General features: G+C 38.1%; 1 long non-coding RNA gene across 2 annotated transcripts; it reads left to right on the top strand.

The window, feature by feature from the left end:
• Positions 1-18,347: 18,347 nt before the first annotated feature.
• On the top strand, positions 18,348-108,793 carry LOC144226254 (uncharacterized). Of its 2 annotated transcripts, none has more exons than XR_013333568.1 (3): positions 18,348-18,406; positions 30,345-30,419; positions 108,549-108,793. It is a non-coding gene; the product is annotated as an uncharacterized LOC144226254 (long non-coding RNA). The 2 variants fall into 2 exon arrangements; XR_013333569.1 differs by lacking the exon at positions 108,549-108,793 and adding an exon at positions 44,675-44,971.
• Positions 108,794-114,344: the final 5,551 nt, after the last annotated feature.

Genomic DNA, 114,344 nt, shown 5'->3' with positions numbered 1-114,344 from the left:
GGGGGGTCCACTGAGTATAGACCCACATGTTAATTTTTTTTAATGTTTATTTATTTTTGAGAGAGGGACAGAGACAGAGTGTGAGTTGGGGAGGAGAAGAAAGGGAGAGGGAGATACAGAACCTGAAGAAGGCTCCAGGCTCTGAGCTGTCAGCATAGTCCAACGTGGGGCTCAAACTCTAATTGTGAGATCATGACCTGAGCAGAGGCGGGATGCTTAACCCTCTGAGCCATCCAGGCGCCTCTAGACCTACATGTTATAATCAATATTCACAGTAGAGGGAGGTTGAAGCTGGGGATAATTTCAATTTAATTTCCATTTAAAAATTGAAGAACATGACTAAGCCACCAGCATTTTTATTTTAAGTTTCTTTATTTTGAGAGAAACAGAGTGTGAGTAGGGGAGGGGCAAAGAGAGAGGGAGAGAGAGAATCCCCAGCTGGCTCTACACTGCCAGCGCAGAGCTGTTTGCAGGGCTCAACCCTATGCAATCTTACAAGATCATAACCTGAGCTAAAACCAAGAATCTGACACTTAATGGACTGAGCCACCCAAGTGCCCCAGCCACCAGCAATATTTACCCAGATCTCAACAGAATAAGATTTTCCCTCCCTGTCTTCATGTAGCTTACTTAAACATTTTTAGAATTCTATTTTGAGTTTTAGTATTTCTGAGTGCATCTGCTTTTTTTTTTAGTTGTAATTCTAGGTAATTCAGTTATATATACCTAACAGTTTATTGCCATCAACATTTTACCCATTTGAGTGAATAATAGAAATTTTACTTTGAGTCCCTTTATCTTCCTCTTTTAATGTAAGAGTCTTGCATATTTTTCCTCTACATATCTTAAGCACCAAATAATATCTAATAGTTTTTGCTTCAGGTGTCAAACATATTTTGGAAAACTCAAGAGAAGAAAACACATCCATTGCATTTATCCATATTCTTACTCTTTGTTATTCTTCCTTCCTTCTTGAAGTTTCAAGATTCTCTCTTTTAACATTTGCATTGTATCAAATGTTTTCCTTTTTTTTTTAAAGTTTGTTTATTTTTGAGGAAGATAGTGAGCATGAGTGAGGGAAGGGCAGAGGAGAGCGGTACAGTGGATCTGAAGCAGGCTCTGCACTGACAGCAGTGAGCCTGATGCGGCATTTGAACTCAAACCAACTGTGAGATCGTGACCTGAGCCGAAGTTGGACACTCAACCAACTGAACCATCCAGTTGCCTCTCAAGTGTTTTCTTTAGCCATTTTTTTAGAGCAGGTGCTGGCAAAAATTTTCAAGTTTTCTTTACTGCAGAATATCTGGATTTCCATTTAATTCCTGAAGAATATTTCAGGGGATAGAGTATTCTGGGTTTACAGTTTTTTTCTTTCTTTCAATGTTTGAAAAATATTCCCTTTCTCTGGTCCTCCACTGTTTCTGAGGAGAAATCTGCTGTCGTTTCAATTGTTATATCCCTATAAATAATGTGTTGTTTCTCTGTTTTTAAGGTTTTGTCTTTTCTCATTCAAGTTGAAATTTTCTTTGCTCTTGGTATGATGAGTGTTTTAATTTTTATAATGGATCTTGGATGTTTTTGATATTATGCTATGAGATTCTGGGTCTTATTTCAATCTGTTTAATTAGTGACACATCTGGTACCATACTGATAATGGGAGTGGGGAGCTATCTCCTTACTACTCAGTGGCAATGGAAATCCAGGGTTTTCATTCAATCTCTGTTGACACAACCTCTGGGGCAGAGTACCTTGTCACTGCTATTAGGGGTGGGACTAATGACTTCCCACTGGGCCTCCAGGGACAACATCCTGCCAGGGAAAGGAAGAGGTGCCTCGTTAGTCTTCCCTGCATAGCCTTTACTGACAACCCAAGAGTGGAGAGATGGCCTAATTAATGCTGGGAATCCTGCTTTGTCTCCTCGGCACCAGCTCACCTGGAAGGGGTGCCATATTATCACCAAATGGTGATGGAACTCCTGGCTTTCTGCTTAGCTTTTGCTGACAAGAGTGATAGGGAAGCCACAAGTTTCCCCGTAGTGTTTGTCTAGGGGGAGTAGAATGGTTATCATCTAAAAGCTTTCTGTCTTGCTGGGTTGTGTCTTTCCTGGTCTTTTGACTAGAAGTGCAGGTTTTTCTTGGAGTTTACTTTGCATGCATTCATTACTTGTTTCAGGTTGCCAACTTCTTCAGTCCCAAGTTTAGGATGTTTGAGGCAAGAAGAAAACCCAGGGAACCCACACAGTGCCATTCCTTGGGTCCTGAGGTCTCTATCTGCTTTGCTTTCTTTGTGTTTTTGGGAGTCTCTCTGTTTCTTTCTCTTTTGGTCTTTCCCTGTCTCTCTCTACCTCTTTCTCCTTTTAAAACATAACATCCATGAGCAAGAGGTATAAGGGAAGTACATATACCTTTTCCTGTCCCAAACTAGAAGTTCAGAGCGAGATCTTTATCCTTACAAAGACTGAAATGGCTCAGCTTAAGACTAAAGCCTTGAATTAGGCAGAAATAAGATGAAGAACTGTAACAATGTTTTTCCTGTCTAGTGAGAATCAACTCTGTGCCAAGAACCTACAGTTATTTGTTTCTAATCCTGACAAAACGATGATGAGGCAATTATTATTCCAATTTTGTAGATGAGGTGAATAGCTTCATAGAAGTCAGTAGCCTGCCTAAGATTTTTCAACTTGTAAATGTTGGAGCCAGGAATCAAATCCTTGTCTCTCTGATTCTAAAGGCTGAGCTTTTGTTTATATATGAAAATATACAGATGAGGTAGGCATGGAGGCTGGACCTGCAGATAGAAAAAAGAGTACCCCAAGTTTCCAACAAGTATGAGATGATGCAAATGTGAAAGCATAAATATTTCCTAAAACCCTCACATGCAGACAGTGTGTGCAGGAGTACATGAACAGGTTGGCAGAAAATATGCCTACTAGTGGCAAAGCACAATATTCCCTCTTTATGTACTTAGATCGTTGTAGTAAAGAGCTCTCTCAGTATATGAATATTAAGATGAGATTCTGTTCCATTTGTATGACTTGTGATTCTTTGTAGTTCAAAAATGATAAAACTGGAAATATTGTATCTACATTTATTGAGTAAATCATCATCATAATCAAACACTTGTTAGGCTCTGAGTTAGGTGCTTTGCTACAGTATTTCTCTCTCCTACAACAACATGTCAAGTGAGTATTATTATTACTACAATTTCTTACATGGAGAAACAGAGGCTTTGAGAGACAAAATAGGTGACCTACCTAAACCAACATAGGTTAAAAACGGCCGAACTGGAATTTGAGTCTAGCACCACTCAACATATGGGTGCTTGACCGCAACCCACTCTGCCAAGAAGTGCTGAAGAAGCCAGAGGTGTGACTATGACCCAAATAGTGAGCAGAGCATCCCTGTAAATTGTCCTTTATTCGAGCCAAGAATCATATTATGTTATTAATTAACACCTGTCAGTCTAGCCACTTAGCAAGGCACTTCAAATTTGACCTTTTGGGGACAGTTGTAGTTTATTTTGATGCGAAGACCCAAAGACATTTGTCACAAGTTTATCTTAGTCTGTTAGTTATTTCTAGAAAGCCCTAGAATAGCTTTATGACTCCCAAGGAGAGGACATCATTTTTACATACCATTATTTCCCTCTGGTCCCTTTTTGTTCTTTTAATCCAAATCTTGGCCATTGGTGAATCTGAGTTTTTAGGTACAGTAGAAGGAAGAAAAGTTAACTTTGGGTTGAACACTTCACAATGCAATTGTATAAATGGTATGTACCACTTTGGAACTGCGCCTTTGTGTTGTCATGAGGTCACACTGCCAATTATCATTAACTCGGACTTTATGATACTGTATATCCGGCTAGTTTGACGTTAAACATTGATATGCCTTTGGAAAAGGAGTCTGTGCCAACAAAAATGGTGTAAATAAGATTTCAAGTGGGAACATTAACCTATTTAAGACAACAGACTGAAACCTTGAGCAGTTTAACATAAAACCTAGTATGAGTGGGTTCAAATAAATGCTTCTTACACAGTTTATCTCCTATATTAAAAACAGACCTTTTTTCTTTTATCCATTTGCTATCCATTTAATAGCAGGACCCAGTTATTATCTAAACTTGAAAATAAACTATATTTCTTTTTAACTAGTCTATTTTATGTTGTGTCCTGGAGTATGAATGAGGCATTTACAAAGGACCTGGAGGCGGAAGGTGGGAGGTGGGGGAGTGGTGTCCAGATCTTTTAACAAATTTAACAGTCTTTGTGAGTCTAGTGACAGATGCTGATGGGTGTCTGTGAGGCTCCGAGAGCTATGAAGGTAGCAAACAAAAACAACAAACAACTATTTGTAGGGAATGGACTGGAAAGCCTGGCAATGTTTCTAATCCAAGAGGAATTTCCATATCCTTAAGTATATGTAGTTCCTTCTAAAAAAAACTCTTCCTAAAATTTCTTGGGCTTCTGTGATGCTGCACTCAACATGCAAAGGTGGGCTTTGGTTAGCTAACCAGTTACCATGCCCTTGGATCCCACTTGTACTCCCAAATCAAAGCTTGAAAAAATGGCTCAAAGTATGTGCAACTCAATAATGGATTTGAATTTAAGTCCTTAAGGTACAAATGAATAATGAGGTTTATTTCCCAAAGAGCATTTTTCCTATTTCCGAAGACAAGTTGAAGATGGTAAAGTGTGGACCTTTGAGTACATATAATTTATAGGAAGGTGAACATTCATCAAGTATCAGGAACTGAAATTACTTCTCTTTTTAGGGACTAGGTTACAGCAGCCAGAATACTTACCTAAGCCAGGAAGCCCTGGATTGGTCTCTGGTGGTTTTGTTCAAGTCTAACTGTCCAGAGTCAAATGACCCAAATGACCCAGAGGGAAATGGCAGACATTTCTGGGAGGGAAATCTCCCAGTAATCCCTTGCTAGCTGCAGAAATATTTTATCTGTTGGGTTTTTTCCCCTAAATGATAATGTTATGGTAAAATGGTAAAAAAACAAACAAACAAAACAAAACAAAACAAAAACCAAAAAAACATTCTTACTTGGTTATTCTAGTTTTTGAACCTAAAACTTGAAAACATCATATCTCTGATATAAAAGCTTAATTAAAAAGGATTTAAATTAACAGCAGCTAGCTTTAGGTAATATAGAGACACTTAAAAGAGAAAAAGGGAGAGAGGAAGGGAGAGAGGGAAGACTCCCTCTTTTGTTTCTTCACTTACTCTACTGTGTGTCTGTGGATGTGTGTGCGTGTGCACATGAAGCATTTAAAATTACTCTCACATGGAGACTTCCAAATTTGTGTAATTAATAGCTTGTGTGAATTTAGCATTTCGTTATAAAATGGATTATGTAAGCTGTTACTGTGAGAGGCTTCAACAAAGGGCTTTTTTCCCCTTAAATAGTCAGAACTGGTTTATTTGCGGAAAGAATGTAGTTTAATACTCAATTTGCATTTGCATTTTCTACTATAGACCTGTATCTTGTGAGGTGGTTCGATATTTCAATTTAAGAATGAAAAATTTTGCCTACCTTCTTTAGTAAGATGTTAGATAATAGCCAACCTTCTATGAGAGCTTAATGCACTCCTTAGATGAAAGTATCAGGATTAGATTATTTTTCTAAAGTTCAGTTCTATCATTTGTTTTGTGTTGTGACACATATTTAAAAAACACCCAAGGGCATTAGGTGGCTCAATTGGCTGCCTCTTGATTTTGGCTCAGGTCATTATCTCATAGTTTGGGGATTCTATCTCTTTTTACCCCTCCCCCATTTGCTTGCGTGTGCGCTCGCTCTCTCTCCCTCAGAATAAATAAATAAACATTAAAAAGGTAAAAAATAAAATAAAAAACACCCAGGACTCCTTTTTGTTTAAGTAGCACAATAAACTGCCTTTATGACACTGTCTGGAAATCAAACTTTCTACATAAAAAGTTTCACTAGCTCATTAAAATTATTACCTTATAGAAATCTAGAAGGTCATGTTAATTAGACAGTGAGAAAAAATGCAAATGTGACTATGTCTCTAAGGAAATTTCAGGTGATAGCCTAAGAAGTTAAAGAAGAAAGAAAAAAGTGGGCCTTTTGAAGAATCTGGCATATTAATACTTTTGAAATGTTTTGCTGTCATTGTTGATTTTTTAATGGCAGTATTGAGCTTCAGAAGCATTGATTTGATATCTATATTTATTTTTCTAGCTAATTAGCATAGTCAACTCCAGATTTGTATTTCTGTTACTCATTTGTTCCCTGCTGATTTCTAACATTTACTTATTTTTGAGAGATAGAGAGAGACAGAGCATGAGTGGGGGAGGAGCAGAGAGAGAGGGAGACACAGAATCTGAAGCAGGCCCCAGGCTCTGAGCTGTCAGAACAGAGCCTGACGTAGGGCTTGGATTCATGAACCACAAGATGATGACCTGAGGCAAAGTTGGTTGCTTAACTGACTAAGCCACCCATGTCCCCTAATGATTTCTGAAACTACCTATAAATATTTATACTTTTTGTTCAAAAATTAATGTTTTATTTCTGTAGGTAGTCTCCCTAAAAATGTCTGCTTTCCCATACTGAGATAGTACCTCACACCAGGCAGAGTGGCTGAAATGAACAAATCAGGAGACTCTAGATGCTGGCGAGGATGTGGAGAAACGGGCACCCTCCTACACTGTTGGTGGGAATGTAAACTGGTGCAGCCCCTCTGGAAAATGGTGTGGAGCTTCCTCAAAAAATTAACACTAAAACTCCCGTATGACCCAGCAATAGCACTGCTAGGACTTTACCCAAGGGATACAGGAGTGTTGATGCAAACGGGCACATGTACCCCAATGTGCATAACAGCACTCTCAACAATAGCCAAAACATGGGAAGAGCCTAAGTGTCCATCAACGGACGAATGGATCAAGAAGATGTGGTTTATCTATACAATGGAATACTACTTGGCAATGAGAAAGAATGGAATCTGGCCACGTGTAGCAGCATGGATGGAACTCGAGGGTATTAATGCTAAACAAAATAAGTCAGGCAGAAAAGGACAGACACCATATGTTTTCACATATAGGTAGATTAGGAGAAGCTTAATGGAGAACCATGAGGGAGAAGAAGGGGAAAAATAGTTGGGGAGAGGGAGGGAGGCAAACCATGAGAGATTCTTGAATACTGAGAACAAACTGAGGGCTGATGGGGGTGGGGGAGAGGAGAAGGGGGTAATGGGTATGGTGGGGGGCACTTGTTGGGATGACCACTGGATGTTTATATGGAATCCAACTTGACAATAACTATGAAAGAAAAAAAAAGATGTCTGTTTTCTATCTGTTTCCATGTGATGAGTTAGGCTCTGTGTGATGGGTCCCTTTCAAAGCATGTTGCTTCAAAGACCCATTGAGCTTGCTGTTGACTCAGACATTAAATGCCCTCTTTTTTAGAATGTTTTTGTTATGCTAAAAGTATGAAGCTTTCTATAGTACTTTGATTTTTTTTTTTTTAAAGCAAGCTTCATGCCCACTGCATGGCTTGAACTGACAACCCTAATATCAAGACGTAATCCGAAATCCAGTTTCAGACACCTAACCAACCAACTGAGCCACCCTATAGTAGTACAAAGTACCTTATCATACTACAGGCACCCCTATAGTACTTTGAATTCTATTTCCCTGTTTCAAACTCTTGCCAGAAGTGTCTATTAAGAACTTTTAAATGTCCTCTACAACATAAATTAAATCAAAAGCATTGTATAGTAATGGAAATTGTATAGAATTAGGGAGAAGGTAGAAGGGCAAATTGGTTAGACACTTGAGCCACAGCTTTTTTACCTATAAAATGGGAGCAATTATACTAATAATGTTTCACAGATAAGCTATGAAGAAACTAAATGTTCTAGTAGACCACACTACATATAAATACACAAGAAAAGTCATTTTAACTCACACAAATTCTTTAATCATAAACAGAACCCTTATGAACAAAGTGGTTTTTGCTTGCTTTTCAAGGCAGATGCTAGCTTTCCTGAACTTATCTCCTTAGTTTGTGATGGGTCCTGAGTATCTGTATTTCTAACAACTTTATTTTCTGTTAGCTTTGCTCGACTTAGCTTGAGAAGCAAGTTTGAAAATTTTGTTAGAGCCGGCTCTCTTTCCAAGTATATGAGCCTAATAATCTTTTAACATTTCTGAGTGAGTTTCTGCACATGGGCAGTGGTTACTTGACATTTCAAAATTAGGAGTCTCTCCCAGATGTTTTGGTGCATGACTCTGCTGAAAGAGGTACTTGTGTTTCAGGTTGTCTTAATGTTGGTCTCTCTCTGTCTCTTTCACTTTATCTCACTCTCTCTGGCAGATGGCATTTTCCAAACAGCTTGTGACATCTCTCATTCCACTTGCTCTTCTTTCAGGGTGACTTTGACATCCCTCCCAATAAAATGTGGGTTCTATGCTTCCTCTTTGTAAACCTGGTGGTGCTCTGTGACTTTTCGTGACTTCTAAGGCTAGGTCGCGAAAGCAATAAAGTTGCTGCCAGATTGTCTTGGGATGCTTGCTCTGGAAACCCAGCCACCATCCTGGGAGGACACCCAGTTAGTGCACACTAGCAGAGCACAGGCAGAATGCACATACACGTTTTCTGGCTGACAGACCAGCTGAGGTTCCGGGGACACCAGCAGCAGCTGCAGACATTTGAGTAAAGACACCTGAAGATGATTATGGCCCTCAACTGATGAGTTGCCCTCCTCCACCTTCAAGAATTCCCAGATGAGGCCCCCAGCGTCATGGAGCTGTGTTCCATGTGAAGTCCTGACCCATACAATCAGGTGCATAACAAAATAGCTCTTTTAAGATACCAAGTTTTGAGGTGGTTTGTAGATTAGCAATAATATCTAGAATGCTTTCCTTTCCTACAAGCCTTCCAATGGGCACATCAAGAGAACTTGATTCTATATTACTTACGTGTATATTTTCAATGAATGTGAAATTATAATAATAACTTACATTTACTCAGTGCTTGCTATGTGCTAGGCTCCATCTATTCCAACCCCTTTACACATTTTACTTAAGCCTTACAAAAATACTAGGGGTCCCTGGGTAGCTCAGTTGGTTGAGTGTCCTACTTAGGTTCAGGTCATAATCTCACAGCTTGTGGGTTCAAGCCCCATGTCAGGCTCTGTACTGACAGCTCAGATCCTGGAGTTGCTTCGTATTCTGTGTCTCCCTCTCTGTGACCCTCCCCTGCTCACACTCTGTCTGTCTGTCTGTCTCTCTCTCTCAAAAAAAAAAAGTTAAAATTTTTGTAATTCTTAAAATAATACTATAAAAGAACCACTATTATTGTTATCTCCATTTACCACTGAAAAGAAAGTCCAGAGGTGATATAACTTGTTCAAGGTCAAATATCTATTAAGCATGATCTTAAACCTTCATTTTAGATTGAAAAGTAGTAATATTATATTATATACTAACAATATACTACTAATATAAAGTGAAAGTAGTAATATATAATACAAGGCCAGAGAGAGCTTGATTTACTTTTTAGGTGTATAGATCGAAAATGTTTATTTACAAATATACCAAAAGCATTTTATTCATTTAAAACTACTTCCTTTTAGGGGTTCCTGGGTAGCTCAGTTGGTTAAGCACTGACTTTCGCTCAGGTCATGATCTCACGGTTCATGAGATTGAGCCCCGCTTTGGGCTCTGTGCTGACAGCTTTGGACCCTGGAGCCTGCTTCAGATTCTGTCTCCTCTGTCTGCCCCTCTGCAGCTCACCCTCGGTGTCTCTCTCTCAAAAATAAATTAAAAACATTTAAAAAAAAATAAAAAATAGAATTACTTTCTTTTGAACTTTAAGCAAAATACCAGAACTTACCTTTTCTCTTAGTAACTTAACTAGTGGCTGTGATCCAGGGAGCTGTGAGTTAGTAATTCTAAGCTTAGAAATCAAGATAAGCACTACATTCTGTCTTTGACAAACATTTCTATTCAAAATGCATAGTTTTCAATGTTTTACCAGCTCTGAAAGGGGCATGCTTTTTATAATGGATCATGTGTTATAGTTGGATTAGCAATACTTTTAATTGTTTTTAGTGCTATATATACTGGGAAAAAAACATCTTATAATAGATTATATCTTACTTTGGTAAAATGCACATATTACATTTTCATTTATATTTTCAACCTATCACATGCTGGAATCTGGCATACACTATTGATGCAACAATGGCATACATACACAAGGAAATGATAGATAACTCAAGAACCATTTTAAATGGCTGAAGGAATGCTAAACTGAATAAAGACTAGCAGGCTCTAAAATGAGGCCAGCATTAGCATCCCATTTTTGCCATGCAAATACATGTATTTTTACTCATAGAACTGTCAACATGTAGACACTTGGTAATCACTATTAACAGGGTCTCTACTGGAATGAGGTCTCGTAGGGACACAGCCAAAACCCAGTGAAATTTACTAGGACAACAGCTTGTGGTATAACCCATTACTCCCCTCTTCTGCAAATAAAGCCATCTCCTGCATCAAAGGTCTCTGAGACCTTGTTGTATCCTGACATTTCTCTTGTAAAATTTAGTCTCTTCTCAATTAATTATCATAAATTTAGATTTTCCCCAAAATATCACAGCATATTTGCGAGGTTTTATGCCAATTTATGGTTTTGCAATCCCTGTCATAGTGACTGTGCTAAGCAATGCAGATTATTGTTTTCATCCACAGTATTTAATTTTCAAAGATTAATCATACTTCTAAAAGTTTAACTTAGTGATTTTACTACAATGGGTCAGTCCAAATTCTTGCTATTTGTAAGAAAATGATTACAATATGGCAAGATTTGGAACGTTTTAAAAAAAGTTTTTTAATGTTTTATTTATTTCTGAGAGAGAGAAAAAGAGACAGCATAAGCAGGGGTTGTCAGAGAGAGAGAGAGATACAGAATCTGAAGCAGGCTCCAGGCTCTGAGCTGGCTGTCAGCACAGAGCCCGATGCGGGGCTCTAACCCACAAACCGTGAGATCATGACCTGAGCCGAAGTCCGACGCTTAACCGACTGAGCCACCCAGGCCCCCCATGGGATGCTTTTAGATAGTGCTTCTGATCAGGTGGCCAAAAGTCTGCCTGTAATCAGGGTTACTGTGTCTGCTTTGGCCATTGTAAATATGTCTCTGGCTCCAAGGCTCCAACTGTGCTAGTTTATATTTCTTCCTTTAGTGGAACTGTGGCTGAAATAACAGGATTTCTTGTCTGCTGAAGAAGCAAGGTTTCAAGATTTGTTCTTTTTATGCTCCTCTGAGGGTTTCTTTTTTTTCCAAAGGAGAAAATGACTAATGACTAATTCTTTTAAAATTAAATGAAAGCTCTGTTTCAATTAATACTATATAAATGATTGTAATTAAAGTAGACAACTTTTTTATTTAATTTTTTGATGTTTATTTTAATTTTTGAGAGAGAGAGAGAAAGAGAGAGAGAGAGAGAGAGAGAGAATATGAGGCAGGCTCCAGGCTCTGAACTGTCAGCACAGAGCCCAAGGTGGGGCTCAAACTCACGAACAGTGAGATCATGACCTGAACTGAAGTCAGATGCTCAACTGACTAAACCACCCAGGCACCCCTAGACAGAACTTTTAAGTCCTTATACTGTATGTGATGAAGTCTCTCAGAAATGCAGGGATTTCTAAAACCCCCTCGTTAAATAGCTGGCATATATAATGTCATAGGTTATTAGATAAACTAGAGCAAAAGACAGTGTTCTGAATTACGATCAGAGGAACAACAGGAATCAGCTGCTTGAAGAGCTGTTGGAAGAAGAATATTTTAGGCCGGAGCAGTGAGTACAAATAATCTGAGGTCTGAATGAGCTTCTTGGCATGAGAGGGCAATATAAGGGCCAGTGTGCCTGGATATGGTGAGTGAGAGGAGACTGGTTCAAGACTACTGGAGAGAAGGCCAGGAGAAGGGAGACAGATCATTAGTACCTTACAGGTCATGAAATTTGGACATTGTTGGTTGTCTACTTAACTTCCATTTCCCCCTTGTTACAGAGTAAATATTTGTGCCCCCTACTATTAGGAGGTGGGGCTTTGTGGACATAATTAGGTCATGAGGATGGAGCCCTCATGAGTGGAATTAGTGCCTTCATTTTATTAAATTTTTAAAATGTGTTTTGAGAGAGACCATGAGCAGGGGAAGGGCAGAGAAAGAAGGAGACGGAGGATATGAAACAGGCTCTGTGCTGACAGCAGAGAGCCTGATGTGGGGCTTGAACTCATGTACCTTCAGGTCATGAACTATGCCGAAGTCCAAAGGATGCTCAACCAACTGAGTTACCCAGGGGCCCCTGGAATTAGTGCCTTTATAACAAGAGACCAGAGAGTGCCCTCTCCCTTCCTCCTTTCTTTCTCTCTCTTCTCACCCCCCTCCCTCCCTCCCTTCCTCCTTCAGTATCCTGTGTGGATACAGGGCAGAGACAGCTGTCTCCTGGAAGAGGTCTTCAGCAAGAATCCACCCAAGCTGTCACTGTGATCTCTGACGTCCAGCCTCCAGAACTGTGAGATATAAATGAGTGTTGTTGAAGTCACCCCAGTCTGTGGTTCTGTTATAGTAGTCTGCACTAAAGCATCCTTTTTCCATTTTCCTGATGTTCTGGCTCTGATCTAACTTCATGGATTTTTACCTTTGCACTTCAGTGGGAAGCTAACTCCGTCTCTGACTCCCTGATTGGGCCCTCATTGGCTTAGGCCAATCAGCCTATTCCATTAACTCTGGCCCCAGTCATTGTTTCAAGGGTGGGCTTGTGACCCAAGAGACCAAATTAGGGCAAGCCACTGGACACTTGCCTCCTCCTTTCGGACATGAACAAGAAAACTTACTTTCCTGATTGTATCTTACAGACTTCTTATGAGCTATTACTGGGTGACATTGACCACTGGGGACAGAAAATGGAAACTTGATGACATTTTGAGCTGCTTTACTTCAATAAATTCCCTTTGTTGTTTAAGCCAATATGTTTTTTTATTGCTTGTTTTGTTTTTTAAGTTCAGCATACACTGTCACGGTCCACTAGGAAGCCATTCAGTGGCTTGATATAAGGAGTGGGTTACCCTTGTTCCAATTTTTAAAAAGGTATTATTTAGATTAAACTATAAAGTAGATTTATTAATTTGTAAAAGGAAAAACTGTAGCAAGAAAAATAGTAAGAGGCAGTTGTAGTCTATGTGAAACATTATAGTGAATAAACCTAGAGGGTGACATTAGGGAAGAGGAAAGGCCATACAGAAATAAAGACATTTCAGCAGACGATCAATAGGACTTGTTGAAGAGTTGTGGGGGATGAGGAATAAAATCATTTTGGATGACTTCCCCCAAACCCTACCTATGAAGGTTTTGATTGTAATAATTAAGATGGTCCATTTACTGAAATGGACAAGCAGCTGAATTGGAGGCTGGGGTGGAAAACAAGGATTTTAGTTTGGGAGATGCTTAAGTTTGTGATAAGTGTTTTGTTTTGTTTTGTCGTGTTTGTTTTTTAATGGGGATCTATGAAGCATATAGTTGTATATGAGTCTAGCATACAGTGGAACAATCAGGGCTGGAAACCAAATTTGCAAGTCATTAGCTTATTGGTGGATTTTTAAAAAGTGCAGTTAGAGGAATTAACTTACAGGGAGATTGTAGATAAAGAATAAAGGAAGGCCTAGTATGGAGTTCTAATGCTTTCAAAGCTTGAGGGTTGATTAGAGCGCACAGGAGGTTATCAGGGAAGATTGGTCAGAAAGCATGTCGAAACTCTGCAGCATGGAGAGTTGAAGGAACAAAAAAAGAAAATATTTCAAGAGACGCATTCATTTTGTGGAATTCTCCTGAGAGTAGTAGGAAGATAATTGTCCATTTATTTGGGCATGAAGGAAATGTGAGATACAAGAAAACTCTCAATAATCAAAAATATATATTTCTTACTTATTTAAGACAGATATGTTCTAATATGTATGCTTTCAATGTAGTATTTCATGGATTGTGAATCCTAATTAAGCAGAATCTTTTATTAAAGTGATGATTTTAACTCAAATAACTCCCAGGTCCTATAAGACTCCATCCAACAAAAGTAATTTAAAATGATCCCTATTTTCACTTGCATTTCTCAAAAAACATGAATGGAGACTCATGTAATAACCCATAGCCGCAAAATTTTTAATTCTCTTTTTTTTTCCTCCTCTAATTCTCTCAAAATTGTAGGAGGGAAAAAAAGAGAAAGAGAGAGAATGTGAGAGACTCACAGAGAGATGGAGAGAAAGAGGGAGAGGGAGAAAATGAGTGTGTCTACCCCTCTCCTGGTATTTTCACTGAATCTTTCCCCATATACCCATCTTTGATTTTCTCTTCTCATTTGCCTTCCTCCACCTCTCACCATATTGTCTTCTCCCAATGGTTGCTGAGATTTTTGGTCCTAATAGCAGCCATTTCAGGCCACTCTTGGATAATTGGAAGATCCAGTCACTGCATTTCTCTGGATCTTCATTCTGAAGGGAAATGCAAGAAGCCTCTTGGACATTGTATTTCACTCTGATTGCTTTTTCCTTGTGGAGAAATTCAGATGAATTTAATTATCTTCCTTCTGAAATCTAATTCCCCAGTCATGCTGGATGAAGTTTATGGATCAAATTATTTTGCTTTTTGGAGGCGTATTCATTTAAAGGGTTTTTCCACTGTTACTAATTCTCAAAAGCCAAAGTACTGCATTTTAGAGGACTTCAAGTTTACTGCATTTGTGAAATTAATTTGCATCCCAATGGCTGACTCTTGCTTTTCCTTTGTGGCTGCTTTGGAGAAGGTTCTCTGTTTTCCATAATGTCATCACCCCTTGAAATCCATCTGTCTCATTCCCCCCAACAGTGGGACAGCTTTTTCAAGTTCAGCTAGACTAAATACGAATCTCCACCTTTCCAAGAAGTAATGAAAGACAAAAGCAAAAAAAAACAAAAACCAAAAAACCCAGGCCTACGCGGAAGTGACAGGTATGCCTACTTGTGTTGTAAAGATGTAATGTGAAACTAATATTCTCTGAAGCCCATTGAACATTTCCTCATGTTCCTTCATCAGTACAGTCACATTTAGGATGAGAAATGACCATGTCATACTGTGCAAAGAAACAACATAAATTATTAGAGAAAGAAAACTGGATTGGCCACACTCTGGCTCAGTCTGGGAACTTAACTAGTGTCATTTTATTAGAGCTAAAGTATGCTTATGCTGTGTACTTCAAAGAGCTTGGAGAAATCTAATAATTCCCAAATACGCCTCACTACACTTCTGCCTTCCAGCCTTTTTCCTTTATTGGTTAGGGCAGGATTTAAGCAGAAGAGAAAGGAAAAGACCTAGGGCACATTCACCCACCTCCTACAAGAGTTTAAATGCTGAGGTGTCCTAAAACTGCAGATATTCCTTAGAAACTAAGCTGAGGAATTTTTTTTCTTATTTATTCTGGTCCAGTGCAAATATTTGTCTATTGAGAAATGTATAATACACTAGAATCATAAACCCACCATCTGCTTAAAGTGAGTCAACACCCACCTGGAAGGAGACGGATACAGGCTAGTATCCTGTTCCTCCTGCTCCTAAGTGAAGGCAGCTGACGCTAAGCAGCCCTGCTTTGTTTGAGCTGCCCCATGCTAAGGTTTCCTGATCCAATTACAAAAGGGTGTGTGCGTTTTCACAACCTGTAAAGATTACTTCCAGGCTCTCTTACAGAAAGCTTTTTACAGTACTTGGGTCAAAAGGAGGGTAAAAAGTACTGTCAGCTTTGGGTATACGTGCACACGTGTGAATTTTTCACATTAATGATCTAATGCAAGGAATGAAGGAAAAGAATAAATCACCTTAAGTTTTGCAGTGGCCGCAACAGGTCTGACCGGCCACATTCGCTGAGAGATCTTCACTGGGGGAAAGAATGATAGCAAAACAGGATGCTCTACTTAAAGTGATTTGTCTTTTTAATTCACCCTAAGTTTTCATTTTAACAAAGACCCTGAGATGATTTCTCTTGCTACTTGGCAATAAATTTATAGAACCTGGAAAACGAATTTGCAGCGGAGCATTGTTCTGGAAGGAGCTGCCATTGCTTTTTGAAGAAGCGTTCCAAAAGACAAAAATTTCAGGATTTGAAAATTTCACGCCACATGGAGTGTTCCCCTGAAGGGCTTGCCTCTGAGGTTGCCCTTCTTTGGGAAGATTTTAATACAAAACAAAGATAGAAAGATGACTAATCATTACATTTTAGAGTTTGAACGTTTTGAAACAAATTACCAAGGAATTTTTGTGACGACATTAGACTGGTATTAACATGACTGAACCAAGAGACACGAGTGTCTACGGCTGTTGGGTGATTTACACAGGTTATTTGCCAAATAAAAATATGAAAGCAAATCAGGTTAACCTGCTCTTTTGGGACACCTTGCCTTACTCTGAAATTTTTCTCAGGATGCCAAGGAGTTACATGATTAATGTAAATAAAATTCTTAAGTGCCCCATAGGATTAATGCAAGGGGCAAAAGTTACTTCAATATGGTAACAGATAGATGTTTTTAGGTAGACAGGTGATTTTAAGAAGTTGACAGCCCATTGGTTGTTAGTACTCGGAACCTGTAGAGCTTTGAAATCACCAGCTTTCCAATGTTAAACATGGAAGCGCAGGTGGAGGTGTTAATTACAAATATCTTGAGAGCCAAAGTTGCTGAAGTAAGGCTTTACCCAGAGCCCATTCTCTAAGAAGAGGCTCTCCATAGTAGTTGATGTTGAGGGCAACGTGTAACTCTGGAAGAGGTCTCCAAGAAGGTGAAGAAGGCTACCAAAGGTAACCATCCTCTTTAAAATTCTCCTGTGCGTATAGTGCATGAAGTAAGAATACTGGGTCATTAGGATGAGGGATTTTTATAGAGGAGGAGTGCCGGGGATATTGGAGTCACACTCTCTTGTTCCTTCTCTCTTGGCCTCTATGATGCTCAGATTGAGCGTCACTGAGTCACCAAAAGCTGATAGAAACTTTTCCTTGCGGTTTTTCGGGGTGGAATCTCAATGCTGGGCAGGGCACGACTGCCTACAATTTTTCTATACATTGTTAATCGAAAGCTGTATGAATGGCTCTTCTTTTTGTAAAAGACATACTCGGAATACTTCCAGTTGTTGCGCGATGTTAGTTTTGATTAAATACTGTGTTTTTCACAACCTACAAACCCAAAGCAGAGTAGGACAGTGGTTCAGGGTGTTGACTCTGGAGCCAAATGTGCTGGTGACTACTAATACTGGCTCCACTAATTAGCTGTGTAACTTTTTTTTTTTAAACCAATTTATCAAACATCTTCAGGCCCTGGCTAACCCAGAAGTAAAATGAGGATAACAGTATTTGTGAGGAATTAAGGAAATGATCCAGGATCGGACTTCAGCACAGCCCTGGAGAGTAGGAGAGGTTCTTTTGATGTTTGCTTTCATCATAACTGAAAGTGCCAAAGTAATGGCTCTTTCTCGGGGTGTGACTTTTGCTTTTGAATTAAAACCACAGCATTGGTCTTGGGTATTTTATCTCACTACTTCATCAATTTTATAAACCCTCTTGAGTACTGAAATAACATTTCACTGGGCAGAAATGTGTTTGGAGGGTAGAATTGGAACCTAATAAACTTACTGTAAACAAATGGCTCTTCTGTTCCAGCAAGGCTTCTTTGTAAGTGTGTGATGAGAAGTTGTAATGTTTTCTTAGCAATCTTGGAGATTCCACAATGTAGGAAAGGGATAGAACCTGAATCGGTTTGCCAGTGCCATTGTAACAAAGTACCACACACAGGGTGGCTTGGACAACAGAAATGTATTGTCTCTAGCTTCAGAGGCTAGAAGTCAGAGATGAAGGTGCTGGGAAGACTGGCTGCTTGTGAAGGCTGTGGAGGAGAATCTGTTCCACACCTCCCTCCTACCTTCTGATGGTTCTCGGGCAATATTTGGTCTCTTGGCTTCTGTTGTATGGCCGAAACTCAGCCGTCATCTTCACATGATGTTCTCTCTGTGTGCATGTTTGTGTCCAGATGTCCCCTTTCTGTAAAAACATCAGCGATACTGATTTAGGGGCCCACGCTACTCCATCATGGCCTCATCTTAATGAATTATTCAGCGACTATTTTTTTTATGTTTATTTTTGAGACAGCGCAATTGGGGAGGGGTAGGGAGAGGAGGATAGAGGATCTGAAGCTGGCTCTATGCTGACAGCACAGAGCTCTTTGTGGGGCTGGAACTCACTAACTGTGAGATCATCACCAGAGCTGAAGTCAGATGCTCAACTGACTGAGCCACTCAGGTCTCCTTTAGCAACTGTTTCCAAATAAAGTCAGAGTCTGTCAAACTGAGCATTTAGGACTTCAACCTGTGAGTTTTGGGAGATACATTTTGACATGTACCCATATCCTATCCTGGAATGCTATGGTAAAGTCATAAACTTTACAGTAGCCAGTCCTCAACAAAAATCTTCTTGGGTGATCTCAAAGCTGTGGGCAGTATGTTTGTTTGATCTTTTACCAAAGGATGTTCATAAATTGGTGTTTGTAAAGTTAATCACTACAGACACCAGGGGAGTTACACATTTAATAGCATCCCATTGTGCATGCTGGTCCAACACCGAGACAATTTATTTTGTGAGTGGATTAGTGTGTGTGTGTGCGCGCGCGTGCACGTGCACGCGCGCACCTGGTGGAGGGCAGGGGAAGACCGAGAGAGACTTAGACTTTCTGCTTTCAAAGTCTTTCCATTCAGAGAGAGAAGAAAAAGACCTTGCATAAGAAACAAACTTTTAAAACAGCAGAAAGGGCTTATCTGTCTATATTAGGATTTTTATGAATGCATGGGTTGTGTAGTCTATATCCTTTCAAGTGTAATCTGTTCTAAGGACTAGTGCTATAAAATCTGAAGCATAGCGGACTGATTTCCATAATGGTGGAACACAGTCTTGTATCATTCTAGGCTCACGAGTGCTGCATCTTGTGTGAAGACAGACAGCTCTACTCACAGGGTGGGGCCATCTCCTCTATGCTCACACTGTCTAGCATTGAGTCTAAAACTACGAACTCTCCAGGAGAACAAAACTGCCTTATTTTCACCTAGTCCATCTTTTGGGCCACAATACCAAACCCAGTAACTGATAAAAATAGAAATGAAATATTTGAATAACTGGGAAATCTTAAATATTATAAAATAAGGTGGGTTTTTTTAAAAAAATTTATTTCTGAGAGAGAGAGAGAGCGCGAGTGAGTGCGAGTGTGAGCAGGGGGGTGGATCAGAGAGAGAGGGAAACACAGAATCTGAAACAGGCTCTAGGCTCTGAGCTAGCTGTCAGCACAGGGCCCGACGCGGGGCTCGAACTCAAAAATCCCCGAGATCATGACCTGAGCCGAAGTCGGACGCTTAACCGACTGAGCCACCCAGGCGCCCCGAGGTGGTTTTTTTGAATTCAGATTATGAAATTGATTTGAAATAGAAAAGAAAGGTCACCATTTTAGGCAAAAAAAATAAGGGAAAACAGAGGAGAAGAAGCACCCAGTATTTTTTTTAATGTTTGTTTACTTTTGAGACAGAGAGACAGAGGATGAGTGGGAGACGGACAAAGAGAGGGAGACAGAATCTGAAGTAGGTTCCAGGCCTACTAATGTTTAGGAGAAGTATGTCCCGAATATTGCGTAGATTTCTACTATAAAGTTGTTTGTTTCTAATTTAAATTTAAAGAGCTATCCTTTACAACTCTATTCTAATATCTTTTGGAATGTGTAATGTTGTTACTGTTTTATTTCTTTGAAATGCAAGGAAGAGCGCAGCTCATTTATAAACATGCCTGTACATACAGAATTTTGCACACTATTTCAGGTAGTCAATGTTAGAAATAATTAATAGTGTGTTAAAGAAGGAACAAAGGTATCTTGAAGGGAGAAGGCTAAAAGTAATGGAAATAAAGTTATACATAAATATATGCATTCTCAGCCTAGTACTTCATTTCAAAGCTAGGGATAACATTAGAAGCAAGAGAGACTAAACCACGAATTTTGCAAAGGTTAAGAAATGAGATAGAAATATCAACTAGGATATAGAATTGAATTGTTGAAGTAGGGTAGAGAAGCAAACTAAATTTGTTATGGCATACTAATAAAACTAATTTTCAAATAATTATATGTATATGTATATTAATGTATTTATACTTAAATTTATAATTATGTATATCAAACTACAAAAGAACATTTATTTTTTTGATGAAGAAAAATTTATCACTTAACATTTTTGCACTAATTGAAGAAAAGTAAATGACTATTGTGTTTTATTTTTTAATTCTTAAAATAGCAACTTCATTGTCAACTGATCTCTTTGTTTGCTGCAGAAAATGATTCACATTTCTTGCCTTCATGTTAAATTTTAAATCTGAAAATGTCATTTCACTCTGATATCTTAACATTTATTTTTAAAAACTCCAGAGTTTGATCTAAGATTTGAAAAACAATAAGAGTAGGATATTTAATAATGTTTTGCAAATTTGATGCCCAAATATCTAGTACTCATGGTCTTATAATGCATTTATATCCGAATTAGTTGATAAAAATCTTCTTAAAATGAATATAACAGGGATCAAATAAAACCTGAAAAAAACTTAGGAAATATTAAAACTAGTCAGATACCTATATTATATAGGTGTGTATACTTTCATATCAAATTCATGTTATTTAAATACAGTTAAACCCTATAGGTTAGGAAAATTTCTGCCCATGGGAAACATTCTCTCTTCTGAGAATTACTCCCAGCTGATAATGAGATTTCCATTAGTAATTAGAATTATTTCCAGCTGATGCTGGGATTGTTTTCCCCTTAAAAAATTTAGAATTTTGGGAGGTGTTACTTATTATTTGTATATTTTTTTGAAAAATGTTAATGTTTACTTATTTTAGAGAGAGCGAGCGATTGAGAGAGAGAGCGAGCGATTGAGAGAGAGAGAGAGAGAGCGCGCGTGAGGAGGGGAAGGACATAAGAGAGGAAGACACAGAATTTGAAGCAGGTTCCAGGCTCCACGCTATCAGCCCAGAGCCGGAACACGCAGCTCAAACCCATGAACCACAGTAATCACCTGAGTGAAAGTTGGAGGCTTAACCAACTGAACCACCCAGGTGTCCCAGGGGGGTGCTATTTAAAGGAATAAAAGATACAGTAGTGACTGTCCAGAAATTTCCTGTGAAGAACTGAGTTGGTGGTTGAATGTTCATTAATTTCAGAATGAATATAATTCTCTCCTGCTAGGTAATTGGAGACAATTTCTAACACTCCAAAGGCAGGTACATTTTCCCTAAAATTATTAAAAGTAGGAAATATCCACCTAATAATTAAGATAAATATGTAGTTAAATTTTTAAAATATATTTTAATCTGTTGTAATTAGTTTCTAAATGTCTATTTAAGAGGAAAAGAGGTAATGGTTAACTCTGCAATATGCTGCTAAAGGTTCAAATAATAAGCAGAAAGAGAAGCCTTCATTTGCTTTGGAAACGTGTGGATCTTTTTTAGGATACATAGTAGCAGGTTTGCTACATACAGTGGAGGGGTTCAGTTAAGATGAGATTACTTGGTGGAGTGAATGAGAGGCCAGAAAGAAGGAACCAGTGTTGACCTCTCCTTTTTGGGTTTGTTTGTGCTATAGCCCTCAGCTCATGACATACTTTCTTTATTACCAATGCAGGCAGAAATCAAACTACTGCATTGTCATGCTCAGATCTTGACCTTTATTATTCAAACACTTCCTTCATAAGAATATTGCAAACACCTTAAAAATCTATTTTTTTAGTTTTGTATCTTGTATTTATTAATTAACATACTAACAGCATTTTCTATTTCACGCCATTAAGTATTCTCAGAAAATATACATTTTAATGCCAGTATAATCCATCTTAAAGATAAATAATTATTTAAACGAATAAAAGACCAGAATACAAAACTGTATGGACTTTGCAAACACCTTAAAAATCTAAATGGGAGTGTTACAAAATCCATGCCTTTGCACATTTAATATTAGTCAATTAACGGAAGGTTTTCAGGTCACCTGTGTGGCCCAATTGGCTGAGCATTTGACTTCATCTCAGCTCATGATCTCGCAGTTCCTGAGTTCGAGCCCCACATCAGGCTTTCTGCTGTCAGTGTGGAGCCTATTAAGGATCCTATCTCTCCCTCTCTCTGCCCCTTCCCCACTTGTGCTCGCTCTTGCGCTCACTTGCGCGCTCTCTCTCTCTGTCTCTCTCTCTCTCTCACACACACACACAAATAAAATAAACATTTTTTAAAAAACCAACAGATGTTCTTTATGAATTTTGACCTCTTAGAAGTAATCTTTTATAACTCTGAATTAAGTTTTAATGCTTTATTCATGTTTTCTCTCCCTGAAATAAAAACAAAGATAATATTCTATCAGTAAAAGAAAGTGTCAAATATCATAATCTCTTAACCCTTTATCTGAAATTGGTCCATTTACATTAATAGCTATAAAAACATGGGAGTTTATCCACAACATTAGAGAAGGTTATGCTAATGGCATATATGTAAATTTAGGAATTAGACCACTCAGAGCTGGTAATCAACTTTATTTATGTTAAACAGTTTCATCAGAGGAGTTTTGAGGGAGTATCTGTCTTAACAGATCATTTTGTATCAATATTGCTGGATCTGACAGGCATCATTATCTTATGATATATAGTTGATAGTGTTCTGAAAATTAAAGTCCCAAGACAGAATGTATCTCCTTGCTTACAGGCATTTTCAGGAGATAAAAAGGGGGCACCTGGTTGACTCAGTTGGTTAAGCATCTGACTTTGGCTCAAGTCATGATCTCACAGTTAGTGGGTTTGAGCCCTACATCAGGCTCTTTGCTGATAGCTCAGAGCCTGGAGCCTGCTTCAGATTCTCTGGCTCCCTCTCTCTCTCTGCTCCTTCGCTACTCACGCTCTCTCCCTCACTCTCAAAAATAAACATTAAAAAATTTTAAAACGAAGATAAAAAGACTTAATTACTATCAGTTTGAGGAAATCACATGTCATCTTTGGTACCCTAAGAATGGACTGGCTCTCTTACAATTTGATTGTAACCCATGCTCTAGTCTCTTTGGTGGTTCCAAATTCAAAGGTCATAAAAAGTATTAGATTTCTCTGTTTAAGAAAAAAAGTTTCTGGAGTGCCTCAGAAATTCCCATTTTGACAGGAGCTGCATGTTTGATTTTAAACACTACCACTACCAGCAGCTCCATTGATCGTCCTTTGTGAAAAGCACTGTGAGTGGGGCAGAACTGACCCTTCTAAGTGTCCAGCACTAGCTTGTGCCCCTGTTGAAGATAATTTGTGAAGACTTGTGAACTGTCATCCTGAGGTTCACATGTATATATCTAATAGACTATCTTCCAGTTATGTCAGGTCTGACTGTTAAAGAAGAATGGGCCAAGAAAAAATAAGCCACTGACAGGGTATTTAAAATGTTCCGTATTGTAAACAAATGTTAGACCAGTATATAAGCAAAATCAGTTTTGACACATGTGAATTAAGGCTGAGTTAACCTGCAAACTCGCTGGAGTACGTCCTGACTCGGTACAGTTTGGGAACTAGACTGAAAATACATTGGAATATTGATTTAATAGCATCCATTAATTTAACAAATATTTGATGTTTACATATTATAGTGAATTGTAGAATTTATGATAGCTGTTATTGATTGAGTTAGTAATGTCTTCTCTTGAAGTAGAATAGTACTTGAACTAGCATTTAGAAATGAAAAAAAAAAGCACAGTGCTACTGAGTTTGTAAAACTGGTGGAATGAGATATTACATATAAACCTACAAACATGATTCTGGGCACATAAGTTCTCATCAGTTGTCTCACGCAAGTGGGAGAAGGAAAGCATGTTATTGAGCTGGATTGTTTTCAACAATTCATTTTGAAAATATATTATGTGAATAATATTTTTAGTAAATTGTATATTTTGACCATTTACAATTGTACATTCTGTATTAAACAGTACTTTATATCTTTTGGGGGGTAGTATTAATGATATGAAAACATTTTCAAAATTTCCACTGAATTGTGACATTAAGAAAACATTGTAGAGGTCATGTATCATGAGATTCAGTATGTTGTTGTTATTCTGAGCCATTTTTTAAATTTATTTTGGTCAAACACATATTTTAGTGCTGTGGAGAGAAAAAAAAATGCCAGTTAGTTTTAAGGATAAGGATACTTTGAATAAAATAGAAAAATAAAACTAGTATTTTGCATGTGTTTGCATTTAAACTTAGGATATAAAATTCTAAGGACATGTAATATCAGTACATTTAATAGCTTGCTAACAATCATTGTAGTCTTTAAGCAGCTTAGTAAAATGGTGGTATTTTAACATTTGTCATTTTTCGGTGTTGGTGCGGGTTTGCTGAGGGCCTTCTTAACAATTCTTACCGAGGTCACTTTTTCTATCTCCTGTTTGAAAACCCATAAGACCTAAGGAGATAAAATTATCTGGGCTGTATTGACAGTCCTCCAAGTGGTGAATAATCATTAGTGGCTTGTTACTAAACTGAGAGTATGGAATTAAGTCAAACAATTTCAGTCAAAATGTACCATGAAGTTGATTTATAATTTTTGTACTTTATGCAAGACATAAAGTAAAAATTTGATTGGCAAATCATAGCAATGTAGTTTGTAGTAATGGTAGTCAAAACTTGGCCTCAGAACTGGGAGTTAACACCACACAGCTTATTGGAAGTGTAAATTCTTGGGCTCCATTCCAGGCTCACTCAGTAAGGATCTCTGGACATAGGATCCAGGGATCTAAAGTAACAAGCTCACCAGGTCATTCCTTCCTTCCTTCCTTCTATTTTAATTAACTTATTTATTTATTTAGAGAGAAAGCTAGAATCCGAGTCAGGCTCTGCACTGTCAGTACAAAGCCTGATGTGGTGCTTGAATTCATGAACTGTGAGATCGTGACCTGAGCTGAGGTTGGCCTCTTGACTGACTGAGACACCCAGGTGCCCCAATCATTCTTAAGTCCACTGTAGCACAGCTAGAAAAATAAAAATCAAATCTGTCTCCAGAGACGAAAGGATATGAACAAAATAATCATTTCACTGACATCTGGTATAAGATTTCAAAAGAGTCCGAGTTTTAAATATTTAAGTTTTTTAAAAAGCTTTCATGAAAAGGCTATTTATATCTGATGATTTTCACATTTTATCATTCTTGTAACAACTCACAGCATAGAAACAATCTCAGTAAGAGTTACTTCTCTATACAGTATTCAGCATCCATTTGATTTTACCCTTCTGAAAAGTTTTTAAGTTTATTTATTTTGAGGGGGAGGGGCACACAGAGAGAGAGAGAGAGAAATGCTAGGGAGAGTAAGAGTAGGATGCTTAACCCACTGAGACACCCAGGCACCTTTGATGAATTTTTATGGTAGCTAATGGACTATCTTTCTCTTTAAGGTAAGAGAAAGATTAGAATTTTAATGATAGCAAATGATTTAAAAATGATTAGGATACATAGGAAGTTTTTATTTAAAAAATGTGTGTGTATTTTGAGAGAGATAGAAGGGGTTGGGGGAGAGAATCCCAAGCAGGTTCCATGCTGTCAGCACAGAGCCCAATGTGGGGCTTGAACTCACAAACCATGAGATGATGACCTGAACCAAAGTCAAAAGGTGGAGGCTTAACCGACTGGGCCACCCAGGTGCCCCCAAAATTATATATATATATATGGCGCCTCCTAACATAAATCTTTTAAAAAATAACAGAAGTAATCATAAATTACTTGTCATTTAGTAACCCTATTTTTTTAATTTAGTCTGAAAAGTATTAAATAACAAACTTTGAATTATTGATCATTAATCCTGAAACTTGGAGTAAAAATAAACTTGAGTAAAGAATGAATTCTACAACTTAGCTTTTCAGATTTATGATGTAGATAGAAAGCTAGCATTTGCCAGTAATTTCAAACCTATTGGTGAAAACCCTGAAAATCTGATGAATGACATATTACTCCTGCTATTTTTTTTAAGAAAACCAAGCCTAAGAATATATAACTATATATTGACATTTTAAGCAAACAGAGAACTTAGACCTCCCAAACATGAAGTAGTAATCGTTCTATTAGATAATTCTTTTTCAAGTTAAGCTTGGCTAGATACAGGTGGCTTGAGACATAGAACAGTTTAATAGCATGGGGCCTTCTGATTCCTGAACTTGAGCTACCATTTCTTCCCAGCACCTTCCCAACAGCTGGGAACAAGGACAGCAGTGTATAAAGAAAAGGCGTTGATGTAACTCTTGGAAAACTAATTTCAGCATCAGATTTCTGGGCAATTGGAGTCCAAGAAAAAATTTATCAAGACCACATAATACTCAGTCTTAACAGTTCAGCTATGAATGGGTTGTTCAGACATTTAAACCTAGACTCTATTCCATTTCAGAGAAAGGAAGAAGTGTTTCTATTGCTTGTGGAGAGGGAAGTAGGTAAGTCTAAAGAATTGCTTAGAAACATTGTAAGTGGAGAAGCAGATAGTAAGTAGTTGGGGTTTTGCAGCTACTCACCACTGCTATCATTGCCCATAAGTAGCCATGAAAAATATGTAACAACATGAGTGGTACTTTGTTAGAGTAAAACAATTTGCTACACATGTAACACAATGTCACACATGTCACTTCCAGGTATCACAAAGTATTCTTTTTAAAAAATCTTATATTTTTAAAACTTATGAGTGTAGCTCAAATACAATGGTATACTAGTTTCAGTACAACTTAGTGGTGTGACAAGTGTACACATTTGTTACTTGTACCACCAGCATAGCTGTATCTATCCCATTACATTGTTATTACAGTATCATTGACTCTATTCCTTGTGCTGTTGTGATTTAAAAAAAATTAATTCAAAAATTCTCATTCTCAGCTTATAAACTAAATAAAAATAGGTGGTCACTCATTTAAATCTCCTGAATTAGCCATGCAGATTGTGAAAAAGGGTAAAAGATTTTGGTGACTGAACTTCTGAGAGTCTAAAACTAGAGCTTGCCAAATCTCTAGTTGCTTATCTGCATCCTTTGGTGAATTATGTTTTAAAATTCTTATATTAAAAAATAGGTTATAAAGGTGGATAGTTTGAAATTCAAAAGTTAAAAAGATAAAAATTTTTCTTCCCATTCCTGCCTTCCAGGGGTAAGCAATGTTCACATTTCTTACGTTTCCTTCCAGAGATTATCAGGTCGCATGACTGAATGTGTATACGGATTTGTATATATAATGATATGGGTGTGTTTATGTATTTATGTAAATATATAAATTATGAAGAGGAATTGCATATGTTTAACGAGACATAAATTAATGTAGTTTCACTTTCTCATAAAAAATTCGCTCTGTAATCTAGCCGTTGTACTTGAAGGTATACATTTGAAGGAAATGAAATCCGGATCTCATAGAAATAACTACCTCCCATGTTCAGTGCAGGATATTTACAATAGCCAAGATGTAGAAACAACCCCTTTCTATTGATGCACGTGTGGCACACATGGGTGAACCTTGAATGTATTCTAAGTGAAATAAGTCAGAGACAAATACTATATGCTCTCACTTAGATGTGACATCTAAATAACTCATAAAAAATGAACTCATAGACTGGTTTCCAGGAGGTGGGGAGAATGGGTGAAGGGTGAAGGTAGCAAAGGGTACACACTTGAGTTACAAAATGACTATGTTCTAGGGATCTAATGTACAGCATGGTTACAAAAGTTAACAATATGTATTATAGACTTTAAAGTTGCCATGAGAATAGACCTTAAAAGTGCTCACCACACACATACACACACACACACACACACGCACAAAGTAGCTATTGTTAGGTGATGGATGTATTCATCTCATTGTGGTCATCAAATCACAATTTGTACATATGTCAAATCATACACCTTAAGCTTGCATAATGCTATATGTCAATTAGATCTCAATAAAGCTGTAAAAAAAGAGTCTATCTTATGTTTAGATTACTTATTTTTCCTTGTGTATCTTTTGGACTTTTTTTTTTTTCTATTGACTTGTTGACCCTGAGTACTTTGTGTATGAGAGAAATTCACAATTCTGATATGTGCTGTAGTTTTGTTTGTTTTGGCTTTTGTCTTTTTCTTTGGCTTATAATCCTAGTTCTGAAGAAATTGATGTAATCAAAAATAGTAGTCCTTTCTTTAGGCTTTTTATTTTCTGCCTTGAAACATGCTCAAGCCCAAAGGAGGAATAGGGTGAGGCAAGCACTTTATTTTTGTGTCCTAGGGGCCTGCCTTGTCTCACCCTAGTATCTGCCCTTATCTTCTCCAAACATTTAAAGAAAAAAATTTTTGCAAGAGTATCCTCTAATACCTTGATGGTTTAAGTTTTATAATTAACCTTTGTAACTTATTTTGATATAAAATGTATGGTATAGATCTAAATATATTTTTTTTGCTAGAAGGCTACCAACTTCTAACAATAATTATTTTACATATTATATCTTCCCTGCTCCTAATTTTGAATGCTACTTTATTGGGGAAAAAAAAGCTTTCTGTAGTATATTTTGTTTCTATATGTACCATTTTGTTCAATTCATTTATAAGTAACATAGTGTTTTGATAGGGTTTCATAAAATGCTTCATATTGATTAAGGGATAGGTCCCACTGATTTCTTAATAGAGTGTTGCTAACTATGACTGTTATACCATTTCAATTTTGGAATTATTGTTAAAAATTTTTGTACCAATTGGGGCGCCTGGGTGGCTTAGTCGGTTAAGCGTCCGACTTTCGCTTAGGTCATGATCTCGCGGTTCGTGGGTTCGAGCCCCGCGTCGGGCTCTGTGCTGACTGCCAGCTCAGAGCCTGGAGCCTGTTTCAGAGTCTGTGTCTCCCTCTCTCTCTGACCCTCCCCTGCTCACGCTGTCTCTCTCTCTCTCCTGGAAATAAATAATACATTTAAAAAAATTAAAAAAAAATTTTTGTACCAATTTATTATGATTGTCTTAAAATTTTTTAAAAGTCCTGAGAACTGACATTTTCATGATGTTGAATCTTCCCACTGAAGACCATGGCATACCATCCCATAGATTTGCTATTTTTTTTCCTCAGTAGTACATTTAGTTGGTATAGATTTTGTGCATTTCCTGTCTAGTTAATCCAGGATATTTTACCATTTTTATTACTATTCTAAATGGAATAGGGTATCAGTTGCTTCAGCTTTTTCTTCAACATAAAACTGCATTGTCTCCAGAGCAATGTTAGTCATTGAGATAATTATAGACATCCTCTTCATCTTACCCAGATTTCAGCGGGATTACATTCATTTTAAGGAGGCATGATGTTGGCTTTTTTTTGCTGGGATTGATGGTTCTTTGTTAGGATAAATGAAAATAAATTAATGTAAAAGTGTTGATTTTTTTAATTTAATAATGGAGTTTGCATTCTGTTACATACGTCTTCAGCATCTTAAATACCTTTTCAAAAAATTTTTTTAATGTTTTATTTATTTCTAGGAGAGAGAGAGAGAGACAGCGTGAGCAGGGGAGGGTCAGAGAGAGAGGGAGTCACAGACTGAAACAGGCTCCAGGCTCTGAGCTGGCAGTCAGCACAGAGCCCGACTCGGGGCCCAAACCCACGAACCGGGAGATCATGACCTAAGCGAAAGTCCGGAGGCTTAACCGACTAAGCCACCCAGGCGCCCCCTTAAATACCTTTTCAGATAGAAGATACTTGGATGATTTGTCTCATAAATAATAAAAATTTTTAATTAATAGATTTCTTACTCTTGAATCTTGCTGGCATTCCCAGTAATCTCACTTCATCAAAGTGTATTCTTTAAGTGTTAATTGTTGTTTGTTACATCTATTTGGAAATGAGGTGACTCTGTAGACTTTTCCCTGTTGTAATACTGTCCAGTGTTGAGACTGTGTTTTACTCAATTGTCATTTGGAATCTTTGCTTCTTCATTTAAGAGTATTGGAATTGAGGGGCACCTGGGTGGCTCAGTCCCTTAAGTGTTTGACTTAAGCTCAGATTGTGATCTTACAGATCATGAGTTCCAACCCCAAGACAGGCTCTCTGCTTTCAGCACAGAGCTTGCTTCAGATCCTCTGTCCCCCCTCTCTCTGCCCCTCCTCTGCTGGCTCTCTCTCTCTCTCTCTCTCAAAAATAAATAAATGAACTGAAAGAGTATTGGAATTGAATGTTATTTGGATACTTGGTAAATCCTTGGAGAGTTTTTAAAAATGAAAATTTCTTATCTCTATGTCCATTTAATAGATCTTCAGGAATAAAAATGGTGTCACTTAATCATTGAGCAGAGAACAGTTCTTGGCACATAGCATTGGATACTCAGTAAGTACTTGACTGATCTACTTTGAATATCAGTTTTAAAGAAAGCTCTCTGAAATGTTCTGATGATTAGATAGGCTTTTGATAACTTCTGGTCTAAACTATTATTCTATTTAATCTGGCATAGTACCTAGTTGAGTGATGGTGTTTTGTTTACACACCTTATATTCAAAAGCTTGCTTGGTAGATGTTAACTAGACATGCTGTGGGGATCTTCTTGCATTCTATACAAATATCAATCATTACCGTATATACCTGAAAGTAATATAACATGTCAACTGTACTTCAATAAAAGCTTGCTTGGGTAATTAAGAAATCAATAAAAGGTATATAGAGGTCTTGTTTATTAAAAAAAAACACATTGTAATGGCATCTGTTAGTCAAAACAACATATAGTAGCAGAGCAAATACTCATATCCTTTTAAAAGTGAACATGCTAGTTTTTAGCTGTTGTATGAGGTGTCTTAAATCATCTACCCAAAATAACGAGGTTTTCTAGCTTTTTTGAATATGAAAGAGATCTTCATATGTCTGTGCCCAGGTGATTCCATCTTTCTATCCTGAAATAGAATAGAGAACTAAATGCATTAACTCAGGACCACAGAAGGGATCAGAAATGGGTATTGTGATATGCAGTTGTCTATCTACAGATAGTTAACTAAGCTAGCAAGTAATTGACCAGTGGTATAGAGAGGTACATAATTATAACTAGGGAAGAAGAGATTTCAAATGATAGTGCTGAGGTTTTGTGACTGTTTCATATCTCAAGGCTCATGTCAGTGCTCAGTCACTGCTGTTTTGATTACTGACTATTGAAAAAACATCTTTGGACCATGCACAGGGTCTGGCTTTGAGAATGTACAGGAGGAAATAACAGGTAAACTTCGCGTACTTGGTAAACATATAATGAATGATTTGGACTATATTGTACAGGGCCCTTGTATCTTGAGTGACAAGAGATGCCCTTTCAAAGTCAGAATAGATAATGTTGAGGCAAATTCCCAATGTCACTTTGAGTTCTGACATAGAAAAAAGTCTGGTAAGGGAATTTCATGGTCGAGAGACACAATAAAACAAATGTGCTTCAGAAGCATACAGAAGAGTGGAGGAGAGGGAAACCGAGCATAACAAGGAGAGAGAGAACCCAGTAGGCTTTAAAAAAGTTAAACAAGTAGTTGGGAATATTTATGAGAGATTAAAGACTAAAATCATAAAGAAGAATGCACAAAACATTCAGAAATACAAATACTACAGAGTATTTTCAGGAAATGTCTCAAGCTACAAACGAGAAATACTGAATTAATATGAAAATAGAAAGAGTTGCAGACTCGTTTGGACACAGCTATATATTTTAATTGTTGCCATACTGTAGTTTCTGGTGTTGATATCAGCATTTAAGGATGGCCAGGAATTAGGAAGCAGAATTAGGAAGCAAGACAAACATGATTGCTTGACTTTTCTGATTGGTTTGTTTCTGTTTCCTTTGTGTGTNTGTTTTTTTTTTTTTTTTTTTTGGTATATTCAGAGTTGTGCGACCATCGCTATCATAACTTGAGAACATTTTCATCACCTCAGAAAGAAACGCTGTACTCTTTCTTAACTTTGTTTATTTTGAGAGACAGAGAGAGAGACTGAGAAACAGAGAATCTCAAGCAGGCTCCATGCCAGTAGCACAGGGCCTGACAATGGGTTAGATCCCAAGAACCACGACATCATGACCTGAACTAAAATCAATTGTCAGGTACCTAACCAGCTGAACCATTCAGGTGACCCAGAGACTATGTACTCTGAAGCTATCATTTCCTGATCTTTCCATTTCCCCCAGACCTAAGAAATACCTAAACTACTTTCTGTCTCTATTGATTTTCTTTTTCTGGATATTTCATATAAATGGAATCTCACAAGGTGTAGCCTTTTGTGACAGGACACTTTCAGTTAATAGAATGTTTTCAAGGTTCATCTGTGTTGTGGCTTATATTAGCGTAATTCCTTTATATGGCCAAATATTCCACTGTATGGATATACCACATTTTATTTATTCATTCATCAGTTGGTGGACATTTGGATTCTTTTCTGCTTTTTGGCTTTTATGAACCCTGCTTCTATGAACCTATGTGTACAAGCTTTTGTGTGAACATACAGTTTTCATTTCTCTCTTATGTTTATACCCACGAGGGAATTGCTGGATCAAATGGTAACTTTCCACTGAATTTTTGGAGAAACTATCAAACCACTTTTCTAAGTGGTTACACTACTTTATACTTTGTTAGTAGCAGTATAACTGGCTTCCTATCTGTAGTAATCTCCGAATATTTTCTTTACAACTTTGCTTGAATATATGTAGTAACTTCACATCACATTTTGAATTAGATAAGTTATTCTCGAAACAGCCTCTAAGACTATGCTCCTACTTAATTTCCCTGTTCTGTTGCAAATCTTATTCATTGCTAGAACTTGAGCAGTGGGAAGAATTAACATTCTCTGCTTCTATTGAACTTAGTTCCACAAACATTAAAGGAATTGTCAGTCATAAGCCTTACGCCACTTAGCACTGGGGGTACAAAGGTAAAACAATATAATGTCTGCTCTCAATTCATTCATGGCCTTGTTGGGAAGCCATGTTGTAGTATAATTATTTTTATATACTGTATCTCACAATAACAGTAGGCTGAAAGCAGTACAGAGTTTAAACTTAAGAGTTTCTGTTCCTTTCCATACTTCGGTCTCCAGCTCTGGCTATGCTGATAGTTTTCTGAGATGTTATTCATTCTCTAGTATGTATTTATTGAGCACCTACTTTATTCTGGGCTGAGTACTGAGCAGTGCTTTTGATTCAAAATGAAGTTAGGATTCGGGGGGAGGGTCATTTTCTTCTCCTTGAACCAATTATTATCTTTTTCCAATTAATCTTTCATTTTATCCCTAACATGCATAACTGTTCGGTACTGTCCTCCTCATTGAGGGTCTCCATATGCTTCTCTGTACACTGTACTCAGACTCCCCTTCCACTCATACTTTTAGTCCTCATTGATTCTGGACTTCATTTTCTCAATTGTTTACTACATGCTGCTAGATGGTGAAATGCTTAACCAAATGTAAACCAGTTTTTATTTATTTTGAGAACATGTGTTCTAGAGAACATGAATAGGGAAGGTCAGAGAGAGAGAGGGGAAAGAGAATTCCAAGTTAAAAGCACTATTAACATAGAGCCTGACAAAAGATTCAGTCACACGAAGCATGAGATCATGACCTGAGCCGAAATCAAGAGTTGGGCACTTAATTGACTGAACCACCCAGGTGCCCCAACCAATTCTATTTTTTTAAATTACGGTTTATTTACTTGGAGGGAACAAAAGAGAAAATGCATGCAAGAGAGAATTCCATACAGGCTCTGTGCTGTCAGTGTGAGCCCGATGCAGGACTCAATCTCAGAAACTGTGAAATCATGATGTGAGTCAAAACCAAAAGTCAAACACTTAACTAACCCAGCCACCCAGGTGCCCCCCTCACCCAAACAAGTCAACGGAGTTTCTAGATGATGTCCGTCATTTTCTCCATTAAAATACTTTCTTAACTGAAATAGTATACTTACCAAGTTGTGTAAGATTTATGACACAATTTTAATGTATTATTCACAAATTTCACCAAAAAGTTTTAGTGGACATTTGAAGGTGAGTACACAGAATATTGGTGTCTTGTGTTATAGTGTGCTGTTTAACTTGGTCCTGGACCGTCTTTAAGAGTCACAACCAGTTTAGTCTTTAGTACATTACGGTGACCGAACTCACTGTTTTATAAGTATTGTGTCCAGATGGAGAGATGCCTGTTAAATTATACTTAGAAAAATATTCCCCTCTTTGAATTTATTTTGCAAAAGCTTATTGCTTTTTTAAGTTTGGAGTTTCTGAGGTTGATAAACTAAAGTAGAATTAACTTGACTGAACATGGATGGATAATTGGCTTGTGCTTAATACCAGTGCTAAGGAATGAAAAAACTTGGAAAGATACTCAATATTTTAAAATTTAAAATTATGCTATTGCTGTTCTGTCTTTAGTCCATTGATGTTACCATTTCAAGGAGTGGTCAAGTGCTTTATGGTCATACTGCTACTTTTGAATTGGTGATGTGAAACAAATGATTCTATTGCTATTTCTGTTACATGGAGATGTAGAAATCAATTTTTAGAATTTTCTTTATAAAATATCTTTTTATAGATGAAGATACATGCGTTTGCTGCTTAGGTCAAGGTAAAACACTAAGTATAAGATAGAAGGGTTTTTTTGTTTGTTTGTTTTGTTTTTAGTAGAAGTGATTTCTAAAGAAAATAACGAATGACAAAAATTTAGATTGTGAGGTCTAAAATCACGGAAGCTGTTAACTGGAATCAATATAGCAAATACTTGATTAACTGAAATTCTTAGCGGTTGAATAAAGTATAATTTCCTGCAGATCCTTTTATAAAATAATTCTATGGTATTTTCTTAATAAATACAGGTTGGGGAATTGGAGCAGATTTTCAGGGGTCTTTGCTATTTTTAGAATATCATTATGATGTGCCAGTCACTAATTTTTTACCAAAGCTATAGGCTAACAAATTAATTTTTCATTATTTTTAGAAGAGATGGAACAACTTGTTACTTTCATTTGCTTTTGTTCAGTCCTCTAAAAACATCTGATCTCTGATACCCCCCTCACCCCCCCCACCCCCGCATTTGGAGATAGTATGTAACAGACTGTTCCAGTTAGTTTTCTTTTTAACTAGATTATGAATAAGAGACTAGGTATTTCCAGACAATCTAAATGACATAGCTGAGAAACTAAAATGAGAGTCCAGTACCTCTTGAGAGTGTCTGGGGAGTTCTCTTTTCCTAACTGAGCACAATGGCCAAGTTAGAAGGAAGTGTGATGAGGAAGAAGATTGATGACATCAAATCTTGTCAAAAATTTTCTCATAAGAAGCTAAATGACAGTGAATAATTGTTAGAATCTAGTAAGTTACTTCAGGCTGTTATTAAAAGACACTGATTAAAAGTCCAATCAAACCTGTGGTGACAGATGGCGCTGCTTAGGTCAGCTGACATGGTACAACCACTTAGAACTTTCCTTCACATTTTAGTTAAAAAGTACTTTAAAAAGACAATCAACTCAGTTAAAGTCCACTTGGTGAAAAACCACATCCTGAGATTGCTGGGAGCAATACAATGAAGTGGAAAGAGAACTGGACCAGGACACCAAAAGCTTACTTCTGGCTGCAAGGCACTAAAACTCAAATATGATTATGCTTATTAAAGGCCTTGCAACTGTTAAGGTCGATGTAAAGGTGACTCCTGGCATGCAAAAATACTCTTTGAACTTTTTTTTTTTTTACTCTTCTTGATTGAATAGATGAAAATCTTATTTTAAATCTATACAAGGATAATAAGAGTAGGCATGAACAATCATTGCTTAAAATAGATTCAGAGGATTCTCATTCTAGAGTTCCTCTGTGGTCACTTATCTTTGTAATCCTTCCAACAGTTACTCAGCCCTCGAGTTTTCAACTTAGAACCCTGCCCTTCTTTAAAACTGTTCTTCTCATTCTAATGTCTTCCCCTTGCCAGGAGTGGATCCCTTTAGAACTCCTCCAGACTGAACATGGTTGCCACTTGGGTTGGCTCTATTTAAATTACCTCCACCCCTAATCTGCAGTGGGCCCATTTTTTTAAAGTTTATTTAAATAATCTCTATGCCCAATGTAGGGCTTGAAATCATGACCCCAAGATCAAGAATCACATGTTCCTCCAACTGAGGCATCCCAGCACCCCTGCATTGGACCCTGCATTTCAACACAATTTCTTTGTGTTCAAACACTGGAAAACCCTGTTAAACAGTAACAGGCACCTGATAAGAATCTCAATTTCAGTTTCTATAACCAATACCATAAACCATTTCAGAATGCAATCTTTACCTTATGGACTGGTCATCTTGTACCTTAAAGACTGAAATCCAGGGTAGATTTTAGTAAGGGGTAGGGACAGGTGAATCTGGAGCACAGAGTCCAATGTGGGGAAAGGGCAGGCTGTCTGTCAGGTTCAAGTTGAAATGGAGAAAGGGAGGCAGCATCTAGGGCAGTCTTCACCTGGATCCAGTGGGGTTCTAGATGGTCTGGGTTAGAGCTACAGGAGGCTCAAAAAGCCCTGAAATTGTATGTAAATTTCTGTGTGCCTCTGTTCTTTTCCTGGGGAATAAAGCTTCTACTTGCCTTAAGATTCTTCTGGGGTTTTGTATGCCAAGAAGCATTAAAAAAAAAAAAAAGTTAATTAGGAAGCATTAAAAAGGGATCTCTATGATAGAGTTAGAGCTAAGTAGGTAAAATCTATATCAAATCTCTTTCAAAATCTACATATCAGAAGACAGAATAACATCACCATTTTCATATTTTAAAGCTGCCAAATTTAGAGTTGAGAGGGAAACCATTTTCTTTTCAAATCTGAAGTTATGACGTATTATGGTCAAAGACTGTTATACTTTAAAAAATTAAAACCGTGGTTTTCCACTGTATGCTGATGAATTTTAAAGCAGATGTCAGGTAAATTCTATGAACAAGCAAATCAATTATATATTACTATTTTTGGATGCATAATATTTTGCTTGGTAAAATAGAATGTTCCCTGCTGAAGATTCTTAAATACAGATGCAGGATTTAGGCTAGTTGGGGGATACAGATGAGTACAACAGGGTTATGCCTCTGGATTAGCTTACAGTCAGGAGGCACAGGAATGACTCTAGAATTCAGCATTATAAACACTGGCTAGTTAGTATATTCTGTCACGAGTATTCTACTTTTCAAAAGTCTTTTAATATGTAATTTACTTAAATGTTACACTATAAAATTTCTATTCTAAAATAAAGCAGTTAAAAACAGCAACAGTTGTTATTTGTAGAATAGTTTTTAAAGGGTCATTTTGGCTAATGTCAGCCTATTATCTTATCATTAATAGAAGTAGAGAATAAAAGTATGAATTTAGCAGAGTATCAACTTAGCAGTTGATTAGAAGAAGAATACTACAATTTCACTTAACTTTCCTCAACCACAATTGAAGACCTCACTTCAGAATGGCGATACACTGATCATGATATGTAACTGAGCTTGACCGGAGATTAAATAATCTGGAAATTTTGCTTGCTTACCTGAACTAGCAAGTGGTCTTGCTGGAAATGTATTCTGGATGTTTCTGTTTAAAAATGTGTGTGGATTTATAGACACACACCCACAACTGATCAACAGCCCCACCTGCATCGAAACAAGAGCACAGTTACCTGCACACTTAGAAGAATAGCCTTGTCTGAAAAACCGGTACTATGCAGTTCTCAGGATTCTCACACCAGAAAACTTTTTTTATTTGTCTCTAAGATTGAATGTCCTCATAAAATAAGGCTAAATACCATTTTTGGGCTTTTTTCTCTTCTACCTTTTTCATTTTTCAAGGTAATTTAATGTTTGGCTGGAGTTCAACACCCAAGTTTTAGGGGAAGGAAGAAAGGAACTTGTATGAATGTAGGAACTGTGTGTATAGTATTCTTGTTCTTGCTGGAAGTTCAGTGAGGCTTGCAGATTAGATAGAAAGCACATAGAAATTCCTCAGGGTTACTCTGTTTACAGGGAAATAATTAACCGAGAGCAGATCTTTTTTTTTTTCCTGAAAGAAAGAGAAATAAAAAAGCTGTTTTAAAATTTAACACTTCTCTAATCTTATAAATTGATTTGTTGACAGTGTTTGGGTAAAACCTCTTACCTTGCTATGCCAAAAATAGGAAAACAGGCAGTTGAATAAGTTTGATCTTTATCTAATAGTTAGATTTTAAAAGTTTTTTTTTACAATCCATTATTATGCTAAAACATTTTTAAAGCACAGTGCTGAATCAAAATAAAAGGTAAAATTCTCTTCCTCATTCACCAGCCCTGCCTTTGTCTGTTCAGCCCGCTTCCAAAACACACCCCTGACCAAGTTCTTCTTCCTTGAGTTAATTACTATTAAAGTGCAGGACTGGTTCACCAAATCTGATTTACCTGGTTGTTTGTTGTTGTTGTTGTTGTTGTTGTTGTTTTTGTATAGCTCAGGAACTAAGAATGATTTTTACATGTTTATAATTTTTTAATGTTAATTTATTTTTGAGAGAGCCAGAGCCAGAGCCAGAGACAGAACAGGAGAAGGGGAGGGGTAGAGAGAGAGGGAGACACAGAATCTGAAGCAGGCTCCAGGCTCTGAGCCGTCAGTGCAGAGCCTTACATGAGGCTTGTACCTGCCAACCACGAGATCATAACCTGAGAGGAAGTTGGATGCCCAACCAACTGAGCCATCTAGGCATCCCTGATTTTTACATGTTTAAATAGGGAAAAATGGTATTTTGTGACATGTGGAACTTACATGAAGTTCAAATTTTAGTGTGTATAAGTAGAGATTGCTAGATGGAGTGTAGTCATGTTCATTTCCTTAGGTATTGTCTCTGGTTACTTTGTAATTCTAACAGTAAAATTGAGTACTATGACAGAGACTGTCAAACATAAAATATTTACTGTATGGCCTTTTCAGAAAATATTTGGTCACCCCTAATCCAAGGTAGTGTTCTATGAGTTTTCCTCTCTGTCTCCCTCCCTTTGTTTCTCTGTTTTTGTCTAATTACTCAATATATTAACAGATGCACCAGTTAAAGAGTGGGAGTGATGTTAAAAAGTAGGCATGATGGTTATCTTGTAACACTAAAGAAAGTGTGCTTCTAGTAGTTTAACTTTAGATATAGCGCTGGTTTGACTTACCATGTTAAGATAAACATTTTTCCTATACTGCATCTCTTTAAAGAAAGAATGTTGGTTTTGTCCTAAGAAGATGGATATGACTTCTGCCATTTTATATAGTAAATTTATAGTTTTCCTAACAGAATCTTCCTTGTGGTCCTAAGAGCAACCCATGTAGCCAGGTTGTATTATTCTTTCATTATACCATTGGTTTATGTATTTTCTTCAGTTGTGCTTTCTTCCTTATGTAGGTTTCTCTAAGGGAATCTTCCTTGGAACACCATGTAAATAGAATCCTTCCTTCCATACTTTGGCTATTGTCAAACAGATAAACATAAGGGAGGGGAAGCAAAAATAATATAAAAACAGGCGGGGGGGGCAAAACATAAGAGACTTTTAAATACAGAGAACAAGCAGAGGGTTACTGGAGGTGTTGTGGGAGGGGGGGATGGGCTACATGGGTAAGGGGCATTAAGGAATCTATTCCTGAAATCACTGCTGCACTACATGCTAACTAACTTGGATATAAATTTAAAAAATTAATAAATTATAAAAAATAGAATTCTTCCTGCTGAAGATGAACACACTTGACCTAAAATTTTAATTTTATTTTACTGTTTAAAAAAAAAAGTTGTGTTGTTTTAAAAAGTTTATTTATTTATNCACCCCTACTATTTTAATTTAATTTTATTTATTTAAAAATTTTATGTTCTATTTATTTCCGAGAGAGAGAGAGAGAGCAAGCAGGGGAGGGTCAGGGAGAGGGAGACACAGAATCCGAAGCAGACTCCAGGCTCTGAGCTGGTTGTCAGCACAGAGCCTGATGCGGGGCTGGAACCCACAAGCCGTGAGATTATGACCTGAGCTGAAGTAGCATGCTAAACCGACTAAGCCACCCAGGCGCCCCTCCCCCACCATTTTAAATCCATCATTTATGAAGCAAAGAAACAGATGGGCACTGATGCCTAAATGTTCTTCTCACAGAGTGTTGCAATGACTAGTGGTTTATGAAAAATCTCGAAATACTCTGACATCCTTGTCAACTCCTTACATATATCTACCTTAATAGGTACTGAGATGGCGATACTACCTAAAGGGTAACTAAGTCAGGTCTTGTGTTTTCTGAGCTGATTAACATCTGTGGTTCTCAGCCACTAGTGTGATCATACACTATGTTCTCTAAATAGGGACAACTTTGAGAGTAAAAGGAAGTAATAAAAGCATTGGAATTGTATGATTCAAAATAATAATTTAAAGTATATCTATCAGTCCAAATTGATTTTATTGTATAACACATCACAAATTGTTCAATTAATGATGATTTGCAAAGGTAAAGTTATTTAAAATATATTCATGTACATTATACCAACATTTAAAACATTATTCTTTGTATAGACGAAGATAAATCAGTTTTTTTAGGTGGACCCCACACCCAAAGGGGGTTTGAACTGATCCTGAGAGGAAGAGTCACATACTCTACTGATTGATCCAGCCAGGCACCTATATTAATCGGTTTCTTACCAGTACTTGTCTCTTACACTGGGTACCTGGTATTTTTCTGGAGTTATTTTCTGGTATTATTAGAAATTATTCTTCAATGTGGTCTCCTTTTTTTTTCATAGAAATTACTGCAATTATCTTCACAGTTTTCCTTGCAGTTAATATATTTGAAATTGTCATCAGCTTTAATTGGCACTTCTCTGTAGACGCTATTTGTTTTTGTTTTGTTTTTAGAGTTTAATGTATTTTATTTTGTATATTTTTTAATGTTTATTTTTTGAGAGAGAGACCTAGTATAAGCAGGGTTAGGGGCAGAGAGACAGGGAGACACACAATCTGAAGCAGGCTCTAGGCTCCGAGCTGTCAGCACAGAGCCCGACGCGGGCTCGAACCCACGAACTGTGAGATCATGACTTGAGCTGAAGTCCGGTGCTTAATCAACTGAGCCACCCACGTGCCTCTAATGTATTTTAATAGCAATTTACAGCACAGAAGGCAGGCAACATTAAAAACCTGTGCTTGCATGTACATCAACTCAGTTAGAAAAGTAGAGTGAATGGGTGGAATCTACTGTGTGATAAAAATGCCACAAACCCCATTTAGTTACCGCCCTAAGAAATTTACTTGTTTTAAACAATATCCAAATGCTGGCATTGTCCAGAAAAATCTAACAGGTTTATTTATAATTGTTATAAAGTTGAACTGCTGAAATGTGTTCACTGAAACATTTTGACTTGCATGAATGTTTTATGTCTCTACCTTTATATTAAAAATTCACACTCAAATGCCAAAACGAAAAACTGTCAATACCTGATTTCTGCCCCCTAATTTTCCATTTACAGTCATACACTTAGGTGTCTTTTGTCCACATGGTGGAGGGAGGGGGGAATATCTAATGTTCAGAACTATCAATAACAGGAAGGAGAGAATTTTTTTTTTTTTTAATGAAATGTTTTCCATCAGAGGGGATGCTTAAGCCCGTTCTCCACGTGTGCGGTGTGCTAGCTGGATGCCTTCTGGCTTAATTGCTACATGTTTGGCATAGATAGTGTGCAGGTTGGTATCTTCAAAGAGGCCCACCAGGTAGGCCTCCTGAAAAGCACCGATAGCCACGCTCTGGAAGCACAGATCTGTTTTGAAGTTCTGAGCACCAGACTCTAGAAAGGAAGTTTGCGGTTTAAGAGTTCAGTGGGCTTCTGACAACATCTAATTTTTCCGAGTGTCACAATACAGGGCCTGTAAGGACGAGGTTTCTTCACCCCTCCAGTAGAAGGCGCACTCTTGCTAAGGGCTTTTGTAGCCAGTTGCTTCCTCTGCGCTTCACCGTGGATCGATTAGCAGGATCGATTTGCACGCCGTCTAAGACTCATGGTACAGAGACACCCTTCTTCGGCTGAAGCTCTGCGAGCTACAGGCGGCTCAGCGGCGGGTGTGAACACAATTCGACTCTACTATTTTTCATTGAGAAAATGCTCTTTCTGTATGTGCTTGGTTACCTGGTAAGTTTGAGACATTTTATTTCAGTGGAGGGTCATCTTTTGAATCTTCAAATCACTTTTAATCTTACTAAAGTATCTCAAATACTTTATTTTAGCTACAGTCACTTCTTCAAAAGCAATTTTATACAATGAAACATGCAAAATAAATGGTTTCATTTTATAATTATTTAAAACGTTTCGTGAGATTCCCAAGCTTTTGTAAGTTTTTTCAATATCTTTCCATTTGGGAACAAAATATAAATTTATCTAAGTAAATATTTTTAGTAAAGCAAGATAGTCCCACTTTGGGTTCGTTCTTTCAAGGGCAGTAACCACATTTTTACAAAATTAATTGGTCACATAAATAAAACATTGAATTAAGGGAGAATTACCTATCCATTTAGGGTGTGTGTGTGTGTGTGTGTGTGCGCGCATGTATGCGTCCATCTGACTGTTTGAATTTATCAGTCTGGCACCGAGTGGGGAAAAAAAAACAGTATGAAAGATCAACAGTGGAACATACTGCCTCTTACATACTGTAGGGTACGGGTCTCTGTCCTACAGGCAATAGTTACTCCCAACTCCGTGGGCCCTCTTCTGGAAATACATTCTCTATATTCAAGCATGTCCCTAACCCATGTATCATTCATCTTTCATCTCTGTATATACCTGCCTATGATAATTTTTTGTTGCACTTTTATTTTTAAAATTTTAATTCCAGTATTGTTAACATACAGTGTTAAATTAGGTTCAGATGTACCATATGGTGATTCTATAATTCTATATATTATTACTCAGTGTTCATCATGATAAATTTACCTGTTAATCCCCATCATTATCATCTGTTTTTTGGTTTGTGTCTCCTTATTCTTTGTTCATTTGTTTTGTTTGTTAAATTCCATATATGAGTAAAATCGTATGGTATTGTTTTTTCTCTGACTTACCTCACTTAGCATTATACTCTATAGATTTATCCATGTTGTTGTAAATGACAAGATTTCTTTCTTATATCTGAGTAACATTGCATTGTGTGTATGTATATATGTATACACACACACACACACACACACACCCCTCATCTTTATTCATTTGTCTATTGATATATCATTGTGGTTTTCATTTACCTTTCCCTATGATGAGTGATCTTTTCATGTGTCTGTTGGTCATCTGTATATCTTCTTCGGACAAACGTCTATTCATGTCTTCTAATTTTTTAATTGGATTATTTGGGTTTTCTTCTTTTTTGATATTGAGCTGTATAAGTTCTTGGTATATTTTGGATACTAATCCTTCCTGAGGATTAGTCCAATATCTTCCCTCATTCAGTGGGTTGTATTTAGTTTTGTTGATTGTTTCCTTGGCAGTGCAGAAACTTTTTGTTTTGATGTAGTCCTAGTAGTTACTGCTTTTGTTTGCCTTGCCTCAGGGGACATGCCTAGAAGGATGCTGCTATAGCCAGTGTCAGAGATATTACTGCCTTTGCTCTCTTCTGGGATTTTTATGGTTTCAGGTCACACATTTAGGTCAAATAACCACATAATTGTAGGTTGGTTTCTGGACTCTCTATTAATCTCTCATTAATCTATGGGTCTAATTTTGTGCTTTTTGATTACTACAGCTTTGAAAGCTGGAATTATACCTCCAGTTGTGTTCTTTTTCAAGATTGCTTGGGCTATTTGGGGTCTTTTGTGGCTCCCTGCTAATTTTAGGACTGTTTGTTTTAGTTCTCTGAGAAATGCTGTTGGTATTTTGATAGGGATTGCAATAGATCTGTAGATTGCTTTGGATAGTGTGGATATTTTAACAGTATTTATTTTTCCAATCCATGAACATGAATATCTTTCTATTTGTGTCACCTCCAATTTCTTTCATCAGTGTTTTATAGTTTTCAGAACATAGGTCATTCGCCTCCTTAGTTAAGTTTATTTCTAAGTATTTTTTCATTTTTGGTGTTAATTATAAATGGAATTTTAATTTCTCTTTCTGGCATTTCATTATTAGTGTTTAGAAATGCCATGAATTTCTATATACTGATTTTTTATTCTGTGACCTTACTGAATTAACTGATAAGTTCTAGCACGTTTTTTTTTTTTTGGTGACTTTTAAGGTTTATATAAACCTACCTATTAAATTTTTATATTAACACAAATGATGCCATTCTATCAATACTTCTGAACCTACCATGTTCATTTACTAGTAATGAATATTGTACCATATCAGAACAAGTATTTATGCAACTATTCTTAAATGAAAGAGAAAGAATAACCGGTAGAGGATATCTATCCATCTTTATTTTCTAAATCCTATAGACCAAATACTTTAAACCTCTCAAGTTTCTAAACATTTAGGATACTACAACTAAATACTTGGTAAACAATAATTTTTTTCACAATATGGATGAAAAAGAGATATATTCCTTGGTACTTGCCCTGTGGGCCCTGTGGAAATAGCATTTTTCCTTCTGTGGAGATCAGGGGTGAGATTGATCATTCCATTTCTCCAGATCCAGTTTTGGGAGGCGGCCCTGACAGTTCTGCAGATGAATCCAAAACTGGTTTTCAAATGGATGAAGAGCCAATCAAGTGGGAAGAAGAAAGCAGAACCAACTAGTCACAGAACAAGGAAGAAAAGAGAAGTAAGCAGTGCATCTGGGGAGCAAATAGGGACAGTGCTCCTGGATGATGTACGGGACAGCTGACTCCATTGAAGAACTGGAGAGAGCATGGTCTCCTCATGACCTTAGAGGATAAAGAATATTAAATTGGGAAATGTTTATAATGAGATAAATTTGAGTTTCATAGCTAATGATTATTTCTGCCAAAACCCAATTATATTCATAAGCTAATGCAAAAGTATCACAATACAGAATGGACGATGTTTTTAGGTGATTTGTACATCTTTATGTAGGCAATCATTTATTTTGAGAACTTCAAACAAATATTGAAAGAGGAGTATTACCTGGAAGAGGGTATATCTCCTCCAGCTAGTCCTTCAGTTCACACAGCTAAATGCAATATTTGGTCAGCATTCTTAGGGGCTAAATATTGTACATACAAATTCACAATGAAAATTAGTGTTGAAGGAGCTACTTCTACAAGTCCCTTAAATTGAGTATTATAATTCTTCTGTGTATGGACTGATATTTTGTGTGCTTCATAAGTGAATGATACAGTAACAATCTTCAGTTCTGCTAAAGATCTTCATTCTTCATCTTTTATGATTTTAATTTCATCTTTTACATTTGCTATACATACTTTTCAAAGAATTACTCTATGGAATACTGCTGGTTGCTTACTTGAGATTATTTTTCTTACAGGCTTCTTTCTGAAAGAAACTGATTGAGTTCAGACACTCCCCTTTTTCTGTGCTCTTGTACCTGAGGGGAGTTGGGCCACATAGCTAGTCCCAGAGGGAAATCTTGATTAGTCTATTCCAGTGTCTTTGAACTAGAGACTTTTCGCAGTGTCTAGAGACCCTTTCAGTTGTCACAACTAAAGAGGGTGCTGGCACCCAGTGTGTAGAGGCCAGAGTTAATTTTAAATGCCCATGCTGTGTACAAGGTCCGCTTCTACAGCAAAGAAGTATCTGGTACCAAATGTTAGTAGTGCCGCTGTCGACAACCCCTGGTCTATTTTAACCCAGTCATGGTGGTCCCATTCTAAACTAGTCAATATTGGTTTAAGTATGAACATGTTACTGATTGTGGCCAATGATATAGGGGAAATCTAAGGAACATTTTCTTTGTCATTAGTATCCATCAAATAAATATGAAGAAAACAGTCCCGTTGCCATTGTTTATGATCATCTCTAGATACATTGTGTGGATCTGTCACACCCACCTTGGTATCATGAGGGTGGCTAAGAAGCGCAAAGTTGATATCATTTAAAGAGCCTGATAGGAAGGGGTGTGTGTGTGTGTGTGTGTGTGTTTAAATAGGAGTCATTGATTTGACCAATCTTAGAAACATCATGACTTAGGCCTTACTCAGTTAAAAAAAATAATAATTTTTCCTGTTGCTTAAACCAGCTGAGTCAGAGTTTTCTGTTACTTTTAGTCAGTAGCATTCTAATTGATAAAATTGCTTAGTATTTGTTTTGTAATAAAGTTCTCAACCTTTTTTTGACATTTAGTTTCATTGCTTTCATTTCTCATTGATATTTCTCTATGTCGTATCTTTTTTGTTGGAATTTTTTTGGCTTTGTGACATTTTAGAGCAGAAGTACTTTCATAATATTAATTGACTGGTATAAGTCTAAACTATCTTTATTTTCCTCTCATGAAAGGAGACCTTGATTGGATGTAGAATTATTCCTGGTTCAGTAGATTCTAGATGTCTTTGTTTAGGGTATAGTATTTCATCTAACCATTTTCTTTTTCTTAAATAGTTTATTGTCAAGTTGGTTTCCATATAACACCCAGTGCTCATCCCCACAAGTGCCCTCCTCCATGCCCATCACCCCCTGCCCCTCTCCCCCACCCCCATCAGCCCTCAGTTTGTTCTCAGCATTCAAGAATCTCTCATGGTTTGCCTCCCTCCCTCTCCCCCACTATTTTTCCCCTTCTTCTCCCTCATCGTCCTCCATTAAGTTCCTCCTAATCCGCCTATATATGCAAACGTATGCTATCTCTCCTCTGCCTGACTTATTTCGCTCATCATAACACCCTCAGGTTCCATCCATGTTGCTACACATGGCCGGATTTCAGTCTTTCTCATTGCCATGTAGTATTCCATTGTATAGATAAACCACATCTTCTTGATCCATTCGTCTGTCGATGGACACTTAGGCTCTTTCCATGTTTTGGCTATTGTTGAGAGTGCAGCTATGAACATTGGGGTACATGTGCCCCTATGCATCAGCACTCCTGTATCCCTTGGGTAAATTCCTAGCAGTGCTTTTGCTGGGTTCTAGGGGAGTTGTATTGTTAATTGTTTGAGGAACCTCCTCACTGTTTTCCAGAGGGGCTGCACCAGCTTACATTCCCACCAACACTGTAGGAGGGTGCCCATTTTTCCACATCCTCGCCAACATCTAGAGTCTCCTGATTTGCTCATTTTGGCCACTCTGACCGGTATGAGGTGGTATCTCAGTGTGGTTTTGATTTATATTTCCCTGATGAGGAGGGATGCTGAGCATCATTTCATGTGTCTGTTGGCCATCTGGATGTCCTCTTTGGAGAAGTGTCTGTTCATGTCTTCTGCCCATTTCTTCACTGGGTTGTTTGTTTTTCGGGTGTGGAGTTTGGGGAGTTCCTTATATATTCTGGATATTAACCCTTTATCTGATATGTCATTTGCAACTATCTTTTCCCATTCTGTCGGTTGCCTATTAGTTTTATGGATTGTTTCCATTGCTGTGCAGAAGCTTTTTATCTTGATGAGGTCCCATTGGTTCATTTTTGTTCTTGATTCCCTTGCCTTTCGGGAAGTGTCAGGTAAGAAATTGCTGCGGTTGAGGTCAAGGAGGTTGTTTTCTGCTTTCTCCTCTAGGGTTTTGATGGTTTTCTGTCTCACATTCAGGTCATTTATCCATTATGAGTTTATTTTTGTGCATGGTGTGAGAAAATGATCTAGTTTCATTCTTCTGCATGTTGCTGTCCAGTTCTCCCAACACCATCTGTTAAAGAGGCTCTCTTTTTCCTTTTGGATACTCTTTCCTGCTTTGTCAAAGATTAGTTGGCCATACATTGTGGGTCCAATTCTGAGTTCTCTACTCTATTTCCTTGGTCGATGTGTCTGTTTTTGTGCCAATACCATCCTGTCTTGAAGATAATGGCTTTGTAGTAGAGGCTAAGGTCTGGAATGGTGATGCCTCCCGTTTTGGTTTTCTTCTTCAGTATTACTTTGGCTATTCAGGGTCTTTTGTGGTTCCATACAAATTTTAGGATAGTTCTAGTTTTGAGAAAAATGTCGGTGCAATTTTGATTGGGATTTTATTGAATGTGTAGATAGCTTTGGGTAGTAATGGCATTTTAAGAATATTTATTTCTCTGACCCATGAGCATGGAATGTTTTTCCATTTCTTTGTGTCTTCTTCAATTTCCTTCATAAGTTTTCTGTAGTTTTCATCATACAGATCTCCTATATCTTTGGTTAGGTTTATTCTTAGGTATTTTATGGTTTTTTGTGCAATTGTGAATGGGATCAGTTTCTTGATTTCTCTTTCTGTTGCTTCATTGTTGGTGTATAAAAATGCAACTGATTTCTGTATGTTGATTTTGTATCCTGCAACTTTGCTGAATTCATGGATCAATTCTAGTAGGCTTCTGGTGGAGTCTGTCGGGTTTTCGATGCAGAGTATCATGTCGTCTGTGAAAAGTGAAAGTTTGACTTCTTCTTTGCCACTTCCGATGCCTTTTATTTTCATTTTGTTGTCTGATGGCTGATGCTAGGACTTCCAGCACTATGTTAAACAGTAGTGGTGAGAGTGGACATCCCTGTCGTGTTCCTGATCTCAGGGGGAAAGTTCTCAGTTTTTCCCCATTGAGGATGATGTTAGCTGAGGGCTTCTCATAGACGACTTTTTGGATGTTTAAGTAAGTTCCTTCTATCCAAACTTTCTCAAGGGTCTTTATTAAGTAGGGATGTGGTATCTTGTCAAATGCTTTTTCTGGATCTATCGACAGGATCATATAGTTTTTATCTTTTCTTTTGTTAATGTGATGTATCACATTGATTTTGTAAATATTTAACCAGCCCTGTAACCCAGGAATGAATCCCACTTGATCATGGTGGATAATTCTTTTTTATGTGCTGTTGCATTTGATTTGCAACTATCTTGTTGAGGATTTTTGCATCCATATTCATCAATGATATTGGCCTGTAGTTTTCTCTCTCTCTCTCTCTCTTTTTTTTTTTTTGATGGGTCTCTGGCTTGGTAATCAAAGTGATGCTGGCTTCATAGAATGAGTCTGGAAGTTTTCCTTTGATTTCTATTTTTTGGAATAATTTGAGAAGAATGGCTATTAACTCTGTTTTAAATGTCTGGTAGAATTCCCATCTGGCCCAGGGCTCTTATTTGTTGGGAGATTTTTGATAACTGATTCAATATCTTCACTAGTTATCAGTCTGTTCAGATTTTCTATCTCTTCCTATGTGAATTTTGGTAGTGAGTGTGTGTTTAGGAGTTTGTCCATTTCTTCTAAGTTGTCCAGTTAGTTGGCATATACTTTTTCATAGTATTCCTTGATAATTGCTTGTATTTCTGAGGGGTTGGTTGTAATAAGTCCATTTTCATTCACGATTTTGTCTATTTGGGTGCTCTCTCTTTTCTTTTTGAGAGGCCTGGCTTAGAGGTTTGTTGATTTTGTTAATTTTTTCAAAAAATCAACTCTTGGTTTCATTGATCTGTTCAGCTGTGTTTTTTTTTTTAATTCTATATTGTTTCTTTCTGCCCTGATTTTTATTATTTCTCTTCTCCTACTGGGTTTAGGGTGCTCTTGTTGCTCTCACATCTAACTGTTTAGTGTAGAGGAAAGGCTTGAGGTAAATCTGACCCTCTTGATTAAAAAATACTTAAGACATTATCCAGTAAAATTTCTCCTGCTTAATTTGTGTAAACAACCAAGAATTTATCTAATGGAAATACCCAAGGCTGTGTTCATTTCTTAGAAGTGTTTTTTGTTTTTGTTTTTGTTTTTTTGCATTACATAGCTGGTTATTGATTTTTGTCCTATTAAAAACTCTTTGTTGAAAAGTTTTTTATATACTGGATTTCTGACACCATTATACATGTGGCCTTTATAATTTTTATCTATTTAGCATTGTACTCAGAATTTCTCATTTGTCTTCTGGTGTGATTTTTGTAGTATTGAATTCATTATCCATTGTATCCATTATAGAGTAAAAACAAATGTTAGCTGTCACATTTTTCAATGATAAAACTTCTTTATTCTTTAGAAATTGTTCTCTCATTACGATTACAGAACATGTTTTTACATATCTGAACTAAGATGACTTTGTAGACGTGTATCAAGCCAGATGATAAACCTTAGGCATGTCCTATGTTCTTAAGCTGCCATCTTGGCCAGATTTATACAGTGGGTTTCTTTGTGACTCCCCACTCTATGAAGATTTGAAGTTTGACTGTACTTCCTGAAAACTTCAACAGAATTTAAATTTATTCCCACCTACCATGTCATGACTAAGCCTTATGTGCAGGATTTACTGCAAACCTCCTGGATGGGGGTTCCTTTCATTTTCGCCTTGAAGGCACACCTTGATTATGGGCATATCAGTCTTCTCTCACTCTACTCTTGCCTATACTTGAATTTTCAGTTTGGCTAACTGTACCTTTTTGTAGTTGCCAGGAAGGAATAATTTTTTCCCTGTAGTACTCAGTGGAGAGTTTGGAAGAATGTGGACTCCAGTTGCCATCTTAATTTGTAAGGTGCTATTTACCTCACTTTAAATTGAGCCTAAAATGAGTTCATTGACCTGACCAGGCTCATAGTAAGTGGCTCAAACTTAGATCTTTTCAACCTCAATTTTTTGTTTTCCCCACTAAGAGAGACATGACACACTGTGCTTAAGAGTGGAGGCCCTGGATAGGTTCTAATATCTGGAAGAATGGACCCATAATGGGCTATATTGGGGAACTGAGTCTCCAGGGCTGATTGGAGAGAAAGCAAAAACCCATGAGGGGAATTTTCCCTTTTACTATATTCTTCACAATGGGACCAGTGATTTTAATTATATATTTGATCGTGCTTGATCTAACTTCCTCATCATTGCCTTAACCATTGTAATGACCACTGATGACTTACAGAACTCACTTGAGGAATAATTAACGTGGAGCAATATGACCTCCGTACCCACCTTCTCATTGTCCTGCTCTAGGCCCAGAATGTTTGGGTTCAAATACCTCATTTGTAGCCACTGCACCCAAGGCAAGTCATTAATATAAATACAAAAGATGATAATGATGATCTTACAGACTTGGTGTGAAAATTGAATGAGTGAGGACCTGAAAAGTGACAGAAGGAGAATTCTGCTTTTCCAGACATGTTGTTCTGTGAACCCTGCTCTAGGTCAGGCTCCCATAATTTTTACTGGAAATGAGACAGAGAGTACAAAGATCAAGTTGGTCTCTTTTTTGGGAGAGATGATAAATGCATATAAAAATAATGTTGAATAAATTCCCAATATTAGTTTCCTTATTTATACTATAACTATTACTCACTTGAGGCCACTAAGCCCAGACACTAAGAAAGAAAACACTTTATCAGTAAGATGAATGAATGTGAATTTTCCAAAATTCACAATATTTAGGGATTTTCCAAAAATGTATACTTTTTGAGTGGGAGACTTCTCTCAAAAAACTGCCAGTTTTGAAAAATTATGATTCAGAGGTTTCAAGTAATACTTCCACTTGTATTTTAGGAATATTTAACTGCATCTTAATTATGTTTTTCATGGCCCAGCAAGTTACTTTAGTGAATTCTGTCTGCTGAGAAGGTGAGATTATAACTGAACAGTCCAGGAAGTTGGGAAACTCTACAGGAGCTGAGCTGAAGATATTCTCTGGTTCTGACATTAGGTGTCACTACAATCAAGGGAAAGCGGAGCACGCAAAGGAATTGGGAAGTGGACCCGGAACATGGAGGGAGAAAGATACACATTTAAATTGAGTGAAGTATCTGGAGAAGCATCTATGATGCCAAGATTTGCATATTCACATGGTGATTGCAAGAAAAGAACATCCTAATAAATGTAACAGCATCCATTCTCCTAAAACTGATGAGAAATAGCCTAATTACTTTGCATATCTTGCTATTTCTTCCCCTAATAGATGATAAAACAGGTAGAGCCTCCCAGGAATTTTCAAACAAGATAATTCTAATAGATTATAAATTAGATTTTCATAGACCAGCTCACCTAAAGAGTCTAATCCTTAAAATTGCTTAAAGCTTAAACTCGAAATCTTCAATTAAGTATATTTTATTTACATAACTTATCAGATTATTTCAAAAGATCATTTGCTTGATAAAGATGTTATGAACCAATGACCTTAAAGATTGAAATTGAGATGACCTTAAATTAAAAATCTATTTCCTACTTCGAAGGTTTTTTTTTTTAATTCCACATCTCTGCCATTTGTGTGCTAAGTGTGTAATTATCAGATACATTCATATTTGTTTAAGTAAAATATTTAGAAACAGTTGGAGAGAATGGAGCTCATCTACTGTTTCCCTTTATTGTTAGGCAACATGGTAAATTGAAAAGTCTGAAAAGTCCATACTCCTAAGCAATGTATTAACTTCATTTTCCCATGTGTAGGCATTGGCAAACACTGTTGGAATAGATTCAGAATATTCACAATTGATACATCATAGCTATTGATGAATCAAGTGGTTGCTAACTCTAGTGATGTCTGGGGGTTCTAGGGGGGTAAAGAGTGTTTTATTTGTATGTGAGATAGGACTGGTGATGAGTAGTTCCTGAAGCACCTATTTATCAATCAAACTCATGAAGTAATTGAACATAATAACAACAGGAATGGCAGTATCGGGTTGAATATCAGCTTCATGTGTATATAACTCAACTTACCAAAAACCCACAAGATCTCTGGTTTAGACACCCACAACAAATATCAAAGTTCAGTCTTGATTCCCTTTTGATAATGGTCTCTACTGACAATTTTTGCATGGGAGTGGTTTTAGTGATTGTGAAAGATCTAGAGGGAAGCTTGGTCTGTGCATTTCTATTACTCTTTCTTCCTCAAGCTGTGATGGAGGCATGGATTCATCTTCTCTCAAGGTTCTTTTGGGCATCATGAGCTTAATCTTTGCTGAAGATTAAGAAAGTCATATTAGTATCTGACAGAACTATGTTACTTTGGTGATGCTGGGGAGTATACTGATAATGGAGATACAAGTGGGGTTCTTAGTGCTAGAGATAAACACAATTTGTTTTAGGGTGTCCTGAACACTGATTTCTTTGTTCCACCTGATAACTAATATCCCAGCTTGCATTATATGAAAGCAGTGTTGCATTATATTGGTCAGAGAGAGAAGACCAGATGGTATGAGTCTAGAGAGCAGGCTGTTGTCATGTGCAAGGTGTTTCTGCATCAGTTGCAATGGTTAGGTTATGATCCCATAGTAATTATCCAACTCTTATTTGATATTTTATTGACAGTTTTGTTTTTGTTGGTTGCCTTCTTTGAAAATAAATGGATGTATGACATATCTCACACCAGTGATTTTAGTATTGTTTTGAATCTGCTGTAATTATTGAAACTGTTCTTCTGGATATCAGTATTATTATCTTGATGATTCACAAACTTAAAACTAACTTATCCAGGTTATATTAATCTTTGTATTAGCGTGCTTTAGAATTGCTAATCTTTTTATAACTGGAAAGCGGGAAATATCTATATATGTCTCAATCTACCTCTGCCAAGCTGTTTCAGTAATTATGTTCACTGCCAAAAGTATGGATGTGTCATAAAATTTTAAAACTATGAACATATACTTGGTTACTATGACTTCAAGAATTAATGATTATCTTCATGATTAGGGATCTTGTCTACCAACATCAAGAACCCACTGATATCATGATACACTGTATTTTTCACTGTACAACAATTAATTTCTTTTAATTTCACAGTTTAGCATTCTTTACCCACCTTTACTTAGTTTCTCTAAATTTCATTGAAAGTTGCATACTTTTTGTTCCAGTGCCTTGACATTTTTAATTCTTAAGATTGATATCATCATACATTTATGAATTTCATGGTTTAAGTTAGTTGTACTCTGCTCATAATGTGAAATTACCTTGATGCTATGGTAGTTCTAGACATGCTACCAGCAAACTAGTTTAGAGGTCAGAGTATGAAAAGTGTCACAGACCAAACTAAGGTTCTCAAATTTACATGGCTTGTTGGATCAACACACAGAGAGAAGCAAGGGAAAAGAGATGGTATACTTAACATGACTTAACACGGCACACAAATAGAGAGGAAGATCACATGTTTAAATCTTGTACCATATATAAAATCTGTACTTTCTGCTCCTTCCTCCTAGATTGCTCTTCAATGCTAATGGTGAGTTTATGATAACGGAAGTTAGAGATGGGCAAGGGGCTCAACAAAAGAAAGGTACCCAGAGTCAACTTGTTTTATTAAAGAGGCAAAGCACAAGACATTGGAGCAGTAGCTCTCAATAAAAAGCAATGGCTTTTATCTGTGTGGGGTAGAAAAGGTGAGTGATCAGTATGAGTGTCATCAATAGGTGACTGATTTAAGCATACCTTAATGCAGGGGGCATGATTTGAACCTAGGAAATTTGCAAGAAGTTTTATACCTTAGTTTAGACTTAATTTGCAGACAATTAAGTGAATTCATTTTAAGCTACACTTCAATGACTTCTTTTTGGTTCCCCAAATATCTTTATTATTACTTTTTCTCAATCAAGATAGTACATTACATTTAATTATATGCCTGTAACCTTCTTTAATCTACAACAATAACCTCATGCTTCTTTAAATGACATTATAGGATATTCTCCAGTAAAGCCTCCAAGGCATTCATATTTCTTTGTGTGAAGGTTTTTCATTACAGATTCAATTTCTTTAAGTCAAATATTCAGATTTTCCATTTTCTCTTTTGAATATTTTACCCTTTTTGTCATCTTAGTCCTTTGAATCTGTCAAAAGCTCTTCTTCTCGTCTTCTCCATCTACCTTCCTCTTTCTGGAATGGACAGTCACCTCTAGGAGAAAGTGACCGAAATTCCAAGAGCACATTTTCTGGATTTATTTGGACCCTTCCCCACCCTCCTCCCGCCACTGATCCTCAGTTTGCTCTTTATCTTAAAGAGTCTTTTATCTTTTGTTTCCCCCCTCTCTCTTTTTGCCTGTTCTCATATGTTCGTCTGTTTTGTTTCTTAAATTCCACATATGAATGAAATCATATGGTATTTGTCTTCTCTCATTCAGTTATTTTGCATAGTGTAATATGCAAAATATTCTACTTCCGTCCACATCATTGCAAATGGGAGGATTTCATTCTTTTGATGGCTGGGTAATACTCCTACATATATTTGCCACATCTTTATCCATTCATCAGTCGATGGCACTTGGAGTCTTTCCATAGTTTGGCTATCATTGATAATGTTGCTATAATAATGCTGCTATAAGTAATGGATGCATGTACCCCTTTGAATCTGTATTTTTGTATCCTTTGCATAAATACCTAGTTGTCCAATTGTTGGGTCCTAAGATAGTTTTATTTTTAACTTTTTGAAGAACCTCCATACTGTTCTGCACAGTGGCTGCAGCAGTTTCCATCCACATCAACAATGTAAGAGAGTCCCTCCCTTTCTCCACATCCTTGTTAACATCTGTTGTTTCCTGTGTTGTTAATTTTAGCCATTCTGATAGGTATGATGTGGTATCTCATTGTGGTTTGGATTTGTATTTCCCTGATGATAAAAGATGTTGAGCATTTTTTCTTGGGTCTGTTGGACATCTGGATGTCTTTTTTGGTAAAATGTCAATTCATGTCTTCTGCCCATTTCTTAACTGGGTTATTTGGTTTTTGGGTGTTGAGTTTGATTAAGTTCTTTATAGATTTTTGGATACTGACCAGATACATCCTTTACAATAGGTTCTCTCATTCCATAGGCTGCCTTTTAGTTTTGTTGGTTGTTTCCTTCAGTTTTTATCTTGAAGAGATAAAAGTGCCAGGAGTTGGCATTTGCTTTTGTTTCCCTTGCCTTAGATGACATGTCTAGTATGAAGTTGCTCTGGCCAAGGTCAGAGAGGTTGATACCTTGTGTTCTCCCCTAGGATTTTGATGGTTTCCTGTCTCACATTTAGGTCTTTCATCCATTTTGAATTTATTTTTGTGTATGGAGTAAAAAAGTGGAGCCGAAGACTAGTTAGCCATGTATCTGTAGGTCTGTTTCCGGGTTTTCTCTTCTGTTCCATTGATCTATGTGTCTGTGCTTGTGCTAGTACCATACCGTCTTGGTGACTACAGTTTAGTAAAGTAACTTGAAGTCCAGAATCATGATGCCTCCTGCTTTGCTTTTCTTTTTCAGGATTTCTTTGACTATTCGGTGTCTTTTATGGTTCCATACACATTTTAGGATTATTTGTTTAGCTCTCTGAAAAATACTGGTGGTATTTTGGTAGGGATTGCATTAAATGTGTAGATTTCTTTGGGTAGTATAGACATTTAAATAACGTTTGTTCTTCCAATGCATGAGAATGGAAGGGTTTTCCATTTCTTTGTGTCCTCTTCAGTTTCTTTCATAAGTGTTCCATGGTGTTCATAGTACAGATTTTTCACCTCTTTGGTTAGGTTTATTCCTAGACATCTTATGGGTTTTGGTGAAATTGTAAATGGTATCGATTGCTGGGAGCTGCACTGGCCTCACTGGATGACAGTCACAGCGAGGATATGGTAACGTTTGTACAGCTCCTGCCATGAGAAACGAAAACTGGTATCTCCTTCTGCTACTACTGGCTCATGTTGGAAATGAGGCTGCTGGTATTGACCAGACCTCACAATATTCCAGGTCAGACCAATATTCCCCATACAGATTGCTCTTAAGGAAAGGCCTGTCCCTGCCTTTTCCAAAGAGACTTCAGATGAAAGCATTGTGGATGATTGTCAAAAGGCTCTTCAGATGGGCCTTGCAGATCCAAGATTTACATAAGAGGGCTTGAGTCTGGCCCTGAGGCAAAGAGCCTAATTTAGGGTTAAGGGCAGATATCCATCCCCACCCATTTGTTTTTGCCTGGAGCACTGACCACCCCCAACCTCAAGGCATTGTTATCAAGTTTGGAGTGACTTATTTTGGCCCTGAATATGCTGATTGCTCCCTGTGGAGGAACCTAATGAGAAACTTCTTCTTTTGTGATTATGAGAGCAAAGATGTTTCCTGAAAGACCTGTTTGACCCCTGCTCACAGAGAAAGTAACTTCACCCTTTTATGCTAAAAACATTGTCTGGTATGCTAAAGATGCCTTCCTTCCCCATAAGATAAGCATCTAAATCCCCTACCTCAATTACTGTTGATACAGGTTATGCATGAGTCTTCTACAAATCTATGTTCTGGGAAATTCTTACATATCAAAGAAGTTTGTTATCGGAAATCATTGTCTAAGGCAAATGTCACTTCTGTGCCCTCCCCCAAACACTTATAAAATAAAGTTGAGCCCCAGTCAGAGCAGAGATGCCTGCCTGGTGATCAGAAAGAATCTCGGGGCTTGCTCGTGCTCGCTTGCGCGTGCGCTCTCTCTCTCTCTCTCTCACCGACACCGTCCATCCTTCAGGGACCCTTGGACCTGCTGGAGCCGGCCTCCGACAATCAATTCCTTGATTTCTTTTTCTGCTGCTTCATTATTGATATATAGAAATACAACAGATTTGTGTACATTGATTTTATATCCTGCGACTTTGTTGAATTCATGGATTAGGTCTAGCAGTATTATGCTGGAACTTTTAGGTTTCATAGACTATCATGTCATCTGCAAATAGAGAAAGTTTGGCTTCTTCCTTGCTGATTTAGATGACTTCTATTTCTTTTTGTTGACTGCTGAGACGAAGACTTCCAGTACTATGTTAAACAGTAATGGTGAGAGTGCACATCTCTGTCTTGTTCCTGACTGTAGAGTTTTTCCCTATTGAGGATGATATTATCTGAGGGTCTTTCATATCTTGCTCTTATGATGTTGATGTATATTTCACCTATACTTACTTTGTTGAAAGTTTTTATCAAGAATGGATGCCATATTTTGTCAAATGTTTTTTCTGCATCTGTTGACAGGATATAGTTATTTTTTTAAAATTAACTTTAGAGTGGGAAAGATTGGGGGGGAGAGAGAGAGAGAGAGAGAGAGAGAGAGAGAGAGAGAGAATCTCTAGAGGCCCCATACTCAATGCAGAACCCAGTGCGGGTCTCAATTCCATGACCCTGGGATCATGATCTAAGCCAAAAATCAAGTAAGACACTCAACTGACTGAACCACCCATGTGGCCCAGGATCATAAGGTTCTTAACGTTTCTTTTACTAATGTGGTGTATATCATTGATTGATTTGTATATGCAGGTTTTTTTTTTGGTAAATACAATATAGTACTATAAATATACTTTATTTTCCTTATGATTTTCTTAATATTTTATATTATTCTGCTTAATATATCATAATATAGCATATAAGACAACGCACAAAGTGTGTGTTAATCAACTATGTTATTGGTAATGGTTCTGGTCAACAGTAAGCTATTAGTAATTAAGTTTTGGGGGTATCAAAAATTAAGTGCAGATTTTTGACTCTGCAGGGGATTGGTGCCTCTAACCTCCCACTTTATTAAAAAGTCAACTATATACTTATGTAACCATCTGCACAGTTAAGATAGAGAATATTTCCATCAACCTCCAAAATTCCCTTAGGCCATTTCCCACATCGTGTTGAGGAGACCACTAGTCAACCTTGGTACTATAGATTACTTGTGTCTTTTTACAGAAAAAATATATATGATGTAGCCTTTTGTGTTTAGCTTGTTTGGCTAACTGCAATATTTTTGAGATTCATCTACTTTGTTGCTTCTATTAGCCAACCATTCTTTATTATTGCTGAATATTATTCCATTGTGTTGCTCTACTTCCATGTATTTACATACTCTTCTATTGTTCACCGTTATGGTTGTTTCTTGCTTTGGGTTATTATGAATTAAGCTGCTATTAGTATTACACCTAGTTCTGTATCCAAGTGCCAGGCTTTGGTTGGACATGTTCTCAAGTCTCTTGGAGAAACAACTGTTTCAGAGTCATATGGTTAGTGTGTATTTAATGGAATATAGAACTACCAACCTAATTTCCCAAATTGTTGCACTAATTTATATTGCCATCGGTTGTTCCACACAATTGTCAACACCTCCAATTGTGAATCTTTAATTTTAGGCATTCAAAGGATGTTGAGTGATATCTCATTATAGTTTTACTTCTTTTTTTCTAATGACAAATGACTTAGAGCACTTTTTCATGTACTTGTCATTCATACATCTTCCTTGGTAAAAAGTCTATTAATATGTTTTTCTTCTTAAAAATTGGTTGTTACTAAGTTGTTAGGAGTAGTTACATATTCTGAATCTGACTTTTTTTTTTTAACAGAAAATATTGCCTTCCATGTGTGGCTTGTTTTCTAATTTTCCTATGTGTTACTATGAACAAACATTTTAATTTTTATAAATTCCCATTTTTAATTTTCTGTGTGTATGTGTTCCAGGAAATCTTTGCTTACTCCACTATTGGAAAAGAGTCTTTTCTCTATTTATTCTAGAAACTGTATAGTTTTAGCTTTTAGGTTTAGACCTGTAATCCACTTTACTTTGGTGTATGTTCCCCCGGCACTTGAGCAGATGTATATTTTGTTGTTCCTCAGTAGAGTATTCTGTAAGTATAAATTCGAACAAAGTGATTGATAGTGTTCATATTTTCTATATGTTGTTTCTATTCTCTATAGAATTAATAATTTTCTGTCTATGTGTCTCTCAGTCCTCACAAAAGAAATGTTGAAATACCCCCTATAATCATGAATTTATCTCTATGCCTTTTGAGTCTGTCAATTTTTGCTTCATNATGTTGTGTGTACACAAACACACACACACACAATTTAGGACAGTTGCATTTTTATGACAAACTGGCCTTTTATCTTTATGAATTATCTCTCTTTATCTGTCCTGCAGTCTACTCTTTCTGATATTAATATAGCACCTCATTATTGGGATTTATGTTTATATAGCATATATTATTTCTATCTTTACACTATAAACCTCCAGTATTTATAGTTAAAATGAGTTTCTTGGATAGAGGAAATAGCTATTTGCTCCTTTAATCTAGTCTGGTAACCCTCATTTTAATTGGATTGTTTAGACAACTTATATTTAATATGTTTATTGATATGGCTGTGTTTAAATCGACCATTTTATTGTTTGTTATCCATTTGACCCATCTGCTACGGTTTCTTTTCTTTTTCTTTTCCAAGTAAGGAATTTTCTTTATTGTTGGTTTATTAACTCTGTTTTTTATATTAGTTTTTAGTTAGTTTTGGTCAGTGTTGACAACATTTATCTAATGTATCACAGTCTACCTTCATTCCTCTGGAATGTAAGAGCCTTACATCAATTTACTACCATTGCCTCTTGTAACTTTTGTTTTATTGTGGCCTTATGTTTTATTTCTACATATATCTTAATCACATAGTACATTCAAATAATTTCCACATGTCTTGTTGTTGAATCTTGTAACAGCTACTCCTTTCTGAAAAGAAGTGAAATCTCTGTGTCTTATGAATATTTAGTGTTTACTTAGCTTTCCATTCCTCCTTGTCCACAAGAGGTGCTCTTGTTTTTTTTTTTCCATCCTTCTAAATTTTGGTAAAAACACACATTTGTTACTTGCTTATTCCATTTATTCTATATGTAACATGTTTCACAGATTTCTTTCTATCTTTACTGGATACAGCTTGCATGTTTTTCTATCACATTTGTTGTCTTCTCTTCAGTGATGCTGTATGTTTTGTGTATAAGTTTTTCTAGTATGCATTAAGAATTGTGATGACAACTATTATAGAGTGATCAATTTATTCACAAATGTATGTACGTGGCTTTGTTCTTAGATATAAGGAAAGAAGATCTTTAAAATATGTTAGTTGATTAAATCCATGGTACGCTCATGGTACACTGATTTTTGGCTAAGCATAAATTAGCCAATATAGAATAACCCTTTTCCTACAAGGTTCATTCAGGTTACTACAAAGATTACTTTATAAAATTGTTTTGGGTTTATCACTTCTTTTTTGGTATAAGTGACTTTTTAATGCTGGCTGACATTTAAGAAAAAAAATTATCTGGCACCTGGGTGACTCAGTCAGTTAAGCATTTGACTCCTGATTTCAACTCACGTCATGATTTCACATGAGTTTGGACTTTGTGTCAGGCTCGTGCTGAGTGTGAAGCCTGCTTGGGATTCTCTCTCTGTCTCTGTCTCTGTCTTTCTCTCTCTCTCTGCCTCTCCCTCACTTGCACTGTCTCTGTTTCTCTCAAAATAAATAATTACTGGGCTATTGAACTAAAGATGTGGGGATTTCTTTGTAAAGTTTAAAGAGATTTTAAGTTTTTATTTCCTCAAGGTACACTCTGTTTGGTTACCACCTTCCTGCTATTCACCTGAAGTAGACATGGTAAAACAGCCCACTGTGTTTGTTCCTTGGAAGAGACTTATCAAGGAAGACCATAATAACTGGCTTAGCTCTCACCCACTTAGTGAATTTTTTCTTGGATTTGGTTTTGTATTTGATTTTTTGTTTTTTACTCTTGATACAGTGGCAAAATGATAAGGTCCAAGACAAGCATGTGAGTCTGGATGCTGTGAGGCCATTGGTTAAGACTTATCTAGGCCTGGAGCACCTGGGTGGCTCAGTTTGTTGGGCATCTGACTTTGGCTCAGGTCATGATCTGACAGTTTGTGAGTTCGAGGCCCATGTAGGGCTCTGTGCTGTTGGCTTGGAGCCTGGAGCCTGCTTCGGATTCTGTTTCCCTCTCTCTCTGCCCCTCCCCCACTTGTGATCTGTCTCTCTCTGTCTCTGAAAAATAAATAAATGTAAAAAAAAAAAAAAAGACTTATCTAGGCCTATAGGACACCAACACATTTGCACACCTCACTAGCGCCAGCTTTTTTATAGGAGATTTTGACTTCAATGCCTTGCAGTAATAAAAATGTACATTGTCCGGCATGTCTACTTTGTGAATTTTCTTTACAAATTAGTGCAGATGGCAACAGGTTAGTCAAAGTTTTAATATTCCAAAAATCTCTTTTTATTAGCTTTTTCTACCATGAAGTCATGGGTAAACTTTGGTGAAGTATGGCAGATTGCTGTTAGTATGGGCAAGATCTACATACTTGAGAAGCAAAGTCCCTCATATAGGTTAAAACTCCAGCATTGGAGGTAACTTCTGTGGTTAATACCATAACCTGCAGATGTTTTAATTGCTGGGTAGAGTTTGTAAAATCCAGACTGATGGAAATATTAATTCTGAACCCTTAGGTCAAAGTTCCCTGTGGAAAAGCAAGTTTGACGTTGGAGAACATTTTAATGCCTGATTCTTCTTAGTGGAAAAATGATGCTAGCTAAGTGTTTGGGGGAGAGGGACAGAAAGGACTCATCTCAAAAATAGGTAGCATTTAAATATGTAGGTTTTGGATTTTGAATTAATGGTGCCATGATTGGTGGGTTGTACAGGATTTGCTCACCTGGAGTGTTCTGTTTCAGGTTTACCTTCAGTTTCCTTTATATCTCTGTGACTGATAACCACCTGCCAACATCTAGGACAAAAGAGGCAGTCAAAGAAAGAATAGTTTCCTAATTCCCCCCCACCCTTCTCTATGGGCTATCACGTTAACTCTGACTTATTTCATAGATATTTCTGATTTCTGTAATTGGGTATAGGAGTACAGGCAAAGAGAGAAGAAATATAACTGAGCTGTGGTGATCTGAGTGGTTCGACTATGTGATATTCAAGGATTCGATTTCTGATCAGGGGTCTTTAGCAGACATTTATGAAGACTTCCTCATGGTTGTCATTTCAGGGACTCAGAATGTAGGCCAGCCACTTAGGGATAATGAGGTTGATCAGTAAACAGTTAACAAGACTGAGGGCATTTATACCAGGCATGTTTATACCACTTTGAGTACAGGTAGAAGAAAAGCTTGACAGATTATAAACCTAAAGTTAAAAATTAAAAGTGGTTCTGTGGGAAAAAGAAAAGGAAGGAGGAGAAGGATACTCAGACTGAACCCATAGTATTTGCACAGTGCAAGAAGAAGTTAAAATATTTTTTTACAACCAACTAAAGGCATTAGGGAAACACTGGACTATGAGAAGAAAAACTCAACCTTTCTGTTGCAAAAAAAAGGAGGCTCATTAAAGTTCAGTTGTTATGTCCCTGAGTGAAGTGGTGAGTACTCATGGTCAGAATTGAAGAGTCAAGGAAAGGCGAATCTTTGAAAGGAAGCATTTTAGAAAGGCTAATCTCGTTCTCATGGTCCATAACGAAAGAGACTTGAGAGGGACAATGTGGAGCCTAGTGGGCTATAGTAACTTTTTTTTGGGGGGGGGACAATATCTAGTAAAAACAGGGTAATCTGCTCACGAGAGATTGACACTGGATACCTGAATGGAATCCACTGTTAATTGACTACTGAAATAGTTGAAATGCAAGAGTAAAAGCATAACTGGAAAAAGAGGAGAGATTTTTAAATATCTGGAGTGGTTACTAAATACTGAGAAGGAAATTTGGGAAATAAATAGGAATCACTGGTATCATCATTGCTAATTCTGACTTAAAGAGAAAACTAGTATAGTTTGGATGCCAAATTCTGAAAGATGGCAATGAAATTCTTTTTTCAGATGGGTAAATGTAAAATCAGAGTGGCCCCGTTTACTCTTGATAGGAGATTTCCCTTAAGTCCAAATTCACTTGACTTTACAGACTAGGACACTATGGAAAACTAAGACTTAGTACTAAACTGGCCAAAAATAAAACCATAGTCTTTATTTTTTTTCCTTGTATTTTCTCTGTGCTTTATCATTTCTCTTAGATAACAGAGTCTCTCTGCCATTGTGTGTGGTTGACTCAATACTTTCACATCAATTTCGGTCAAAATTAGCTCTCACAATGAGAGCTACTACTCCTCCAATCCCTACCTCTGCAGGAACTGCTTCATATTTATGGCCTTTCCTGATGTTAGATGTTGGGAAGAACCCTCTATCTCCGAGCAGTGCTTTTATCAAGGGAGCTGGGGTACCTTGTTCTGCTCGATTACTCCCACATGTTCATTGATTTTTGCTGCTTACATTAGCACCTCAAGGATTCCACAATTACCAGAAGATAATCCTAAGTCACAACAATTCTCAAAGTCCTTTTTTAAAGATTCTGATTATTTAGTGTCTAAATTGTTAGGGAAAGAGATGTGTGAACAATACTGTAAACTAGAGCAGGGTTTAAACTGTGTTAACTTCCGTGAACATTATTATTTGAGCTGGAATTAAGATGTTTGCTTTATGACTCCCATGATGTCATGAACTAAATAAAAATCAGGAGTCCACAGCCAGAGGGATTTCAGTCTTCACTGTGTTACTCCATCAATTTCCAGGAAGTCATGGCTATTTACTATGAGGAATTGTAGAACTGGTTAAAGCATTTCCAAAAGCATCATCAGAAAGTGTTAAAATATGTGTTGTAACATACACGATATGCTATGGGTATGCAATGGTCCAGAACCTGGTCTGCAACTCTGGAACCCTAGTATGAATGTAAATGAATATAAACTGTTTGGTTGAGTTCTCTGCGCTGATGATGAAACAAAGATAGTTGTTCTGAAATACAGATTCCTCCAGGGTTCACTGGAAAGGACTCGAGATGAATAGGTGTTTGCTGTGGTCTAGGTATGAACTCAACAGTCAGGGACATCTTGCATCTATTAAAGTTGCCTGGATGGAAACAGCAGCATACTGGGAAAAAAGTTTGAACATTTAAGTGTCAAGGAGGGAGTTGTAAGTGACAACCCATAGTGGTTGCTTCTGCCTTAGGGGTTCTTGGGTGGCTCAGTTGGTTAAGCATCTGACTTTGGCTCAGGTCATGACCTCAGTTTGTGGATTTGAGCCTTGCTTCTGTGCTGACCGCCCAGAGCCTGGAGCCTGCTTTGGATTCTTTGTCTCCCTCTCTCTCTCTCCCCCGCCCCCCCTCTCTCAAAATTAAAATAAACATTTAAAAAATTAAAAAAAAAGAGAGAGAGATGCATCTGCATTAGTAAGAGGAATTTTAGGGAAGAAGTCGCCAGTGATGAGCTGCTTTTAAGAGCTTATAAAAGTGTCCTCCAAGAAGGAGCCCTAAATTTCTCCCATAGAGTGTGGGATGCTAGCTTAAAATAGTACCATTTCAGGAAAACTGTTTCCCATCCATTTTCCATACTTTTCTCTTTCTCATCTTGTACCCAGTCTTCTGCCCCCATCCCCAAGGCTCACCCCTCCCCACCCTCAGAAGCAAGAAGAAAACAGCTAGGGAATAAGGAAAGAGAGAAAAAGGAGAGATGGGCAAGTGGAAAGAATAGAAAAGAATCCAGCTGTGCCTATCCCTCCCCCACCTTTGCCGGAAGTTAGCCGAAGCCAGGGAAAGGGAGAGGTTTCGGTGGTTAATCAAAGGAATTTTGGTTCATACTATGGGCTGAAACTTTGAATTTTGTAATTAGTTCACAATTTCCAGTGTGTCTAGAAATAGAGAACTGTGGGTTACTTAAGAGTGGGCAAAAAAGGCACCAGACCTGCTGTAGATCAGGAATTATCCTCACTAAATACATTTTGAAGTGTGACAAGCTGGCAGAATGAAGCTGTGTTTTGAAAACGGTAGGAGTCGCGCGTGGTCAGCGTACCACGAATAGCACGGAGGAGAAAACTGAGGGGTTGTGGTGCTGGGGATGCAGACGACTGTGTGAGGAATAAAGAAGTTAAAGGCTGTGCTTTTGTTGGCTGGAGCCTCTTGGGCTTGCTTTTGTCCTCATGACCGTCCCTTTCCATGCGTGTGATCTGTCATGCACAGAAGGCCTCACTGTCCCGGGAAAGCCTGAGGAAGAGTTCTCTCATCCTGGGTACCAACATGCTCCTGGAAAGGTAAATACCAAGGCCAACATTCAGGTGTAGCTTCGGGTAAAGGGAGTTCTGGGGTTTTTTGTGTTAGGCCAGAGAAACAAGAGCAACGACAAGGTGCAGTCTAGCTCGCTAGAATCCATTCTTTGGAGCCTGAAAATTTTTGTTTGTGAAAACAATGTTCGTGACTCTGGGATGCCCCTTTCCCTGAAGGGCATGGCCTTAGATGGCTGAATGGAAATACGAAGTGCTGCGTAATGTTGGTCCCCGATTTATCTTTTCTTTAGAAATGACTTAGCAATATTTTTAGGTGGATTTGTCTGTTGGAAAAATCTGGAATGCTTACTCCTGTGCTTATTTACTTTTTCTTCAATTTTTGCAATACGTATCTTTTTATTTACAATAACGTTACACCTATCACACAACCCATAGATTCTTCCCTTAAGCAGTTCAGGAAAGTATCTGATGCTGAAAAGGTCAAATTTTACATGTGCCAACAACATATTTCTTTCTCCTTTCTTTACTTCTTGACAGAAGATCTCATTAATTTAGCTGCTTTTTGTTCACACATAAGTAAAGTTTACATCGTTTTTGTGTTTCAGATTGCATTTTATTCTAAATATTGGTCACAGTCTTTGTCCCAGCAATTGGACTCAGTGGGAAATCACTTTTCATTCTTAATTTTCTCAAAATAGAAATAAGGTCAAACTTGTTTTAAGCTTTGAATGAATTCTGGGGGAAAAAGCAGTATTGAGGAGTGAAATCCAATTACTTTTTTTTAATGATGTGAATTAGGGTCATCTGCATGTTAGGTAACTTTTTTTTTAATTTTTAAAATATTTTAAATTTATTTCTGAGAGAGAGAGAGAGAGAGAGAGAGAGAGAAAGAGAGACAGAATCTGAAGCAGGCTCCAGGCTCTGAGCTAGCTGTCAGCACAGGGCCCAGTATGGGGCTCAAATCCATGAACTGTGAGATCATGACCTGAACTGAAGCCAATGCTCAACCAACTGAGCCACCCAGGCACCCCCGCGTGTTAGGTAATCTTAAACCACCAATCTCTGCATTCTTCTGTTAAGCCTGTCTTTGAAAGGTCTTTGCCACAATGCTGGGAATATTATAGCACAGTGTGTATTGTGGGGGTAATGTGGGTAAGGACATGGGCTTTGGGGGGCCAGATGTCTTTTTGAAACTAGATTCTCCTTTGAGAAATAAATACCCTTTGAGTTTGTTAGTGTAGGGAAGGAAAAATTCTCCCTCTACCCTTAAAGGTCTTCCAGTTGGACTAAGAATTAAATTTACATGAGATGAATGAACAGAAAAAAACCACAGTTTTATGTGGGCAGGGAGGCCTAGTAATGAAATGGAGACCTAAGGAAATGTCCAAGGCAGGCAGTTTTTACGCCAAACAAAGAGACAATAAATCTGTGAGAAGTTGACAAGACAAAACTTAACTTTCAGGACTTCCACCAGTAAGTAATGGTAAACAGAATTTGGGCTGGGATTGTTTATAGAGACCTCTTGGCCCTGAATTTCCTATGTCTGGTGATAAGAATGTACCTCCTCCTCCAGGGAGGTGCCATTCACATGGGAGATTTATTTCCTGCTCTCAGGGGGACAGAAGAGGATCTGAGTGTCCTTGATGCACAGGGTGTGTCCTGAGTAACTTGTAATTAAAATAATCAATATGTAAAAGTGTTGCATTAAAAAAATTTTTTTAATGTTTATTTTTGAGAGAGAGAGAGAGAGAGAATGAGTGAGGTAGGGGCAGAGAGAGAGGGAGACACAGAATCCAAAGCAGGCTCCGGGTTCTGAGCTGTCAGCCCAGAGCCTTATGTGGGGCTCGAACTCATGAACTATGAGATCATGACCTGAGCTGATGTCGGAGGCTTACCCAACTGAGCCACCCAGGCGCCCCGAAAGTGGCGCATTTTGAGACAGACTGCCCTTGGCCCCTACATTATGATTAAGAAACTTAGGTGAACGCAGTTAAGTGCCTACTCCATAAGTAATACCCTGTCCATGTTAGTTAATATTATTCGTGATAAAGATAATGTTTTAAAGGTCTTTTCTATGTTTTAATTGAATTACATTTCTTAGGATTTCAGAAATGTGTAGGTAGCCAACTAATGCCGGGAGTAGTGAGCTTTATTATAAGTATGACATGAATAGAAAAATTTATGAGTTATTTAAAATTTCCTGTAAAAGAAAGATTAAAGGAAGTGGCCATTGTTAGGTTTTTGATTTCAATGATATGTTGGCAGCACCATCTGCTGATTGGAAAAACACTTAGGGAATATGTTGAAAGACAAGAAACGGAATTTTGTCTCCTTTATGTTTTTGTTTTTGGTTGTTTTTTTTTTTAATTTTCATCAAGGGAAGCCAACCTTTCATTTCTTCACTTGGGAAATGTAATTTTATTGAAGAGTTTGGTGATAGAGAATATTCTCTTCAAGTATCTGTCACTGTCTTTAAGGAAATGATTCCCTAAAGATGTTACCTTATTTACCTTTACCTTCTTAATTCATTTAGTGACTTGACTGACTCTTATCAAGGGATTAAAGAGAAGCAGAATTTGGCACCTAGAAATAAGCCTTTTTGACATAAGGATATTTGTGGGGGGGGGGGGTAGTTATTCTTAAGAAACTGCAGACCAGGGAGAAGCTTGAAAACCAGGCATTACCCTTTTGTAAGTGATATTTACATCTATAAAAGAAATCTCCATTTGTAAGAGTGTCTGCCTCTCTGTACCAGGAAGACAAGGATGACTCCTAATCTCTAGGAACTCTTACAGAACTGAAACTGCATAACAGTCTTATTCCGGTTTACTGTACTTTTCCTCCACAAGTGGCCTCCCCACCCCTTTGTATCTTTTTTTGTCTTTAGTTGAAAATAGGAAGTATACATGTTACTAAACTTCTGTTTTTCTCATATTAATCTGTGTTTAGTTCCAGGGGTTGTGGGGGTCTCAGCCAAGAACCTGGAGGATACAGGGAAAATTATTTTTCCTTCTCTTACTTAATCAGTTTTTTTTTAATGATATGATCTATTAAAATTGTGAACTAAAACAACTGCATGAACCTAAATTTCATGTAGCTTTTCCTGCTCACTTAGAGGCTCATCCAGGATCAGATTAATGTGGACAGATGTTAGTGATTGGCATTTTACTCCTTTTTATAAAATGAGCTCTATGTTTACAACCAAGTAGGCTGACTACAGAGGCCAGTGTGAAAAGACCCCTGAGTCTGACTGAGAAATGATGCAGAGATGTCTGTGTTATATATCCTAGACTGGACCTTTGATAGCAAAAAGATTACCCAAGTCCTGGGTCACTTGGAGCAAGAGTATGATTTGGAGTGTCTTCTAGCATAACCATAAGTTGAAGTCTATAGATCCATATCTTTAAAATGTGGTAAATAGATGAATATACCACATGAAATACCTTTGTGACCTTGTTTATTGGGGAAAATTTGTAGCTGGGGTGTAGGGGTGCAAGAGCACCTGGCTCTGGGAGTCCAAACCAAACCAAGTTCAAGCACTAACCTCTGACAAAATCTATAGGCAGAGAGTGTAGTAATGGTGAAACCAGAAAGGTAGTTCAGTGTGGCTGGCAGTGGACTAGCATCTCAAGGACTATCTCTGAGGTGCCAAAAATGCTTCTAGGTTTATATAAGGAAAATGTGAAACACAGGTCAAGGGTATGAGAAGGTGAGCCGTGAAGGTTAAGTTGAATTGCTCCTTGTCTTGGGGTCAGGAGGGGACTTGCTGTCTCTGGACAGTATTTCCAGCTTGGGGGACTAGTTTGTATTCTCATCGGGGGATACTACGCCCTCAGGGTCTTTTTCCTGAATTAAGAGCTACCTGGAGAGAAGAATTTAACCAATTAGAAAGTTTGAGGTCTAAATGGAGGTAGTTGAAGTCCTCTTTCAAAATCACTTAACATGTAATTTAACCATTTTTAAGTGTACAATTCTTTCAAGTATACATTCACAATGTTGTGTAACCATTCCTAGTACATAGTTTCAGAACATTTCATCACATCCATTGAGCAGTTATTCCCATCTTTTGACAACCATAACTAATCTTTCAGTCTCCATGGATTTGCCTCCTGTGGATATTTCATACAAATGGAATCATATAATATCTGGCCTTTCATGTCTGGCATGTTTCACTTAGCATAGTGTTTTCTAGATTCATCTCTGTTGTGACATGTATCATTCCTTTTTATGGTGAAAAATGTATGTATTTATCAAAATTGGTTTATCTGTTCATCAGCATTTTTTTTGTTGTTTCTACCTTTTGGCTATTGTGAGTAATACTACCTATTTCTTAGATTATTTTACGTATACACCTACGAATGGAACTGAGTCAGGGGTAATACTTTTTTTACCAAGTGAGGAACCACTGAACTGTCGTCTGCGGTGCTTGCACCATTTGATATTCCACTAGCAATGGAGGAGAGTTCCGATTTCACATTTTCACTGATGCGCTTTTCAATATAGCTGTCCTAATGGGAATGAGGTGGCATCTCGTTGTAGTTTTGGTTTGCATTTCTCTGATGACTAATGACAGGGATCATCTTTTCAGGTGCTTGTTGGCCATTTGTGTATCTTCCTTGGAGAAATGTCGGGTCCTTTGACCTTAATGACCTTTGAAAAGGATCGGACTAGGGCAGAGAGTCATGATTAGGCTCTTGAAAATTCTAAAGGACTGAACCACCTCAGTTCACCTCAGGTAGGTTATGGTTTTTGTCAGGCTACCTGAGGACATGGGCACAAGAAGTAATCTCAGCAGCAGCCCAGATCTTAGGAAGTACTGGAATGCATGTTCCCACCAGTTATCCATTCACTGGTGGGGCCACTGTGGGAGTGTGGCAACCTGGTCTCCAAAATTTGGTGTCTACTGCCCTCTTTTCTGCTCACTCTGTCCTCTTTATCCCTGGCTTTTCTACTTTTTAAAAAATCTGTTTCAACACTCTTGTAGTTTTTCTCTTCTTACACTATCATAGCCTTCTTGGTGTCTTCCAGTCAAAACTTCCTGGGAGAGGATCTGATGCCTTTGGTTGGTTGCATTCCATGCTAGAGCGTTCACCAGGGAGCCTGCTCAAAACAGGGTTCTTTGTAGCTTTGGCCTCCATTAGTGTAATTGCAGGTGGTCCCGTCAGAGATAGCTGGGCAGCTTATACCCAAGGAACATTGTTCAAAAAGTAGCTGAAGGTGAGGCAAACATAGAGGGTTTTTTCATGGATCATTAACTATAAAACTTGAGACTTTTCATATATGTACAGGTGGATCTGTTTTAGTTTTCTTGTTGCTCTGTAACAAATTGCCACATGCTTAATGGCTTAAATGGCTTAAAACAACACAAATGTCTTGCCTTACTGTTTCGGAGACCAGACATCTAACATGACTCTTAAGAGTTAAAATCAAGGTTTTGGAAGGGCTGATTCCTCCCCTGGTGTCTCCAGGGGAGATTTTTGTTCTTGGGCTCTTCCTGCCTCTAAAGGCTGCATATTCTTGGCTTGTGGCTACATCAATCTCTGCTTCCATTATCACCTTGCCTTTTCCTTTCCCTGACCTTTCTGTATTCTTCTTACAAGTACTCTTGAGATAGCAACATCCCCTCGTGGATAACCCTAGACAATCTCCTTTTCACAAAATCCTTGACTGAATGGTACCTCCAGAGTCCTATTGCTGTATGAGGTAACATACACAGGTTTTGGGAGTTAGGTGGACATCTTTTGGGGGGGTTACGTTCTGTGTCTCATAATGAAGGAAAACTAGACAGTTTAGACCAAGGGGGTTTGGTCTTTACAACATTAAGTGGAATACTTCAGGAGAGTAATAAAATTCTAAGTTTCTAGTGTTTTTCTTAGTGTTTTATTTGCCACACCGGTGTGCAAACACTGTTGTGGCCTTAATGTTAACATTTTGGAAATGGGCCATGAAAGGTCAAACACAAAGTATTGCTTGGCACAATTAATGAAGTGGATTACTTACAGGAATTAAGCAGTTCTAAAAAAGTAATTAGGCTGCCCCAGGGGTTCTTTATAGCTTGTGGATTCATTAATATTTAACAAATCATCCTGCAGGAGGCAGAGAGTCTTACTGTAGATCAGAATACAAACAGAAGAGCTTCTTATCTTTCTGAAAGCTAAGTTACTAGTCCAGGATCTCAGACGCTGCCTTCCTAGGGGCAACTGGCTGGTTCATTGGGTAGAGCCTCTGACTCTTTATCCTGGAATTGAGAGTTCAAGCCCCAGGTTGGGTATGGAGCCTACTTTAAAAAAAAAAAAAAAAGTGGTGGTGCCTGGGTGGCTCAGTCGGTTAAACATCCAACTTCGGCTCAAGTCATAATCTCATGGTTCCTGGGTTTGAGTCCCGTGTCAGGCTCTGTGCTGACAGCCAACTTGGAGTCTGGAGACTGTTTCAGATTCTGTGTCTCCCTCTCTCTCTGACTCTCCCCTGCTCGCTTGCTTGCTCGCTCTCTCTCTCTCTCTCCGTCTCTCTCTCTCTCAGAAATAAATAAAACATTAAAAACAAAGTGTTACCTTCCCACTGAGATACAGTTTTTCCAGGAAGTCATTGCCCACATGATTATGTTTTTGCTTTTTTGTTATTTTTCCATCAGATCGGTGAAGCCAAAAGCCATGAAATGGTGGGGTCAAATTATACAAGTAGTACAGGGATCTAACAACCAGTTAGACCTTTTCTAGAGCCAACATATCTTGGAGAAATGAACTGGAGTGTTACCTATACAAGGAAGATTAAAACATTTCTTTTTTGTTTGTTTAAAATATTTGCAAAGGGAGTAGGCAGGATATGTGTTTTATCTGAAATAGCTTATGAATTCAAAATGTTTCTCTACTGAAGAACTCTTTTTTGTTTGTGTTTATATATCACTTCACCTCCACTCCCCAGAACTACAGGACTTCAAGTCCAATGCAAATGTTGTTTAGCACACTCACACACTTGCTTTTCTTTCATATGGCTCACATTTGTCTTCTGCACACGTTACCTGCCTAACTCCAAATGCGTGCAGGTAGAACTTTGCTTTCTCTCTGTTCCAGGAGGCAAAATAGTCGGGGCTTTGGTTAGGTCTCTTCTCTGAATCCCTGTCTATTGTAAGCAAATGGGAACTGGGGTCCTTGGCCTGCCAGTAATCCAAGCATGACTTGTACAATCAGCATTTTTTCCTGCTACTTTAGCTAAGATCCATTTCTCCAAGCAATGCAATCCACCCTCTGAGACACCCTCAACCCCTCCTTCACTTGACCCCAACCCTGTCTTGGCTAGTTCTTCACAAAATACAGTGTGGTGGTCCAGGTCTATCCCAAAGACTTCCCAAAGAAGTCTTTTAATACCTACCTATCTGCTATCCCTTCTGAGGTTTCACAGATAGTTAGAATATAAATTCAAGGTGTGGGATTTCCTCAACTCTTAAAGATTATGGATGATAAATGTGGGTTCTAATAGACCCCCACCTAGGAATGGGAGTTCCACTTGAATCCCACTGCTTTTCCTCATCCCAGTACAGTTTATAAAAAGGTGATCCCAGTAAGAGGGAAATTGCTGAAATTTCTACTGGAAATAGGCCTAGACGGATACCTCTGATGATGGGCTTTCTGGATGATTATACAAAAGCTTCACTCTTAGCATAGTTTGGGATCCAGCCTTCAGCTTTGAAGTGTCAGCAATTTGATATCATCCTTGGAGCTAAACTTGAGGAGATCCATAAACAAAGCTCACAAAAGACTAATAATAGGCAAAATAACACTGCCTGTGTGTGACTCTACTGTGGGAAAAAAAAATAGTTTCCAATAAGGCAGGTTAAGGGAAAGGCCTTTAGAATCAGACCATTGGTGCCTTGAACACATTAACAACTTGGCTACGCCTTAATTTAGTCAAATTGGGCTAAGGATAATAGCTAGATAATAAGGTCATGTGCGGAATGATTGCAAGAATCCATGCTGAGCACATGGTGGACATACATGGAATCACTGTTAACATGTTCATTATTCACACCATTTTACAGTCGTGAACCTTGAGGTTGAGAGTGCTGGTTAACTCAAGTGGCAGACTCCAATTGGAACCAGGTTTCCTGATCCTTTATCTGAAAGAGCTATGCCGTCTTGGGTCTTGGCATTGAGGTTCAGACAAAGGGTCTTTTCTCTGTCAGAACTGCTTAGCATTATCTTACTTTGTCTTATGCAAAGTGCAAAGCTAACTTCCAAACCTGACTTTTCATCAGACTTGAAGACATGGTTCTGAAATTTCCATCTCTTCTGAATCCTTTTGCTACTAAATAGAAAAGGTTCTGGCGAGTTGCCTTTTTATAGACCAAATATTTTTCTTATGTTAGTATTTGTGAAAAAAAATCCGTAAGTAGTCATTGAAGTCTAAATTCACTGAGAGAGTTTGAGACCTCCCTACTTACCTCTACTTTATTTTCTCCTAACTCACTGCCCCTCACATTTTTTTCTTGCAGATCTGATTTTTATGCATTTTAAGCCTTTTTTGTGCTTTCTAATGATTATGTATAAATAAAAGCTGCAGTGTAGATAATATTTTCTGAGCACACTTCTTTGAAAAATTTCATCTAATTATACTTCTGTGCTTGAAAGTGTCTACTCACTTCAGGCCTGACTCTCCTAGTAGGTAACTGCTGGAATATACAAAGTGGCGGTAGAAAATAGGGAGACTGGGTTCACTTTCTCAAGATTGCCTTCCATCCTCAGTTCCAGCTCTGCCTGACCTTGAGCAAATCCTTTCCCCTCCTCCTTTAATGCCAGTTTTTTTTTTTTATAAACTTGTAAAATATGAATGCCGTCTGCTCTACCCATCTTGCGGCATTCCTGAGAGAAATAAATGAAACACTACAGTGTTTTTGAAAAGTCTAAGGTCATTGCAAATTATTTCAGAGTGAAGCAAGCCTGGCATGGTTCAAGACCGCAGCTTGCAGCCACTACTAAATCATTTCTTTTCTCTGAGAGAATCGGAGTCTTCTGAACTCTAAGTGGGGTGAGGCAACATTCGTTTTGTGAGGCTCAAATGAAGGGGACAAAAAGATCTGAAAGTATTCTGTAAACTACAAAATACCACAAGAATGCCAAGGTGGCATCAGAGAATTGTGCTTGCTCTGTGTCCTCCGGCAAATTAGGCGCCTTAAGGCCTCTCGTTTTTTACTGGTGCCTGATGGAAATTTTAATCACCATTGGTTTAAAATTGGTTAATATTCCTGTACGTGTGTGTTTCTTAACAATAGTTCAGACTTGTAAATGCTATGCAAGTGTGTTATGACATGTGTTCTTCACCCATAATGATACTTGTTTTTTGATTTTTGATTTTCTTATGACATTTGTTTTTAATTGCTCCATGGAATCTTTTTTAAGTTTATTTATTTTGAGAGAGAGAATGTGTAAGCAGGGGAAGGGGGAAGAGAGAGAGAGAGAGAGGGAGAGAGAGAGGGAGGAAGGGAGAGAGAGAATCCCAAATAGGCTCTGCATCACCAGCAAAGAGCCCGAGGTAGGACTCAAATTGATGAACTGTGAGATAACGCCCTGAGCCTAAATCAAGAGTCAGATGCATAAGTGACTGAGCCACCCAGCGCCCCAATTGCTTCATGAAATGTTAATCTTTTGTTTATTACTTCCAGGAACAATTTCCAGACAATTCTCTTTGACCTTAAGATGTAGACGGGCTAAAATATTGAATAAATCAAAATTTGTTTTAATTTTGTTGGTGAAAATGGAAGTGAGGCAGGAATTGGATGGGCAGGGCTGAGGGTGAGGTGTTAGGAGGCTTTCTGTAAGGCACTGCTCTCAGCTCTTTTTCCCTGACACTGGCTGGCATGCCCCTCCTCCTGTCCACAGGACACACTTTATATCCCTTAGTATGAAGGGACGGGGCCATCGTATTGCCCTTTGGGCCTCATCTTTTTCAGGGCAGAGGCCACACTCGCTAGTGCTTCCAAACCTAGATTCTGTAGGGGCGCCTGGGTGGCTTAGCGGGTTAAGCGTCCGACTTGCGCTTGGGTCATGATCTCGTGGTTCGTGGGTTCGAGCCCCGCATCGGGCTCTGTGCTGACTGCCAGCTCAGAGCCTGGAGCCTGTTTCAGAGTCTGTCACTCCCTCTCTCTCTGACCCTCCCCCGCTCACGCTGTCTCTCTCTATCCTAGAAATAAATAAAAATATTAAAAAAAAAAAAGACATCTTCAAACCTAGATTCTGTAACAGTTTAAAAAAAAAAATCAGGCAATGTGTCAATGTGAAAAATCTTGAAATCTTTTTGTGGATGCATCCATAGGATGGGAAATGTTATGATATGAAACTGAGATTATGGCCATTCATCTCCTTCTTGTTCCTTGGTTGAAGTTGTTTAGTGAATATGGGTCATGCCTCAGGAGCAGACAGGAATAGGTTTCTACAGCTGCGTGTAAAGGGAGGGGGGCAGCCCACATCAGTAGAGGGAGAGATGTTCCAAAACTTAGGGCACATTTCTAGTCTCCGTCTAGCGTTGTAACTATTACTGATAAGGTAGTGAGTGCATCACACACTGCTCTTCAGTGCCATGTTTGAAGCCTCAAATTGCAGCAGCAGTTAAAAAATTTATTTTTTTATTCTAGAGAGTGTGAGAGTGAGACACACACACACACACACACACACACAGAGGGAGGGAGAGCGGTGATCTCAAGCAGGCTGTATGCTGAGCAGGGAGATTGACAAGCAGTTCAGTCCTGCCACCCTGGGATGATGACCTGAGCGAAGCCAAGAGTTGAACACTCAACCGACTGAGCCACTCAGGTGCCCCCAGCAATTTTTATTCTTAGGTTACGTTTGGGAAAAGTCTAACCAATGGGTGTTCTGAGTAATTGACTTCATTTCTTAGAAAGTATGCTTAAAAATCAACACTGTCCATGCAAACAGCAGTTAGGTCTTTGCATGGAACTTTGCAGTCATGTGACATCTTGGCAGACTTGTAGGATCTGCACAGGCCACTTGGTGGTGCTCATGACAGGGCAACTGTCTGTTTAAAAAACCACCAAAACCACATCCTCACAGCTGTGACATTTTAGTTCTGCTTTGGTGAACAGAAAGTGGTTCAGTTCCAAATTTGATCCTGAATTCAAAATCACAGTGTGGTATAAAACATCGAGCATTCCTGTGAAAACAGATTGAGGTGGAGTGCATTTGTACAGTTCTAGAACATTCTTTTGTCAGCAACCTCTTCTTACAGAATTGGAAATTTAATGTGTGACATGTGATAGCACGTCATGCCCAGTAAACCATAACTAGCATTCTACCCACTTTTTATAGGAAGAGAAATGGTCAAGAAATTAAAGAATGAAGTTCATAAGGAACAAGGAACATAGTTCCTTCCTCACTCAGTAGATTTAGGACTCCGAAATCCCAAGGAACACAGGCAGAATATCTCTCTTGATTGAGGTCTGCTTAAAAAAACAAAAAGAGCACAACCAAGGCAGTTCTTCTAAAAAAGTTTTGATTTATTTATAAGTAAATTCTGGACACCAGTATTCATAAATTATGCATGCATCTGTACATTCCCATCGAGGCTGTTTGGCTGTGCCTTACTTGATTTTATGTTGTGTAAAGAAAATGTGAGTCTTAACCCACCTCTGCAACCCATTTTCTATCAAATATCCACGAACACTGAATCCCTTTCTCATGTAAAAGCAAAGTAATATTCTTTAAATTTTTTTTTAATGTTTTATTTATTTCTAGGAGAGAGAGAGACAGCGTGAGCACGGGAGGGTCAGAGAGAGAGGGAGTCACAGACTGCAACAGGCTCCAGGCTCTGAGCTGGCAGTCAGCACAGAGCCTGACGCGGGGCTCGAACCCACAAACCGCGAGATCATGACCTAAGCGAAAGTCGGACGCTTAACCGACTAAGCCACCCAGGCGCCCCAAGTAATATTCTTTAAAAGCAAAACCAGATAATAGCCTGAGTAAATGGCTTCCCACTGAAACATAATAAAAATCAAACTGTCTATTAGGCCATCAGGACACAGCTTCTGCCTATTTCTCCATGTCATTTCTCAGGATGCTTCTCTTTATTCTTTGGGCCCCAGATTCACTGGTTTTCCTCAGGTGCCCCCAGTTTGCCCAGTTCCTGTTGGGTGCAGGGCATGGGGACATACTGTTCTCTCTTTCTGGAGTGGCCCGGCTCCACTTCTTCCTTTCAGTGACCCATCTTCATCCTTCAGTGTTTAGGCGACATGTCTCCTTCGAGACTTTCCTTTTTGACTTTATCTTAAGTGGTTTGCCTGTTACTTTCACTTACATTTATTTCTTTTCAACATTTATCCACTTACCAAAGCATGTCATTACACTTGTTGGTATTTGCTTCCTTTTAAAAGGGATTTAATCTCTGTCTACCTTAGTTCAAATTGTGTCTCTGCACACTATGAATGGTGGACCTTGACCGAGCAGGTGGCTTTTCTACAGCTCAGTTTCTTCAGCTATTAAGTGAGCATAACATTTATCTCATAGGGTTGTCATGAAAAATAAACACATTAATACATGCAAAATGTGTAGGACACTCCCGGGTAGGTAACGAGGGCTTGGTTTTCTGTCAAGCATAATTAGTGCTATCATAATCACCATCTCTGCATGGTGGAACATTCTTCCCCTGATGACTGTGTCTTTGCTCTTTTCCTTCCTTCAGGGATGGCTTCCCTGACAACCCTACATAAGCTCATGCCGGAACCCTCCTCTCAGAACTCCATTTCCTGTCCCTTTGCCCTGCTGTATTTATCTCCAGAGCATTTTAAAACTTTTTCTCTATTTACCTTTTTGTTGATGACATCTCTTTATCACTCTAATTTCAATTACATGAAAGCAAGGAGTTCATTCTGTTCACTGCTATATTTCAAGGGTCCACAGAGGTGGATATTAGGCTCTCAGTGAAGATGTGTTGCACGAGGGAACGAGCAACCATTACCATCATCAAGTGTCTTCGACTCTAAAACATAAACACGGATTGCATCTGCCTTGCTTCTGTGTATGTACCTGGTAGGAATCAGTTCCTAGTGAAAAAGGCTCTGTAAACATTTGTTAAAGGAAAGAGTTTTAAAAAGTGGAAACAATATTTTGAGACTTTGCTAAAATCAGAGACACAGGAAATCTTAGCGATGAATGCATCAGTGATTACCACCCTTTCATTTATTAGTGGTACTAGTGATGTTTTGTGATCAAATTAGTTTTATAAAGAACTGTAGCAATTTAACAAATCCTATCACCTAAATGTTCTTTTCTTACCTACCCTTTCAGTCACATTTGAAGACACAGAGAGGGATTCCCTGTCTTTTTTTTTTCACACACTTGGAATGAGGGGAAGGCACTATGCATGAGGTACTTACCATGTGACCAATCACATGAGATTTACCATGAACTTGGTGCTACGTAATACCTATGTCCTTACTTAAACTTGTCAACTGGATTCAATCTTACGTTCTCTTACTGGATATCCACTGAATATCAATCATTTCTGTCTTAATTTTAAAACTGTCTATATAAGTAAAATACGGTATTCTCCATTAGTGTGTAAGGGCTACTACTAACACCAGAGACACTGTTTTCCCTCTGTGTCCTACATAAAGGCTGATGGTTCAGAAATAGATAGCACATTCTTGGCCTCCTAATCTCCATGTCTCTTGGTGGGATTTCAGACCCCCTGTCTAAAGGGAGTTAAATAAGTAAAGCATTACACTTAAGGGGGTTAAGAATTGGCAGAGGGGGCACCTGAGTGGCTCAGTCACTTAAGCATCTGACTTCGGCTCAGGTGATGATCTCTTGGTTCATGGGTTTGAGCTCTGAGTCAAGCTCAGTGCTGACAGCTCAGAGCCTGGAGGTTGCTTTGGATTCTGTGTCTCCCTCTCTCTCTGCCCCTCCCCAACTCGTGCTCTCTCTCTTTCTCTATCAAAAATAAATAAAAACATTAAAAAAATTAAAAGCAAAAAGAATTGGCAGAGAGAGTAGATGCTATTCAATTTAGAAAAGGACTCACTCAGGCCGCCAGTTCCACAGACCACAGGGCTGACCCCACATAGAAATGCCAGCATCAGATATTTGCATTCTGCTGCCTGCTTCTTCCAGTTGCAGAAATTGTTTTTCCAATGAAATGTTACTACTTTGCCAATCTGCACCTGAAATTGTTTAAAGAACTTTGCTGTGTGTGGCATTTTGATTGCCTGGGATAGTTTGAGATGGTTTTGGTTTTTAAATGTTTATTTAATTATTTTGAGAGAGACAGAACAAGGGGGGGGGCGACAGCAGGGAGAGGGGGAGACAGAGACCCCGAGCAGACTCTACACTGTCAGCTCAGAGCCTGATGTGGGGCTCAAACCCAGAAACTGTGAGATTATGACCTGAGCTGAAATCAAAAGTTGGACGCTTGACTCACTGAGCCACCCGGGTGCCCCAGTAGTCTGAGATCATATTTGTGAATTCCCTATCCATTATCCCTAGGAGAAGGGAGGTTTTCCTTGTAAATTCTCATCAGGTCAGATACAACTGATAATGTCACAGAAATACCTTTCCAGTGCCTTCTTATTACCTAGCTCTCTGTCCCCTCCGTTCCAAGTGCTCTATTGCCCTACATATAAATTTACTTTTACTTTTCCCTTCCTTACTGTATTTCATTGCAAGTCTCATCCTTTCTTTTTTCCAAAAAGCCTTGATCTAATGCACATTGCTCATTTTACTCTTTCTAGAAAGAAACATCATGAGAAAATGATTCAACCATTTGTTTTCCCACTAAATCCTGTGACAGTGATGACAGAGTGTATTGACCCCTTTGTGAAAGTGATACGTGAAGAGGAGAGAGAAGAGGTTTTGGAGTTCATTTTTCTTTTACCCCAAATACTTTTAATTCATTTAGGGATCTCAATATTTAATAATCATTGTCTTCTGATTTTAACATTTTAAAAATGCTTTATGCTTGCCATGCACAGGGTAGAGAATTTTTTTAAAAACCTATACAGTGATATGACAGAAGGAAAAAAATCTTTTATGTAAAATTAAAGTACTTTCTAATATTTTCTCTTACGTGTCTATTTAAGATTTAAATAACAGTCCTAACAATTTTTTTTTGTTTGTTTCGGTTGAGATGGCAAATACATGAATTTTCTTCTTGAGTTGAATTTATGTTTTTAACGTCAGTAAGGATGGTTGTTTCTGAGTTTATAAGTTGCTTATGAGTATAAATGATCAGAACAAAATGAAGAATATGGCTTCTTTCTTATGTAAGTAATATAACTCCGTGCAGAGTGTTGTGAACAGTTGAGGCCTACTTGGTTTTAGGGAAAGCTTTGCATTTCTCCTGGTCATCTTTGCAGCCACTTAATTCTTAATAGTTGGGGGGTATTTTCGTTGGTTGTTCCCATGCAGAGCTGGGGGGGAACCTGAAGGCAAGGGTTTTATTAGTTTGGGAAGACTGTCTAGGGGGCATAATTACTTAGATCGATGGAAAAAGGTAGTAGCATGGCATGTGTTTTGAGTTAATTTTTGCTTGACATAACTTCTTAAATCTTTCTGCCAATAGTTCTATATTGCTCTGATTTATTTCAGAAACAGGAGCTAAAAATAAAGACTCCATTTCTTCTTGTCTCAGGAGGAATGTGGCTTGAAAATGAAAAAAGAACAGAGATGTGGCTTTTACCATAGAAGAACAACAAAAATAACTGTAAATAAAATCCTCAGTGGATTAAGATAATGTAAAGTCATGGAACTTAATGGAACTAAAAAAAAACCAAAAAACAAAAACCAAACAACTTAGGATGGTGAGACCACATGAGAAATGAGTCCTCAGTACTAAGAGCCATGGAGTTTTTTATTTCTTGGTTTGTGTCCCCATGTTGCTAACTTTGAGAACCACTGTGAGGAGATTGGAATAAGTACCCCAACTGTATGGTCAAAGGAAGCCTTAAGTGTGTTTGCTTTGATTGTGCCAACACTTCAATGGAAAAACAACAAATTATGCCTAAAATCTTTGACTTGAGGGCTCTTTCTTGTAGATTTTCATCTGAGTCAAAAAAAAAAAAACATGGTCAAAATAATAGACATTGTCATAGTGTTCTTTTTCTCAGGTTTCAAACCAAAAAGGTAAAGAGCAGCTGTTTCAGATGTGGGATATGCCATGGAAGTGGCGGCACTTGGCAGCATCTGTGCCTCCTGACATTTGTACCTACACTAGAAAGATGTTTGTGTCTCAGGCAAATGGCGGTGGGCTTGGGGTCAGGCGGAGCTACCCCCTCTGCTCCACTACGTCTTCCTGCACTCTTTCTATTCCTCACAAGCTGCTTCCTTTTTCGATAACCAGCTTCCTCTTTGCTTCTGGTTTCTCTTACTTTGTCCCTTCTCCTGTCCGTAATGTTGTGACTGTGTACTGACTCATATTTTATTAACATTGGAAAAGAATATTTTTAGTTTCGTCAGAATCCACACACTTGTGGATTCTTGTAGCTGGGAAGACCATTGCTCTCACAACAAAATATTTAAGGTATTGCTAAGGTTGCTGTTGGGATCCTAAAGTGCCCGCTCGCTTACGTTAGGATCCACCTTAAAATAATGTTCAACTTTTGCAGATACTTTGTTGGAACACGGGAGGTGATAAAACTACACATTTGGCTGTAACGTGGGGCCACATGACAGCTCTTCATACACATTTACGGTTCAGCAGTATCATAAAGTCTTAATCAAAACAAACCTCTTACATGCTCTTTAAAGAAAGAACTCAACATTTCCATGTAAACCAAAACATGCAGATATGTACTATTCTCTAGTCTCTTCCTACCCTGATACATGGCTAATTAAGACTCTTTAGTACGCACACTTACAATCCCCAATTACCTGTACCCCTCCTAGAAAATAGTCATAGGTGCTAATGCTCCTGACAGCAGAGAGGAATGGATTCTGCCTTTGCGCTTGTGTGTAGTTATTACTAAGGTAGAGATATAAGGAAAGACAGTGGCTTTCTAATTAAGAACTTGCCAATGCTAATGATGACCAGTACTTTTCTTCATTCCTGTTCAGGCTTATCCTTGACAAAACCTAGACTCAGCACTTAGTCAGCCCCCGTGGGCTTCTTCAAGCTTACATTTGCACACGGGCAACTCCATTCAAAAGGCCTAAGGGCATTTGAGCCACCAGGGTGTATAGCTGTTATTGCCACTCGTTTGCACTAGACAGCGAAAGGCTGTGGACACTTCCTGCCGGGGCCCACTCCCAGTAGCACAGGAGTTGCTCAAGACATTTATTTCGCATCCCCTCCCCACCCCCACAAAGTATTTAATTATGCACACAGATTCTAGAACTAATGTGTCATGGGTGAACATGGTTAAAAAGCAGATGCCCGGGAGGCCCATTCTTCATGGCCTGGATTTGGAGTAACTTCCCAGAAGATTACCTTGTTGCCAGGCACCCCTTGGTGTTTGAGTCACAGACCACATTTCGTGAAACCTTGGCGAAGGAAAAAAAAAAATTTAAGTTAAAAAAAATCCGGCCAGATTTTCCAGGGCTTAAAAAGTAAGCAAACCAATAACAGTATATATTTAAAAGAAAATATTATGTGGAGGGATAAAAGCTTATGAAAATCAAGTAATGAATTTACATGCTGTAACAAGAATTCCAGACAATTCCAGTAAATAATGCATGCAATTGGAATTAGGCATAACATGATTAAAATCAGGAGCAGTCCCCAGGCTGGCTTTGATATTTGCAACTTCCTCACAGAGTGTAGCTTTCGAAGGCTGTGGTGATGAAAACGGAACCATGCCAAGATTCCCAGGTACCAGGGTCATGCCAGTGGGTAGGCCACACTTACCTGTGCGGTAGTCTTTTTAAAAAATTTTAATGCTTTTATTTTTGAGAGAGAGAAAGCACGAACAGGGGAGGGTCAGAGAAAGAGGGAGACACAGAATTCAAAACAGGCTCCAGATTCTGAGCTGGCTTCAGCACAGAGCCCAACACAGGTGCTCGAACCCACGAACGATGAGATCACGACCTGAGCCAAAGTCGGATGCTCAACCGACTGAGCCACCCAGGCATCCCTGTGCTGTAGCCTTTTAAGAGGCAGAAAGAAAACTCTTTCTTGAGACAGGTGAAAACCGGAGTAAGAGGAACTACCTCCAGGCAATCAAACAATCAAGTTGAAGAATAGAGGACAATTAAACAAGGCTGAACATAGGAGTGCTCAGTTAGTGTTTATTAAATACTTANTGTTATGTGGAAACTAATTTGACAATAAACTATTAAAAAAAAATAAAAAAATAAAAAATAAAAAAAATACTTAAATGGTCAGACACTTCAGTGTATTTTATTTCATTGGGGCACTGCTTTGCTTCTTCCATTTTTCCTCATTCATATCTGCTGAGGAATGTGAGGTGACCTCAGACTCTTTTGCTGTGCTTTTCTCTCTAACCCAAGCTCCCTCTAAACATCTCCATCAGGTAAGATCTCCAGTTTTCTTTTTGTTTTTCTAAAATGGTCTGCTTCCTACCTTCCTTGCCTTACCCCTATTCCTGTCATTTTGTTCAGAGAGGGGGAAAAATGGAGTTCCTTTTCTAAAATGTGAGGCTCCCAGCATGGGTGTTTCTACCCTAGATTAAAACCTTCCCCCTTCTGGCACTGGGAGGAGCTTTCTAACCCAAAGCTACGTTTCCTGTCTAAGTGCCCAAGCAAATGTAGCTAGTCCCAAGTCCTGTTCATGTACATATATTCCTATACAGTGCAAAGAAGTAGAGTTCAAATATAAATGCATATTTTAATAGGCCCAACTAAAGGAAGTCAGCACATATCAGGCAGAAGAAATTTATAAACTACTTGGAAATTAGAAACTAGGCCAGCATTCTCAAATTTGTTAAATACCCAGATATATAAAGAAGACTAATGGTATGAAAGAGACAAGCCAATAAAAGAAACAGATTTCAGTAGAAACAGATAATTCAGTGAATAGAGGATAATGTAACAGCAACAATCAAGAATCTCTGAAAAATTAGAGAACAAGAATGCAGTTTTAGAAATTAAAACTTCTTTGCGAAAGTAAAATTTTCTATATAAGAGTTTGAAGATCACATAGAAACTTGCCTAGGAAATAAGGAATGACAAGACTAAAGGAAACTTGAGAGAGAAGATAAAGCAGAGAAAAATCATTTTGAGATTTATAATAGAGCAGGTCCACAAATGAGGAACAAAGAAAGATGTGGAGTGGAAATTGGCAAAGATATAAGAAGAATTTCCCGCAGCTCAATAGAGAACTGAGTCTTCCAAGTAAAGAACTACTGATAGCCAGAGTAAAGGAAAGAAGACACACCTGGATTCACACCTGTGACATTTCCTATTCTAAGGATGAAGAGAACATCTTAAAAGCTTCTGGTGAGTCAGAAGGAAAATACTGACATAGATCAGGAAGAATCAGAACAACGTAGGAATCATGGATGCCAGACAGCAACAGATGACCAACATAAAAGGTCCAAGGAAAAACGGTGTGAACCTAGAATTTTATGTTCAGGTGAACTCTTTTATCATGTGGGAAAGCCAATGACTCAAAAACATAGAGACTTAGAAATTGTAGTTTCTGTGCACCTTTATTCAGAAGAAGTTACTCAAAGAAATAACCTAAGAAAGAAGGAAGGAACGGAGAAGGGAGGAAGGAAGAATTTCAAAGGATGTGATAAACAGTGGTGCTAATCCAGGAGTTTGGAGTTAATTCTAGGCGGTTGTATCAGTAGGGCTGGAAGATAACACTTTGGAAGAGAAGGTCACCTTGTTTTAAAGGAGAAAATTCACACGGATGTCACTAAGATAGTGGATGATATTAATGACATAGTGACAAAAGCCTGTGTCAAGTTTTCTACAACAAGAAAGGAGATGCCAATTCCTTAATGAACAAAGCCATGGCTCAAATGGGCATGATAATGCGTAACTAATGAGTAAGGGAATGTTCTGTTTTCAAAGTCCTAAAGATAATGACATTGGACCTATGAAGAAGAAAATGTACTGCTAACACATTACTTGGCTCTTCTATGAAAGAAATATACATAAACACAAACCAGTCAGGTTTCGTTGAAAACAAAACAAAACAAAACACTCAAAAAGTCTTTGGGAGAATGGGGTTTATGGCAGGGAATTAGGTGCTTGCTTAATCATGGAAAGTGTCGGCAGAGTGAAAGGCCACCACTGGCAGAATCTGCGGTATCACCTTTACTCATTGGATCTAGAAGTCTGGAAGCCACAACTGTTCCAGAGGGGGAAAAGCTGCAGAATCACCACAGAAGTTACCGGGCACTCTGCTGGTCCCCAGGAACACGGAACCTACCTTAGTTGCTGTAAACACAGGTTACTGCATCTAGGGATGCCAGCCACCACCCTGTATCAGAGAAGAAATGGCTTTTTCCTCCTTTCTGCCTTCCAACATTTTTCCAGATGCATCTCACCGGACCACTCTGAATGTATTCTGGAACTCTCTTGGTGAGGGAGTATCAGGAAGATACGGTTTGAGGTGTCATACCCCTGCAAAAGCAGGCAGGGTGTAAAACAGAGTGGGGATATGCGTGGATTACCGATAAGCAAAATCCTTCCCTGAGGATCATAGAAGTTAATTCATTTAACCTTTTTAGAATCAACCTATAGGCAAAATATGGAAGCTGTAAGAAAAAAATAGCCATGGTACGTAGCATAAGTATTACCAATGTTTACGGTAAACAGAATAACACATATTTAAGTATACTAGTAACAGACTTAAAGGTAACAATATAATAAAGATATAACAGATTTAGCAGATGGAATAAATATAACAGTTTAAAAATAATAAAAAGGAACGTAATTAATAGAAATAAACAGTAAAATAAATCAAAATTCTTTTTTAGAGTAGAAGTAAATAGATTATACCTTAAGTGCTTTAAAAATGTGTGTTAAACATTATTTTGAGTGGGAAAAGGAACCATGTCAAGAAATAACAGAAACAGAAATAGGAAGTGGTATATGAGGTTGGGTGGGTAGGGGTGGGGCTTGACATGATCGCTTTTCATTTTAAAATGCTTTTACATCGCTGGATTTAAAAAAAAAATGCGTATGTTGCTTTAATAAAAAAATTAAATAAAAGGCTGTTCTTTTTATTATCATCAAAGATATTGCCTGAAATTAAAAAAATAGATATTTAAGAAATGTTACCCCTTTCATGATATTTGTTCATTGCTGGATTATTAAAACCACTTGGCTCTATTTGGGTCAAAGTGACCCAGATTTTGTTTCTCATTCATGTCAAAAATGATTCCAGTTAGTTAGCTCCGTCTTCTTTTTGCACCACTCTGTTAGGCACTTACCTGAAGCAGGTGTGTTACTGACAGTGCTTGGCAGGTGCTGGGCTCTGCCTCCCTGGCTGTTTGCTTTCAATAAGGCACACGTTTCGTGTCTGGGTAGGACCTGGCTCCAAATGCATCCATTTAGATCAGATATTATCTGAAGGTATCTGGGGAAGAGAGTTTAGTCAGGAATGCTTAGTTGAAATGAGTGTGCTTGAAGTATTTTAAAGTGGCACGTGTTAATTTCTAAAAATAGTAAGTAGTAATGTGGAGAAAAATAACAGAAGTACTCCATGTGCTAATGTGATATACTTACTACTGTTTTCCTTTTAAATAAGACAAATTTGATTGATTTCTGCCTTCTCCAAGCTGGTAATTGTACTGGCCTCTACAAAACTAAGTTAAATAGGAAAGAGTTATCTTTCTCAAAGTGTACACCAAAAGAGAGTTACAAGGTCAAATAAATTGAGGAGATGCTGGTTAAACCTACCTAAACAGACTGACTCCCTTACTGCACAATTTCTCAGTCCATTCTGACACGCATTGTGAACATCTAAGACAAAACATGTGGCATTCCCAATTCTTATTTCACTAAGTGCAGTTATTTTTACAGGATTAAGATCCTATGAAATACAGATTTGAAATTTGGGAGTTTAAATCAGGAAGTTATGAGGAAAAATGAATAGTAAAGAAGGATCTGATATCATATAGGCAGAGGTGTTGCTGTTTGGGGACATTACCTACAATTCTAAGACTTTTGGGAAATAGTCGAGTGTATCTGTCTAATCTTTCTATCCATCCATCTACCTATCATCTATAACTTTTTAAAAATTGAGGTAAAATGGGGGCGCCTGGGTGGCTTAGTCGGTTAAGCGTCCGACTTTCGCTTAGGTCATGATCTCGTGGTTCGTGGGTTCGAGCCCCGCGTCGGGCTCCGTGCTGACTGCCAGCTCGGAGCCTGGAGCCTGTTTCAGTCTGTGACTCCCTCTCTCTCTGACCCTCCCCTGCTCACGCTGTCTCTCTCTCTCTCTCTCCTAGAAATAAATAAAAAAAAATATTTAAAAAAATTGAGGTAAAATGGCGTATAACATATTAATTTCAAGTGGATAGCATAATTCTTTATATATATATAAACTACAAAGTGATCACCACAGTAAGTACCATTTGTCACCATCCAGTTGACTCCTTCCACCGGTTTTGTGCACCTAAAACCCACTTCCCCTTTGGTTACCAACAATCTTTTTCTGAATCTATGAGTTTGGTTTTCTTTTGTTTTTTGGAGTCCGCATGTAAGTGATATCATATGGTATTGGTCTTTTTCTGACTTACTTGACTTCGCATAATATTCTCAAGGTCCATCCATGCTGTCACAAATGGCTAGATTTCCTTCCTTTTTTTTTTTTTTTTAATATTTTTATTTATTTCTAGGAGAGAGAGAGAGAGAGACAGCGTGAGCAGGGGAGGGTCAGAGAGAGAGGGAGACACAGACTCTGAAACAGGCTCCAGGCTCTGAGCTGGCAGTCAGCACAGAGCCCGACGCGGGGCTCGAACCCACGAACCGCGAGATCACGACCTAAGCGAAAGTCGGACGCTTAACCGACTAAGCCACCCAGGCGCCCCTAGATTTCCTTCCTTTTAATGGCTGAGTAGTATGAGTGTATCACATCTTCCTTATCCATTCATCAGTCAATCAACACTTGGGTTGTTTCCACATCCTGGCTATTATAAATAATGCTGAATAATGCTGCAATGACCATTGGGGTGCATTTGACTTAGTGTTTTTGTTTTTTTGAGTTGGTGTTTTTGTTTTCTTTATACATTTGTTCGGAATTGGAAGAGCTGGATCATATGGTATTTCTAGTTTTAATTTTTTGAGGAATTCCCATATTGCTGTCCATAGTAGCTATACTCATTTATATTCCCACCAATAGCGTGGGATAGTTTTTCTCTACATCTTCATCAATTCTTTTAGGTATTTTATTCTTTTTGATGGAATTGTAAATAGGATTGTTTTCTTACTCTCTCTTGCTGATAGTTTGTCATTAGTGTATGGAAATGCAGCAGGTTTTAGTATATTGATTTTGTAGCCTGTTACTTTACTGGATTCACTTATTCTGACCGGATGTTTTGGTGGCATCATTACAGTTTTCTATATGTAATTTCAAGTCATTTGCAAATACTGACAGTTTTACTTCTTCCTTTCCAATTGGGATACCTTTTATTTCTTTTTCTTGCCAAACCGCTGTGGCTAGGGTTTGTAGTACTTTGCTGAATACAAGTTGGGAGAGGGGCATCCTTGTCCTGTTTCCAGTCTTGGAGGAAACACTTTTAGCTTTTTACCACTGAGTGTGATGCTGACTGTGGGTTTGTAATATATGATCTTTATTATGTTGGGTACATTCTCTCTCTATCCATTTTCTTGAGAGCTTTTGTCCTAAATAAATACTGAAGTTTGTCAGATGCTTTGTTTCTGTCTGTTGAGATGATCATATGATCTTTATCTTTCACTTTGTTGATGTGAGATATCATGGTATTTTACTTCTGGTTGTTGAACAATTCTTGCATCCCTGGAAGAAAATGTCATTTGACTGTGATGTGTGATCCTTTTGGTTCTTTAAAATAAGTTTATTTATTTTGAAACAGAGAGAGAAAGCACGCATGAGTTGGGGAGAGAGCGGGAGACACAGAATCTGAAGGAGCCTCCAGGCTCTGAGTTGTCAGATAGAGCCCAATGTGGGGCTTGAACTCAAACTGCGAGTTCATGACCTGGGCCAAAACTAAGAGTTGGATGCCTAACTGACTAAGCCACCCAGACCCTCTGTATGTTTCTAAAAATGTATGCATGTCTTCTAAGTTGTCCAATTTATTGGAGTATAACTATTGTAATCTCTTAAAATCTTTTGTATTTCTGTTGTCTTGTTTGTAATTTATCCTCTTTGATTTGTGATTTTATTTGAGCCCTCTCTATTTTTTCTTGGGAAGTTTAGCTAGAGGTTTGATCATTTGTTTCTCTTCTCAAACAGCCCTTAGTTTTCAATGATCTTTTCTATTTTATTTGTGTTACGGACGAAATGACACAAAGACAGGACACACACAAAAGACAGACACAGACACAACTCCGGCCAGAGGAACAATTCTACGCAAGCCCCTCTTGCGGTTTATTTTATACCCCGGTAACTGGATACAAACTGAAATTTGCAAGATACATTCCTTTACCAAATAAGGGCATGTAGCCAAACACATTTCAAGGACGGGGGGAGCAAAGGGAGGAAGCGACCACAACATGTTTACTAAGAGGCCTGCTCACAATTCCAGCCTCCTCCTTATTTCTAAGGAGGGCATGTTCCCCCGTGTGCGAGCGGATCATTAACCTCGGATATTGTGTGCAGACCCCTTGGCAGAACATCCTGTTTGCAGGCATGATCTGCCCAGGCAGAGAGTCCCGTTTGCAGGCACATCTCCCCGTCCCTAACCACGCTTTCTTGTGGTCACTGTCGAGCTCCCACATGTTTGTCTCTACTTGATTTATTTTTACTTTGATTTTTTTATTTCCTTCTACTAACTTTGGGCTTCATTTGTTCTTTTTTCTAGTTCCTGTAGACATAAATTTAAAATGTTTACTTGAGATTTTTCTCTTTCTTTGTTTTGAAAGAGAGAGGGAGAGAGAGAGCACATGGGTGAGAAAGTGGGACAGAAGGAAAGAGAGAATTACAAGCAGTGTGGGGCGTGATGCAGGACTTGATCCCATAAACCTCGTTTGGATCATGACCCAAGCAGAAATCAGGACTCAGATGTTTAACTGATGGAGCCCACTCAGACGCCCTAAGATTTTTCTTGTTTCTTGAGGTAGTTCTGTATCACTATGAGCTTCCTTCTTAAAACTGCTGTTGCTGTGTGCCATGCATTTTGAATGTTGGGTTTCCATTTTCATTTCCTCAGGGTAATTTTTTGATTTTCCCTTTGATTTCTTCATTATCTCATTGGTTGCTCAGTACCATGTTTAATTTCCATGTATTTGTGATTTTTTTTCCAATGTTCTTCTTATAACTGATTTCTAGTTTCATACCATTGTGATCATAAAAGCTGCTTGTTATAATCTCAGTTGTCTTTAATTTATTGAGACCTGTTTTGTAGCCTGATACATAATCTGCCCTGGAGAATGTTCCATGGGCACTAGAGAAGAACATATATTCTGCTACTTTTGTATGGAATATTCTTTATAAATCTATCAAGTCCATGTGGTCTCATTTGTCATTTAAGGCTCATATTTCCACATGGATTTTCTGTGCATGATCTCTCCATTGGTTTGAGTGAGGTAGTAAACTCCCCTACTGTTACAGTATTGCTATCAATTTTTCCCTTTGTTTTCTTAATGTTTACTTTATATATTTAGGTGCTTTATGTTGGGTGCATAAATATTTACAAATGTTATATCTTGTTGGGTTATTCCTTTTATTATTATGTAATGCCCTTTTTTGCATTTTGTTACTGTCTTTGTTTTAAATACTATTTTGTTTGATATAGTATAGCTACACCACCTTTTTGTTTACATTTGCATGTTTTTTTTTTAAATGTTTGCTTATTTATGTTGAGGTCGGGGAGGGGCAGAGAGAAAGGGAAACAGAGAATCCTAAGCAGGCTTCATGTTGTCAGTACAGAGCCCAACATGGGGCTCAAAACCACAAGGTGTGAGATCATGACATGAACCAAAATCAAACAGTAGCTCAACTGACTGAATCGCCTGGGTGTACCTCCATTGGTTATCCCTTTTCAGCTCTTCATGTTCAGTCAGAGTGTGCCCTTATATCTGAGGTGAATGTTTTCTGAAAACATATAAATGGATCTTGTTTTTTCATTTGTTTTTTGTTTTTTTTTTCATTAAGCCACTCTATTTTTTTTCCACTCGAGAATTTAGTCCATTTATATTTATATTAATTATTTATAGGTATGTACTTTGCCATTTTCTTAATTGTTTTCTAACTGTATTTGTAGTTCTTCTCTGTTCCTTTTCTTTCTCTGTCTCTTTTCTCTTGCAGTTTGATGATTTTCTTTAGTGTTAGGTGTTGATTCCTTTCTCATTATCTTTTTGATGATTTTCTTTAGTGTTAGGTTTTGATTCCTTTCTCATTATCTTTTGCTTACCTACCATAGGTTTTTGCTTTCTGGTTGCCATGAGTTCCACAGATAACAGCTTCATATTCAGTCTATTTTAAGTCAATATCACCTTAAGTTTGAATACACTCTAAAACCTCTACATTTTTTTACTCCCACTCCCTCACATTTTGTTTCTGAAGTCACATTTTACATCTTTTTATTTTGTGCATTCTGTAACTAATTATTGTAGTTTTAGTTAATTTTATCCCTTTTGTCTTTTAACCTATACTTTGTCCTTAAGTGGTTAATTCACTGTCTTTATTATATGTTTGACTCTCCCAGTAAGAGTTTTATATGGTTTATATACTTTTATATGGTTTGTTGTTACTAGTTAGTGCCTTTTCTTTTCAACTTAAAGAAGTCCCTTTAACATTTCTTGTAATTCTGGTTTAGTGGTAATAAACTCCTTTAGCTTTGGTTATCTGGCAAACACTTTATTTATTTATTTTTTTATTCTGAATGATAGCCATGCCATGTGGAGCATTCTTGGTAGGACTTTTTTCCTTTTAGCACATTGAATATAACATGCCATTCCCTTCTAACCTGGAATTCCTGCTGAAAAAATCAGCTCATAGTCTTTTGTGGGTTCTCTTGTACATAGCAAGTTGGTTTGTGTGTGTGTGTGTGTGTGTGTGTGCGTGCGTGTGTGCTGTTTTTTCCTTTTGCTATTATTTTTTCAAATACATTTTCTGAGCCTTCTCTTTCCTTTCTCTGTAATCCCTATAATGTGAATGTTTGTGTGTTTGATGTGGTCATATCCCTTAAGCTATCTTCACTTTTTTAAAATTGATTTTTCTTTTTGCTGCTCTGTTTACATAAGTTCCCCTGACCTGTTCCACGTGGTTGGTCCATCCTTCTACTTCATCTAGTCTGTTGTTGAACACCTCTTGTGTAGTTTTAGCCCAATTATTCTGTGTTGCAGTTCCGTGACTTCTGTTTGGATCTTTCTTTTATTTCCTTTCTCTTTGTTGATGTTCTCACTATGTTCATTGAACATTCTCTCAAGTTTGGTGAACATCTTTATGACCATTCCTTTGAACCCTTTATCATGTAAATTATTTATTTTTATTTCATTAAGTGTTCTTCACCATCACCACCCTTCCCCAGGGTTTTATATTTCTCTTTTGTTTGGAACATATTCCTCTGTTTCCCCATTTGGATTTTCTCTGTTTGTTTCTAGGTATTAGATAAAACAGCTCTACCTCTTCCAATCTTGAAGGAGGGGTCTTGTGTAAGTGATAAGTCTTTTTATTTGACCTTGCCCTAGTTCTTTGTTGCCTCTCAGACTTTTGGGATTTTCTAAGCAGCCTGATTTATTCTTGATCGGTCCCAGTTATTGAAGTCCTGCCAAGTCCTGTCCGTATTTCAAATAAAGGGATCTCTGTCAGAATTGAGTTTCATACTGATTTGAAAACAGACCCACAAGCAACACATTTTACAGTATGCAGATATATACTGTCGTGTGAAACCAGGCATAAGCCCTGCTGGGCTCTAGCCCAGGTAATTTGGAGGTGTCCTCTTGGTGACAGTTGGAAAAATCAGAGTATCAGGATAGTGTATAAACTCCTTTCTGGGAGGTACAAGCAAAGTGTAGTGCCGATGAAGGAGAGCATCAAGCTGCCATCTCCAGGATTACATTTTCTGAGAATTTCTCCATAGTTTATAGATGAGTTGCATATCTGAAGCCAGACCCTCATGCTGAAGCTCTAGGCCTATTTCACAGGATGAAGTGGGAATGTGTTTCAGTGTGATATCTATGACAGGCCCTGGGATTGGTAACTTGCCAAGAATTATCTCTCTTACTGTTTCAGACCTTGAGGACCTACAACTCAAGTCCCCATTGTCACCAGAGTCAGGCAGTCCAGTATGCTTCTGGATGGATTGCCTGTACTGGTTGACTTCAGCAGGGCCACAGAGGAGCTTGGGGCTGAAATGAGCCTGCTGGCTGAAGCTGGGCTACAAGAGTGTGCATAGTCAGGGGAGGACAAGCCGGACAGTGTTACCAACGTAAAGGGAGTGTAAAAATGACACCCAGTAGTGCTAGCAGTGTGAAGTAAACATGCACAAATGACAGCTGCCAGTGCCTCCTTCTCTGGAGACAGTCCTACCAGACCCCTGCATCTCAGGCAGATACTTAAAGGTAAGCTACTGAATCTTCTTTGCCTGTGGTTAAGCACTTTCACAGTGCTACTTTTAGGCTGGGTACCCAGGTGATTAAGTCTGCATATAAATCCTTTATGATTGGACTTCTCATTCCTCACAGCCTCTTGGGTCTTTTAGACATAAGCCTTCCTGGTTTTCAGAGCCAAATGTTTTGGGTGATTTTCTCTCAAGTGCAGATCTCAAGGGTTTGGATTCCTGATAGGGGGTATGAGCCCCTAACTCCTCAAGGAGAAACTCTGTGTTTATGAGATAATTCCTGATCATGGGTTCCATGTCTCTGCCTCTTCTACAGTCTCATTGTGGCCATTTGTTTTTTTTAGCAGAATAGCTCTTTACCTGGTTTTCAGGCCTTTTTCAGAGTGGAATTGATACATATGTAGCTGTAGATGCGGTGTGTCTGTAGGACAAGGTGAGTTCATGATCTTCCTACACCTCCATCTTAGAGTGTTCTATTGAGAGTGTCTATTGAGAAAAATATCCTGGAGAGGGGTGCCTGGGGGGCTCAGTCCGTTGAGCATCTGACTCTTGATTTTGGCTCAGGTCATGATTTCTTGGTCATAAGATTGAGCCCCACATTAGACTCCACGCTGGGCATGAAGCCTGCTTGGGATTTTCTCCCTCTCTCTATCCCTCTGTGTCTACTTCTCCTTTTGCCCCTTCCCAGCTTACATGCTTGCCCTCTTTCTCTCAGAATGAAGGAAGGAAGGAAGGAAGGAAGGAAAGAAAGAAAGAAAGAAAGAAGAAAGAAAGAAAGAAAGAAAGAAAGAAAGAAAGAAAGAAAGAAACCAACAAAAAGACAGAAAACTGTCCTGGAGAAACTGTCACAAAACCCTCTTCTCAATGGGCAGGAAGATTTTTCTTCCCAGTGAACACCCCAAGATGTTGCATCAGTGCCTCTTAGTTCTCAAGGAAATGTAGCTCTTAACCTTGCTCTGGATATGGCACTGATATCCTCTGGAGCTGTATATCATTTCATTTTTATTTTTTAAATGAACTGACTTTAAATTGTAGATCGACCAGTATATATTATACAGTTAGGAAATGGAATTTAGGGATCAGCTTTTCAAGTTTCTTGAATACTAAAAATAAAAAGTAGCTATTTTTAGTATCACTAGCCATTCTAAAGCTGTTCTTCTTAATCACATTTCAGGAATAAGATTGTAAGAACTGCAACATTCTACCTGAAATTTAAGCAAATATATCTATAACATTAACAAGAGGTAAAAAGAAGTGTTATCCTTTAAAAAAAACCTGTTATCATCTAGTCTAGAAAGGACTTTCTTTTAGGTAATTGGAAGCTTTGGTGCAAGAACTCAGGGACAAGCCCTAGGAAAGAAAAAATTTGGACACAGATTGAAAATGTGAACTTGAGAAACTTCTTCATAATATGTTAGCTCTATTTTCTTCTCAGCAACTGTTTTATATGACTATTTCCCCTTAGAACATAAAACTTTCTACACTATCTGAAGCATAGTTTTAAGGAGAAGACATAGTCTATTAGATGAATATTGACTATTCATCTATTCCCATTGATGAGACTGTAATGATGGCTCAGAACATAGTGTGGACAACAGATGGAAACATCTGTGCAACAGATATTCTTTTGTTAGAGACATACATAAGATTATTAGTAGAGATTTCTTATTCTAGTATATCCCAGAACACATTTAAGTTTCTGTGACTTGTCACCATTGGATTTTCCCTAAGGCAATTGCAAATTAGATTATTATGGAAAAAAATTTGATTTGCTATGCCTAAATCTTACATTAGCACATCATTTCAGGTCTTCTAAAAAGATACATTTTCTGAGAGTGATAAAATTATTGCTATAAAGCTTATCCCACCTTCTTTCATTAATGATATACTTAATATTTTGTAATTCAAAAGAAGTTCATGTTTTTCTTGGAGATCACAGAAAACACATAAGAATGGAAACAAATGAAAAAATCATTAAAAATTTATTTTATTTTAAAGATTTATTTATATATTGAATATAATTTATAGTCAAGTTGGCTTCCTTACAACACCCAGTGCTCATCCCAACAAGTGCTCTCCTCAATGCCCATCACCCACTTTCCCCTCTCCCCCACCTCCCATCTGACTTCAGTATGTTCTCTGTATTTAAGAATCTCTTATGGTTTGCCTTCCTCCCTTTGTGTTTGTAACCATTTTTTCCCCTTTCCCTCCCCCACGGACTTCTGCCAAGTTTCACAAGATCCACATACGAGTGAAAACATATGGTATCTGTCTTTCTCTGACTGACTTATTTCACTTAGCATAATACCCTCCAGTTCCATCCACATTGTTGTAAATGACAATATTTCATTTCTCATCACCAAGTAGTATTCCATTGTATATATAAACCACATCTTCTTTTTTTTAAATGTTTTTTAAAAATTTTTTTCTGAGAGAGAGAGAGAGGACATGAGCAGGGGAGGGTCAGAGAGAGAAGGAGACACAGAATCAGAAGTGGGCTCCAGGCTCTGAGCTGCCAGCACAGAGCCCGACGCGGGGCTCAAACCCACGAACCGTGAGATCAAGACCTGAGCCGAAGTCGGAGGCTTAACTGACTGAGCCACCCAGGCGCCCCATAAACCACATCTTCTTGATCCATTCATCAGTTGATGAACATTTAGGCTCTTTCCATGATTTGGCTATTGTTGAGAGTGCTGCTATGAACACTGGGGTACATGTGCCCCTATGCATCAGCACTCCTGTATCCCTTGGGTACATTCCTAGCAATGCTATTGCTGGGTCCTAGGGGAGCTCGATTTTTAATTTTTTGAGGAACCTCCACATTGCTTTCCAGAGAGACTGCATCAGTTTGCATTCTCACCAACAGTGCAAGACGGTTCTAATTTCTCCACATCCTTGCCAGCATCTATAGTCTTTTTGTTTTTAATAGTTGTCAAGTTGGTTTCCATATAACACCCAGTGCTCNCTAATCCTCCTATATGTGCAAACATATGGTAGCTGTCCTTCTCTGCCTGACTTATTTCGCCCAGCATAACACCTCAGATTCCATCCATGTGCTACACATGGCCAGATTTCATTCTTTCTCATTGCCATGTATATAGTCTTCTGATTTGTTCATTTTAGCACCTCTGACTGGCATGAGGTGGTGCCTCAGTGTGGTTTTGATTTGTATTTCCCTCATGATGAGTGACGTTGAGCATCATTTCATGTGTCTGTTGGCCATCTGGATGTCCTCTTTGGAGAAGTGTCTGCTCATGTCTTCTGCCCATTTCTTCACTGGAGTATTTGTTTTTCATATGTGGAGTTTGGTGAGTTCTTCATAGATTTTGGATACTAGCCTGATATGTCATTTGCAATTATCTTTTCCCATTATGTCGGTTGCCTTTTAGTTATGNTCACTGGAGTATTTGTTTTTCATATGTGGAGTTTGGTGAGTTCTTCATAGATTTTGGATACTAGCCTGATATGTCATTTGCAATTATCTTTTCCCATTATGTCAGTTGCCTTTTAGTTACATTGATTGTTTCCTTTGTAGTGTAGATGCTGTTTACCTTGATGGGATCCCAAAAGTTCATTTTTGCTTTTAATTCCCTTGCCCTTGGAGATGTGTTGAGTAAGAAATTGCTGTGGCTGAGGTCAAAAACGTTGTTGCCTGCTTTCTCCTCTAGGGTTTTGATGGTTTCCTGTCTCACATTTACGTCTTTCATCCATTTTGAGTCTATTTTTGTGTATGGTGAAAGAAAGTGGTCTAGTTTCATTCTTCTGCTGTCCAGTTCTCCCAGCACCATCTGTTAAAGAGGCTGTCTTTTTTCCATTGGATACTCTTTTCTGCTTTGTCAAAGATTAGTTGGCCATACATTTGTGGGTCCAATTCTGAGTTCTCTACTCTATTCCATTGGATGTGTGTCTGTTTTTGTGCCAACCACATTCATTCTTTAGTAGGGTGGTGCTTAATCTCCAGGTAGTTATTGTCTTTCCGAATTATTTTTTGTAGTTGATTTCAAGTTTCATAGCGTTGTGTCTGAAAATATGCATGGTATGATTTCAGTCTTTTTGTAGTTGTCGAGGGCTGAATCGTAATCCAGTATGTGATCTGTTCTGGAGAATGTTCCATGGGCACTTAAGAAGAATGGATATTTTGCTGCTTTCAGATGAAATGTTCTGAATATATCTGTTAAGTCCATCCAGTCCAGTATGTCACTTAAAACCTTTGTTTCCTTTTTGATTTTCTACTTAGAGGACTTGTCCATTGCTGTAAGTGGGGTGTTAAATTTCCCTATTATTACTGTATTACTATCAAAGAGTTTATTTATGTTTGAGATAAATTGAGTTATATTTTTGGGTGCTTTCAAGTTGGAGACATAAAGATTTACAGTTGTTAGATCTTCATGGATAGACCCCTTATGATATAATGCCCTTCTTTATCTCGTGTTACAGTCTTTGTTTTAAAATCTAGTTCATCTGATATAAGCATGGCTACTCTGCTTTCTTTTGATGTCTGTTAGCCTGATAGATTGTTTTCTATCCCCTTGCTTTCAATCTGAAGGTGTCTTTAGGTCTGAAATGAATCCGTTGTCAGATGGTTATAGCTGAATTTTGTTTTCTTACTCATTCTGATACCTTATGTTTCTGATTGGGGCATTTAGTCCACTGACATTTAGAGTGATTATTTAAAGATATGAATTTAGTATCATTGTGTTGCCTATAGAGTTGGTGTTTCTGGTGATGTTCTCTGGTGCTTTCTAGTCTTTGTTGCTTTTGGTCTTTGAACATATCCTGCTACTCCTTTGTGGCCTGTGAGGTTTCTGTGGACTGATCTGCTATGAATCTGATCTGTCTTTTCTTGTAGGTTAAGGACTTTTTTTCCCCTTGCTTGTTTCATAAATCTTCCCTTTCCTGTGTATTTTGTGAATTTGACTATGATATGCCTGGGTGATGGTTGGCTTTTGTTGACTCTAAGGGGAGTTCTTGGATTTTAATGTCTGTGTCCTTCCCCAGATTAGGAAAGTTTTCAGCTATAATTTAGTCACATAAACCTTCTGCCCACTTTTCTCTTTCTTCATCCTCTGCGACGCCTATTTTATGCATGTTATTCCTCTTTAACAACTTTTCTTGATATTTATTTTTGAGAGAGAGAGAGACAAAGAATGAGTAGAGGAGGGGCAGAGAGAGAGGGAGACACAAAATCTGAAGCAGGCTCCAGGTTCCAAGCTGTTTGCACAGAGCCTGATGAGGCACTTGCACCCATGAACTGTGAGATCGTGACCTGAGCCAAAGTTGAATGCTTAACTGACTGAGCCACTCAGGCACCCCAGTGTTACTCCACTTTACTAAGTCTCTGGGTTCTCTAAGTTTTGCATCATGATCTTTTGCCTTTGTTTCCCTCCTTTTCTGTTTCATTGTTTTCCATAATTTTTCTTCTATATCACTGTTTCACTGCTCTGCTTCACCCATCCTTGCCGTCGTGACATACGTTTGAGGTTGTATCTCAGTCATAGTATTTTTAATTTTGGCATGACTTGATTTTAGTTCCTTTATCTCTACAGAAAGGGATGCTATGCTTTTTTTCAACTCCAGCTAGTATGCTTATAATCATGGTTTTAAGTTCTAGTTTGGACATCTTACTTATATCTGTGCTGATTAAATCCCTGGCCATTATTTCTTCCTCTTCTTTTTTGGGGGGTGAATTTCTCCATCTTGTCATCTTGGAGGAGGAGAAAAAATAAAATTAAAAACAGAAACTAAAAAATTAAAACTAAACAAATCAAATTCAAGTAAAGTAAGCTAGATGCTAGGTTTGTTTTGGTTTGCTTGTTGAGAGAAACTTGATACAAAAGAGAGAAAAGAGAAAGAAAAAAATTAAAAATTTTAAACATTAAAAAATTTAACTAAATAGAGCAAAATAAAATTAAGAAAATAAAATAGAATAAAAAATTTAAAAAATTGCTCTTTGTGTATCTCAGTAAAAAAGAAGAAAGAAAACAACATAAGCAAAACAGAAGCAAAAGCAAAATAAACAAACAGAATGCAACCCCAAATGAAGTTACACCCAGTTTCCCCTAGAACTGAAACTTTGCAGAACACTGTATTCTGTAGGCTAAGCTGATGGGAAGGGTTTGTGCTGATCTTCTGGGGGATGTGCCTGGAGGGTGCAGTTTGGCAGGTCTTTGTGTAGCGGTTCCATTCTCTACTTGGTGGTGCTGCCTAGCTCACTGGGGTCTATCTGTGTGCATGCATGCTAGAGGTGAAAATGGCTCTCTAGTCTGTGATGCGAAATTTTGTGCTCTCACACACATTTGATCAAGCACCCCTCCTTGGTCTCAGGCTTTCTTTCATTCTCCATCTCCATCTTGTGTGTCTAAGCTGTCTGCCTGCCACACAGTGCCTCCCTACAGAGTTTTATCTTAGATGGGACAGTGTCCCCTGGGACTTGGACCCGTGCCTCTCCAGTGGAGGGTGTCCATGAGCAATGGGTGGGTGCCATTTTTCCTCCCAGAAAACATTTATGCAAAGTGCAGCAGCAGATTTTCAGAGATTATGGCAAATCGCAACACACAGCCAGTGCCATATTTTGCCACGCTCTGGCATCTTTGTCCCTGTACCAGCAAATATGGCTGCTCTTTGGGATCTGCTGGGACTTTTGCCAGCAGGGAGTCTGCACGGCCTTTACCAATACACTCCAAGCAGGGAAATTGTCTCTCCCTGTATGCACACAGGCCCCTCAGACCACACTGCCTGCTTCTGGGGATTCGTCCTACTTCCTCACCTGGCCATTACCAGGCACTGAGCTCCAATCCTTCAGAGTCTGCACTCTACTTTTCATAGAATCCTGGCAGTATTGAAATCCTCTCCTTTCTCCTCCTTAGTGGTTTCAGGGAACAGATTTCTGTGAGTATTTTCACTTTTCCCTTTCTCCAGTTACTTTCGAGGGGAGCACTTTTCCTGCATGATCCTGATACACCGCACTCTGCCCCTTGTTCTTTCTCTCTCTCTTTTCTCTGTGAAAACAGCTCCCTACTCTCCATGACTCCGTGGCTTTTCTTTCCTCCAAGTCATCTCTCTGCACCACATACCTGCCAAGTTCTCTGGCTCAATTTATGCAGATCGTTGCATTAATCCTCAGATCAATTTGCTAGGTGTTCAACACGATTTTATGCTGATTGAGCTGCATTTCAGACATGTGACAAGCTCAGAGTCCCCATACTACTGTGCCATCTTAACTCCTTGTCTTATGAATCAATTTTATTTATTTCTAGGTAAAGTTAAACATATAAACAACAGCATACTCTGTGGTACTTTCTGTTTCATTTTCTACTATAGCATCTGGAAAAAATGTAAGGAAATACCACTTTTGCATCTCAGGGTAGCCAAAACTTGTATGCCAAGGTCCTTCTTTATGGTTTTTGTGTTGACCAAGAGCTAAAGTTGCCAGTTCCTCAAAAAATAATCTTCACTTATGCTTTTGTTATTGGAAAAGCTGAGGATGTGGAAAACAAAAGGAGACCACTCTTCAGAGAGAAACATTTTCCTTGTAGTTTTCCTTGATACTAGAATTTTTTTTTTTCCTGTGGGGCTTGTGAGTCATGTGGCAGATCATGAACTATAGTGAGATTGTTGGCACAGTCTGAGGATTGCCAAGGGCTGTGATTTGGAAGGTCAATGAAGAATTCCCAGGTGACAGATGGGCAAGGACAATGAGGAGCTCTGAGGTTTCTAGTAAGTGACCATGAGAAACTAGGCAGCGAGCATGTCAGTGGTGTCCAGTTTGGAATGAACATAGATACCTCTCCCCATATGTTCTAAGTTTAGTTAAATATTTGAGATTCTTTCAAAAAGACTGAGGAGAGGAAGCTTCTCTCCCAAACCACATCTAACTTAGAATTTTTTGACAGACAAGTAGATGAGGTCTGGAGCAGATTTATCTGTTCTAGAAAGACAAAGAAGACCAATACAGTCTTAATGTTCCTCTTAGCTTGACTAAACTTTAGACAGTTTTAGTCAAGACTGTTATTCTCTGATTTCCCTTTTCTTAGAATATTTATGTTAGAAATCTTTCCATTGTAAATTCTTTCTCTGCCTTTGAAATGTAAATTTTCTTCAATCCACTAATGTCTTTATCCAACTTGAGAGCCAGCTCTTTGAAATGTAATCATCAAAAACATAAGGGGCTCCTACCTCTAAGTCGCTATGTGATGGTAGGAATCTAACTTTGATACGCACCAATTAGAAAATACAGAAGGCCTGATTACAGTGTCCAACCTCCCTCCTCAAGCTGGCCCCAGAATTTAAAATAGTTCCTGCCTTTTGTTTCACAGGAGTTGAGTTCAATTTTTCTTCCCTATTATAAATCTTGACCCTGTTGCAATAGTCTTGAATAAAGTTTTTCTTGCTATTTTAGTAAGCATCGGTTGCAATTTTTGTCCTTAACAAAGAAATGAGACATTATNGTTTTGAGAAGGAGATATGAAAGATTATTTCATTCTTTAAATTTGGAACAACAAGGCCTCTGTTCCAGGCTTCCCTTGCCTGAGGTAAATTAACTATTATCAGTATTTCAGTTATGGGAGAAATAATTATACTCCCAAAGTGTTTTTTTTTTTGTATTATTAAGTGAGATCCAAATAAGAAGGCATTATAACATTTATACATGTAATATGTAGAAATATCAACCAATGGTAGTAGCCCTAATAATATTATTTGAATATACGTGCAAAAATCAGGAGTGAGAAGAGTCTGCATCAGAAATGGGCAGTTGATCTTGGTCACCTTGGCAAGTTCCAGCCTCTCTGAGAACATCCTTCTCTTACATAGGTCTCACATGGTTGTGGTTGTTCTTTTGGAACAATAATCAAGTATAATTATATATGTGAGAAGCAAGTTTGCAGAGGAATGACTTTATTATCATTACAATTCTCTACCATTTTTCTCCTTACTAGAACTCGATTTTAAAAATGGGAGAGGACAATAAAATAGAAAAATTTCCAGGAAAACTACCTGAAAAAAGGGAGGTAAATTGATAAATGCTTTATAGTAGATATAGTCAGATAAAGAGAAAATAAGAAATTGAGGTTTTTTGCCAATATAAAAAAGTGAATGAAATATTTCTTACAAGAAAATATTAAATTCTCTAAAATGTTTCAGGAAATTAAAAATACATGAATAGGCCAATATATATGGTATAAAAATGAAAGAAATTTATATAGGGGAATTTCTGTCAAATATTTAAGGGATAAATAATCCACAAGCTATTTAAGCTGTTCCAGGGTGGAAAAAAAGGTAACTGTCTTGAATTTCACCAAAGTCTCCTATCAATTAATTTTACCAGAGTTTAATATTCACTTTTAACAAAAATAACTTCTTCCCTATTTCCCCACAACAAAGAAAATCACCGATCCCTTTTTAAAATATACTTTGTAAAAAAACATCCTTAATAAAATGTTAGCAAGCTGAAGTCCTCCATAAATTAATTCAGTCACATCTTAACTGCAACAACAGAATCCACTGTGACTTGCACAGAAATGAAGTTTCTAAATGTAGCTTAAAGAAATCATGGGAGCAGAGGCTCTGCAGGCTGGGGCTGGTGCCTTTGCCCAGCGGCCAGGTGGCTCCGGGGAAGATTTCCGGGTCTTGCTGCCGGGCTTGTGTTTCATGGCTGCGCTATTGATACGGATGGAGCAGGAGTCTGGCCAGTGCTGCTTTTGAATTGGCCTTCCCAGCAACCGTCCTTTCCACACTGGAGCTTATGCAGTACTTGCTTCTCAATGGCGTTTGTGAATTTGGCTGAACCTGGTTATGTATTGGGACTTCTCCTTGCAGGGGAGGCTGAAGAAGCTTTTCTGTCTTGTAACTTGGGATTCACAGTTTGAAAAATGTGTAAACTTCTGCAAACAGAAGAACGTTATGTAAAAGCTGGTTACTTTATGAACCAGGTAATGTAAAGCCCATTAACTCCAGGACAATTCAACATTAGGAAAATAGGACAAAAATTAGTCATGTTAAAAATTCACGTGAGACGGGTTGCCTGCGTGGCTCAGTGTCTGACTCTTGATTTTTGCTCAGGTCATGATCTCACAGTTTGTGGGATGAAGCCTATGTCAGGCTCTGTGCTATGAGCGTGGAGGCTGCTTGGGATGCTCTCTCTCCCTCTCTTTCTGCTCCTCCCTCCCTCCCTCTCCCTCTCTCTCTCAAAATAAATAAATAAACAAAAATTTTGCATGAGAAAAATAATTATCTCAATAGATGGTGAAAACATTGAATTATATTCAGTATCAATTCTGGATGAAAAGTCTCAGTAGGTTAGGAAGAGAGTTTTTTTTTTTTTTTGATATGGTAAGGAATATTTAACTTAAAATGAGAGATAAAAAAATACTATATAGTGAAACATAAAATGTATTATTTTTATCACCACTGTCATTTCATTGCATTTGAGAAATTCAAATCAATGCTATAAGAACTATGACTAACAGTGGATCCAGAAGAAAAAAGTATTGGTAATTGCACCTCTCTTTTTCTTTGAAAAGGCAAGAAAATCAACTGAAACTAACAAAGAGACAAAGGGATTGCTTCATAAGATGAAATAGCAGTAGATACGTCCTCAGTTTATAAGCAATATGTGAGAAATACTGTGGGTTAAAATACATTAAAAATTTTAAATGACTAAGAATAATCTTTAAGCTACAAATCTTCACTGAGGAGAATAAAAGATTTCAGTAAGTGGAGATGCATCACATTTACTTAGATAAGGAGACTTAATTTTATTCCATTATCAATTCTAATCAAGTTCTTTCTGTTAATATAAGACAGGCTAAGTTTTGGAAACTGGCTGAAAAATTATAAACTTCACTTGAATGAATTAAGTTTCTGTGCTGTTCTACATTTGGAATTGACACATTGCTACTAGGAATTTACAGTTTACTTTTATTTTTTATATGTCGCTATTTTTCTCAAATTCTCAAGTCCTACCAGAATTTCATGCTGGAGAGATGGCATAGCTATTTGTACATTAAAAAAAACAAAATAACTTGGATAAAGAAAATGTAAAAGAAACCCTACCTTTTCAGATACTGTCACTATTTGGAAGAAGAATTTAGAATATCTCTTTAGCCACTCTAGCCATCATAGGTACTACACAGTAGAGTTTAAATGAGCTCATCGAAATATGAAATAGCATTGTATATGTAAGTAGACATGCAAGTCTTCCTTCACATCCTCCAAATGTGAGTTCTCTTCATGCTCTGTGATTCCTGAAATTTAGTTTTTGGAATGGTCTGGTAGATTGCAACTGTTAAAAATATATCAGATATTATCTGAACTTGTACATCATCAAGGACTGTATTAGGCATTATACGAAATGAGTACCAAGGATAACAATAACAAAGTCATGGGCATGTCTAAAGGAGCTTATCCATGCAAAAAGCTTTCCTCATTTTTAGGATGAATTTGACATAGGTTTAGTATAAACATAATCAGAGATTAGAGTCTGATCAGATATTTTAATTTTATAGTTACAGTAATTTTTTAAGTGATGGATGATGTTGAGATTCTATGTGTATTATAATATTCATGTAAGAAATCACTACACTACTCTCCTTAAAAATGGTTCAATTATACACACATTGTTTTAAAATGGTCTATAAGGGGTCCCTGGGTTTCTCAGTCAGTTGAGCCTCTGACTCTTGATTTTGGCTCAACAGTCAAATGATCGCAGTCTTGGGAGATTGGGCCCTGTTTTGGGCCCCATGCTGGGCATGGAGATTGCCTGAGATTCTCTCTCTCTCTCTCTCTCTCCTTCTGTCTCTGTCTCTGTGTCTCTCTCCCCCTGTCCCTCTCCCCTGCTTGCATTCTTTCTCTCTATGATAAAAAAATAATGTGATTTATAAAGAAAAAATGAATATATATATATGTATGTATATGAATACATATATATGTATATGTATATATATGTATATGTATATATATGTATATACACACACACACTCACAATAGCTAGTCACTGTCTTTTCCAAATCTGAGGCTTACTTCATTGGCACATCTAACCTCAGTCTACTTAATACGATTTTTTTTCAGTCTTCCTGTTTATGTAGTTTTCGTTCCTTAGCTAAGATTAGGTAAAGTAAAATCTGTAGCATTCTAAACATTTTAACTTGTATATAAACAGGAAGATTCAAAGGAGGTTAGCTGCAACAAGGGTTAGACCTACTAATGAATTAGAGTCTTAGATTGTAAAAGAAGACCTCATTGGATTTTGCATATTTGTCAGAAAAATCCTGTGGTTTTATTTTTCTCAGCTTTTTTTTTCTTGTGACTGTGCCAGGAAATAAAAACTGAACAACTACATTGTTAAAAAACATCCTTTTAAAGAACAGGTGGAGAGGAGAATTCGAATGCATGTCTCCAGAGACAAGTGAGAAGTCCAGGAGCTAAAACTGAACTTTCACCCTGCTAAAGCAAACAACTATAAAAAGATTGCCTGCAGGGGCAGCGATAAAGACAAATTCACAAGGTTGGTTAGTTACAGTGAGCTCTGTTACTTTAGTTTCCTAGTTTTTAAAGTTTGAGAACGTTTTAAATGTAAGGCTGTAGTGATAGTAAATTGGCTAGCATGGATGTGGTTAATTACTCTTGTATGTAGGGAACATCAAAATTGGTATACTGATTTAAGGTAGTTGGTTCTTTGTGGGGGATTATTACAAAATTTATTTGTGATAGGTATAATGACTTTTCTAGGTATTATTTACTTTGATAAAATGAACAGCATTCTGGTACTTAATTTCAGTATTATTGGAATAAAATCAGAGGTAGTGAATGTGCCTATATAACAAATATTTTCTCAATGAAGTGCTCATTAGTTAAACTCGACATTTTACCTGTGACCCTGGTGCCAGAGGCTATTATTTTATCCTAGTAAGGTAGCTTTGTATGTGTTTCTCATGAAGTTATGGAAGGAGTTATATCACCCTTCTTATCCCGGGGACCCTTCCTAATGCTTTCCCTAAACACACTCCTCATACTCAGTTCCACTCAACTGGAGAATTTACTCACTGTAACTAACCAACCTTGTGAATTTCTCTGTCTTTATTGCTGCCCCTGCAGGCAATGTGTAGGGGAGATCCTGTGAGTTCCTATGGACAACTGGATTGTCTAGCTCTCTGTAACCTGTGTTCAATTCAGGTTGTGGGAGTTCTATTTATTTCCTGCTTTTCTCCCTCTCGTCCTATTTCATGCACACCTTCTTCTAGCTACGTAAGCATAGCTTGAGTTGATTTTCTCCAACAGGAGTAGGTATAGTGTCTGCAATGATAGCAGCCCCAAGACTAAATAGGTTGCCACTCTCTCTCACTGTCTGCATTCCAGTGTAAAAGTGACAGCTAAAACTGTATGCATTGAGTCTAAAACAGAAATGGATTCCCCGTCCTTTTATATTCTTGAGCAGAGATGTGAATTACTCTTTTTAAGGGTTTTGGTTCACATGGACACAGGATTCACTTGTGTCTGCTGGACAACACCTACAACATGATTCACTATCTTTCATTTTCCTTTTCAGGCGGATATATATTATCTTCCTGATGACTTGGTTTTATAGCCAAAACAAAACAAAAACACCGTCAGCAACCTTCAACCATTCCATATGTTTTTTTTTTTTAAATCATTTCATAAGTGTTGAAATATTACCCTTGACATGTGGGAGATTTTACACTGGGATGCCTGTAAATCCCAGAGTTTTACTTAATTGATCTGCTATTGTCTTTTAGACAGTGATACATAGCAAAACTTTCATTGCCCTTGAAACTTGGCTCTTGAGCTGTAATATGAAACAAACAGCTGGGCTTACAATGGGGAGCTGAAGGCATTTTCATGAATGAAGTAATTGAAAATATATGATCTCATTTCATACGTTTATGGTAATGTACTGAGTCTGTACAGTGAATATACTAGGATGGCTAGAAGCCTTTCAGACAGAGTCATGGATCACTGAATGTTGAAATTGGTTCATTCTTGCACATAGAATAAGCGTGTGTGTTAAATTCAAAAGTATATAAAACTGAATTAAGATTCTGAATCAGGTCAGAAATACTGGGAGCCATTAAAAATGTTCTTTTTAATTGCCTATAGGAAGGATAAAAATGCACAAAGGAAACAGTTATGAGACATGAAGGATTTCAAGAGGAGACAAATACCTCATTCAGTGCTCTGCCTGTTGCTGCAATGGGAGATCAAGATTTTTCATCTGCTCTTTCTGTCATTTCTAAGTCAGGAAGAGGAGACGAGTGACAGTGACCTGGGTCAAGGACAAAATGAATTCCTTAGAGTCATTATAGGAAAACAGCACTGGGCATAAGCATTTTAATGTAAAAATGGAGAAGGTTAAAAGTGCAAGTGTTTATACATGACTTGTTAATTAGACTTTATCTTTTTAGAGTTAAGGCTTCTCTCTTGTGATGAACTCTCATTTTGGATTCATTTTCTGTTTTTGTCTCATGAAGCTAAGAAGAACTCTGGGACTTGCTTCTGTTTGGAAGTGGACAAGTTGCCCCACTTACCCCCTACCCCTCTACCCAGTGAGCCCAGGGAAAACCCAGCAGAAAGACCTGCACTGAATTGTTTTGACTATTGTTCATGGCCTGAAGGAAAAAAAATGCCTTCTTTCCTTAACATGCTTTCGCTTACATTGATCTCTTTTGGATTCTTCTCATTCTAAGTGTTACAATCTAGCGGACCTAGGTCAGGGTGTGTGCTGAGGAAAATGGGGCAGAGTGAGTTACTCCACCTCTTCCTAGACTGGAGCACATAGAAGTGGGTGGACTTAGCCCTGTCTTCAGCCTAAAGGAATGTTTTGCTTCTAGTCTAACAACCTTGGCACAGCTAGGAGTTTTACATATTTTTGGATCAAATTCTCTGCTTTAGATTTTGGGTGTCCTTATCTTTTCTCTGTATCTGTGTATGTGCATGCATGTGCGCGTGCGCGCGCACACACACACGAAGGATATGGGAAACTCATTTTGGTGGGAGATCTGGCTTTCACAGTCACCTCGTCGTAGTGCCTGTGATTGGGAGTGCGGCCATCTCTCTCCATCTTGGATGTACTATTAAAATCATGTAACTCTCTCTCATAGAAATTTGTCTGTGGCACTTACCACATAATTGTTTTATTCTTGCACATATTCAAGCTCTGCCTTCTTTATTAGGCTCAAAGCTGTGTGAGAACTGAATCTACATCTGATTCATCTTTAATTCCCACCGGTGCTTACACATAAAAGCAACTCAAACGTTTGTTGATTAATACATGCTTCCTATAGCAACATTTAAACAAGCCCTGAGGGACCCTTTATGATAAATTAACAACTGGTTCTTTGAGTAACTTTGAACATCTGTAGAGTTAGAGGTGAGATGTCTCAGTAGTACCAGCATTTTTCTAAAGTATTTTATAATAGAAAATTAGACACCTGCAAAAGAAGAAAGAAGAGGAAGCCTGGTGATGAGCCTGATTTATTCATCAGTGAGCTTCAATAATTATCCAGATGTGAGCAATCATTTGTCATCTATACCCCTGTTCAGTCTCCCCAAATGTAGTCAGATTATTTGGAAAAATCCCAAGCCATTATTTCATTTCAACTACAGATATTTTATAATACTATATTTATTTTAAATACTATGCTGTATGTATGTTTTTAGGTTTCCTATGTCATATTCTTCTAAAAAGGTAGCATATATCATACTGTGTTTTGGGGGTGTGTTTTGGGCTAAGTGGGTGAGTTTTCTGGAGTTGATTTGGGGATCACCAGAAGCCCAATGTGAATCCTATGATGAGGTGGTTAGAATACAAGATGATGCAATAGAAGAATGTAAAACACAACGAAGGGAAGTTTTGTGTGTTTCTTGTTACTCCTGTTCGAGTGCCAGCATTCCAAAATGGAATCAGATTTTCCAGACCAAGCTCAAGTTTAGTGATAAATTATGGTGGCTAACATGTCAGGTGGCACCAAGTCATGGATCTGCTGCAGGCACACTTCCAACATCTGGAATGCTTCAAGGTTACCTCCAGACACTGCAGTGAACATCTGAGTGGAGACAGGCGTGGGAACGCTGCTGTCATCATGGCCATCAGTCTGGCCACCAGTCACAGCAAGACTCCCTGTGGTTCATCTTAGTGAAATCACCGTGGTCTCTAAGCATGGTTTCTAAGCAAGTCCTGCTGTGTAAAAGCTTTGTAGTCACCACATTTGTATCTCTACAACAATTAGTGGAGTGTCTAGAAGGTGCACAGCAGGTACTCAATACCTTTTTGCTTAATTCAGTGATGAAGAGAAATAGGATAGCACGTAGAAACCAGAGCAACAATGGGTAGGTACACTGAAGGATTTCACGGAACACTGCCTAACTGTTGAATTTTACAAAATACAGGGGTAGAGATGTGTTGTTGGCATGTGGCAAAGAGCAAATAAGATGGATGACATTTTTTTTAAATAAATTTTTTGGAGAGAGAGAGCAAGTGGGGAAGGAAGAGAGAGAGGATCTGAAACAGGCTCGACACTCAGCATGGAGCCCAGCACAACCCTGGGATCCTGACCTGAGCTGAAATCAAGAGTCACACTCCGCTCACCGAGCCATCCGGGCACCCAAGGATGGATGACTGTTTTAATATCATGTGGTCAAAACCACATATATACTCTGGATAGATTTACATAAGGCACTTGAGTTTGAGGTGTGTAATGGATACATAGTGGCAGGTGGGAGCCTGGCTCTTAAGCCTTCTGAGGAAATCATGTTAATGGATTTCTTTCAGCGGAGGTGTGAGAATATAAATAGATTGCCATGGGGGAATTTCTCTTGGCAGATCTGGGGCATCAAGAGGTCATATTTCCATTCACAGTATTGTATGGGAGGGAGAATGGTGAACTATTTTGATACAGATTTAGGATAAAAAAGTTCTCTGTGATCCTACAGTCCTGAGGTCCTTACTTAAATCGTCCTCATGTAGATTTTGACATTCCTTAGAATTAATGGAATTATCATGGCATTGTTACGCTGGGGATGAGAGCAGTGGGTCTTGCTATGTTTGATGAATATAAATGATTCCTGCCCATCCGTCACTTTTCTTCCATATGGGCTAAAAGCGCGATGCAGTGATTACTATTAATAACTACAGAAACATCCTCTATTGGAGAGAAGAACTCTGGTCAAAGGCCGAGGTGGAGTATTAGGCTTTAGACGAGAAACGAGTTAAACTTCCTCCTCCATCTACCCTTCTCCCCCCATTTCTAAAACTCAGGACTCATACATTTTTGTGTGGCCAGGGACAGAGAGAGATGGACAGCCCTAGATGGCGTTGTATGAATTCCGGGAGTGAGTATGAGAATGTGTTTTCAAATGGATAGTCCAATTCCATTCATGAATTCTGCAAGCGGGCGGCAAGAGCTCTTTTAGAGGGGATGGATCATAGTAAGGCATAGGGAGCCTGCCTCAGAGCCACCCTGACCCCTCAGTATCTGCATTTCTGACCAATCTGATGAGCACTTTTCTCTACTCTGTGGAGGGGTGTTAGGAGGAAGGTGGACAGACACGAAGGGTATATGATTGTAGCTCCCTTGTTACCTGTTGGTAGTTATAATAGACTGCATTAACGCATTGCCTGTAAGTAATGCTTCTTCAGGCTCATTAGCCTACAGGTAAAAATAAGGTCACAGACTGACTAATATTTTGTTGGCTTAATATTCATACCTGCTAATGCAGAAACTCCATTTCCCTGAACATCACCTCTAGGTACTTTTGGAAGCAGGCAAATCATGTGTGCAGCATTCCTCCACAGAGCTGTGCACCCTCTCTTGTGCTCACAGAGGTACTACATGGGCCTCTCCTGCTCCTCCGGGCACAGTCCCCTTTGGTGTCCCCCTGTGTTGTAAAGGTGTCAGAATTTCGTGGTCGTGTGCGATGAAAGTGAGGAAGAAAGGCTCTTTTCTGTTAGATTTATACTGTATTAGAGGTCTGTGTCAATGCTGCATGGACCCAGGGCATATATAAAACTGGTTTTTATGTTCTTCTTAAAACCTTTTATTTTTTTTTTTAAGTTTTTTAATGTTTATTTTTAAGAGAGACAGAGTGCAGGCAGAGAAGGGGTAGAGAGAGAGAGAGAGCGAGAGGTGGGGGGACACAGAATCCAGAGCAGGCTCCAGGCTCTGAGCTGTCAGCCTGGAGCCCAATGCGGGGCTCGAACCTACTGGCCGTGAGACCATGATCCTGAGCCGAAGTCGGACGCCTAAGCAACTGAGCCACTCAGGTGTCCTAAACCTTCTTTTAAACTAGGACCAAATGCACATCTAGGCCCACCTCGGTATTGGTTGAAGTACCAGCCCTTCTTGGGATATTCAACATCTCTTCCCCCCTTTTGATGCTAAGGTTTTGTCACTTGGTCATGGTTACTAGCCAATTGCTGGTTTTCGTTTTGCAAAGGTTATTCTGACAAGGGTTTCATGTGCCTTTATGGAACCAGATTTCTATCGCATCCTGTCTCTTTGAAGCACAGCAGGGGACAAAGCTTCAGTTTGTTGTCTCCCNGCTCTGAGCTGTCAGCCTGGAGCCCAATGCGGGGCTCGAACCTACTGGCCGTGAGACCATGATCCTGAGCCGAAGTCGGACGCCTAAGCAACTGAGCCACTCAGGTGTCCTAAACCTTCTTTTAAACTAGGACCAAATGCACATCTAGGCCCACCTCGGTATTGGTTGAAGTACCAGCCCTTCTTGGGATATTCAACATCTCTTCCCCCCTTTTGATGCTAAGGTTTTGTCACTTGGTCATGGTTACTAGCCAATTGCTGGTTTTCGTTTTGCAAAGGTTATTCTGACAAGGGTTTCATGTGCCTTTATGGAACCAGATTTCTATCGCATCCTGTCTCTTTGAAGCACAGCAGGGGACAAAGCTTCAGTTTGTTGTCTCCCGGTGGTCCAGGCTCCTGCAAATAGCCTTGTGAGGGCTTCTCCCATGTGCTAACCTGATGAGTCCAGACTCTGAATCTCAAGTCAGATTCAGCTAGGAGGTGACTGCTTCCTTTCTTAGACTTGTCACTCAAACATCCAATGCACCTGACTTTGATCCAGGAATTTATTGAGGTTCCACCTGCACACTCAGTTCAGCACATGGGGTCCACTATTTTGGCGCCCCAAGTGTTCTAGAATTTAGGTTTGGCAGGGAATCGTATCCTTGACTGAGTTTTAAATTTGATAATAGGTTTCCTGTGCCTTACTTTATGTCCACGTCTTTTTGTGTTTGAACTCTTGGAAAATTGTAACATGGGACTCTTTTTTCAGTGCTGTCTGGGATATTGGCACATTTTGTAATGTGTTCCTCTGTGCTCTCTGGAATGTATTTAGAAATAATTAATTTTTATTATCTATTATGTACATAAAATGATTGCTCTAAGTACATAAAAATAACTCCCACTTAATTTTAGTTTTTCTCAGCTTTTAAATAATTCACTTATTTATTTACATTATGCTTGTATTTTTATGTTATTTTCTTAAGTATCACCTACACTTAATATCTCTTCGAGGAGGGGTCTAAAATCCATGTCTAGTGAAAGAAAATGATGAAAAAATCATCTCTTGTTCCTTTTACAGCCTGAAAATTCTGCTTATTCTTCGAACCTTGCCGCCAGCTTCTCATTACTCTTGTTTCTAAGTTAAAATGATGGGATTAAATTGGCCAGAAACCTTTAGCTTAGTTATAAAATTTTAATAGCTAAAAGCTTTTAAGCAGTAAACATACAAACTTTTTTTATGAAAAAGAAAGCATTTAGAGTCTCAGGGATTGAATATTAACCATGTAGTTGAGAATGCTTGCCATACTATTTTTAAAAAATTTCATGCTTCTTATTTTAAAATAGTAAGAAGCAAAGTTTTAACCACGTGTTCTGT

Source organism: Crocuta crocuta, unplaced genomic scaffold, assembly GCF_008692635.1.
Source record: "Crocuta crocuta isolate KB4526 unplaced genomic scaffold, BGI_CrCroc_1.0 scaffold62, whole genome shotgun sequence".
NCBI lineage: Eukaryota > Metazoa > Chordata > Mammalia > Carnivora > Hyaenidae > Crocuta > Crocuta crocuta.
The sequence above is the reverse complement of the archived record's forward strand: the minus strand, read 5'-3'. Positions and strand labels throughout refer to the sequence as shown.